This window comes from Cavia porcellus, unplaced genomic scaffold (assembly GCF_034190915.1).
Source record: "Cavia porcellus strain 051 isolate PalLab524CR breed Dunkin Hartley unplaced genomic scaffold, mCavPor4.1 scaffold_24, whole genome shotgun sequence".
Taxonomy (NCBI): Eukaryota; Metazoa; Chordata; class Mammalia; order Rodentia; family Caviidae; genus Cavia; species Cavia porcellus.
In genome coordinates, this window is record NW_026947507.1 from 54226812 (window position 1) to 54369423 (window position 142612).

General features: G+C 44.4%; 1 protein-coding gene across 9 annotated transcripts; it reads right to left on the bottom strand.

Annotated features, from left to right (window-relative positions):
- Positions 1–18723: 18723 nt before the first annotated feature.
- Positions 18724–102189, bottom strand: Pkib (cAMP-dependent protein kinase inhibitor beta). 9 transcript variants are annotated; one of them, XM_013143698.3, is made up of 5 exons: positions 101970–102189; positions 34364–34467; positions 33765–33890; positions 22735–22911; positions 18724–20020 (listed from the first exon to the last, which is right to left on the bottom strand). In XM_013143698.3, exons 2-5 carry the CDS (start codon positions 34446–34448, stop codon positions 19956–19958), a joined length of 453 nt encoding a protein of 150 aa, XP_012999152.1. In that variant the 5' UTR covers positions 34449–34467; positions 101970–102189; the 3' UTR covers positions 18724–19955. The 9 variants fall into 9 exon arrangements, with proteins under 9 accessions (XP_012999152.1, XP_003479454.2, XP_063091152.1 ...); XM_003479406.5 differs by having other exon boundaries at positions 34306–34467; positions 101970–102188; XM_063235082.1 differs by lacking the exon at positions 101970–102189 and adding an exon at positions 90424–90579.
- Between the last annotated feature and the right edge of the window lie 40423 nt (positions 102190–142612).

The following is a 142612-nucleotide window of genomic DNA, read 5'->3' on the forward strand; positions in this document are numbered from 1 at the left end:
ACCTCAAGCTTGCCAGGCAAGCGCTTATGATGCTGGGCTAAAACCCTGGACTAAACTTTTGTTTTTAAAATAGGTAATATGAGAGCAGGTCAAAACTCCCGTGCTGATCAGTAGTGGGATCGCGCCTGTGAATAGCCACTGTACTCCAGCCTGGGCAATATAGTGAGACCCTGTCTCTAAAAAAAAAAAAAAAAAAATAGGTAATATGAGTATATTACTAATCCTGTTAATTCTTGGAACAAAATAGTTAACACTCATAGGATTCGATCAATTGTGCAGGTCTGTATCTGGTAGTCTGAGTAAATATTTGAAAATAACTATGCAAAATAGCAATCTTTGTTAAGTTCATATCACTGATATAGGGGAATGAAACTCCTGACCTACCACATATCCAGAACAAATTCATGTTCTTTAAAATTGAAGATTGAATTTTAGGAACAATGGAGGTTAAGAGCAGAATATATTTATTGAGAGAAATAAAGCTTCTGTCTGAGAGAGACAGAAGGGATCCCAGGTGGGTTGCCAAAGATTCTGTATTTTATAGAGTAAAATCATGAGGCAAGGTGGGTCTAAAGTTGGGAAAAACTGGGAACTCGTAAGACAGATGGGCATGAGGTGAGACAAACTATGGTCAGCCAATAAGTTTAATTGTACATGTAAAATTGTCCAAATCAGGGACAAATGGGGAAGCGAGTCTCGTAGCAAGCCAGCATTCTTACGGATCATTGACTCTTTCTGCAGTGGACTGGAGTGGTGACTCCTGGCTTCATTTCTAAGTGATCCAGACTTCATCCCTAAGGATCGTACTTAAGGGTGTGGTTGCATATGTTTGGCCTTCTGTCCCAACATCTGGCCCACAGCAAGAAGTGTGTGTCCCCTCCAAGGTCACCAGACATCTGGTCCTCTGTGCTGGCTTCTTTGAGGCCCTAACCCTGCCTGCCTGCCTATAATACTTCCAACTAGCTCAGCTGCCTGTGACACCACCACGTTTTGGAAACCTATATTATTATTGTTTCGGAGTTTTTGTTAGTGTTATTTGTCTCTCTTGTTTCTTGTTTTTCTTCTACTTTTTTGTTTTGTTTTTCCCTCTTTAAAATAAAAAATAGTTTTGTTTTAATCTAGGTTCTTAAAAAAAATAAAAATAAAACTACGCAATGCTTGAGGGCTCAACAAGTCACAGGGAGCACTGCCTAAACTAAGCTGATCCCACTCCCAGACTGGGGCCGGGGGGCCAGGCTGAGGGAGACGAAGTCCGAGCTTCCATCGAAGGAGGTAGATGACAGGGCTGAGTCCACTGATGCAGCACCAGAAACCTGGCTTTGCCCAGGACTCCCCAATTTACCTTGCTCTGCCTTTTCATTGTCTCAAGTGTCCCAGCTTAGACAAAAGCCACCAGGCACCCTATGTACCAGCAAAGCCAGCTTCTCTGCCTTATGCAAGATGTTTCCTCAGGCTGTATGTACTTGAGAGTCATGATTCCAGTCTTCAGTAGAGGAGGAAGCAGAGGGAGTGGCCCCAGACAGCACCCAGAAGAGGAGGTATCCCCTCCCACAAGCCTGGTGACTGCAGACAGGGAGTGGCAGATGCAAACCACTCTTGTAGGAAATGTCACTCGGAAGGTCACAGGCTGCTCAGATGACTGTGATGGAAGGAGTTACCTACCATTCCTGTGCAATGAATTTTGCATGGAAAACTGGTTCTCATCCTCCCTGGATTGCGATAGGGTTGAATACACATAAACAAGAGATCAGTTTTCTTTTTCAGAAAGCAGAGTTGCTAACAACATGACATTTTGAAATATATGTCATTCACTTCTCTTGCACTCTCTTTCTTCCTCTTTTGGCTTTCTTTGAAGTGAGTAAAAGAGATAAGCTGCCATGGGAGGTTTGCTACCAGAGAAAAGCGGAGGCAGGGTGGGGTGGAAAGCCTGGGTGGCTGGTAGGTTGCTGGTTGCAGAAGGCAAAGCCTTTGGGTTGCAGGACTCGGGGAAGTAAATAAAGGCCAGGACAACGCCCGCTGGTGGGCCACAGCCAAGGGATGAGAAGACTGAGGTAGCTGAATCAGGAAACCAGAAAGCTTAGGGGATGGTAAGCCTCCGAACAGGCTCAGGTCCCTCTTCCCCCAGGCTGGGCCAGCACAGACGCACAACACAGAAACCTCTTACAAACTCGGATCCAGGCATCTGCACCTCTGCTGCCCAGTGCAGTGAGTGGTCACAAGCTTTGTTGCCCTCCCTTCTGACCCGCAGCCAGCTGAGCCTGAGCTGACCTGTGGCCACTTGCATCACAGAAGCAGAGGTTACTGAGCTGGAATTTCCCTGGGCAAATGTGCTAAAGTCTTTCACACTCTGAGAAGTGTGAAATGGCTAAGGGCAGAGAGAAGCAGAAAGGCCTCATGCATAGATGGGTCCTCTTGTCTGTGGAGATCAGAAGGGGAGGCATCGATGCCAGGATCCAGCCCAGATGCCTGCAGCCATCAAGGATGGGCATCAAGGACCAGATAGGATGCACCCTGCCACCTACTGAGTTAGGGAGAGGAGGAGCAGAAAGGCAGAGGGAGTCATGACCGCTGCCCAAGGCTTTCTCCGGGCTCAGTTCTGTTCTGTGGTTTATGGAATTCTCACACTTACTTCTCACAACCAGCCAAAGGCTCAGTAGCCACTATAAACTCACTCTGCAGGTGAAGAAGCAATTAGAGGTTGAGATGAAACCTCAGACCTCTTCTACATTAAGTACAATTGACTGACTGCAGTTTTATGATATCTGCTAGACTGGAGAGGTCCGAGGGAAAACTTCAAACTATATGAATTTACTATGCACCTAGATTTTCTCAAAGAGATGTAAGCCTGTTTACAAGATGTTGACTGTGCACATGAGGTGAAAGTGACAGGGTACCTTGAGTGATCCGGAGCAGGAAAGGCTCCCAAATCTGTCCTTCCTTTTGGGGGTAAAACTAGTCATCCCGATTTCCCTTCCTCTCGCTCCTCACTTCCTGTGTCTTCCTCCCCAGTCAGTCCTGACACTGTTCTCTCCGGTACCAGGTTCAGTTCCTATTGCACCTGTCACTAGTGGGGTGCAGATGAGCGCCAAAGAGGGGCTCAGCTGCCATCAGGGGGCATCCCGTCTCCCCACTAGGATGAGCAGGACTCACTAATGGCAAAACCTGCGACCTTTAACATCATGATCCCCTGAGGCTGGAGACTGGCAAAGTGCGGAAGAAGGGTGAACTCGGTCCCTTGTCACACAGGCCTAGTTGCACTTTGGGCACACACTTGATGTGTGCGTGGGCAGGTGAAGGAGATAGGCACAATCCGTGCATGATTAGACCCTCACTCCAGGAAATGTATCTTTCTTGCCTGCGTTTAACAAGATAGTTATTTTCCAGGAATATTTTCCATTTATTTGTGTTCTGTTGTCAGCACCTATTCTAAGGAAAGGACACAAGATGTAATAACGGTGGATATATGAAGCTTGAATATGGTTTCTTCAAATAAGAAACAATGCAAAAAATCCAAAACTTAGTAATTTTCCATGTTTTCAAAGCGTTACCTTCTTTGAGAGATAGCATTAACTAAACAATTATAAAGCAAACACAAATTATTGATAAGTAAACATGTTTTAAATTAACATAATCTTTTAGTGTTAAAATTAAAACTACTCGGGGGCTGGGGATTTAGCTCAGCGACATAAAGCACCTGCCTTGCAAGCAGGCAGTCATGAGTTCGATCCCTGGTACCAGTAAAAAGGAAAAAGACAAAAAAAATAAATAAATAAAAAAATTAAAACTACTCAAAATGCTAGTACTTACTTTTCAGATAGTTGATCTGGTGTTAGAATTTGCGTCATACAATTCATCTAAAATAATATAAATTGTTTCATACAATAAAATATCTCTTGGTAATCATGTGCAATTGTTGGTATTTCCATTGTGACTTGTGGTACCTGGGGAATCACAAATCACAGCCTGAAAAACAGCAAGAAGCAGTAAGCTTCATATTGTGGGAAATGATATTTTAGATGCAAGAAACTACTGCATTCTTCCTATCTATGAGAAAGAGTTCAACAAGTTAATTTGTTTTTTTTAAATCTTAGCTAAATGATTCTCCTACACCAATCTTTCCTGCACTTAAAGCAGCGTTTGTCTCTGACATCAGCAAAGAAATTCCCCATGAACATTGACTGAATTTCAAATAAAGCTAGCTTTCATTACAAGGATCAAGCTGTAAGGAAAGCAATAGAGAGAAATGACTTCCTGGCTCTGTGTGGTATTAGTCACCCGAATGAGTATCCAGGGTTATAAGTCATTCTATTCCATATCGGAGCGAAAAAGAAACAAGTCATGCTTCTCTTCCCTAAATCATACGGAAATCCCACATAGATGTGGATGGGAGAGAGAAGCTGAAACAATCCTTAGCTTCCAGTGTTACCTTTACGGTCATGTACTCTTTGATAAATGAGGAGAGCACCATAAAATATTTTAAAGCCCTGAAGATAAAGTTTTGGCTTTTTTATTGTGTCGCTGTTCTGTAACACATAGTAATAAAATTACTCTCCTCTGGTTCAGTTCTGCCAGGTCAGGCGACATGAACAAGCCCAAACCATAGCCAGGCCACATGTCCTCTCCTACAGTGGAGTGGCAGGAGCAGGTCTATACCGAATCGTTCCAGAAATTACTTGCTGGAACCACTGGGGGCAGCAAAAGCCTCTTTCCCTGAGTGATGTTTACTGTGGAAGTTGCAAGTCTCAGCTTGCTGGTGACAAACTGCTTGCCACACATGTCTGGCATAGTGTGAAAAGTCAAGCCAGGCAGGCACGAGTAGAACCCGGAGTGGGTGTCTGAGCTCTGACGCGCTTACACACAACCATCAGCAAGACTGTCCTGGTCAGCTTTCCCATGCCGAGTAAATTCCGGATGCTCACAGCTGAGAGCAAGCCAGGTTTTTAATGTGGCTCTCGGTTTCAAGGGGCTGGCTTCTTGGCTGGCTCCGAAGTGGGAACCTCACTGCCATGGGGTGCAGTGGAGCAGAGCTGCTCACCTTAGGGTGGCCAGGAGGGGGAGCCCAGGGAAAGGTCCACTGAGAGATGGATGCTCCAAAAGCACAAACCCTATGTCCTCCTCCAAAGAGTCCCACCTCCCAGCACACTCGCCTTCCCAGGAGTTCGCGTCTATCCATGAGGGCAAGGACTCCACAACAGAGCTCCTCTCCAGGAGACCTAACCCGGTCAGGGTGACATTCACATCATCAGTACAGAGGGCTAAGAAGCAGTAAGAGCCCTGCAGCATCCCTACCTACCTCTGGAGGTATAGTTAGTTACTTGGATCCATAATTTTTTCTCTCTTCGCTTAAATTCAGGTTGAGCTGAGTTTCTTCCTCTTACAATCAAAGAGCACAGGTGAACACTTAGTCTTAACAGGTGATTAAATATAGATTTAATCAAGCAAAGCAAACAGGAGGGCAAAGAGGGAGAAAGGAACATGTGTGCTCCTGTCCTTATGGGTTGCCAGCTGACAACTGTGCCAATTTGATTGTCTTGGGCGTCACCCACAGGATTAGTGACGCACACTTGGGTGGGTCAGGGAGATGTGACCTTGGGTACTACTTTTTTTGTGTAATTTTTATTTTAAAAGGAATAAAAGCATGCAAAATAAAACAGACTCAAGCCAATCAAAATAAACCAGTGTAAATGATACAGGACTACAAAGCAAGATAATAGGAAATCAACAATAGCTATCATATCAAAATAACTCCCATAATTTTAGATATAGTAAAAATCAAACAAAAAAGAACAGAATTAAACCAATAAAAACAAAGCAATTAAAGCAATAAAGGACTTCAAAACAAAATAGTAGGGGCTAACATAATATATCTCGTTATCTTTGAAATAGCTGCCAAGGCCACTAGATATAATAAAATCAAACAAGACAAAACAATAAAACCCAGCCCCCCCAAAATGAAAATGATCTTCAAACAAGATAATAAGGAATTCTCTACCAACTTCAGAAGGAGAACCCCCATATGTGCTAAACTGCATATTGTTATCCCTGAATAGATGATCAGACCGCCGGCTTTAGGCCTGCACAGTCAGTGAAACACTAAACATCACAAGCGTGAAGCTGTATTTTACCTGAGTAGCCATCATCACAGCCTGTGTTTCTCCAGAGCAGCTGGTTGCTTACAAGGTGGGGTTGGGGAACCTTGGCTCTTTTTGTCTCCTAGCACGCTGGCACCTGGATCTCCTCCCATTGTTCCACGCGTGGTGCCAACTTGAAGGGAGGGCTTAGCTTGTTGTTGGCTTCTCCTTGTGGGATTCTGAGACAAATATTAGATCACTTGGTCTTGTTCCCTAGGTCCTTGAGGCTTTTTCTCCCCACCCCCGTATTTTTCTTTTTTCCAGATGGGATACTGTTAAATTGAATGAAGTTTAGCTTAAACTTCTTATCTCTTTACTTGGGTTATAGTCCTGGGCCCAGCGCTGCCTCTGAGCATCATAGACTGTAACCTCTCTCCACATGTCAAAGAGCCTCAAGTACTATTACGGTCTGTGGTCCCTTCCTGCTTTGTGCTGGCCCCTCGATCTGCTTCCTGGCCACTATGGTCTACATAACTTTGTTCCATCACACACTTTCACCATGACATTCCTACCTAGGAGCAGCCTACCATGGACTGAGTCCTCTCACACTGTGAGCCAAATTAAACCTGTCTTCCTCTAAGTCGTGGGTATCCGGTATTATGTCTCAGGGTCTGGAAAGCGGGCTAACGCAGTATGCACACACTGCACCACAGCCAGCAGTAACCACAGCAGACTGCCAGCTACGTTGGCAGAACTGAGTGGTCTGTGAGGCAAAGACTAATTGCTTTGGCATCTTCCAGTAACAAACATGAAAGCTGTGATGGATCTTTGAGAGAATATTAAGATAATAATGTTTAGAGGCACAACAGAAAATGGAGTACTGGTGAAAATCCAGTATTTTAGACTACTTTACTGAGGTATATGACTGACATATAAAAAGCTGTGCACATTTATTACCTATCACTGTACATGAGTTAGGTGAAACATCACCAAAATCTATGCTGCAGCAGGTTTACAGCCAGCCTGAACTGCATGACAAGACCATGTCTCAAAATAAGTAAATAAAATAAAATAAAATAAAATTAGGCTCTCATTGTCATTCATACTAAAAACCCATGCTCAGGCTTAAGCTTTGCAGGTCAGATTTATTGGAAATAATTTACTCAGAATTTGTTTGCAGAAATTCTACAAGATACTAAAAATTATGTAGAGATAGCTGCTATCAATATAAATGTCATTCTGGTATTTATTCATTATTAAATGGTAGTTTTACTTTCTTGTGCGTAATTTATCAACTAGAAAAAGTATTTTCTTGATTAAAAGATTTTCATAGTTGAAAGGTAGATTTGTTTATGTCTAATATTAATTATGAGTGCATTAAAGAAATTAGAAGATTCTCCCAAGGATCTTATAATCTAAATTGGTGATAACTGATTCTGTAATATCAAAATACATAAAAAGTAAACAATGTAGTTATATCATTCAGTTAATTTATCTGATTGATAGAAAACCTCATTGCATTTACAACTGAAATAGTTCATTAAATTTAAGATAAACTGGTCAGCACTGGATTTTTAAAAATATACCTAGGAATTCTGTGGGCATTATTAATTTTAAAAAACAAGTAATATACTGCCAGAAAATAGAGAGTGGTACTTGGGCTAATGAAGTTGATTCTTTCCACAGGTTGCAAACTGAGTTGGATAAGAACCAAATCAAATTCATGATTGGGTTCACTACTGACCTTATGGGGAAATTTGATTCAGTTCTTTTATTTTTTTTTTTTGTCTTTTTAGGTTTTTTGTTTTGTTTTGTTTTGTTTTTTTGGTTTTTTTTTTTAGTTTTTTCGGTACCAGGGATCGAACTCACGACTGCCTGCTTGCAAGGCAGGTCCCTATGCCGCTGAGCTAAATCCCCAGCCCCTCAGTTCTTGTCCAGTTCAGTTTGCAACCAGAAATTGTGGAGAGAGCTGAGTTTCTGAACCAAGATACCATTGTACCTGAAATAAATTTCTTAATTTCCACATATGAAAGTTGAAACCCAAGTTGTCAATTAGATGTAGAATTTGCTATACAAAAGTGATTTTAAAATATGCTTTATTGATGGTTGATGAGTTTTCAATTGTTTAGGGTTTTGATGGTCATTTCTTATTCATACATATAGTTATATGGACACACACATGGATGTGAACATGCCTCTGTATGCACACACTCATATCCCAGACACTGAGTCAAATGACACCTGTGTAATACACATGTATACACACACACGCATGTTCCTCTATAGACGGAGACGTGGAGTCAGAACATGTTAGATTCAAAATTTTTCCTAAAGCTATTCATTGATTGTGGTTCCCAAACTGGAGTTGTTAGATACACTTCCATGTTTATAAAAACTAAAGCCTGTGAAAGTCTACTTAATATGTCATTAATACAGTATTCAGTCACTTATGAAAACGTGCAACCCATTTTACATTTTCAGTGGCATTAGTGGCCGTAAGTTATGAAAATTAGGCTGCTATGCACATTACCACAGTTCGCTCCAGTCTTCCCCCGTCACCCCATGAGGAAGCAGCCACTGCCACTCCCAGCTCCGGGGAGACCAGGCCCAGGCCTGCAGCCCAGGGACTGAGGGGGCTTTGGGCAGGTCCTGCTGCTCCGGTACACAGCCAGAAAACAGCAAACACACATGGCCCGCTCTCCTCACACCTCTGTGATTTTCCCAGCATTTGCTTTTCCTCCTTTGCACCCTGTTTTCTGGTATTTTCCCTTAAGTATCTATCAGTTTGACATTAATGCTTCTCCTATTTTGTTTTTAACTCTTGTTCTTTCATGCTGTTATGTAAATATGTTTCCCAAGTTTATATGTCCCCTCATGCTTCCTTTATTTTTTTTAAAAAGAATTTTGGGAGGGCCAGGAATATAGCTCAGCGGCATAGTGCAGGCCTGGCAAGTGCGGTTCCCCGTACCAAAAAAAAAAAAAAAAGAAAGAATTTTTTAATAGAAACACTTCCCGATCTCACATAATATTTGAAGAGAATCAAGTTCACAGAGCTGCATGCTAATCTCTAAACACAAGTTCATAGACAGCAGGTAAGAAACATACTAACATTGTAATGGAAATTTTACTGCAACCTCCAAAATTATTTGATTTATAATAATTATTCATTTTTATAATAATTATTCTTGAGTCAGATTTTGTTTTGCTTTTTTGCAAGGTTACTTAGAATTTAAATATGTAGAGCCAGACGTGGTGGCTCACGCCTGTAATCCCAGCACTCATGAGGCTGAGGTGGGAGGATCATTGAGAGTTCAAGACCAGGCTGGGCTACAAAGTGAGCTCAAGGCCAGCCTGCACTTCATAGTGAGACCTCGTCTCAAAAAAGACAAAAAAAAAAAAAAAAAAGAATTTGAAAAGCTGCCTTGATCATTAAGATATAAGACCTTGGAAAAAGTATATGTATATCACCAACTGTACACAGTACACAGCCATTAAGCAATATGAAATGTGTAGAGACCTGATACATGTCCCTATTTTCTTCTAGTTTTACAGATGCCAAGAAAAATTTAAAAATTCAACCACAGAATGAAACTCATTAGGATTTTCTTGGCTTACTCCATCCATTCCTTTTTTGTTTTTTGAGACAGGGCCTCACAGTGCAGTTCAGGCTGGCCTTGAACTCACTCAGTAGCCCAGGCTGGTCTTAAACTCCGTCCCCCTGTCTCAGCCTCCGACAGTGCTGAGATTACAGGCACACACCACCACTCCTGGCTGCATTCCTATTTTAGAAACAAGCCTGACCTAAATGCAGCCAGATGGCTGAGAACTGGGTATCACACTTGCTCTGCCAGTGGTTTTATTACAAACCTCTAGGATTTTATTTCTTTTCAATGATACTTGAAAGTAACAAGTCCATCAGTGTGAGAATGAATAAATCTTTGACAATATAACTCCTGAGGAGGAATTCAAATGTTTGCCAAAAGTCAAAAACATAATTTTTATTTTACGCTGTGCTGTCCTCATTTGTTTTTATAACTGTAAAATTTACAATCTAGGAATCATTCCATCTCAGAGTAACAAATTTTCCTTACAGAAAACCTCTGTGTCAGCGTGAAGATAAAATAAGGGTTATAAACAAAGCTTGGCAGCAACCCACAACAAAATGCTTGCATTCTTCTCTCCTCCACAAACACGTGTAAAAAAAGAGCGGTGTGAGTCATTTTGGGAAGTGCCCTCGGCCCTGTACACTCCTGTCCCTGGCACACACACACACACCACAAACACACACACAACAAACACACATGCACACAAACACACAGAACCGGGGTTAAGAATACAAGGAGGACTATGGAGAGATGGGTTTGTTTACAGCAACGAAATAAAAACCCTTTCTGCAAAACAGGAAAGAGAAATTCAGAGGACAGCTAAAAGGCATTTTTTGATGCACTTTGCTCTTCGTAATTCTTCGCTGAAGAAGAAGACGGTGATCAGAGGGTCCAAGGAGCTGTGGCGATGGGCAAGGAGCCGATGCCCTGCTGGGCGACACTGGCCCTATGCTGCTGCCCACCTGGCAGGCCACACTCGCCCAAGGAGGAGGTGATCCTGGCTCGGGCACGTGGAGCCTCTCCACGGCCACACGGGCTTTGGGCTGCCTTCTGGCTGACCTTCCGCAGGGGTGGCTTGGGGCAACACCTCTGCTGTGCCCTCTCAGGCTGCCCTGAGCCCGGCCTCACCCTGTCTCAGGGGTTCCGTCTTTGGTCCATGTAAATCCTTGAAATGGGCTGTTGGAGGCCGGATCCCTGGGATACATGCTTGTTCTTTAGCTGACACTGCTCCAGCCAAGGGAATAAATCCAGTGTTCCTCAGCAGTTACTCAGGAGAACAAGAGCCAGTGCTGATTACATCCCTAGGCACACATTTGGGGAAAATCATGCAGTTATATTTTGTTTCTTCTGACATCTAGATTTTTTAGAATTGGCTCATTTTTCTCCTTGGTTTCCAGTAGCCACTCCTGTTCACGGTCCCTTTTTTTTTTTCTTTTTCTTTTTTTTTTTTTAGAGAGGGTCTCACTATGTAGTTCAGGCTAGACTTGAACCCAGTATATACGTCAGCCTGGCCTCAAACACGCAGCATTTCTCCTGCTCCAGACTCCTGAGTGCTGGATTTTGTGCCACCATGTCTGACTCAATTCTTTCATGCATTATCTTTGTATTTCTTCTCTTGCTTTTCCCTCCTTTTCTCTTCTCTCCTATTAATTCTCACTGTCCCGTAGGAAAGGGAGTAGAACAAACACGTGTTTTGCCGGCCACCTACACCTGGTTACGACTCTCTTCCTTTTAGGAAATCACACAGGGCACTTCATGAGTGTAGACTCCTGCTTACACTACCAGCGCCAAGTCGGATCCCAGCATATTAAAATGCAAAAGTCTCAGGGAAAGAAGCAACAGTGGTGCAGAATCTAATTTCCACGTTTACCTGCTTTCTTTAAAAGCCTAAGGGATTTGCAGTGCTGTCTCTTAAAAGACACCAAAGACAAACAGAGAAGTGAGTTTGATCTGGGGAGAGTCTGCTTCTGTTACAGACACCTGGAGGGCCAGCAGCCTGCTCAAAGCACCTCAAGGATCCTGGGAAGGCGGAGCCTGAATGCTAAGCGGAGCTCAGCGGAGGGCTTATTGCGCTGCTGTTTTAATTTAAATCAGGTGTTTTTTTAGCGTTCAGACTTGTTCTGGGATGTAGAAGTCTTTTTCACAGAGCTGGTCAGTTTCGGTTAAAGACCATCTACTCCCCCTCAGTGACCAGAACAAGGCTGGAATGACAAGGTCCGGATTATGTGGCTTATTTAGCCCGCCTGTGCAGGTCTTCAGACTCTCCTCCCCTCAGCCTCCTTCAGCCTGCACCATTCAAGCCACAAGGGCCTGCCTTCCTCTTCCCCTCTGACCAGGGTCACCAGAAGGCTTGCAGCCAGCCCACTCCAGAGCCATCTGAGGACTGGGGTGCGCGGGTAACTGGGAACAGAACTGAGCAGGACAAGCAAGGAGGGGAACGACTTCCAGTTCCTAAGCCCTGCATCCGGGAGGCTCAGGACAGAGCACAGCGCCTGCAAGTCTGGGACAGCAGCGCTGGGACAGTGAGGACGGCTCCAGGGGGACCAAGGCAGGGGTGGCAGCACAGACACGGCCTCTGTGTCCACTCCAGCCAGAACCAAGCACCAGCCAGAACAGCGCAGAAAAAGTAAACAGGAAAAGAGAAAACGCCCATTGACTTGCACTGGGCAGATACTGTAATGCTAATCGCTCTCTCTCACAAATAGCTTTTCAAATGAGTCCAAAAATCAGACTCTCAAAATCAAGTTAGATTGAAAATGTGTTCTCAGGAGCTCCCGTCCACACAGGAGAAAACCGAAGCTCTAGGGGAGAAGAGCCCTTGTGTCAAGACACTTGGGAGTGGAAAAGAACCACTCTTCCCTCTTTGGATTTTTTGTACTGCTAGGTGACCGGATCTGCAGCCCCGGGCCCGGGCTTCTGCTGCTAGGCAGAGTGACCAACCAGTGTCCCTGCCTGCACCTCCAGACTCAGACAGCTGCTCTGAGCATCCTGGGTCCCCATCACAAGATCAGGCACTGCCTTGGTAAGCACCAGTGGGGGACAAACCCTGCCTCTGAGACAGAAGGCCACCTTGGCCCTGGTACCAGGGGCAGTGGTGAGTAGGAGACAGGCAGATGTCAGTGAAGAGCCCAGCGTCCTGCAGCTAGAGGGGACCAAGGGTGTCTTGGCCTCTGTATATACAAAATGTTGTATTGCTTGAAAACCATTGCTGTGACCACTGGCACCAAGGACGGACATTACGATACCTATGTCATGGGGGTGTCCTGAGAGTGAAACGGTCAACAGAGATAAAGTGCTCGGATAGCACCTAGCCCTCTGCTGCCTCTGGGGTGCCAGAGCCCTGTGGCATCCTGCCAGGAGCTTGGCCACTTCCCGGAGAGACCATACACAAGCACTTTCCTGGGCCTGCCTTTCACGTGCAGGGCTCCTGTGAGGGTTAAATGAGCTCAGGCATCTGAATCACAGGGGACAGCCATCAGTGCATAGGCAACACATGTGCCCTGTTCTTTCCCCTTGTGAGCCACCTGTCACTAAATAGGGGCCACTGCGTCCAGAGAAGGGACTCAGACACGAGAGGCTGCATGGGACCCATGCTGCACAGCCCTCGGCCAAGTCTCCTTGACCAGCGTCCCTTGCACACTCGTTTCCCACACTGCAGACTGCGGGGTTGCTGGGAACGGTTCTCCCTCACCCCGTCTGCCCAGGAAGACCAGGAATCAGCACTGATTAAGCTCCGTTCTGTTTTCATGAGCCCCACCAAGCAGAGGGGGCAGCTGAAAAGTGAGAGGGAGCAATAAAGCCATGTATTCACACACTGTGCGCGGGGGTCAAGTCGCCAGGGACTTTTCTAAGTCTGAAAGTCACAGCTGAACGCAGTGCTTTCAGCTCAAAAGACATCAAAGATCTTCTCTGAATCTTAAGATCTTAGCCAATTCAGAATTATTTGTAATTTGATCGTCATGAATAAAGCATTTGTGTATAGTTTTCTTGGAAGAAAAGCTGAGCCTGTAACGCAGAAGAAAGTCTTTGTTACAAAGAAAAAGAAAGCAGCCGCCTTTCTGGTCACAGGGGGTGTATTTTTAGGATGTATACAGCACCCTCTTCTGGTACCTCCGATGGATGTGTGGTGCCCTAAAATAGGTCAAGACCAGGGTCAGAGCACTTTCTCTTACATTTCCTTTCTAAACTGTCTCTGAGGGCGTAACACCCTCTGGACTATTACAGTTTTGATGATTTTCACTAGGTTTTTTTTTCCTCAACAATCGTGACCAACAACACAGCAGAACTCGTAAACACAAGCTGGAATCTTTGGTTTGATTGCATTTGACTTTTTGGGTAGGAGACGGAGAGGGTACCACCTAGTGTCAGCTTGGGGAATTCTTACCCGAGAGTTAAAAGACAGTTCCTCAAAGCAGTCCTTGACGCAGTGGCAAGGCAGACCTTCATATGTACATGGCTTGATGCAAGAGTTCTCGTGGCTTGCTTGGTACTTACCGCACTAATGAGATGCTGTGGCTGTCACTTGCCTGGAGCGTTCTGCCTTTTTCAGCGATTTGTTGGGCTCTGATTGCTTCTGTGGTCCCTCCTGGAACCAACTAGAAACCAGCACTAAGGTTGCACTGTGTGGCTCATTTAGGTCAAGTTTGAGTAAAAATCCTGACACCAAGTTCACAGTACTGACTGGCACCCCTGTCTTTTCCTTCTATTGTTCTTTAGCAAATTCTTCTCACTATTGGAAATCTAGTGTAAATGAGACTTTATCCCAGCTCAGGAACACTCGAACGTCCAGTGTTTAATGGGCCATGGGGGGTTTGCACAGAGCTGCCAAAGCCAAGCCCGAAGTCCTGCGGTGACGACACGCCCCCCCCCCCACCTCCTGCTCTCACACAGTGGCTCCCGGAGGCCTTTGTGGCTCCCCATCCCAGCCCTGTGGAAGCTTCCAGCTGCCAGTCCGGCCAGGCAGTGTACCCTGACCTCAAAAGTACTCCAAAGAGACTCATGGCAGGTAATGCTGGTGTCCCTACCACCATGGTATGGAGCCTGAGTGTCCCCACCAGGCCCAAGGGTCAAGGCCCTGTGCACTGCTGGGCAACGATGGAACCTCAGGCGATGGGCACAGAGGCAGGAAATGGTCCCTTTGGGTGTTTTCCTCCAAGGGGATGCTGAGGCTCCAGTCCCTTCCTCTCTGCCCTGAGGTGGGCGGCCTTGTCCTGTCATGCACTGCCCAGCACGCTGCCCACTGTGCCACAGGCCTGAAAGCATGGCGGCCAAGTGACATTGACTGAACCCCTGAGGGCGTGAGCCGAGGTAAAGCTTTCCTCCTCTTCAGGAGTCATCTCCAGGGGAGGCCACCTCACACACTCCCCAGGGCCAGTGTGCTGCTCTCCAGCCAGGCAGCCCAGAGGAGAGGGCGCGGCCAGGGGCAGGGTTAGCATTAGGGTCAGGGTCAGGGTCGGGCGTGGCGCCCCTTCCCCTTTCCATCCGGACTTTCCTCTGGACCTCTTCTAGCTTCTCCTCACTCGCAGGACAGCATGATCACACAGCCTTTCCCTTCTTTTGGGGTCCTGAAAATTAATAGTAAATTGATAGTTGTGTTCACCACATATAATTTCCTATGGATTATTCTACTACTAGATCATACAGGGAGAATATCCAGTGTCCAGTGATTTTTTTCCATTTTTTTTTTGTCCTACCATGTTTTCTATGGATTAAATGGAAGGAAGGAAGGAAAGAAAGGAGGACCATGCTAAGTAGAAGCAGCATCGTAACTTTTACTGATGTATGCTCAATAAGGAGCCCAGCTATGATTTAACAGGCAGTGACAACACCCCTGCAGTCCTTCTGGGCAACATTTCTGTCTTAAATAACTGCAGATTTTTCACACTGAGGGTTGTCATTGGTGACCAAAGTAAAGGAACTCGCCGATTAATGAGTCCCAGTCTCCCCAAAGAAAGGCTCCTGATGGAGAGTGAAGGAAAAGGATGAGAATCCGGAAAGAAGTAATGCGGATAAAATCCGCGCACCCAGCTATTGTCCCTTTATGCTCCAGGAAATCATAATACTAATGGTCTCTGCTTCGGGTCAAGCCCTGTCCTTTGCAATGTGCCCGTATCCCATTCGCACGGCTCAGTGCTTCACTGTTCCACATGGAAGAAGCGGGAGCACAGAGAAGCAGTCAGGAGGGCAGGCCACAGAGCTGCAAGGACCTGAGGCTGCACCCCAGAGCTGGCGGAGCAGCCGTCCATCCTGCCCTGCCTGCCCTGCCTGCCCTGCCTGCCCGGCCTGCCCGTCCTGCCCTGCCTGCCCTGCCTGCCCTGCCTGCCCCGCCCCATCCCTCCATTTTTCCCCTCCACTTTTGTCTCCTCCCCTCCCTTCCCCTCTCTTCTCCTTTCTTGCCACATCCTCCTCCTCTGCCCTGGATGCCAGACCACCCCAGCCAGCAAAGCTGCCTCTTTTTCCTTTTGCAAGTAGGACGCCCACTCCCAGGGTCCCATCAGGAGCTCCTCCTCTGCACGGACAGCCACTTTACAGCTTTTGTCCCCTTTGGCCCAGCTACCTGGCAACATTAATGAAGACTTTCTAGCTACTGACTAAACGAGGCGGCCTGTAGAGACCATGGCCAGCTGGGCATGGGGACTTCTTCAGGAGCCCCAAGCAGACAGCTTTGTGGAAACATCCTCTTTCTGCAATGAGTACCCCAGGCTCCCCCAAACAGCTTGACTTAATATAAAAAAGCTGACAGATGAACTCAGCTTTGTCTTGAAACTGCTCTGATCTCTCATTCTCCATTGTCTGGGCCCCTTGGGAGGGATCTTTGTTTGGCTAATGTTCCTATATAATACAACGTACTTACTATAGTGTACACTGTGGCAGACATGTGACTTAGAACACAGCGCATTCACAGTGCATTCATCTCTTCTATAATAATGAGAAGGACACTGCTGCAGTTTTAGTCTTCTATGCGAAAGAAAAACATCATATAATACTATCAGCCAAGAGTGATATTACTTCTGCCTTTCCCATTGGGAAAAGTTACTTATTTAAAAACTGATTTAAAATTCTGTTCTGTTAGCCAGGCACAGAAGCTCACACCTGTAATCCCAGCACTTGGGAGGCTGAGGCAGGAGGATCATTGCGAGTTCGAAAGCAACCTGGGCTACAAAGTGAACTCAAGGCCAGCCTGAACTGTATAGAGAGACCCTGTCTCAAAAAGACAAAAAAAAAAAAAAAAAAAAAAAATCTGTTCTATTGCTTTAATTAAACAATAGCGAGAGTATTTATTATTAAAAGGTAGTAATTCTCGAGAAGCCAACCCTTTCCTGTGACCCTGAGTCATGCATGGGCTTCGGGGAGAAGAACCAGATGCCAGCCTTTTCCTGGGAGTTGATGCCATGATCAGCCTATGAGGAGAACCAGTCGCCAGCCCCTCCTGCTGGGCTGGGAGACAAGGAAAGCAAAGTGCCCCACCCACCATGATAAGCGACTGCTTAGATGGAGAAACACAGGCTGAGGTGATAGCACTGAAATAAAATACAATTCGATGCTTGCACACAGTGTTTAATGTTTCATTGACTTTGCAGGTCTAAAAGCAGTAGGCTGATCATCTATGTAGATGCTAACAATACGCAGTGTAGAACCTATGGGGGGGTCTCCTTCTGAAGGTGGAGGCCACTGTTAATTTCGTATTACCTTGTTTTAAAGGCCTGTATCGTTTTCATTGTTTTGTGGGTTGGGTTTTATTCTGCTTTGTTTGGTTTCCTTTTGTTACATCTGACGGCATGAGCAGTTATTTCAAAGAAAGTATATTATGGTAACCATTTTGGATTTCCTATGCTCTTATTTTGAAGTCCTCTATTGCATTGTTTTGTTTTTATTGGTTCCTTTCTGTTGTTTTGTTGGATTTTATTATGTCTGAAGGTACGAGCAGCTATTTTGAAGACAACAAGAGGCATTTTGATAGCCATTGTTGCTTTCCTGTTATCGTGTTTTGAAGTCTTGTGTCATTTACACTGTTTTGTTTTGATTGGCTTTATTATCTTTAAAATAAAAAAATTGCTAAAAATAATTTAAAAATAAAAGGTAGTACTTCTCATCTCCGGTCAGTACTCATTACCATATCGAGTTGCCACTCACATGGTGAATACACTGGACGCCCATTCCCAGTACAGTGGCTTCTCTCTGGATTAGGGATGGGGGCTGTGAAATCCCAGAGGAAGGTGGGAGGCAGCCACTTGAATGCCCCTCTCCTCGGGGAATGACACTGGAACCCTCGGAGAGGACCGTGAGGTCCTGGTAATGATGGCTCACGTCTGCTGAGTGATTCTTCATTCTCCAGCACGACTCCAGTGCCCAGATGCCCTGTCTCATTCATTTCACCATTGTCACTCGCCCTGTAAAGCGGTACTGATACCACGCCATGAAGGATAAACTGAGGCTTTGGAGACACAATGTGTAAATCACCCAAGGTCTCCAAGCTGGTGAGCCAGAATAAAACCAGGAACATGAACCCCAAAGTCATGAGCTCGAAGTTCACTCCAGGGTTTCCGACACTCAGCCAGTGTCACTGCACAGGTGGGCCCGGCACCTGCATGGGCACAGATGCTGCCATACCCATCTGCCCTGAGACTCAGCAGCACCTGCGCCCCAGCCGTGGTAGCCCAGAGGCTTCCCAAATGTCCTGCAGGGCCGCAGCCCTTGCTGCAGCTGCAAAGCGGAGCTCTCCCTTCGTCCCTCTTTATGGAGACCTCCCATCTCACACCCGTGAACAGCCTGCAGAAACGGAACTCAGTGGCTAAAACTCAGCTTGCTAAACATTAAGTTAAATACTTTTGATTATTTCATACAGAAAAAGCTTATATTTGAGACTTTTAAACAATCAGGTTCTTTGAAATCAGTCCCCCTGGGATATACAAGATATTAGAGGAGGCTTTGCTGATAAAACAAGGAGCCAGAGGTGACTTAAATTGCAGATTATGAATGTCATCCTTTAAAATGTGTCACCATTTTTCACCTGACGTACTCCAGAAGATAAAACCAAGGAGTCTGTATTAGCAAACAACTTCTTTAATGGGTTTATTTGATTAATGTGTACAGATGTGGCCTAAACCAACAGTCAAACAAAAAAGCTGCATGCATATGTCTGAGAGTGAAAAATCATCATTCATATTTTTAAAAATTCAGAATTCTAGTATTTTCCTAAAATTTTCAATAAATCAAAATTCTCTAAAGCTTTGATTTTGTTTTTAGTCCTTTAAAAATATATTCTTACACATATATTAAAAATAAGTATTTTTCTCCTTGGGAATACATTGTTGACCAAAATCTTAAGTGTTTACTGCTATGTTAGTGACTCTAGGAAAAACTTAAAATTTATGGTTTGCATTCCTAGGAAATTACTTTAGAAACAATTCATACATTCACAAAGAATGAGAAAAGACACTGAAGCAATTAGAAAATTGTTTTGGATAATTCACATTAAAATAAAATATAAACATACACACTAAAGTAGTTAAGGAAGATAGTGAAATTCATTTAATAGGCATGTTCCATATAAAGAGTGTGTCACAAATATTACATTCCAAAGGTCTACATGAAAAATCACAGTACACACAGACTAGAAGTAAATATATCACACAAAAACATCCTAGAGATGTCTATGTGGCTGAACTTTTATACTTTTTCTTTTTCGAGACAGGGTCTCCCTATGTAGCCCAGGTTGGCCTTGAACTCAAGGCAATCCTCTTGCCTTAGCCTCCGGAGTGCTGGTATTACAGGCATGTGTCACCACACCTGGCTCAAATATTTTTTAAGGTTTGGAAAAAATCTAGAGCAATACTGATTAAAAATAAATACACTGCATCAATGTAATTTTGACTGTTCTATTATTTTTTCTTTTCATCAAAAATATATTTCTTACAAATTCTAAAATTTAAATGGAGATTTTTAACATTTTTCCCATCATCATTTAAATGTAGAATTAAACACATAGCTGGCTAAATAAATCCAAAAGAGAACAGCAGAGCTGGGGGATTACAGACAATACTATGTATTTAAGTGACCACACATTCTAACTTTTTTCTTGGGTGCCATTTGGATGTAACTTGCCTCTTAATAGCCTACATCAGTCACAGTGGTTTCAGTTCAAGCAAAGGCTGTCACAATGAAATCACAGAATCTATACACATTACCATGGTTACCACCTGCCACTCCTCCTGTGAGACATAGCCCGAGTCCTGAGATGTGCATAAATAAACGCACACGCCCGGTAAACTAGGAGACTTCATTTTTCTTCTTTGGGACTTTCCAGTTGGTCTTGTGTTGTTTCTTTATTCTTCTGTTGTACCTCTGAAAGAAAAACAAACCAGTATCTGTCCATCTGTCAAACACTGTCCTTCGTTCACCCCCCGGGCATTTTCCCCTTTAGAACATCTTCTGCCCTGGGGGAAGCTGTGCAGAGACACAAGTCTGCTCCTCTCTCCTCCTCCACAGGCTCGGAGAGCACCAGGTCCCCTCGGGTGTGATCACCGACAGTGCACTCACACCCTACAGTGCACAGCTAGTGACCAACAGAGCTACGCGGCTGGGCTACCTGGCCCCACCGGCCACGGCCACCGGCCTCTCCCGTCTCCACACTCCCTACCCTTCGCTGCTCAGAGGTGACCTCGCTTCCTGCTCCCGAGGAAAAGCAAAAGCAAAGCCACTGGATAGGAGCTCCCGCTGGCTGTCCTCAGTATACTCTGGGCTGCTTTCTGTCCCCCACATCACAGGGAAAGATGCGAGTCTCAGCACTAGCTACATGACTCGTGGGTGCCCAGAGAAATGAAACACAGCAGCCTGCTCACGAGCTGGGAAGTGTCGGGACAGTGAGACAACCAATAAAGCAAGCGTGGGGCTGTGTAGAACCCAGCTCGGTGCCCGGCCCTGCCGCAGCCTCTGGCACTGCCCCTGGCGCTACTGCTGCTGCTGCCGCCCAAGTCTGACGTCTGCACCATCCAGGGCCCCTGCCCTGTGGGCCTCCCCAGGGAGCCACCCCGGTTCATCCCTCTCCATTCCATCTGCCTTCCATCCTCCCGCCTTCCTTCACGTCCTCTGTCACTATCTTCAAACTAACAAAGATTCTTCAAGAGCAAGTTTCACACATCCTGTCTTCTCTTTCGTCTTTTGAGACATATATTTTGAGTGGGGAATCTTTTTGAGACAGGGACTCACTATGCAGTTCAGGCTGGCCCTTCAACTCACTATGTAGCCCAGGCTGGCCTCAAACTCAGTGATCCCCCTGCCTCAGCCTCTTAAGAGCTGAGATTACAGGTGCGCACCACCTCAGGCAGCTAACTTTGTGGCTTTTTTAGTTTCCTGACACATCAGTCTCCGTCACCTGCAGAAATAGGAGACCGATATCCCTCTATTAGGGTTACCAAAGTGGAAGGAATGGATTAAGATAGATCATGAAATTTTAGGTTCATTTCATGCAAGATGAAAGCCATTTCAGATCCTAGATTTTTTCTACACCTCAACATATTGATTTTAAAAACTAGCAAAGCAATAAAAATAAAAAGGAAAGAACAGGCTTGAAAGAAACTTGCAAGTGTTTCTTAGAATTTGTACTTTTAAGTGACCGACATCGGAGAGTCCCCAGCTGCAGTGACCTTGAACTGTTGGAAATGATGTTTTTAAACCCTTACTATTTTTGCTTAGTTAATGAGGAGAAGATAGGCATTAAAACTGTTTATTTGCTAATAAAGCATTACCTCTACCGTGCACCCAGGGAGCTGTGCCCTTTCATTTATTCTTCAGCATCCGTGATGACAGTTGGATCTGTTTTTGATACTTTTGCATTTTTTAGTTGATACTTTCATTGCAAAATGATTTAAAGAAAAATGCAAGGACAATGGTATCGGCCCGATGGCAGACTCCCTAACAGCTGGAATAAAATGGAGAACTCTGCTAACTCTTGAGGTGGATTTCACTCCCCTTTGCTTGCCTAAGAAACGCCAGTACACACTGGGGTTCTGTGTGTTTAAGATACGCAAACTATAATTAGGCTTCTCATATAAACAAGTGTTACCTTCTCTACCTACTTAGCATGGGCAGCCTGAGCAGCAGCCTGGTCCGAGTCGTATCACTTTTTCAGGCTCAAAGGTCCAAACGTCCATGTATTTTCGTGGCTCACCCTCCCTTTACCCCTTCCATCTTTCCTTTTCTCATCCTGTTTTACATGTAGTGCTTGGAAACCAACCCCGGGTGTCTGCAGCCTTAGCGACAGGAAGCAAAGCCCTGAGGTCCGGAGCCAAACCTGCACATCCTCCTAGGAAGAGGCCCCTATGTAGCTGCTAGCACGGTTTCCCCCCGTCCCTGGGTCTAACACACACCACACCATGCAGACACATGCACAAACACACATGAGCATGTGCACATGCTACATACAGGAGCACACCAGTACACCCTCATCTCTAGAATGGGAACGGTACAGGAGGTTCCCACCTGCCTCAGAACTGAGAGCCCTTGAGTCCCCAGGCATCTGTGTAAGTGAGAGGGGCTTCCCACAGCTCAAAGCACCCTTACACTTACTGTCAGACCTGCCTGGGAGCCAGGAGACAGACTCCTGGGTTTCGCCCCTGGTTCAAGAGCTGTTTTGCAGAACTGAACTTTTTCCACTGGCTAAAAAACGTTACTTTTTACCCGAAGATTCGCTCAAAGAAGTCACCCTCTTGGATTGCAGACCTCTTCCCGGGTACCCGAAGTGGAAGGGATTGGGGACCAGGCGGCCTGCAGTGCTTATGGTCCCTCCCCTAAGCCTAGTGAGGGAGGGACTCTATACACTGTGGTATTCTCGAGCCCTGAAAGGCAGCCAGCTTCCTTCCTCGTGCACCCCAGGCACGGCAGGAAAGATGAAGCCTCCATACTCAGAAAGACAGAGCATCTACCTAGCCTCAGGCAGCTCTGGAGAAGTTTTTTAGTAAAAGAGATAAAGAGAATACTCTTCCCTGGTTAAAGGGGACTGTTCCACACCGGAGGGGTTTATTGAGAGAGGTCACGATGTAGGTGCAGGAGCTCATTACCTTCCTTTACAGAGAGCGTCTGCAGTTGCTCTGGCAGCTCGAGGGCCTCGCTGGAAGCACCGGAACTCCGGATGTCCGGCAGGGCGTTGCGGCGGCCGGTCCTCGACGACGAGGTGAAGCTGGTGGCCGTGGCCTCCACGTCGGTCATGGTGGATGAGCGTGTTCTCATCGCAGCATCTAGGGACAGAGCAGCGCAGGAGGAGGTGAACTAGGGAGGCACCGACTGGAAGCACACAGCTGGATGGAAAGCCTGGGGCTTGGAGGCCTAGCGTGCAGCACACCCTTGGGTGCCAGCACCCGGGCCCCAGAGCTCTCCTTGCCCACACACTGGGCAGAGGGGATGCCTCAGTGCCAGCCCTGGACGCGCTCGAATGCTTGGGCACCGATCAGCCACCCCACGGCGGCAGGAAGTGAGGTGGACCAGTGCGGCTACTCGCAGAGGCACGGTTTGCTGCTCACAATTGCTTGGCTGAAACTGTGGGACCTGCTCAAGGCACGTTCTTCTCCCACTTAGAAACAAGGAATTCTGCTTTGCCCCACCCTCAGCCGCCCCAGAGACGCCTCCCAGGGCAGTTAGGTCAGTTTCACCTTTTCTACCTTTCACGTGGGCACCTTGCCACCACAGCAATATTTTTGATACCAGAACAGGGCCACTTGAGAACCTCGTGTGCGCCGACGTGGGTAATGTAGGGCCCCTCTGTCCGCACCCTCCGTGTGCATGCGTGCATGTGTGCCCACGTGTGACAGTCACCTTTAACTGACCATCGTTTTCTTTTCTAGAAAAATGTAGGTAGTGTACACACTCATAAGACTCTAGGGAATTGGTGTGCTATAAGGATTCCTAGCTCCTTGCAGCTTTCCAAAAGGACTGACCCAAGGCACCCTATAATCCCAGCATGCAAGAGGCTGAGGCAGGAGGATCTCTCTGAGACTGTGAAGCCAGGATGGACTGTTTAGGGGAGATACATGGTGAGGCCGTGTGAGAAAGCAATCGATCAGTCCATCGCTCTGCAAGGACACAGAGTGCAGCCTCCCCGATTGCGAGGCTTCCAGAAGGATCCATGGAAACGACAGCTTGCTGGGTATCTTGCCTGTGAGAGATCTCTCTCTCTCAGTTCTGTTATTCTCCCTGTCCGTTTCTGTGCTATTAGCCATCCACACTCAAGTATAAAATGAACTCCCTGCAGGCCAAGGTGCTTTCCTAAAAACTTAAACAGTTTTCCTCTTAATACACCAGGGTTTTCTCCAGTGCCAGGAATGAAACCCTGGGCCTTGTGCATTCATCAGGTTATCTTGAGTAGTGAGTGTATGCCGTGTGTGTGTGTGTGTGTGTGTGTGTGTGTGTGTGTGTGTGTGTGGTGGGGGCCCGTGTGCGCTCTGTGTGTTGTGTGCCTACACTGCACAGTGAGTTGTACCCGGAGCACAGAGTTCCCCATGGCGGGTACAGCCCCAGGCGGACCTAACCCCGTGGTGCCCTCCCGTTTGCGCCCCTCAGTGACTCCAATACCGACCTTGGCGTGGTTGGGAGGGGGTCCCCATCATCCTGCCCCCTCACCCCAGGCCCGCCGGGGGCATTCGCCTCCCTCACTCCCCTCGCTCTCCGTCTTGCTGAACCCCACGTGGGTAGCCCCAGCCCGGCCCCTCCCTCCCTCCCAAGGAGGCCCGGGTGGAGGGCGGGGGTCTCAGCCATAGAGAGCGGAGGGCGGGCGGGGCGAGTTGGGGGCCAGCCTGGAGGACCCAGAGCGACCCTACCCCAAAGAAAAGTTAGGGAAGTGGAGGGACTGAGGACAGGAGCAAAGGGCAAGGCAGGGACACGCAGGGCCAGGTGTCTGCACCCGCGGGAGACGCTGGGGTCCGAAGGTCTCCAGGTTCCCCTGCTCCCCAGGCCCGGCCCAGGCCCAGCCGGCAGCCCCATCCCTCCCCAGGGAGCTCTGGGGCTTCCAGCGAGGCAGTGCGGAGAGCAGCGGAGAACAGCCTACACAGACACTGGGAGCTGCAGAGTAGGTGTTTAGTTAATGCTGCGTCAGGCAGCCTGCAGCGTCAGCCAGGCCTCAAGATCCTCTCTGCTGTTAATCAAAGACCCAAAGAACAAAGGCAAGGAGGAAGCCCAGCGTCACATACTGAAGTGGTTTTGCAGTACTGATGTCCCATAGCCTGAAGGCGAGATGCAGACCAGAGCTGTGGTAAGCTCCCCCAGGCCCGGGGCCACGTACTGCCTCAGGGGTGAGCAGAGGGAGCTCCCAGCCCTAGTGGCCTGGAGAGCAAGGAGGGAACAACTGGCCACCACCAGCCAGCGATGCCCCTTGTATGCGCGTGTGTCCTGCAAGCTTGACGCAGACCCCTTTGCTAGACGCATTCTCAGCCTGGGTTGAGCGAAGCCCTTTATCCTGGAGACTGGCCTAGGCCCAGGGTAATGGGTGATAATGCAGTGGACCTTCCAACGAAGGAAAGTTAATGGTTTAAACATGGACACATCAAATGGCATGCTTAAGTTGCAGAAGGCTTTTATAACAGACACACACACATCTGTCTTCGAGAGGAAAAATGCAGTGCGTATGTCCGTGAGCATCAGCACGGATGAAGAAGACGTGGTCTTGACACTCAGAAGAGCACTACTCTGCCACGAAGAAGGACAAATGTGAGTCTTCTGGAGGAAAAGGGATGGACCTGAGACCACAGTGCTACGTGAAGTGAGTCAGACACACAGGCGTCACTCCTGCATGTTTTCCCCACAGGAGAAACCCCAGGTGTAAGGAAAGAGAAAAATACAAGGCGGGTGATGGTGGGGCGGGGCAGAGCTGTCTGGGGTGGGGGGAGACCCAGGGCCTGAGGGAGGGGAAGGAAAAGGAGGAAGAATGAAGTCGGGCGTCCACCATGGACTCCCCACGGTGAATATCATCACTACATATATGCACACGTGTATGAATAAAAATAAAAACCTGGAGAAAGAAAAAATGCAGTGTGACAGAAAACAAGACTGTTTTTAGTGCCACGCCCACATTTATATGTGCACATGTCTGCATCCTTTGCAGCAATTCCTTTGAGAAGCTGGATACTCACACCACTTATACCACTGCTGGGAGTCTATCCGTATGGGGCAGTTTACACAATGATAGCATACTAAGGATGTTATTCTAGCAAACTTTTTAATTCAAAATCACAGGCCCCGCGGGATCATCTTTTTTTTGGCAGGGGGAGTTGAGGTCTCCACATGCACTCCAGGCTGGACTTGATCTTACCATGTGGCCCAGACTGACCTCCAACTTGCAATCCTCCTGCCTCAGCCTCCCTAGTGATAGGATTCCAAGTTGCACCACCACGGCCACCCAGGGCCTGCCCATCTCTTTGTGCTAAAAACAACTTCAGATTTTTCCTCTCAAAGACAGACGTGTATATGTGTCTGTTATAAAAGCCTTTGTCGAGCCTCCTGAAGTCATTTAGATTTACAGGTATTCAGAGAATCCCGTTTCAATGGTGCACACATCACCGAATCACAGCCCCCACCCACCCTCGAGTCAGCGCCCCTGGCTGTGTCCCCGAAACTTCACTGCCTGAAGGTTCCTGAACTGAGGGCCGTGTTGCTTCCTCAAAGACTCGACTCCCAGAGAGACCTTAAACTTCTCTGCTAGTTAACGGCTTATGTTTTTTGCAGGTGTGAATAATATTGGCCATTTTACTCACTTAGGCCCAAAGAACACACGATGTAAGAGCACTTGGTTAATGATACATGGATGCCACCTGCCGAGCTCTTGGTCACCCTGATTCATCAGTCCTTCAGTATCAGCGGCCCCAACGCCTCTCCTGGCAAACAGCAATGCTGACGTTGCTCTGGGTAAGCAGGGGCAGCCGAGTGGATCATTAAAAGCACTAAAAGTTCTCGACCCCAGCCTCTAACTCCACATGTGGTAACCACAAGAACACGCAGAATCTGAAACTTTTCTAGAAGTTATTAAAAATCATGTTCAGGAGGCTGAAGCAGGAGGATCATTGTGAGTTCCAGACCCGCCTGGGTTACAAAGTGAGCTGGAGGCCAGCCCGAACTGCTTAGCAAGACCCTTTGTCAGAAAGACAAAAAAAAAAAAAAAAAAAATCATATTCAGTCTGTCTTCCTAATAGATCCCTCCCCACCGACACACACAAACCTCCTGAGCAGCAGCAGCCTGGTCTCAAGGCAACCTAACTTTCTGTCCCACCTGAGTTGAACAGGCTCCTTGCCACAGAAAACCTCATCTGTCCCACACTGTAAGGAGAGTTTCTCCCTGAATGTAAACGCTCAGCAATAAGCTGCATGTTTAGCAATGACCTTCTCATGTCCAGGTTCTTTTCAGTAGTTAAGAATTCTTGGTTTCCTGTTTACACTTGACAAATCACTCCTAGCCTGAGTAATGTCATGAAGGTGTCACACATGCAGGACAGAGGTCACCATCACAGCATGACCTTTCCCCCCCAGGAGCCTCCCGGCGGCTCTCTGCCTGCAGGCAGAGGTCTCCCATCCTCCACAGAAACCAGCCAGCCACTGCATCTCCTCCACCCACATGCAGGGACAGTGATGGAGATGCAGCCCCAGGAGGCCAAGCCGGTGTCACCTCCACAGAGGAGCAGAGGTTGGGGCCCGGAGGGCTGAAAAGAGCCTGGATCGTCCACTGTGCCTCCCAACCCTGCATTCGTGTCCTCCTGCCTGGGCCCATGTCTCCTTGGCACCCTTCCCATGTGTCTGTCCCCACAGCTAATCAGCTGCATCTGTGTTTATTTTCTGTCCCTTCCCCACTGGGCTGTCAGCGCCCCCAGCGGAGAGGCTGGTTCCGGAGTTTTCATTGCAAAACCGTGCCCAGTGCTTACTTAGGAAACGTCCTCAGTGCATATTTATTAAATGAAACAGTTCTCCTTCCAGCTTTCTTTTTCAAACTGAGTCATGTCCTTCCTGCGTATGAGGTGTGTATGAGCTCGCTGTCATAAAGAGGGCAATTCAGGACAGCACGAAGAAGCAAAAACAGTGCCTCTAGCTCTGTTTGGCTGCAACAGTGCCAGTCACTCTGATGTGCGTCCCTGCAGGGCTTTCTCAGAGCAGGTAGCCGTCGTGAACGTTTGTGCACATCAACATGCAGCTTGGTTTGAAGCTAGATTATATTTATTTGATGCCATTTTACTACACCTGGAATATAACCTTTTTAGGACCACATATTTTAAATTTTTAGTGGCAGTCCTGAGGAAATAAAATATTCCTAGGTGTTAACACCCCAGAGCTACCTCAGAGGGACCTAGCAAAGGTACGCAAAACTCAAGACTGTGGCTGAGGACAGAAACCATTCAAAGCCTTTCCTGAATTGAACTGGATACTTGAAGTTGACATACATGGGAAGATGCTTTTAAAGTGCAGAGTTTTTAAAGTTCTAGTAATGTTCCTATTTTATGGCTTTGAAGAAAAGTTCTTCAGATGTTTCCTCCTTTCCTCCTTGAGTATCATTTTTTACCACCTTCTTTCCAGCTGAGAAAAGCAGAAATGATTGAGCTTTTGAAGCTCTGATTTTTACTCAGTCTCCTCAGTATTTTATTTTTCTTTTTAGGAGAGGAAATCAATTTAGTGTTTCATCAAGCAAGAAATTTAATCAAAATCACAGCAGCAAAACTCTCAGAGTTGCTTTGAGAGTTTTCTGGCTCATAAAGGGGAAAACAATTCCCAATCATGCAGCAAATGGTTTCAGAAGGAAGAGCTATAGGATCCAAATATTTCTGCCTAGCAAATTTTTCATTTCTGTTAATCTACAATTACCTGAACAGAAGTATAGTTATTTACATGGACCCAAACTTGCACAAAAACCTTTTATTAAAAAATCTATCACCATATTTATGATCAAGTGAAACAGAAAAAAAAATGAATTCAAAAAATGATATCAAATATATATTTTAAAATGAAAAGTTAAAAATTTATATATATATGCTAATTTTTAAAATATATGCATAGTAAAATATTACCAGGGAAATATACTGAAACCAATTATAATAGCAGTTCTTTCTGGGTGGTGCTATAAAGTTTATTGTTTTCTAACTTCTCTATGAATATAATTTTTTTTTTTAATCTTTTTGAGCCAGGGTCTCTCTATGCAGTTTAGGCTGGCCTTAAGCTCACTTTGTAGCCCAGGCTGGTCTTGAACTTGCAACTATCCTCCTGCTTCAGCCTCCCAAGTTCTGGGATTACAGCAGTGTGCCACCATGCCCGGCTTAAATGGAGAGTTTTATAACATAAACTTTTTCATGGCGACAAGGTCTCACTCCCTAGGTGAGGTTGGCCTTGAACTCACTATGTAACCCAGGCTGTCCTTGAAGTCACTGAAGTCTCCTGCCTCAGCCTCCTGAGCCGTGGGGTTACAGGTATGCACCCCCATGCCTGGCTATAACATAGAAAATGTTAAAAATATGAAGCACACAGTTCCAAAGCACATTCAGAAGAACTGTATGGATCGTCATTACTACTTCTGTTCCCCACCACAGAGCTGTGAGCTCAGGTCCACTAACAAAATCACAGAAGACTACAGACTATGGTGAAAAGAAAAAAGGTTTCGCTCAGAGAGTTGTGAGAAGGCGGAGAGGTCCACTTGCGGCTCGCTGAGTGCAGGAGTGCAGGAGTCCTTCACACCTCTCCGGGCTGCATGCTGGGTCAACTCCCTCCCTCCCCTTGCAGAAGCTGAGGGCAGCCCTGGGCATCTGCAGCTTCCATTCATCCCCCGCCCGAGGACAGCCAGGGTGGCTGTCGCATGCAGGCCAGTGGAAGGTGGGAGAAGTGTTTGTCCCAAGAAAAACTATTTAACTTTCCAAGTTCCCTTTTGCTGTGCCAGCTACATCTTCATTTTGAAGACTGGAAAATGACACGGTACAGGCAAGTAACAGAGGCAAGAGGATCGCTCACGTGGCCCGGCCGCTCCTCCTCCAGGCAAACTTCTCCAGGTCCTGAGCAAGGGCCCCTCCACCATGCAGGCAAGAGTTATTAAACATCTCCTGGAAGGGAAGCTCGGAGAAGAGCAGGGGTCAGGGAGGAGGGCATGGGTGTGTTAAAAGCCCATAAATCAGCATAACAAAATCACTAATTAACATGCACTAAAAACTTAAAAATAAGACCCAGCAAAGAAAAATCAAAAACTAAAATCATCTACTATGTCCTTTGGTCAGTGCAGGCTTCTGGTGGGGGTGGGGCAGGAGGATGACAAGATTACAGATTGTGATGGAGGCAGAGGATGCACACAGGGGTGTAACACAGTCCCCGCCCTGAAGGAATGCACAGCTGATTGTGCAGACTGAATGAGCATACACAAGGGAATCGAAACTCCAATATGGGTATAGAGAAATCGTACGGAAATGGAGATTGTGGGGTTATCAGTGGGAGACCACGTGCAGGGAGGGATTTGTGCAGGTAGAGAGAGGCTGCGGAGTCAGAGATAGCTCAGGTAACTCACAGAGAAGACAAGGTGAGGCGAATCCTCGACAGAGACAGAGGAAATATTTGGCAGACAGAACATTATGAAGATGGACTATTGTTATCACTGGGACTCAAATTATAAGGAAAACGAGTCATTAAAATAAACCTGCGCATTTCTTCCTCTAAGCACTTGAACCATAAAAAATGTTTAAGCCACCAATGAGGTTCACTGTGTAAATTAGAGGCCAATGAAGGAGAGGCAGTTAGAAGCCCGCAGGGGCAGTTGTGTAGGCAAACGCTCCTACTTAGGAGCCATAAGATGCTTCCAAAATTCATACGTAAATGCAAAAGACCAAGAGTGGTTTCTTATTAAAAACATAAAGACAAAAGTAAAGGAAATAGGCAGACACACATGTTGTCCCTTGACCTATGGAAAAACAGTCTCAACTGCTGACCATTCCCGGTGACCCTGGAGAAGTCACCAAGAGGAAACGGCAGAAAACTTAATAGTGATGGGAAAACTGGTGAGCGTAGAAACAGCAAATGGTGTTCATAATAGTTCAGGATGAAACTCTAGGAGAAGTGAACAGACTCAAGTGACAGGGTTCATGGGTCAGTGCTCCCTAGAGTTTAATGTAAGGTATACAAATAGGTAAAGACCGGCAGGATCGCTTACGGTGGCCGCCAGCGGTGTCCGATGCAGAAGAGCACAGATGGTCTGTGTGCACGCTGGAGACCGAAGGGGCCAGCCGGACGCCTGCAGCCCCCTGGACAGTCCCATGTGCGTCCATCTCAGGAAGCCCAAGGATCCGCGCTGGAGCCAGGAGACGATATCCACAGCGAAGGCGAAGACTGGACTCCTCGGAAGACACTTGCTTCCTGGTTCCCCTTCTCCTCCACTCAGCCTACGGCTTGCAGGCACTCACACCCAGGGTGGGTCTTCTGTCCTCAGTAAATCCCGTCAGCCACACCCAGTGCTATGCTGATCCATCAGTTGGGCGTTTCTTGCTCAAACAGCTGCAATCAGTTAACTATCAAAGACTGTTTCCCAGTGTGCTTTGCATTTTCACTCAGGCAGGTTTAATGAACAATGCAAACCTCTACCTAACTCAGAAATCAGTAGTTTGCTGGTTATCTCTCTTGAGAAGTCCCAAAACAGCTGGTGTGGTTCCAGTTAGAGTCCAATCTCAGAATCAGGAATACCCAGTCTTTGCAAGTTCCAATCCAACTCTAAATCCAAGGGTAGGAGGCTGATGTCATAACTCAAAGCCAGGCAGAGAGAGCAAATTGTCCCTTCCCACCTCTGGCTCTGTATCGACCCTCAGTGGACCCGAAGAGGCCACCCACACTGGATGAGAAACAGTAACTAATGCATTCTTGGGATTTTCTTTCTTTGGGAAGACCTTAAGATTTGTTGAGATTCGTGACTTGGAGACATTCACCAATTCTAAATAACTACTAGGTATGGTATTTTTGAATATTGGCTTTTATCTTGGGAAGTTTAATTAAATGTATGGAACACAATCTCATTTCATATCATTCCTTCATTTTTTGCTCTTGGTTTCTCTGTGTTCATTCTGGATAATCTGAAGGATTTATCTTCCAGTTCACTACTTCTCTCTTCAGCTGTGTTTGATCTGCTACATAACCTATATACTCAGTTCTTTCCAATTTTTACATTTTTCATATTTAGAAAGCTACATAGCTTCATTATACTGTAGTATTTTATTTCTTAGTCATTTATGCTTATATTTTGATTGCTTTGTTTTTTCTCAAGATAAAAAATACTAGCATACCTGTCAGCTATTAGGAGGCTGAGGCAAGAGGATACTCAAGCCAGGAGATGACTCAAGTGGGTAATATATGGACACCCTGCTTCAAAAAAAAAATAATATTTTGCCCGGTGTGTTGGTGCATGCTTGTAATCCCAGCACTTGGGAGGCTGAGGCAGGAGGATCATTGTGAGTTCAAGACCAGCCTAGCCTCAAGACCAGCCTGAACTATATGCATAGTGAGACCTTGTCTCAAAAAGACAAAAAAAAAAAAAAAAATCATACTTCAAAAATTAAAATAAGAATTATAATCTTATCACACAACTATTTACTTCTAGTCCTTTTGCTTAGAATGTTAAAGTTATCTCTTATAAACATCTTCCTATTACAATAACAACATTAAAATACGCATTTTCATTTTCCTTTTCAAACGTGGTGCTTTAAGAAGAGTACTTTAAAAGTGCTCTAGGGACAATTTGGTCTAATTATTGTTCCTGCAGAATCCACCTGAGGGTGATGAATTCCCTGTGGGCCTTTTAGAGGCCCATCATGCTTCTCTAAAACTTCTCACTTAAACTGACCTGAAACCCAGAGTCTGAACTTTGGCCTGCTGAGTGTGAGGCAGGTCTAATTGATTGTCTTTATACTCTCAGCGCAGCTTTGTCAGATCACAGACCGCAGAGCTGCATGCTGCCCACCCTGTGTGAGATTCCACTTTGGCACAGAGAGTATCAGGAGAGCCTTTACCCTGCTTCCTCCAAGGCAAAGTGGACACTAGGAAAAGGTATTTGAAAAATTCGTCGATATGCAGATCTGTATGCAGACACCACATGAAAACCTTCTGATGGCTCACGTGACAGCAGCGCTAGCCCGTCTTCAGGTTTTCAGGAGGTCTTTCTCTGGAGATCAGGGATTTGTCTCATTACCCATTTCCTGATCGTCCCCCCCCTGCAGCTGTCTAAGCCTTATTCTGGGCCCCCATCAAGTCCCCCACTTTGAATGGTGCTTGCATCTCTTCTCTTGTTACCAGAGTCAGCTTTTCAAATTCAAAACGGTCCTTTCTCTCTATCACAAAAATGACCATCAGAAGCTAGCAGGAGAATGGAGTCAGCTGGGCTCCTGATCTTGGAAACCCCAGACTCCAGAACCCTTAACAAATAAATCTCTCGTGCAAGTGAAGAGCAAATGTAAGTAAAAGTCCAACAAAAGTTGAGAGTCACCCGGAAGGAAGCCGTGTCAGCCCTCGAGGGTGGCTGTCAGCTGTCTCCCAGGAGGCTGACTTTTTGTCCTGGGCTTTTGAAGATGCCTGACACGCATCGAAAAACAGTCCTCAAAGTATTTTACCCTACGTTTTAAAGAGCTGGATGCTGGCTTTGGTAATGATTATTTGTTTGGACATTCAGCCATGCAAAGTGCCCGGAAAGTAAGTTTTGGCTTTCACTCTCAACTTCTTCTCATTCAAATAACAGCAAAGTCCCGGAGTCACTGGGTCCCCATCCCTAAAAATGTGCAGCCATGCAGCCACAAGACTGATGAACAGTATCAGAACTCAGGGTCCCAGTTTTCCTTCTCCATAGAGAAGGATCCTAGAGTCAAAGTAAAGCCGTGTAATTCCGCATTGTGTTTCTCCTCAGGGGTGCCCGGCCACACAGCCCCCCTTCCCTGGGCCCCCACACTAAGCCCACGCCTGGCCACCCTGACATCTGGGAAACTGAGGTCTGGAGCAGTACAGTCTCATGTTCCTCACTCGCTCTCGCCCACGGCAAGGCGCCCCCAAAACAGCCGCCCCTGTCCAGGGGCCCCCACCCCTCTGGGTCCTACTCCTCCCACAGCTCCCCGGTGCTCACCCTGCTCCCCATCTTGGGAGTCCTTCCTGCCCGCAGAGGCTGTGTGGCCAGTGAGCGCTCCCGGGTCCCTCGCATCCAGGGTGGTGTCCGTGTTCAGCCCCAGCTGGCCCAAAGTGGGGTTCTCTCCTGCACCCGAGGGCAAATAAGAAACCTTAGATGTCACCGGTGTCTCGGGGCCACACAACACACCCAACAGCTCCCAGTGACCACTCCTGGCTCACAGGCTCCCAAGCCAGGGCTGCTAGGCGCCGGGCCCTGGCCATGGGCTGGGGACACTGTGCTGCCTCTGTCCTCTCTCTCCACACCAGCCTGCTCTTCCCTGGTACAAGAACCGTCTTGCCACCCGGGGGCATGGTGCCAGGTCAAGTGGCAGCTGGCAGCTACCAAAGGGCAGGGAGAACACGCGTCCTCAGTGGTCAGCACTGAGCCCTGCTCTCCTGGGCCCTCTGGCCCGGTGTTGGGCCTGCTGGCTATCCCTGGCTGCTGGGGCACCTCGTAGACCTGTTCTGTAGCTATGCACCCATGGGGCAAGCCCGGGCACCTTGGCGGGGTTTGTGAGGAGCATGGACCATGGCTGGTGTCCATGTGGCGGTAGTGACCTTGTCGCTGTCCCGTGTTGTCGCCTCCCGTGTGGCTGGCACTTGTGCTCTCCTGACCCCCAAAGCCATCGAGGTGCCCGCTCATGGTGGCCCCGGCTCAGGCGCTGATGGAAATCAAAAGGGTGGGGAGAAAGAGGACAGGACGTTTGGTACCTGACTGACCTCACAAGGCCACGCCCACGACCCCTGAGCCAGTGTGGGACAGCTGCTGTCAGCACCCAAGGGCATCTCGAAGTCTGGCCAACAGCTGGCAGCCAGCCAAGCACAGATGCATGTGGACTTCACCCAGGGGGCCCACCAGTGCTTCCACTGCCTGCAGGGGCCATGCTCTGAGCACCCCTGCACCCCTGAGAGGTCTGTGCTGCAGGTGATGCAAACACTCTCAGGGGATTCCTGAGGACAGGAAGGGAGGGAGGGGAGGAAAAAGGGAGCAAATAAAAGACAGAGGAGGAGGAAACAAAAGGAAATAACCAAACTACCACAGAAGAAATGGGGCTGCGGGAGAAGGGAGTTTAGTCCCCAGAGGTTGAGCTGCGGGCCAGCCCTCCTCGTGCAAGCATCACTGGTTTTGTCTCTGGGGGTCAGGGAAGCTAACACCTGGGGTGAGGGGGAACACCCTGGGCACCCTCAAGGAACACCTGGAGAGGCGGGGAGTCAACCTCAGCTCAGTTCACCATGCAAGTCCACTACCGCCATGGATGAGACCCCAAACTGCATGACACCAATCCCAGGCTCTCTAGAGGAGGAGACCTGGAAACGAGTCAGGGCAGAAAAGACCCGCACTGGCCTCTGCTGGATGCGTCCAGTGACCACTAACAGTGAGAGTGTAAGGGGAAGAGGGTAAAACCTGGACCCAGGGAGAAGAAACAGCAACAGCAACCTGTGACCAAGTTCTACAATGTGACCCAACTGGGAAAATCCAGAACTTATTAAAAGATTTTGTATAGCAAGGATAAAGGGGCACTGATGGACACTCGTGCCTCTGCAATACAGGCTCTGAAGTAAACCTGGTTTCTGTTGAAAGGCACCAATGGGAAAACCATCAGTGCTTTAACCAACACAAGGTTCAATCCCTGGTTATACCTGGGTATCTGCTAAATTTAAGCATGATTTCCCACCTAATTGTGACGGAACGACTAAATATAAAATAAAGGACAAATTACTATCACCTAACTAGCAGAGACATTGTCTTGTTAAACTCCCGGTAGTGATGCTGCAGCTTTGCCCTAAAATATCCCATCAGGGGCCCAGACAGTCTCTGACTCAATGAAAAATAAATGCAAACTAAATTAGGCCTTTGACAGTTACAAATGGGTTTAAGAAAATGGGAACTCATGACTCCCCTTCCCCTATCCCATGTTAAAATAATGAACAAGGCCTGATGTAATTCAAACCAGGCCCCTAAGATTGAAGCCCGTTAGGTAACAGCTGTGCGTAAGGGGTGATTCTCCCCACTGCTTCTCTCCTTTCCCCAAAGTGGCCTATTTGGGAAGAAATGAATCTGCCTTGGTGAAACACTGCAACCTTAACGCCATGGTCTCGATCCCGTGCAGCCCTCTCCCCTAACCACTGGCCTCTCCTCGTTAATCATTTTGTAGACTCTCCTCGTTAATCTAATTTGTAGACATTTTACTCCTACAACTTGGACTACTACAATCTGTTCAGTGCCCATTTCAGCAGTCTTGGCAGATTTGTTTGTTTCTGTTTATTTTTATTTATTTTTGGTGCTGGGAATTGAACTGAGGACCTTGTACTCGCCAGGCAGCTGCTGTACCGTTGAGCTATCTCTCCAGCCGCAGCCTCCACAGTTTGCTTTTCCTCCAACAAGACTCCACACACCTTCAGCAGTGCCTGCAGGCCACTGAGCACCACCGGTCAAGAGCTACAGTCAAGAGCTTCACATCTTCGATTTCTCTCCAGAAGCACAAGTGTGATATCACACGGATGGCACCCTCATCCAGGGACACAGTCATTCGGGATACAGAAAGGGTCACAGCACATAGGTCACTCCCTCACACAGCCTGACGCTACATCAGGAAACAGGTTCTGGTCCTCTGAAGCCCCGGGTTAACAACAAGCCGAAGTCGTGCTCTATAGTCTCCTTTGGGTTCTGAAGCAACATGTCATTAATGCTACTGCTGACAGATTGGCCATCTTGAGGGGAAATCTCTCCAGCAAGGGATGTCCAGCCTGTCACAACTCTGAGCAAAGGGCATCTCAGAAATCTTAGCTACTTCATCTCATGCTCCCTGGACACTCTGGACCATGCACTGTGGTCACAAGTTGCCCGTGGATTTCTCATACAAGAAACTGACTTTCCTGCTTGAAGCCACCCATACTCCAGGAGAGTGGCCATTACTGGCTACCTACTGGGCTTCTCTGGGAATAAAGAGACTCAGAGGCCTTGACCCCCCACCCTGAGTGCCCAGCTACCCACATAGTTTGAGTCCTTGTGCAGGACCCCCATGAGCTTAGCATGGTTCCTGAGACCTCCTGGCTGCAGGATGGGGCCAAGCTGGGCTTTCTGCATAGTCTAACTGCATAAGGAAGTGGCCTCCTCTCTTCCCAGTCTCTTTCCACACAGCACATGCAGAAGGAAGCCCCCTTTCTCAGAGTGCATGAGCAACGCTGACCTTCCACCATCGTGCATGACGGAGCTCAGTGGAGAGCTGATTTTTTATGTTCCTTAGCCCAGACAGAGCCCAAGGCTTGGTGTCACCAAGGTGCTCCTTTCCTCTTAGTGCAGGAGGCCCAGCCAATGGTCCTGTCGGTACTTTTACACAAACTGCCAGGTCATTGCCAAAGGGTCCTTAAAATAAAAACCTCAGGTATCTCTCACTTCACCCGTATCTAAAACAAAGTCAAAGATTTCTCTATGCAGGCTAAGGCTGCCTTCAAAGCCTCACAGGGCACTCACAGGGCACTCATCTCCCTGGAGTTTTCCAGATTAGAGATAATGCCAGGCTACTCCTTCCACTGCCCAGCCCACACACCTGCACCTGAGTCTTGAAGAAGGTGAAGGAGGGAATTCAGCCTCCCTGAGGGCCGGGGCAATCACAGCTGGAGGCAGCCACTTTAAATCACAAGGTGGGAAATCTCTGGGCTCGCCCTCTGCCTGACACAGGCATGAGCCTTGCTCTCTGAAATTCTCTCTTTTTGCCTGGGTGTCACATGATCTCTAAGTCTCTGGCTGTCCTTGAGGACACCTCTAAAGTTCCCGTCTTTGGTGCTTGCCTGAGGATGCTTCCCTCTCCTTCCTGGGCAGGTGGTCACTTTGCTCCTTGCAGTAATAACACTGCCCATCCCTAAAAGTGTAGGTGATCAAGATTCAAACTGATGTCAAGAAAGCAAGGGGTCAGTCGTGGCGTAGGACAGAATGAAGAACTCGGCACCTGATGAGGTCTCAGGTGGCCTCTCCACGGCTCACCTTCTACTCCACTCCTGAGATGAGACTCCAAACCACCCCGCCCTCCTCATTGAAGGAACCAGGCACACAGTTCTGCTCAGCTCAGCTGTGTCTGCCTGCAGAATTATTCAAAGAAGCCAACCTCGTCCTTTCCATGGGCTCCAGGGACATGCAACCCTTTTACCATTAAAAAGCCACCTCCCCTGCCCTGGTTGTTCCTTTCCAGAATACAACTCCTACCTGAAGCTGCAGGACACAAAGTCTCCTCCTGCCAAGCATGGTGGCACATGCCACTTGGGAGTCTGAGGCAGGAGGATCATTGATAGTTCAAGACCCACGTGGGCTACAGAATACGCATGGGGCTGTAGCCTGTCCTGTTTCCTCAGTGTGCACTGGAACCACAGCCACTGGACTGGGCATCCTCAATTCCAGGCAGAAGTTTTTGCAACCTACGGCAGTGACCGTAATCTCAGGTAGAAATGTACATTCTGCATCCTTTGGTCCAGCCTAGGAAACCAGGAGTTCAATGTTTATTGAAACCAGTCTGTGCCCTTCTTGGGGCTGCTCTCCCACATACCCCAAGGGCCTGGGGACTCTGTGAGGTGGCCCACAGGCCCAGCTGCCAGGGCATTTCTCCGCAGCCCTGCTTCTCTGCCTTCCCAGGGTCACACTGCAGCCCAGGAATGAATGGTGCATCTCCCTGCAGATGAAGCCCCGCCTCCTCGCCACCTGGACACTCTGCCCTGCATCACAGCCCTTCCTGCTGTGCCTTCTCTGCTCAGTCCCGTGAGCTGGAGCCCTGGGAGTCCACAGAGACCCCGCCTACCCTCACTGTACCAGCAGAGAATTCATCTCCCTTCCCAGAAACCTGACATCTGACTCCCGTGTCATCTACTTCTTACCACTCTGAAGTTTTTTCACTTCTCCAGTCACAGCTCAAAAGGTGTTTTCTTTTAGAAACTCAGGCTGTTGTCAGACACAGTGTTGGAGTTCAAGATTTTAGCTTTCTGCATTTTAAAGGAAAAATCAGATACTTCAACTACCTTTTGTTCTAGGTTATGTGTATCATTTTTCAGCAGAGTGTGCTTTATCACATTATTTTGTTTAATGATTATCGTGGTGACAGAGAGAGAGAGAGAGCTGACCATGATTTAAAGGAGAGCTAAAATTGAGTTTTCCAGACAGCAGGAGAGTTACCCTAAGTTTAAATCCACTCTTTCTACACTTACACACCTTTTCCAACTTAGGGAGGGTCAGAATAACATAGAAATGACTCAGGTTAAAAAGAAGCCACCTAAAACTCACCCAGTGCAGCCTTGCACCGTGGCACAAATCATCCACAACTCTTTCTGCTTGGAACTGCACACTCACCTTAGCATTTCAAACTCAAAATGTTGCTCAGTTTACCTAGTGTGAAAACTTTTGCTCACTTTAAACTGTAGGTACTCTGATTGACGTAAATGTATAATTTTAAATAAAAATTAATTTTTTATATTTCTCATTATTAGATAACCTACTCACCAGAACACACATTCTGAGAATTCTTTCACAGTGGTAAGCTATGGCCTATGGTATCATTTTACCTATGGCTAAATTAATAGGTTATGTTTAGTTGCGTAGGTTTTTCCCTCCAATTTTTTCCATGTCACAACAACTGACAGAACTCTTTAGACATAGTAAAGATGTCAGTGTAAACTTTAGATTCATGATTCTAAGACTGTAAAACTTAATTTTAGACATCTTTTTAATGCATTTCATCACTGTAGATTTTTGCTAAAATATAGAAATGTGTCTGCCCTTTGCAGGTAGATGTTTTCTGGTAACAAAAGGGAAGGCCTAAGAGCGTGCAGTGAAGGCCACCAGCACAAGAGTCCTGGGGTTCAGTGATTACGCTGAGTTGTCCTCTGGATGGAGAGACTCCTGGAAAGGTGACTGGACCGTGGGGTGCTGTCCTCTTCAGTGGGCTAAACCACCGCTGTTCAGACGTGGGGCCCAACTGGAGGAAGGGGTCCCAGAAGACAGTGGTCCTGGGGTCCTGCCTGTCCCTGTGCCTCATCCCCTGTGCTGTGCTTCTTGGGTACCACAAAGTGACAGCTTTGCTTCCACCATGATGTTCCTGCCTCACAGCTAGGAGACCACGAACTGAAGCTACTGAAACTGTGGGTCAAATCAACCTTTTCTCTGAGTTATGTACATCGGGCACCTTGTCCCAGTGATGGAAAGGCTGATGGACACGGGGCGAAGTGACCGAGAGCTGGTTGACTTCCGCTTACTAATCCTCCCCGTCATTTTGCACAGACTCACACATGCTCTCACTGTAGAATCCTGACCTTTGGCCTTGAACCCTCTGATTAGAATTCAGTGATCTTCTCCCAGCCATGTGCACCCCCGCCTGATGTCCTCCCAGTTCAGTAGCTGCTAAGTGACTTGGCCTTCCGTTCATCTGTCTGCTCTACCGCTGACCTCTTTCGAACTTTTAAATGAGCTTTGTAGATGTTCCCTTTTTAGCTTTGCTAACATAATCATATTACATCCTCAACACCAGGCGGTGTAAATTAATTCCTCTTCCTATGAGCGGCTCTGCAGAGAACCAGATTTTGCACCTTAACGCCTGATTAAATTGTGGAAAGAGGAGGCAAAACGGAGTTCTGGGAAAGTGCATCTCAGACTGGAGACTGACAGACTGAATGTAAACCGAATTAGCTTTTCTTAATATTTAAAAAAATCTTAACGGCAGATACAGGGACAAACACAGGAGCAAAAAAGAATGAACTTAGACACAAAGCAATTTGCTAAAAACTCATCTCATGCCACGGAGCGATGCTTTCCAGTGTTTTGTTTCTAAACCTCAGCTGGTAAGGATCAGGGGCAAACTCACTCCTGGGCCCGGAATCTGTCACTCATTAATAACATGACGTGGTTTCTTCTGAGGCACCTGGGGACTCAGTAGCTGTTTTGATTTAAACAAAAAGACAAGAAAAATTGTTCCCATGGACCTACAGATGCCCAGCCTGCAACTAACAGTGGAACAAAGCTTGGCCTTCATTTTGGGTCTGTCTCATTTATTACCTAAAAACTTCGGGTCAGATCCCTGCTTGGCTCTGTATATATCGGCCTATTAATCATTCTCTAAAATTCAGTTATACGGCTCGAATAGCCATAAATCTACGTAAACCCATCCCATCCCCCTTCAGAGGACAACCACACCGATTTACAGGGACATTTAATTACAAATGAGTGCCCAGAAGCCCCCAACCAATGTGTTGTTAAACCTACAGGCTCCTGGGTTCCAACAGGGCCTCCACAAAATTGAGACTTCCCCGAGCAGGAACAATCATCTGCTGGCCAGTCCATTAAGCAACAAGGACTTCTGCTCATCGTGCGAGATGAGAACCGAGATCATGGTCAGTCAGATCCTAACCTACCCAGCACATGCATGAGAGCTGGCCTCACCCTTTCAGCCTGACCCTCCCATCAGAGCTATCTTCCCCTTCCCCATTCTCTCTCGCTTCTAACTCTGCCTAATACTCCCCTATGTCTCACACGGATGTGTCCTGAAATGCTCTTCTGTAACAATGAGTCAAGAAGCTGTCCTTCGGGTGAGTCCAGGTCCCCTCTCTTCTGAGGGGAGGGGAACTCACCCCACCAGGGGGCCCTGCAAAGTTTTCCCTAGAGCTCTTGATTCTGTGTGGCTTGCACATCAGACCCATAAACACTATGGCCTAATATAGCCAGAAAATTTGAAAATAGCCAAACTGGAGCCCAAATGAGGCTGTGTTCGCCTCGGTCTTTCTCCACTGGGAGAAACGGAATCCAGGGATTTTGTTGCTGCAGGGACAGAGGGAGGCTCAGTCCAATGAACAGATTACTTATTGATAGTTATAACATAGTGCAAAAAGGCAGATCGATACTCAAGTCATGGAAACCTCATCCAAATTCAGACCTGATAAAATCGCCTTGTCATAAATTAACAACCGAAGGAAGTTGGAAAATTAACTTTCTCTGGACATTGTCTGTTGGAACACATGTTGGTGTCATCCTCTGGGCCCTCCCACCTTTCACTCTGATAACTAATCCTGAAGTTTGCCACCAAACCAGCTTACTGTGGTGGTCACCTAACATCGTACCCTCACTTCCCTAAGACAATAACAAACAGATTGTAGGTGTGCATGGGTAGCAGGTGTCCAGAGGTTGCTCTCTAAGGAACTTCACATCCCTGTGATTGTGCTGCTCCTGTCAGTTGCAAATCCTTGTGCAGATAGTAAATTTGGTACTGAGTTTGGTGAAAGAGCTCCAATGGCATCTTAAACACTGCCCATTCATACTCGAGGCAGCAAGGGAAGCCCACAAAGACCATCGAGACATCCTGCCACCCGGCTTCACATCAGGATCTTCACTGGTATCCTCTGACATTTTTGATTAAGGGTACTGAAGGAATTTGCTTCAGGAAAATTTCCCCAAATCTATCTAAGTTAAACTGAAGATGATACTAAAAGGCTGAGAGTAAAAATCTGCAGCAAGGTACTATTGTAACGGGCAGTTCTCAGATGGCCTCACCAATGGGATGCAGGGCAGGAGGAAGTGCATGCAGGGATGCCGCAGAAACGGTCACTCACTCAGACTCGGCTGCCTGGAAGAGTCGGGCTCAACGCGCTGCGTGCCATGGACTGCACTCGGTCTCACAAAGAGACATAAAACACGGATCAAGAAAAGGCAACATCAAAGAACACCTCATTGGATTCAACTACTATTTGGGGGTCATCACTTATGGAAGCTCATTGTCAATGTTTTAAAAAGCATCAGAAGCATTCTTTGGAAACGTGGTGACCTCAAACAACTCTTCGTAACAAGGTACGTACTGAGAATGAATAGGCAGAGGCTGAGGTGAGCTCTGCGTGCTCATTTTAAAACACACCAGAGCACAAGCTCACAGCAGCCCCAGGTCCAGCCTCTGGTCAGCTGGGATGGCTACAGTCGATCCATCAGGTTTCCCACACCAACTGCCCTGCACCCTTTGTCTGCTTCCTTCACCAATTCCCTCTTTTTCCTCCCCAGACTCTGCCTTTGCCAAGGTCCTTTTGTCAACCCAGCCTGGAAAAATCATTCATTCCTTCACTGACAAGCTCACTTCCCACAGGGGAAGCCCAGATAAAGCCTTAGACCAAAGACCCAGGTCATTAATGCTGCCACAGTTAACTAATGGAAAAGGGGTGTAATTTGGGGAAAGTAGGGGAAAGAACTTTCTTAGTATAAGAATTTTGCCATCTGTTTTCAATGCTAGCCCCAAATTTGTGTTCCAAGCACCACCAGCTGCGTCGCACCAACAAACACTATCACCTCTTCGTGGTCCCGCTCCTCTAATGCTCCCTCGTTAACCAAAGCTTTCTCATTTGCTGCTGCAATGTAGGCAGGAGACCTGAGGTTTCTTTATCCACTTTCCAGGAGTAAAACAGCCACCGCTTGTCCTCTGAGTCCTCTGGTCTACACACAGACCTGTCTGAATCAAACCAACCTAAATTTTCTAACCATCTATCAGAAATAGCAGGAAGCCAAGGAGAAAAGTCGTGATTAAAACACATTCCCAGAAAGCCACTTGATTTTCAGACCTATGCGCTAGATATAGTAATTGTAATAACTTCAAAACTCGGAATTTTTAAGATAAGAAAAATTAACTGAAGACATATTTTAGTTGCAACAAAAGGTGTGAGCTTAAAGCAAATCTAGTTAGTATGTCTGTAATGGTCCTTACTTCACTCGGACGCAGAATGTCCTGGTCCAAGGTACCACGTCACCAGTCAATGGGCCCTCAGTCTTTTGGTCTCAGGAAGAGCTGGCTTCAAACTCCAAGTTCCACACCACCTCAGAGCACCGAGATTTCAGAGAACCGTGAAGCCTCACGAGCTGGTGCCGCTGAACTCTGGCAATAACCGGCATCGCAGGGTGCACAGAGAGGGTGCTGCGCGTTCACAGGTGCGGAAACACTGCAGAGCACAGCACACGTCCAGCTGTCTGCTCTCTGTTTACTACTTGCTTGTGCACTTTCTCCAGCAAACCTTCCACGGCACACAGAGAGAAAGCAGAGGGGCTTCCCTGGTGTTAAACCTGTGTAGTTTCTGTCACCTTAAATATTGCTAATTGCCATGATTAAAATTCAAAACCTGCTTGATAGTAAATTACAAATCAGAAGGTTCTGTACAGCCTGCAACATCATTTTAATGTACTTTCAATATAATGTAAGCTGTCCCAGTCATAGCACAAATCCGCAGTAAGTATTTCTTTATTCAGAGGCACCGGTTCCACTGAGGCCAAGTGAATGTGGCATTTTGCTGCCATATTAAGACATAGGGACATTCTTTTGAGCCCCAGATTCTTCTCTTTTATTTAATCCCCTCTAAATCTTTGCTCCAGGTTCATCTGGGGAAACATTAACCAGGTCATTCTCATTTCTATTTCTCATATGCACCCAATAATTATCATTATAAATAGAATTTTAGGTCATTAAAAATATTGCATCTCCTTAGGATCACCTGCGCCTTTTGCAAAAACTCTTCCTTAATTTTAGTGCTGAATTGTATTTCTTAAATTAAGAATCGGGAATCCAGGAGTTGTGCCCAACGCTATCAGTGCCTCTGACTAGGGGCAAGTGACAAACTTCTCACCGCACTCCTTGATGACCTGTGAAGGTCAGCATCTGGGGGAAATCAACAGGTGCACTTCAGGATTTAAAGATGTATAGAAATGTTTCAATACACTTGTTTCCAAGTTAATTTTTCACAAAGACTTGCTGTATATCCAACCCCAACCATCACACAGCTAATCCCGATTCCTTTTCCTGGTTTACAATTTAATGGAATTGACGCAGTCAAACTAATTAATGCTAATGAGGGCAAGAGGAAAAAACAAAAGACAACGCATGAGTCACTGTTGGCATCTGAGAATTCTGAAGTTAGAAAGAACTTGTGTTATCATGTAGTTAATAAACAACACACAAGACAAACTATCTTGATTTCAAAGATGTGAGAAGGAGACCAATTTGACAGAGCATCTGGATAATTTCAAAATCCTGCCTGGACATTGCACCCGTGAGCCCTGTGGGCCAGGCTTATTCTGTAAGATAAGACAACGATAACATATAGTTTGTTCAAGGACAAAGCCCATCTTATAACATCAGATCCTTTGTGCACATGGCAGATTCCAGCAGGCAGGGCAGGACTGAAGCAATGGGGGCACATACTAAACAAGGCAGCAAGATAAACAAAAAGCCAACAAGTTTGGACCCTGATGAATGGGCACAGCTGCAGGAGCAGCAGCAGTGACACTGATTACGCAGTTCTCGGCGGCACTGTCCTCTCATGATGTCCTCAGGGCGTCAGTAGAGTTGTGTTCAAAGTTTAACCATCCTAATGATATCTCCACTTTCTGCAAGAAAAGGAGAGCCGGGACATGATCCTGAGGTGCTGCAGACTAGAGAGGACCGGGACAGCATGATGAAGCCTCTGGAAACGGCAAGAGAGGGCGGAAGGAGAGATCACAGGCAGCACTCAGGACAGTCTCAGGACCTCTCAGACCTCAGAAGCAGTGTGGAGGCACTACAGCTGTGTTTACTGGGGTCAGTAAGATGACCTCTCTAATTTTGCACAGCTAATTTTCTGATAATCTGTTGACTGAGAAATTGTATAACTGAGAAAAAGTGCTTTTATGAATTAAATACTTAAAAATAATTCTTACTTTTGTAACAATGACCTATATACATTGAGAAATGACTGAATATACAGATAATGTGACCGTGTTTTTGGAGACACAGATACACGGCTTTGTGGACCCTTCTAATCATTTTAGGAAATTTTAGGAGACCAAGACCCTATCGTTGGGAGCATTGATCCATATCACGAACTTTGGCCCCAGTGCCAGCACTCTCCCCATGGCAATCCTAACCTTAATCTCTGTCTTTTAAAGCTTCCTCCACTGAAATTTAATTGCCTTTCTTTTAAATAGAATTGTAGACTAGACAAGCTATCTGTTTTTGCTTGTTTGGTACTTTTCTAATCTATTTTTCTATCTGGCTCTTAGATATTGAAGGGCTGGATGATCATGGATGTCAAGTCAGTAGGCCTCGACAGCCCATCTGTAGACAAGAATGCAAGACTCTCCTGCCAGACTCCATCCTGCCCTCCAATCAGTCACTCCGTCTGGAGCTGGAGGAAGCAATTTTGAGCACTGAGCACTGACTGCCTCTGGAAGCCGCCTTCACAAGGCCTTCTCCAAGCCTCCTTTGTTAAGTACACATAGTCACAGGGTTGAACTCATCCTTGAGGAAAAAATAAAGTATTGCTTGTGCGGGTTGACGTCAGGGGCAGTGGAACTTAGATTACAGAATACCTAGAAATTGCTCAGGCCCTACATGGCGGCTGGGTGTGTTTCCAGAGGAGACAAGTATGGGTCAGCCCTCACTGTAGACAGGTGCATCCGACCGTCCAGGAGTCTTGGAGAGCAAACCACAGAAGAGAGGCCGCTGGGTGCACTGCTCCCCTGGGCCAAACACCCGCCTTTCCCTCCTGCTGTGGATATCAGAGCCCCGAGCTCCCTGGCCTTGGGCTCCAGGGCTCATCACGGCGGCCTCCCTGGATTTTCGGGCCTTCAGTTCCAAACAAAGAATTATGCTGTTGGGTTCCCCAGTTTTGAGGGTTCAGATTTGGACTGAGGCACGCTACCTGCACCCCAGGATCACAGGTGACAGACCCGCTGTTCCGGGATTTCTCAGACCCACAATTGCCCAGGCCGATTTCTCTAACAAGTGTCTTCTTGTCATCTCCCACCTAGGCTGTTTCTCTGGAGAATCCCAGATAACACACTGAAAACAATCCCACATTGAAAATCATTTTCAGTGGAGCTGGACTAGAAAGGCCTCATTTAATTAGCTAGTGTAATAAAGATGTGACATTTAGAGGCAATTATGACGCTTGTCTGTCTTTCACTAGTGCACTAAATTGGGATATGATACTTTTTATAGCACCATTTCCAGGTTAATACAAAAATGTCAGTTTGGTCATAACCCCAAGTTGTTTGAATCAGCTTTGATTACTGAAACATACTGACTTCAGAAAGGGAAACACAATTTCAGTAAAATCTCAAGGGAAATCATATCATTTAGGTATTAAGAAATACATACATTACAGTTTATTTTACAGAAATAAAAGTTTTTTTCAATCCTAAATAGTTTTTGACAAAGCTAATTTCAGCTACAAGTTAGCTAATCTAGAATCACTTTAGTTCATTTACGAATTCGCTAATTCTCTTGGAGAATGCTTTATGTGTTAGTTATATTCCCAGCAAAAGTTTTACTATTTTTATGGAGTCAGATGGTAAGAGAACAAAACAAAAAATAACACGAATTCCTATCTGGTAACAACTAAGACAGAGGAAAACAGCAAGATTTGATGTGACCTCACACACTGATTTGTGGAAGCTCTGCCTGTGCCGTGCCGCTTGGTTTTGCTGCGTGTGTGTCACCGTCTGACTCGCTGGCAGTGTGAGCTGGGATGTGAAGGAATAAAAGCTCTCAGAGAAATGTGTGCCATACAGAAACAAAAGCGCAGCGCGCTTAGGCTTGACAGAAAGCAAGTGTGGCCAGAGCCCCGAGAGGCAAAGCCAGAGGGGCCCCGTGAAGCTGTTGGGTCAGTGGGCCCGCCCCAGCCTCTCTAAGCAACTGGTCTACCTAACAGAAACGGAAGTCCTTACCATTTTTAAGACATAATAAGACCACTGACATTGACTTGTAGAAGGTCACTCCACTCTGCTGGAAGCAAGTGAAACTGGGAAAGAAGAAAATTAAATTCCAGAGGTGAGTCAGAAACCAACAGCAGTATTCCAAGTGAGATGTGGTAACAACCCATAAATCTCCAGTTATTGCCCTATTTTCACGGAATTATACATGGCAGAGCTATTTAAAAAAAAAAAAGCAGTGTCATAATAGAAAATGCAGGTATTCTGGAAGGAAATGCACCTGATTCAAAACTCTGGTCTTAACTCAGGCCTTGCTGCTTCCTAGCGAAGGGACCTTATGCCAGGCACACATGCTCCTGTGGCCTCGGCAGGCACTGCTCTGGGGTTCACACAGCGCCCCTCTCCACCGCTGAGCAGACTGAGAATGGCAGCACAGGAGATCACTAGAAAGAAACATCACAACTACCCCTGAGAAGCTGTAGAAACACATCCCTTCTGCACCAGAGCCACTGCCCCAGCTCTCCTGGCACCTGCATGCAACCACGCAGGAGGGGTTTAGCTGCACATACACAATTGCTGCTCTCAGAGTGGCTCTGGGTTCAGCCCTGGAAGGAAGGAGGATGGGAAAGCACAGGCCACGACCCACTGGGGTTCAGCCTGGCCACTCGGTGCACTCCCTCCCTCAGGCTCTGCCTGCTGCTTTGGTTGGTCACGCACTCCTTGGGACCATGGCAACGATATCCTGAATGGTTTTCTTGTATGCATGACCACTCGTGTGTGTGTGTGTGTGTGTGTGTGTGTGTGTGTGTATGCATGTGTAACATATGTGTGCGTGCGTGTGTAACATGTGTGGTAGTAAGGATTGTACCTAGGGCCTTCACGTTAAGCTCCAACCCTCGCCTCTTATTTTTAATTTAAACTTTGAGCTAGGGTCTAAGTCGTTCAGTTCCCAGGTAGGGCTGCAACTCTTCATCCTCTTGTGTCAAAGAGGTGACGAGTGAGCGCCACCAGCCACAGTGAGCACCACTCTTTACCCAGATTTGGGGACGTCTGCTGCTGATCACTCTATGACAAGTCTTCCTGAGCCTCCGTCTCACTGACAGGTCACAGTACAGTACAGGTGCCCTCCCAGAGCAGACCTGTCTGCCTCGCCCTGCATGCCTCCCTGGCATGCCCTCCTAAGCTTGAGGTTTTCACCCACAATATCCTCTGCTCCTGGCTCACATTGGTCCATCCAAGCTGAGACAATTGGAGAGGCCCTTCCCTGAAATAATCATCTCTGCTGCCCTTCTGCACCCTGAAACATTCTAACATTCTGTGATGTCTCTCCGTCTCTCTGTCTCTCTCTCTGTCTCTGTCTCTCTCTCTCTCTCTGTCTCTGTCTCTCTCTGTTCACACTTACAGGTGTGTTTTAAAATCTCTGATTCAATCTCCTTCCTGCTTCACACAAGGCTTGTTAAAGCCTTAGGAGGGCAAGAGCTATGACTCATTCCTCTGACCCTAGTACAGTGTTTTGCAGGCAGCAGGAGGAAGAATATGAGAAGTAATTTGTTAATGTCAAAACGTAGGGGTTGCTGCTCAGACGTGCAGGTGCCTAACTGTGTGCATTACCACCTTGCAGGGCCTCTACACACAAAGGAGGGTGTCTTTTCACTTCGTTCCCAGACAGCTTCCGCACCCCTCCTCGCCACCTCCCTCAGTCTGAGACTGTTTCCCTTCAGCCAAGTCCTACATCTGCAGCTCAAACATAAGACACTAAGAGCAGGAGCAGAAAAATCACTAAAGCAATGATCAGACAGGAAATACAATCACTAGGGCAGAGACCCTGAGGACTTTCAGTCTCCTGATAGTCTATTTTTTGTTAAACTGAAGAAAACTTTTCTTTCAAATAAAAGCTTTGGCAGCCGACCAACACACAAGACAGAGATGAGCAGAAGCTCTTGGGTACTGCAGGCTGCAAGGCCTGAGATTGACCCTCTCCCTCCTCCTGCCCTCACCCCGACTAGGACACAGTCTGTGTGTCAAGGCAGAGCTAAACTTGGTCAGCTTTGGCATCCACCTGGGGATGAGTGGAACGCACTTCTGGGCATGCGTCATCCAGGTGCTGCCTGGAGGTCCAGTCTGGTGCCTGGCCCCTTCCTCGATGGGGCTTTTCCCTTGCTCTGCTCCCTGACCAGCAGGAACTGAGCAGCTCTGCACCCCAGGCTCCACCACCACCACTACCATGAAGCCTCAGCCTCGGAGCCAGCCCACAAGGGAGAAAACCTCTGAGCGAATCAAACCTCTCCTCCCTTAAACTGTGACCCCTGGGTACTGTGAGTCAGTGATAGGCAGGCTGAGGAGCACTGTTAGGTAACTGCAGGGTCAGGTTGCCCTTCAGAGATGGGCTACAGGCTGGGGACAAAACAAGAAAAGTCAGCTCTAGATACAATGCGATGAAGTCACTTTAAGAATGAATCTGGGGTCCTTTCCCCTCCCCGTCTGGTGTCCCTGAGTGTGTGATCTGACTCAGCTGTAGATATGTAAGCCATGAGCAGATAGGATTTTAAGTATTATTTGCTTCTAGTGTTTGGGAAATAGTGAATATTTATTTTGTCTTCCATATATACCCAGCCATATCAGTTTATTTTCAAATATATTCCTAAGAAAGGAAAATCCTTCAATACACAATTGCAAGGAAGTATCCAACAATTCAAAAATTGTGATAAATAATATCTTATATGTAATATTTTAAACATCAAAATGTGTACAAAATACATGATGAAAAAACTACCAAAATTTCCAGTGCCTCTTTGGCCCTGAATTTGTATCAGATTCACGTCTCCCCTTGTCCTGAAAATTTCTTGAAAATTTAAGTTCAAATATAAAAACCAGAACAGATTAGTTATGTAAATTTCTGTTCCCAGCACCTTAGACTGGGGAGGAGATGCTGCTCGGTGTAGGCTGGCCTGAGGCGTGTTCTGCCGTGAAGAAGTCTCCACGTGGGTCTGGCAGGACTGGGGATTAGGTCAAGTGTTAGTTCAAGAACAAGGAAGCAACTAGACACGCATGAGTTAAGATTTAGATTCAGCTTCTGTTTGATCGTTTTCCACCTTCAGAGAGCTACTAAACCCCAACAGCCGTTCGCCAGGCATTCTTTTCCAATTTTGCTTTGTTTCTCAAAGAAAATGACTGTTATATGAAACATGAAAATTGAAATCTGTCAGAGAGACAACACTGGACTCAGTAAAGCAAATCAAACACTCCAAATGTAAGACTGGTCTTCAGAGATTATTGAGAAGAGTTAATGTCTCGCACCTGACAATGGAGAAAAGCACCACAAAGAGGTGATCCATGGAGCCTAGTGACACATGTGTACCCGAGGACGTTTTCTAGGCACGGAACCCAGATGAACCGTTTAGGAAATCAACTGACTGTATAACCACCACACAGTAAACAGCCAATGCTTCCTAATTGGGTAAGCAAATTATCAAAAGCAGTGAAGTTAAATAAAGGCTTGAAATAGACTGAGACACATTTTATGCTGAGGTTTATGTGTGAGTTTAATACGATTTAATAAACAATTTTTTTTTTGAGACAGGGTCTCACTCTGCAGTTCAGCCTAGCCTTAAACTCACTATTGAAGCGCAGGTTGGCCTCAAGCTCACAATGATTCTCCTGCCTCAGCCTCCCACATATTGGGAATACAGGCATATGTCACCAAATCTGGCCACAAAGTAGTAAGTCTTGAAAGAATGAGTGGATTCACTGAACAAGCAACTCCAGCAATACAGCTAAGAGTCTGTAGGAATCTTGGTGATGGGCAATAAAAACCCAACAAAGAGTGAAGATTGTAAAATTCAGGTAGGAAGTACGGGAGAAACACTAGCTGGTTGTCACAAGCTCTTTTCTCCTTCCTCCACTGGCAAGCTGCTGGGCACAGGGAAGCTGCTGGGCACGTGACTGCAGACTACCGTACCACGTTCCCCTGCTGCTAGGTGTAAGTATGGTTGTGTAGGAGATTTTGCCCCTATACATGAGTTAGGAGCAGGAGCCACCCAGTCTAGAAAGACAAACACTGGCTTCTGCTTCCTCTTCTCACTTCCTGCTTGCTGGACCGCATCTGCGGCAGTGAGTCATCCCCACGAGCTGCCAAGACCGAGGCTCGGGTGACTCAGCAACAAAGTCCCGATGTGCAGTCCCGACACAGGTGTCACGTCAGTGTGCAGCCCTGTGCCGCCAGCCGGACACACATCGGACAGGGTGAGCAAAACTCATGTCCCAACTAAGATGTACTAACGTGAAAAACAGAATTGAAATGGAGATACACAGGCAGTGCGGCCCACGGAGAACTGAGTGAAGGAGACGGGTGAGAGGAAGTATTTCCCAGGTCAGTCTAGGAAAACAGGACAACAGCCGAACAAGCCACAAAGGATCGGGTGGGGCAGATGGAAAAGCCAGTAGGAATATGGACCAGAGCTCAGGCAGAGGAACTCTGAAGGCAGAAACCTCAGCAGTTTTGTATAGGAGAAGTGGTTGGAAAGGTGAGAAGTAATAGAATCTCCACTAAAAAGGTTCAGGGAGTTCCCCAAACCTCACTGAGGGCGGCTGTTCTCCGCAGAGGAGGAGGAATCGGCAGCAGCTAGAGAGGAAAAAATCCTGTTTGTTCTCACCTAGGTGAAAGGGGATGATTAGAAACACGGCACTAACAGAATTGACTCTCATTCAAGCTGACAATCATTTTTAAAGGCCATTCTGTTGTGGTCTATAAATGTCTTAAACCCACTTAAAGATCTCATGAGAAATCACAGCAGCCATTTCTCCAAAAAGAAAACCATTCATGCCCCTCCTTAATCATGCTTTAGTCTGTTTAAATTTCCAGAATTCCAAGGAAGAAAAGCACAGACAAGCCACCGCATCCTTCTGCCTCTTTTTAAAACCTCTCACCATAGAGGAAGAAACGCAGTGTGAGGATCAAGGGGGAAAGAAAGTGAAAATGTCCTGCGACTTTCCCCAGGAGACCAATGTTCCCCACAGAAACAGCAAGTCAAAATAAACCCTCTCTTCGATGTTTATTGTGTCAGTACATCGCCAAATGTCACGTGTGAGTTCCAAAGTTAACAGAGATGACACAGTGTTGGCCACATGGATGTCAACTGTGCTTATCAGAGGCACAAGTTCAGGAATTCATATGACTTGTATGACGCCTTCTCACTCCTGGGGCCACCATGCTCCAACACATTCAGGTAGCATTGTACCATGCCCTGCAATGGTCCTCCTTCCCCACCCAGCCTGACCATGGGACCACAGGGACCAAAGGACCACAAAGACGTTTTCCAGGGAGTGGCCAGACACAAGATTCTTGTTTCCATCCCAAGCCCATCTTGGGCGGTGCACTGCTCCTTGGTGCATTTCCTTGAAGATGATGTCTCCTCTAGCTGTGATGTGGAGGACACAAGTGATTGCTGCCCCAAGGGAAGAAGATTCCAGGATTTTTGTTTTATCTCTGCATTTTCACACTAACTGACTTTGTGTAGGAAACTAACATCGGCTTCCTTTCCTTTGAAAGGGGGTCTGTTGGTTGGCTCCTTCCCCTCTTCACCAAGTGACTGCATTAGCCATGGGCTTCCTCATGGTTTGGGGACAGTTTTCTCTGCTGCAGTTTTTAGTGCTAAACTGGAGTTTTGTCATCAGGCTTCTTTGAAGTTCTTGTACAGCTCCCACTCAGAGATCCCACACCCCCACACACTTTTTTTTTGTTTTTTGCATGATGTTCAGACATTACTTGCTGTTCTTGCCAGTGGATTAGGGTGAGAAGCATAATCCTTACAAGGCCCTTCCTGTGCAAATGGGTGCAGAGTACCTGAGCATGACCACGTTACTTTTCTTCCTCTTTTCAGTTGGTGCAAGCTGTGTCTGTGTGAGGAGTGGGTGCAGCTGTGGGGGTCGGGGGCTGAGTTTCCTGACCCTCAGCATCCCACAGGTGCAACTGCCATTGCTTCACCCCACCCGAGCCTGTATTTCCCCAGGTGTGGCTTGTGCAGGGGTCTAGAGTTTCTAGCCTTGGGACCCCAGAGCCCCTCCCTCTACCTTCTTCTCCTGTGCCACAAAAAAAATCTATGGTGCCAATGCATTCAGGCACTCAGTTGAACTCACTGGGTAGCCCAGGCTGCCCTGGAACTCACAGCGATCCTCCTGTCTCAGTCTCCTGAGTGTTGGGATGATAGGCATGCGCTACCACGCCGGGCTCCACTCACATTTTCATAAGCTACTCACTGCTCCTTAACATTTCTTCAGAAAGCATCAGGAAAGCAATGATGTTCAATTGTTCCCACCATTATTAAACTTCTTAGCCTGGAAGGACTTCCTACCTACATCATAATCCTCGAACAACAGAGGTCAGCTTATAAATCCCACACGTGTTCCCCGTCACACACCATTTCAGCAGGTGCAGCCGAAGTTAAAGAGGAAACTATTAGGCAGCAGAGCCGTACTTCTGAAGTTACTTATAAAACAAATGGAAAATATGCTGAGTCTAACCACAGCAAGACTGTTATATCCACACTAGCAGATTCACATCTGGCATCCAAAAACCATTTCTGCTCACAAGAGAGAGCAGTGAGAAGTACGTCAGATGTGGAGATGAACGTCCCAGCTGGTGGGCTGGGAGGAAGCGAACCAAGGCTGGGTGCCATGATTTTCTAGGTCCTTTGAACAGCTTTTTACTGAATCCTCCCAAAAAGCCTCAGAAATACAAATGCCACTGGATGCCTGAGGGAGCCTGAGGTTCTGAGCCAGCTTGTGTCAAGCAGAGACAGGATTTGAACCCAGGCCTGCAACACAAAGCTGTCTTATGGAGCAGCAGAGGAAGGGAAAGTGATGGGTTCTGCTTTGGTGTCACATGTACTAGGCCCTGTATTTTTTTGAAGTGGCTTTTATTAGCATTGATAAGATTAATAACCTGTCCAAAGAATCTTGATCTGGGGCTGGGCTATAGCTCAGCGGCACAGCGCCTGCCTGGCAAGTGAGAGCTCGTGAATTCGATCCCCAGTACCAAAAAAACAAACAAACAACTTGATCTGTTTTAAAAACACTGTGATGCATCAATGAAGGCAGCTCCAGAGTGTCAATGACTATGTTGTCATTGTCACCTCTCCCAGCCAGTGACTTGATAGACACCTGAAGCAACAGAGAGCTGGAGGTGGAAAGGAGCAAAACAAAGCAAAACATATAGATCCAATTTTAGAAACTATTTTCAGTAGCTAAAATCCGGTGCCTCCTGAACAAGCTCACCTGCTCCAGGAAGTATTAGACTTTGCACTTTCATTTTCTTAGCTGCTCCGAGCCTGCCGGAGTTGGAGAGTTTTTGCAAGGTTGATCTTCTGGAATCTGGTGGAGAAGCTGAGTCCAGGGAAAGAACCTAGGGCAAGGGAGCCAGGCAGACCTGAAAACTTGTTGATGAAAAGCCTCATGCTGCAAAAGAGGCTGACATCAAAGACAGCAGGATGGGCGCCTGGGGCAGTGGGGCCGACTGGCTTTACAGCAGCTGTGGGCAACTTCTGCACAAATCTCCTTAGCCACAATGCAGAAATAAGACTTAAAATGCAGAAACAAGACTAAGACTTAACATAATGCAGAAATAAGACATGTATTTCACAGCAGTAGAAGAGAAAGCAGGCGGTATGTGTAAGATGCTAGCAGACTGCCCGACACACAGCACGTGTCTCATACATGAAGTCAGTACTGTGATTGTTCTTCGTGTTGATGCTAAAACTGCCTCACAAAGTTAAATGATACAATGACAGCACAGACTATTTGCTTATTGGAGGACAGAAGCATCAGTTCAGTTTTATCTGCACAAATTGCTTCTAAATAATCCATTATGCATAGAAGACTAAAAAAAATCTTATGAAAATTTTAATTGCACTTTAAATAATATAACTGACTATAGCCCTTTTCTCTCTCTCTCTCTGTCTCTCTCTCTCTATCAAGTTCTTTTCAAAACCACATGTGAATTCATGTGATTCTGAGCCTGTTATTCCTCGTTGTGAAATAATCTAAGAGATCATAAATCTACTGTGTCCTGATAGTCTCGATCATTTTCCTACAGTCCAGAAAAGGGACACAAGAAGAGAAGATCAGAGGGGGAATCTTATTTCCAGGTATAAAACTCTGCTCACCACTTAGCATGATGTGGATTTGGATGCTTCTAGCTAAATAGGATCCAGATTATTAGTCTTGAGTTTCACAATGACATGAAGAAAACAGTGTGAAAACAGTGTGAAACTCTGAGATGAATTCACTTTTGAAGGGTCTTTAGAAGTGAGACTTCTGAGTGCTCCGAGGGCGAGAACAACCCCCGAAGAGTACACTGAACAAATTAACAGATTTTTCTTAGCTCTTCAATACAGAGACTCAGGATAAAATCCTCATTTCTGCTTTCCTATTTATCTTCACTAAGCGAGGGGGCCTCCCATGTTTCTGTTCCTCCTTATCATTGTAACTGTCATGATTTTTAAACTAGGAAGATGAGGGGAGGTGCTCACCTCTTTAAACTCGTGCTCTTTGTAAGAAGAGGCCCTCTTAGGGGCCACTGCCATGCTATCAGGACCATGCCCTAATCCCTGTAGTCCATGGAATACTTGTGGCCAAATTTAAAAACTGTCAATGTCATTAAAGCCCAGATTCAGAACTAAAAATGTTCTAACATATCTTTTAACGAAGATGCCTTTTCCCTAGAATGGTGCTCACAGGTACACTATACTCTTAGCATTCCATTAAAGATACTTGTCTGTTTTGGAGAGGAAATGATTTTGATAGATTTCACCTGAAGACAGTCAGACACATTAAAATCAAAAAAGAAAGGTCTTCTTTAAGACAAATGTGAAAAGAAACAGGAAAGACACCCCAGGAATGTATTCCTAAAGCCAGCTTCCCCTCCCTCCCTAGACTGAAAGATGACAGTCTCCTGCTTGGGGACCGCACAGCAGGCTGCACGTACCCCCTCCTGGCAGTGCCTTGTTTGTGTCAGGGTCTGTCTGCCTTTGAGCAAAGAGGCAGCTGGTGACTCATTGAAAGGAAATCTGGAAGCAGCTGCCACCGCCAAAAGCCACACGCCACACAGTAGTCACTCTCTGACCCTTGGCTCACTCCCACCCAGCATCAGCTCCATGTGCAGATCCCGGCAGCTTTGATATTTGCACGGCCTGGCGTGACTGCCGTTGTCATAGCCCACTGCACTGACTGAAACACCACTATCCCGGGGCCTTCAGAAATAAGAATAGGCACACAGTCATGAAAAGGTTCCCATTTTGTTGTGAATGAGCTGGTGAAATGAATATCCATTCTAAACATGAAGGAGCCAACTGCTTTGGGCATCACGAATCCAGCCCCCTGCACACCTCCCTGAGGGGCCAGTCTCAGCCAATCACATTCTAGCAATGAGGAAAAACACCAGGTTCGGAGTCAGGGGCTGGACTGTTTCTCTCCCAGTGATAAAGTCCTGACCCCAGGCCGTGTGAATGCAAGCCGATCTAGAAATAGTTTCCACTAATGTAGGTTAAGAGGGGGTCACACTGGAGTCAGATGCTTCAACCCAGTGTGACTTGGGTGTTTACAAAAGAGACAGTAAAGACACAGACATACAGGGGAACCATCACAGGAATCGACACACCTACCAGCTGCAGCATATCTGGAGCTTCCAGAGCTGGAAGAGGCGAGGATGGTGCCTCCCCATGACTTCCAGGGAACACAGCCCTGCTCAGACTTCCAGCCCAGGGCCTGCGGTCCAGGCCCATGAGTGAAGCCATTACTCTTGTTTTAAGCCACACCATGTGTGAGACCCTGACCTCCACTGCAGGTTAGCAGTTCCCAGAGGACCTGCGTGTGGACTCTGCCAAGTCAATGAACCGCAGTGTTTCTGTACATACTTGTCTCAGTCCTCATTTCCCCAGATGAGGAACTTTCCTCAACGTATGGTGTCCCCAAGTATGTAGTTCATTCTCAAGATAAGGAAAATCAGAATCAAACTAGCAGGTCTCACATCCAAGAACATTTAAAATGGCTTGAGTTCCGGGAAGACAGAAGCCAGCTCATCCCTCCCTGAGTCGGCAGAAGCCATGCTGGGTGTGGGAGGAGCCCATTAAGAAGCCAGTTCATCCTTGCTGTGAGCCATGCAGACCATGTGGGACCCAGGAAGAGGGAAGCCAGATCACCCTCCCCGTGAATGCACCAACCAACATGTGGGCTCTCCCCACCTGCTTCCCCCAACCCCCACACCCTGGCCCATAAGCAACCGGCTGGTTGGGAAGACAGGCTCAGTTAACAGCAACCGAGCTACAAAAACAACTAAATGCTTAACTGTCTGGTTGACTCCGCAGGCCTAAGGTCAGTAGTCTGAGCATCTATTAGGAGGATAACAGCATACAATACAGCAAATATGGAGGATTTCCTTCTGTCTCATTTTTGAAATTCACTATTGCTCTCACTGTTTGCTTTATTCCACATTATTTTTTATTTCAGTGTTCTGTTTTGATTGGCTTTATTCTGTTTTGTTTTATTTGATTTCACTGTGTCTGAGGGAATGGACAGCTACGGTGAAGATAACAAGATCTATTATGTTGGCCATTGTTGATTTCCTATTGTCCTGTTTGAAGTTCTGTACCACTTTCACTGTTTTGTTTTAATTGACTTTACTCTGTTTTGTTTTTATTCTCTTTAAAATAAAAAAAGATATGGCTTGAGATGAAGCCAGTGTCTACTGCAGCTCACAGTACCTGTGCTGCTGGGTCTCCTCTGACCCGCAGTGGTAACAGACGTCAAACTATCACCGCAGTTACACAGGACAGGCGATGGACTAAAATAAGAGTATAATTTTCATGAAAATATTCCAAGTTCAGGAAATGTAGAAGAAACAATACAACCAGGATAAGGAAAACAACAGAAATAGGCCTAAGAAATGGAGACATTAACCTTAACCTCCATAATTCTTTGTTCAAACATTGCTCTTGGAAAACAGCAGGCTAGAGGATGCTAGAACCTTCAAGTCATGTGAGCTCCACCAACCTCCTCTGTCTTGTTGGTAAGCTCAGGACCTCTAAACAGTTTACTCATTAGTAACAGAGAATAATAATTCTGCCAACCTCATAAAGAAAGCATTCAATAACTGTTAGCAATATTATTGCTCAGCTCAATCTCGGTCATTTGTAGCAAAATGGATGCACTGAGAGTCCGTAACATTAAATGAAAGAAAGCAGACACAGAAGGTTAAATAGCATATGGTTTCTCTTGTATAAGAAATTCAAAATATAACCAATTTAAAGAGCAAAATGAAAGACAGATGATAGGAAATAAGAGACAGATTTGTGGAAATGGGAAAGGGACCTGGGGAGGGGACAGAAGGGAGAGGATAAGGAAGTCAAAAGGACTGAGATGAAGCTTGTGCATCTGCTGATGTCCCACAGGGAACAGACCGCGTATGTATCACAAACATACACTAATACAAATTTTTTTAAAACTACTGGTTGAAGTTGCCACTTCATTCGTGGAAGTGATACTGTTTTCCTTGTGACTTCTGCTTTCTGCTTTCTGCTTTAAACAAAAAAATAAAACCAACTGCAAAACGGATCAACTCTGAAAAGTTCCCTTCATGCCATAAAATTACTTTGCTACCTTCACTTGGGCTCTATCCACCTGTACAATGCATTTAAACCTCTGCAAATTGTGTTAAGAATCTTTCTAAAATATCTTGATTCCCTTCTCCTGTTTGATAAATTGAAGACACTAGACAGTATCTTTTAGCCTTTTGTAGTTTTTAATGATTATCATTAGGAACATCAAATATCATTAAAATGTCCTTATTTACCTTTAATGAATGTATCAGAATAGCCTTGCACAATGTACAAAGCAGTTATAGTGATGAATCTCTCACGGTGTCTTACTCTTCTGCTTCAATCTTAATAATCTCCCATGTAGAGTTTTCCATATCTACAAAAGCTAGCTATCATGCCCAAAGTATTTCCTTCCAGAACTAAAATAAATACCACTGTGAACAATTTGATATTTTTGAAAACTCAAATTGTTCTTGAACAGTTACAATTCTGAACTTCAATGTAGTTATTTACTGTTAAGGACAATGCATTTCCTATTATTGGTTTCACTTCATCAGCATGAAGCCCACCATGCTATTCTTCCCAGCTGTGTGTCACCAACCCTGTTGACAGACAGGCCATCTAACATTAAACCCAGTGCAGTGAAGAAGAGTGCTCCAGAGAACCCACGAGAGATCTTCCTCCACCTTGAAATTGGTCTATTCCAGAAAGGAAAATAAATAGATCTTGTAGCTGAAGACTTACTACGGTTAAGACAGCAGCACTTCCCAAATTTACATACAGAATCAAAGATAAGCCTCATCAAAATTCAGTTTCTTCTTTTTGCAAGAATTGGCAAAAGGATCCTCAAACTTGAAGACAACAGGTAAGGAGTTCACAGTTTCCAACTTCAAAATGTATTCTAAAGATACAGTTATCAAAGCAGACTTGTTAGTCAGTGTAACAAAACTGAAAGTCCAGAAATATGCCCACATGTTTGTGGTCAACTGATTACCAACAGGAATGTAACAGTGGAAAGAACAGTCTTTTCCAAAACTTAGGCTGTGTCAACTGGGTATGCAGGTGCATACCCTACACACACACACACACACACACACACACACACACACACACGTGCACACAAACCTAAATGTAAAAGCTAACACTGCAAATAAAGCTTTGTGAACTTGAGTTAGGTAATTATTTCTTAGATATGACACAAATGCAAATGTAACAAAAGAAAAAATTAAGATTCATCAAAAAGAAAAGCTTTTCTGCATGACAAGGCCACCCCAGAGCTGTAGAAACTATTTGCCAATCATATAACAGGAGAGTTATACCTCAGTGTATCAAGAATTTTCATAACTAACTAATAAAAAGGTAAGAATCTGGGTAATAGATATGAATAGATATTTCTCCAAAGAAGATATGCACATGGCCAGCAAGCATAGAAATGATACTCAGCACCATTAGCCACCAGGAAAGTGAAAGTAAGACTATAATACAATATTATCTTACACCCAGTCGATGCCTAACCCAAGAAAAGATGACGGCGCCTGGACATAGGTCTGCAGAGGAGGAGCTGGGCAGATCTGGGGTGCCCTCACCGGCCTCTCTGCGTGTCTGGAGGACTCTGGATATCTCCGCCCAGACTGCTGGAGTTCCCCCAGGCTTCCAGGTGCAGTAAAGGGGCGAGGCGGGTTTGAGGCTATCACATCAGCCTCCCCATTCCGGCTCCACTTGGAGACCTGCTGAGCTGCCAACGGATGGGCGGGCCCACAATATCAGCCTAGCCCAGCCTGTTTAGCTGCCGCGCCTGGACATAGGTCTGCAGAGGAGGAGCTGGGCAGATCTGGGGTGCCCTCACCGGCCTCTCTGCGTGTCTGGAGGACTCTGGATATCTCCGCCCAGACTGCTGGAGTTCCCCCAGGCTTCCAGGTGCAGTAAAGGGGCGAGGCGGGTTTGAGGCTATCACATCAGCCTCCCCATTCCGGCTCCACTTGGAGACCTGCTGAGCTGCCAACGGATGGGCGGGCCCACAATATCAGCCTAGCCCAGCCTGTTTAGCTGCCGCGCCTGGACATAGGTCTGCAGAGGAGGAGCTGGGCAGATCTGGGGTGCCCTCACCGGCCTCTCTGCGTGTCTGGAGGACTCTGGATATCTCCGCCCAGACTGCTGGAGTTCCCCCAGGCTTCCAGGTGCAGTAAAGGGGCGAGGTGGGTTTGAGGCTATCACATCAGCCTCCCCATTCCGGCTCCACTTGGAGACCTGCTGAGCTGCCGACGGATGGGCGGGCCCACACTATCAGCCTAGCCCAGCCTGTTTAGCTGCCGCGCCTGGACATAGGTCTGCAGAGGAGGAGCTGGGCAGATCTGGGGTGCCCTCACCGGCCTCTCTGCGTGTCTGGAAGACTCTGGATATCTCTGCAACCAGGGAGGGTCCACAGGTTCCTGAAGCACTACGGCCTGTGGTGAGTACCCTAACCCGGCTGCGATTGAAGAACTGTGGAGCTTCCAAGGGGCAGGTGGGCGCACAGTATCCCTGAGGCCCAGCTTGTCTGGAACTGCGGAGTTCTGAGCAGGCAGAGGAGAGCCACTAGTTCTGTAGGCCCAAAGGCTTGGGGTAGCGTGGTGCCAGAGTCTCAGTAGCTCCAAACATAGAAGGGGATTTTCAACAGATCCTGAGGAAGCTTTCAAATAACACTTGAAACACAGAAATATAGGAAAATGACAAAACGAAAGACTAAATTACAACCTCAAACCTCCAGCCCATCTCAAGAAACCCTAGGAGCGATGTATATAGAAGAAAATATATCCCATCCACCTCATATATCGGACACAATAGCCACTGAAATTGACAAGCAACTCCAGGAAGCTTTAAAGAAATTCAAACTCGAAATAATCTCCCAGATAAAAGAAGAAATGATAAAAGAAATGAAAGAGATTCTAAATATATCTAAAGAAAACACAGATAAAAAATTGGAGGAACTAAACAAAAAGATAGAATCCCTAGACGAGCAATATAAGAAACAAACAGAATACATAATGCAGATGCACAGAGATATACAGGAAATAAAAAACTCCACTGAAAGTTGTAAAAACCGCCTTAATGAAAGTGAAGATAGAATTTCAGACCTTGAAGACAGGATTGCAGCTAGTGAACAGGAAAGGAAAGATCTTTTGAAAATAACAAGGAATCAGGAAACAACAATTCAACAACTGCAGGACGATGCAAAGAAGAATAACATAAGAATGATAGGGATTAATGAAAGAGAGGGAGACAACATGAAGGATGTCAGGAGGATATTTAGAGAAGTAATAGCTGAAAATTTCCCAAGCATGAGATCAGAAACTGACATCAGAATCAGTGAAGCATATAGAACTCCAAACAGTCATAACCAAAATAAAACTACACCCAGACATATAATAATCACCATCCCAGAAATCCAACACAAGAATAGATTATTAAAAGCTGTCAGAGAGAAAAGACAGATCACTTATAAAGGAAAACCTATCAGAATCACAGCAGACTTCTCAGCACAAACAATAAAGTCAAGAAGAGCATGGAGTGAAGTATTCCAGATCCTAAAGCAAAACGATTTCCAACCGAGACTGATATATCCTGCAAAACTATCATTCAAAATAGATGGTGCAATACGATACTTCCATGACAAAGAACAGCTGAAGAACTTCATGAACACCAAACCAATCCTGCAAAAAATATTGAAAGACAGTTTAGATACACAAAGGAAAAAACCACTAAGCAAAGCAAATAATTAAACAGAACAGAAAGATAAAGATGCAACAGCAGAGAGATAACATTCCTACAATTAACCAGCATTTAACAGTAATAACCATTAATGTAAATGGTCTCAATGCACCAATTAAAAGAAACAGACTAGCAGAATGGATCAAGAAACAAAATCCAACCATATGCTGTTTACAGGAAACCCATCTAACCCAGAAGGATACTCACAGACTGAAAGTCAAAGGATGGAAAACAATTCTCCATGCAGCAGGAATCCAAAAAAAGGCAGGAGTAGCCATTCTGTTTGCAGACAACGTGAACTTTAAACCAACAATGACCATAAAGGACAAAGAAGGTCACTACATACTCGTAAGGGGAAAACTCCAAGAGGAAGAGATAACTATCTTAAATATATATGCACCAAACTCCAGAGCACCCAGTTATATAAAACAATTATTAACAGAAATGAAAACTCAAATTATCAGTAACACAATTGTAACAGGAGACCTTAATACACCACTGACACCAAGGGACAGATCAACCAGACAGAAAATGAGCAAAGAAATAACAGAACTGAATCACACCTGTGAACAAATGGGTTTGATAGACATATACAGAATGTTCCACCCAACAACATCAGAATACACATTCTTCTCAGCAGTACATGGATCATTTTCTAAAATAGACCATATATTAGCTCACAGAACATATTTAAGCAAATGCAAAAAAGTTGAAATCATCCCTTGCATATTATCAGATCATAGCGCTCTGAAATTAGAAATTAATGACAAAAGATACTGCAAAAATTCCACAAACACATGGAAACTAAATAACACACTCTTGAGTAATCAGTGGGTCACAGAAGAAATTAAAGAAGAAATTAAACAATACCTAAAAGAAAATGAAAATGCAGATACAACTTACCGGAATCTGTGGGATGCAATGAAAGCCGTTCTGAGAGGAAAATTTATTGCACTGAGTTCCCACATCAGGAAAACAGAACGAATACAAATAAATAACTTGATGCTACACCTCAAACAGCTAGAAAAAGAAGAGCAAGTCAAGCCCAAAGCCAAAAGAAGAGAGGAAATTATAAAAATCAGAGCAGAAATCAATGCAATAGAGACTAAGAAAACAATCCAAAGAATCAACGAATCAAAGAGTTGGTTCTTTGAAAGAATAAATAAAATTGGTAAGCCCCTAGCCAACCTTATTAAAAAAAGGGAAGAAAAAGCTCAAATTCATGCAATAAGAAATGAAAAAGGAGAAATCACTACAGACCCAATAGAAATACAGAGGATCATCAACACCTATTTCGAAAACCTCTACTCTCAAAAGTTTGATAACACAGAAGAAATAGACAGATTCTTAGAAGCATATGAAGTACCAAAGCTAGATCAAGAGGATATAAAACTGTTGAATAACCCAATCTCTGCTAATGAACTTGAAAATGTAATTAAGGCCTTACCCACCAAGAAAAGCCCAGGCCCAGATGGATTCACTGCAGAATTCTACAAGAAATATAAAGAAGACCTAATGCCGACACTCCTCAAACTATTCAATGAAATTGAAAGGGAAGCAATCCTTCCTAAGTCATTCCTGGAAGCAAACATTACTCTAGTACCAAAACCTGAGAAAGACCCAACTATAAAAGAGAACTATAGACCGATCTCCCTAATGAACACAGATGCAAAAATCCTCAATAAAATATTGGCAAATAGGATCCAGCAAATCATCAAGAAGATTATACACCATGACCAAGTGGGATTCATCCCAGGAATGCAAGGATGGTTCAACATACGCAAATCAATAAATGTAATCCACCATATCAATAAAGCCAAAAATAAGAATCACATGATCATTTCTATAGATGCAGAAAAAGCCTTCGATAAGGTCCAACACTTATTCATGATAAGAACTTTACAGAAAATTGGAATAAATGGTCTTTACCTCAATATAATAAAGGCCATATATGACAAACCAACAGCCAGCATCATACTAAATGGCCAAAAATTGAAAGCCTTTACTTTAAAATCGGGCACAAGACAAGGATGTCCTTTATCACCACTCCTATTTAATATAGTACTGGAAGTACTAGCCAGAGCAATTAGGCAAGAAAGAGAAATAAAAGGGGTAAAGATAGGAAAAGAAGAAGTTAAATTATCATTGTTTGCAGATGACATGATACTCTACATAGAAGACCCCCTAAACTCCATTGAAATACTCTTAGATACAATAAATAAATTCAGTAATGTGGCTGGATACAAAATCAATACTCAGAAATCAATAGCATTCCTATACACAAACAACAAAATTACAGAGAGGGAAATAAGAGAAACTGGACTATTCACATTAGCAAGCAAAAAAATGAAATATTTAGGAATTACTCTTACGAAAGAAGTGAAAGACTTATACAGTGAAAATTATAATACACTGAAAAAGGAAATTGAAGATGATCTCAGAAAATGGAAAGACATCCCTTGCTCATGGATAGGAAGAACAAACATTGTGAAAATGGCCATTCTCCCAAAACTGTTATACAGATTCAATGCAATCCCAATAGAAATTCCATCAACATACCTTATAGATCTAGAGAAATCACTCCTAAATTTCATCTGGAACCAGAAGAGACCCAGAATCGCAAAGGCAATTCTAAGCAGCAAAGACAAAGCAGGAGGCATCACAATCCCTGACTTGAAGTTATACTACAAAGCATCAGTAGTAAAATCAACATGGTATTGGAATCAAAACAGAGCCGAAGATCAGTGGAATAGATTAGAAGATACAACCACAACTACGAACACACTCAACCACCTTATCTTTGATAAAGGAGCCAAGCAGGTTCACTGGAAGAACGACAGTCTCTTTAATAAATGGTGCTGGAAAAACTGGCTCTCCATTTGCCGAAAACTAAAGCTAGACCCATGTCTATCACCATGTACTAAATTAAAATCTAAATGGGTCAAAGATCTGAATATTAAAACAGAAACACTAAATCTATTGGAAGACAAATTAGGTAGAAACCTTGGAGACATAGGAGTAGGTAAAGAATTCATGAACAGGACTCAAACTGCACGGGAAATACTTCCCAGAATCAATAACTGGGACCACTTCTTATTAAAAAGTTTCTGCATGTCAAAAGAAATCTGCAGCATAGTGAAAAGAAAACCCACAAACTGGGAAAAGATTTTAGTGAACTCTCTCTCAGACAAGGGCCTCTTGTCTAAAACATATAAAGAATTAAAGAAACTCAGACCTCCAAAATTCAAAGATCCAATCCAAAAATGGGCATCTGAGATGAATACCCAATTCTCAGATGAAGAAATGCAAATGGCAAATAAATACATGAAAAAATGCTCATCATCATTGGTCATTAGAGAAATGCAAATTAAAACCACACTGAGATACCATCTCACTCCTGAAAGAATGGCCAGGATCAAGAAAACCGACAACAAATGCTGGAGAGGCTGTGGGGAAAAGGGAACTCTCCTGCACTGCTGGTGGGAGTGTAGACTGGTACAGCCTTTGTGGAGATCTGTCTGGAGATTTCTCAAAAAGTTGGGACTGGAAGTCCCATTTATTCCAGCTATTCCACTTCTAGGCATATTCCCAGAAGAACTGAAAGCATCACACCACAGTGATATATGTGCACCTATGTTTATAGCAGCACAATTTGTAATCGCCAGATCATGGAAACAACCCAAGTGTCCATCAACTGAGGAATGGATAAAAAAGTTGTGGTATTTCTATACAATGGAGTATTATTCAGCTATAAAGAAGGATCACATTGAGATATTTATCAATAAATGGGCGCAGCTTGAGACCATACTCATAAGTGAAATAAATCAATCTCGCATGTGTGAATACCGAATAGTTTCCCTAATGTAAGTAATGATTCAAATATATAAAAATATGTGGTAATCATGATTCCCCATTAGGTGGCCTTGGAGCCTTATAAAGTTTTCACTCATTAATTAGAAAGGCTTTTTTCTGGGCTTCTTGATTTGAAAAATATTTGAAGCTAGAGTATATGAAGTTTTATCCAAATATTTCAAGGAAAAAGACACTATGGTAACTACTATTAAGTCAGGTTATATGGTGGTGAAGTACTAGGTTGTTGAAACAGTCATGCTGTGACCTCTATTGTTATATTGTTATGTCCTGTTTTATCTCAATCTCCCCCTTATTGTTTTAAAAAAAGTAGTCATTTCTTATGTTTGTCTTAATTAAAGAAAAAATTCAAATAATTAGGATATATAAATAATAACTCTTTTTGATTTCCTATTAACTTGTTTTGAAGTCCTGTAGTACTCCCACGATCTTGTTTTGACTGATTAGACTCTGTTCCATTCTATATGGTAGTATCAAGTTTGAAGACATAGGCAACTACTTTGAAGACAATAAGATTCACTAAGATACCCATTCTGGTTTGACTATTGTCTTCTTTGGAAGTCCTGTAATGTTTACAATGCCTAAGTTGTATTGGTCTTGTTCTCTACTGTTTTGTCCAACTTTATAATATCTAATGAGATAGACAATTCTTTTTAAGGAAACAAGGGACAACGTTGATAACCATAGTTGATAAACTTGTACTGTGTTCTACACCATGTGCTATGTCTATCCTTGGTATTGACTGACAGCTTTGTTTTGCCATATTTGACTGTATTCTCCCCCCCCCTCCCCAAAAGTAATAAGCACTAAGGAGTAATGAAATCCAAAGTGTGTGAATTTTGTTGTAAAAAAGAGAGGGGAAGAAAAAAAAAAGAGCTCTAACGGATATAACAGCAAGTGTGTTTAGGGGTGTTAAATAGCTGACTGTATCAATGTTTGTGGATCATTGAACACAGCTGTTTGCAGTCTACCTGTTTGAATGTACACCTTGTATTCTTTGATGCTGTGATTTGAGGAACTATTTTCAAGATGATAATATGTAATATACTAACAGGTGATTTCTTACTGTTATGTTTTTTTTTGTTTGTTTGTTTGTTTGCTTTGTTTTTGTTTTGTTTTGTTTTGTTTTGTTTTGTAGTTCTGTATTACGTGTACCCTTACACCGCTTTGGTTTGTTTTGTGTTTTTCTCTTTTTCCTCTTAAATAAAAAAAAAAAAAAAAAAAAAAAAAAAAAAAAAATAAAATAGGGCAAAAAAAAAAAAAAAAAAAAAAAAAAAAAAAAAAAAAAAAAGAAAAGATGACGGCCAGTGTTGGCCACAGTGTGAAACTGAAATCACCATTCATCACTGCTTGCACGTGGAATGGTGCAGTGTCTTTGGCAAACAGTTCGACAGCTCCTCAAACTGTTAAACAGAGAGGAGAGGAGTTGGTCACCAAGTGACTCGCTCGTTCCACTGCCGGGTAAGTAACCAAGAGCATGGAAAGCTCACAGCCACAAAACAACTTGCTCAGGAACGTGCATAAGAGTGCTATTCACAGCAGGCAAAAGTGGGGGACAAAAACATCCACGAACTGGTGCATGCTTAAATGAAATGCAGGGTGTGCTCACAGCATACTGTTATTTGACCATAAAAAGAATGAAGCACTGAGACCGCATCAACACAGACAAAATGTAAGCACTGCGCTAAGTGGGATAGTCTGCACATTTCATGATTCCACTTAGATGAAGCTCAAAATACACAAATGTGTAAGACCAAAGGAGGCTCAAGGTAGTCCAGAAGCAAGGGGGGCAGTTTGGGGGAAATGGGGAGTCATCAATAACAGATACAGGGAGAACATGAAAATGATCTCAAATTAACTGTAGGGAGTGTGACTATGTTGGAAACTACTCAACTACACTTTAAACATGTGACTTTTAGGGGATGTCAGTCGTATGACAATATATTTTGTTTGTTTTGTTTTATTTTGGTACCAGGAATCAAACTCATGACCTCGAACTTGCCAGGCAGGTACTTATGCCACTGGGCTAAATCCCCAGCCCAACAATATATTTTAAAAGTGAAATAAATTTACTGAAAAATAAGCCCAAAGAATGTTAATGTTTGGAGTGAGTTTTTGAGAGAAAATTATCAAGTACAGTAAGCCTGCTGTGGCCACCTACAGAGCTGCTTACTCTCTTCGTAATTTGAGAAACAGTGATTACAGATCCCAATTTGAATTGACTTTCCCTTTTTCCCCAACACATGAAATGTAGAATTAGGCTACCAATTTGTTACATTTAACATGTCTTGTATGTGTGCTATCTTTTGGTTAGTCTACAGTAGTAAAAACATCAACAAATGAATATACGATCCTAACGTGAATACCCTGTACATAAAAGGTTTATTAGCCAGCAGAGTTTTTAAATGAATGGGCATACTTATTCCAGGAATACATCACACAAGGAACTCTTTTCAGTTCTGTTTTCCTGAAGACACCCCACATTGCTGCACGTGAATATGCTCTCTCTGGTGTTTAGTAATAGACAATCATCGCTTAGGAGACAGCTCCTCTTATTCTGAGCAGCAATTTGTGCTTAATGGAACAGGAAAATTTTGTGTTTTGTTTTCTGTTTTCACAGTGTTGTCCACGAACCAAGGAGCCCCTGCATCCTAGGCAAGCACCTGACCACGGAGCTACGGCCTCTACTGAGAAGCAAGGCCTTTTGGAGGTGCACATTCATGCTCTTACTTAACTCCAAGACATCTGCAATCATTTGGATCTTGTAACTGTCCCTCAAAAGGCCCCTGTGGCAAAGGCTGGCTCCTGGAGCGAACTCTGAATGGTGAGGCCTCGTGGAAAATTCTGGGTCACTGGACACCCTGCGGGCCCTGCCCCTTCTTCCGCTCTGTTTTTCACTCCTGGGCCCCTGTGAGGCAGGCAGCTCGCTGCACTGCACTGACCCGCTGTGAGGCGCTGCCTGCCATGGCCCCTAAACCACTGACCCTCCCGTCTGACCTGGAGGCTCTAAACAGAGCCCAAACAAACCCTTTCTCGAAGCTGACATCTTCAGGCATTTTTGCAATAACAGAAACTAACACAACCTTCGTGTGCTGCATACTGTGGGCTGATGATCCTAATCACCCAATTGAGCCTGCTCAGCCCCAAGGAGGGTTATGGTCCGGTCAGTTGAAAAACCTCAGGTCCAGGGACCATGGAGGCTGGCATGGAAAGACCTCCGGGAGGGACTGCTTAGCTCTTCATGCTCGGTCAGGCTTCAGCAAGCCCTGGCTCCTAAAGGAGCTGCAGGAAGAAGGATAAACAGGGCCCAGGCCTCCTGAGATCCTCCCCATGCTTGTTCTCCCCATCACATCAGATATAAGGCAACCCAGACATCCTCCCTCTGGACCATACCACCCTCTACAGTGGGCCTTCAGAAGCCCACCAGGCGCTAAAACCCCCAGGTGCTGGAGGTGTATCAGACAGACCTGTGAACGATTTCCTGCCTAACTTTCTCATTTGACCCTGAATTTGCTTGACGTTTTCCAATTCGTTTGCAAGAGGAATGTAAAGGAGGTAATTAATTTTCATGCTTTCAGAATTATTTTAATATTCTACTGCAAGGGATAGTTCCTTAATTTTTCTTGGTGAGCAGCTCTTTATATTGCTGATGGCTATTCTCTGTGCCTTTTCAGACAAATGGGACTTGTTTTCCACATTTTTCTTTGTGTCTCCTGAAAACAGGATGAGCAGAAATCTTTCCACTAACAGATTTCCAGATAAAAACTTTTGCAATTATTGCCACATTCCCTCTTGCTGCTTTCTTACTTTAATGCTAGCCATGCACACAGACAACTCTGCCCCAGAAGCGTGGGACTGAATTTACTAAATCAGAACTGTGATGCTGGTTAACACCGTGTCTCATTTTAGTACTGAGACTTCTACCTAAGACTTTCAGGGCAGATAATTATAGTTTCTTCTAGTAAATTAAACTTAATCATTACTTGTGTGGAGAGAAAAAAATTATAGACAAATCACATATGAAGAGCCAAGTGGTTTTACGGAATGATTTCAGGCTGAGGCTGATTATTCAGTATACTGATCATCTACAAAGTCCTTAAAAAACACAAATTTTACATCCTTTAAAGGCTGAATATTCCTGATGCCAATAATTTTGAAAATATCTTCCAAAGAGTATTGATCAAGACTCACTATTATCAAGGAATTTTAAAATACATTCAATTGTATTCTCTGTGGGTATAAAGCTTTATTATTTTTATTAAGTTAATTAATACAGTAAATAAAAATTTCCCAAGAGATGCAGATCACTTAGAAACATCCATTTCCATGTAAATAACAGGCAAATAAAACATCTTTATTCATTCAGAAAGTCCACGTGACTTCTATCTGGCAAAGTCTAGTTTTCCTTCTTCATGAAAAAATTTTTTTTAAAAAACTAAGTCTACAATTTAATGTTCAACACCATATCCCCAATATCTAGAAGAGTGCTAGATGGTAGCTGGGTGCCTGACATAAATTGGTTAAGTTAATGCTTAACAAATAGGTACTGTTAATATAGATGACTAGAAGTGCCAGGAGGGTCCTCAGATCTGCATGTACTGTGCTGCTTTGCTCCGCGAGGCCGCCTACAGGGAAGCACCACTGTCCCTCCATTTGGTTCCCGAGGACCAGGCCCAGACAGGGTAAGTAACCCAGACTGCTCGGGTGCAGGGATTTCAGTCCCGCTCTCCCACCACAGAGCCTGACCACGGCCGCAGTCAGAGCGACAGCATGGAAAACATCAGTGGCACAGATGGCTTTGTGGAACGGCTCCTGGGTGCGCCACATGGTTTCCAGCCTTCACACAGTAACTCATCTTCTCCATACAACAAACTGGGGAAAAAGGTCATGACCCACAGTTGACAAGGGGCACGCCAAGGATGCTGTTCTGGTTCCCCCTCAGCCGCTGCCAAGGATTAGGTGAGTCTTCATTCTTGCCCTCCTTGAGCAGCATGCCAAGGAGAAACCAAGCCTTGTGAACTCTGCAGAAGAAAAACCACGCCAAGCTCTGTACTAATGGGACTCTGGCTACAGCATCAAGATGCAGTAAAAACAATTTCTACTCAACAACTGAAACGTATCAGGCAACGAAGACACATTGTTATTGCAGTGCTAATCTGCTCTAGAGAGACACAATCATTTGCATTTCATGGATGAGAAACCTGGGGGAGACTGCCCACGCCACAAGGTCAAAATTCAAACTCAAGTCTTGAGTTCAGTCCAAACACACTAACCAAAAACAGCGTATGTGGGATTCAGTACCATGTCCGGCCTGGGGCGCACACAGCAGCCATGGAGCATATACCCAACAGATGGGGGGCCCTGTACTCCATCAGTGGGATGTAAAGGCTTAATCTAGTTATCTAGCATGACAGTGTCAGTGTTTCCTGAAAGTTCTCATATACAGCATAATGCACATGGCACAGCCCGGATCTTTTGTTATGTCCCTATGATTCTTGCATCTGCGAAACTGGACCGAGAAAACTGTTATGAGTTCAAGGATTATTCCATAATCTTTCAAAGATTGGAAACACACAGCTGACACAAGAGCTCACTAAATATGACTAGTTTTGCTGGGGAAAATCAATGTGAGAAAGATTCCAAGCCTGTTATAAAAAAGCTGTGCAGATCTCCGCAGAAACCAGACATGTCCAGGACTGTTGTGAGCTCAGAATCCCTTCACTATCAAAGCCTGTGTCACAGTAAAACCTAGAGCTCAACTAGTTCCAAAATATCATCTCAGCATCAGTGTTTGCTACTAATACAAAGCTGTGAATGACACCAACACGAATCACTACACCAAAGCAGGCTGAACAGTATGTCTTAGGAGCAGATGATCACAAACATCTATTGCCACCCAACTGAATTACCACTCTGGGGAGAAAACCACAACCACAAAAGAAAAGATCCCTGAAACGTACTTCCACGCATTTTAGCGATACTCCTGAGGGCATCGTGTTGGATAAAGCAGAACACCATGAGCAACCAGTTCGCAGCTTTGGCCTTCATTCATTCCTTTAACAAATATTGATTTAACGAGAAGCTGGCTGGAGTAACATGGAATATACACAAGTAATCAAACACATAATACACTATTTTGATAAGGGCTATGAAAAAGAGAAAAATGGGTTGCTAGAGCATAATAAATTCAAGAAAGATGCGGACAGGAAATCCAGGACAGCTCTTTGAGGAGGTAAAGGAGATAGAGATAAATGCTACATGTACAGAAAAAACATGGACACCATTGACCTGGCCTTCTATGGGTAACTTCCTCTATCTGTATTCTACTTCTGTTTTCATGCCTTCAGTACCACATCTGTAATTCAGGGAGGCCCTTGTTTCTCCTCTATTCTGCTCCCAAAATTTGATTTTCCATCCCCTTTCTGTGCCCTATTCCCTGAGATCCAGAATGTCACTTTATTGTCCAATCAGAGTAGGAGCTTTTGGAGGTCAGGTGACTGATGGAGTTGTAGCTCAGGTTGGTCTTGAACTGGGTTATTGAGTCTCCAAAGCCATCCTGCAGTGACTGTTCCAGTTCCAAAACACAGAGTCGAAACAGACATGTTCAGTACCTGGCAGAACCTCACAGTGGTCCTCTGAGCTACAAGTGACATTACAGGAGGAATAGCCACGTGGAAACCACCAGGTCTACCTCTGCTTGCAAAAATAATAAGAAAAATCATATTTTGAGAGAGAATGCAGAGATCAGTGCCACCATCAAGAACTTCAAAGGTTCAGGGGTGATGACTTCCACAAAATCCCCATTTAAATCACCTTTAATTGGCTTTTGTATGACCTTTTACTTCAGCTAAGTTCCCAGGGGTCTAGCAGTGTGGAGCGTTGTGACATAGCCCTTCCAAGACAACAGATGTTTTTGCATTTTTCTCTCCTAAAACCAAAAAGGACAATGCCTAGTGGGCCTCTCTGGAGTTTAGAAGAACACACTTTTACTCATCAAGTGGGCCAGTGTGCTTACGCTGGCCAACCTAGTGACCTGAAGAGCCGCTAGATTTGAATGGGCCCCTGACTAAGTGATGAGGAGACCCTGCAGCATGGTTTGCCCAATCTGTTGCAGCTCCAAATGCCAGCAGCAAACAGGGATTCCACCCACTGCCTCTGGCAGATCCTTGTAAGTAAATCACTTGTGAAGCTGAGGTTTTGAGCCATGCACTGAAAACCACTCTCCTTATGAAGAACAGCTTTTGACTTGCCATTAGGTCTTAGTATAAACTGAACATCTAACTGTGGGTCGCCAAGTGTCTTAGTTACTTTATGCTCGTTGCTGAGACAAAATACCTGAAGCCCAAAGTTGGGAAAGGAAAGGTTTATTTCTTACAGTTTTTGGAGGTTTCAGTCCACACTCAGTTGGCTCCAAGACAGGCGGGCATGGCTGGACCGCCGTTCATGGCGGCTGCCGACAGCAAGCTCAAACCAGCGAAGAGAAAAACACACCTTCTTCCTGCCATTACATCACATCCTGCCTCCACCCCTATGTGGGTGGAGCACTGACACCATCAATCCAAGTACTATACAATGAACCATCACAAGTGAACAATGCAAACTCATGAGGCCTGGGGGCTACAAACATAAACCATGACACCAAGTTGCTAGGAGACCCAAGCTATCCCTCCTGAACCACACTCAAAAATTAAATAGAAGTGGTGATATGATATGGGGCTCAAGGAAACCTGAAGATACAAATAATTTATATCAGGAAGTAAGCAAATTCTCATGGGTCCCCTGATGTGCTACGTTCTCTCTACCAGCTCACACCTATAGCTTTGTGGGGAATTCTTTATACCCAGCTAACTGAAGAAGAGAGACCTCAGCCTGGTTCTACAGATTACTGGTTATGAAATGAGAGACCACCTGAAAGTAGACAGCTATCGTACTATAGGTTCTTCCTCATATACCTCTAAGAGACAGTAAGAGGAAAGTTTTTCCCACTGGGAAAAACTTTTAATAGTGAAGCCGGGTGTTAATTTTACTTTGATGATGAACTGGCCAGAGGTGCAAAACTACATACTTCATAGGTGTGGCCATCAGTTTAATTGGATGTTCATCAACCTGGAAAGCACACGATTGGACCATTGATGACACCTGAGAAGAGGTATGTGGCCAGACCACTCTGAGAGAACATGAAGTTATTTATGTCCTATATGATTGCTAACTGAAAGAGAACCTCAGCAGAGAAAGACCTTAATAACTAGCATCTGCAGTGACCCCACCCATTCCTGCCTTCACCCAGTGAATTTGTAGATGGTGGCCTGGTGACAAGGAAAGTTATACATGGGCTCAGCAACATGGACTTCTGCTCGCCAAACCCAACCTGCCTATGGTCACCACCCAACTACCAACAGAAGGCACCAACACACAGCTGCATGTGGCATCATTCTGTAGATTATCAGCCAAGGTACTTGGTGGTGTTCTGTTAGCTGCTTCCATCATGCAAGTGATAACACCTTATAATTACAGGAAAAGTCACGTACCCTGGAAATAAATGTGCTCTCCCAGCAAGCATGTTTTTGCCAGAGCTACCCAGCACGAAGTGACAGAATTCTCTAATCCCTGTCACTGCTTCTGATCAAGGAGCTTGTTTCATGGTAAGTGAAGCATATTCTCATTAATTATTCCTGTCATTCTCCTTTCCTGAAGCCCATGGCACGGTAGAACAGTAGAACAGTCTTTGATGACAGAGTTATTGTGCTCCCTAAGTGGTAATACCTTGCCAGACCCTGGAAATATTCTCTAGGAGGCTGTATACACTCTAAATCCAAATAGAGCATACCTGTTCAAAATCAGGTGCTCCACCTCCCATAGTGAGCATTCATAGGAATAGCAATCAAGGGGTAGAGATAGGATACACATTACTTACTATTACCTTTAGCAACCTACTAGAAAAATTTTCCTTCCTGACACTTCAAAGCTGTGTTTTCATGGCCAAGAGACCTTAGCTTTGAAATGAGTGTGCTCCACTAAGAGACACAACAGCAATTCTACTGACCTGGGAGCTCAGCCTATCACAAGTTACTTTGGGCTCCCCATCCTGAATCAATGGAAATAAAGGAGATTCTAGATTGGCAGGGGTGACTGATCCTGACTGCCAAGGCAAGGTGGGCTGGACTGCGTAATGGCGGGAAGGAAGGGCAAGCCTGGAATGCAAGAGACCCCTCAGAGCCATGGCGGGACCATGGCTTGTCCCCTCTGAAAGTCATGGTGGAGTTTAAGTCCCACTTCAGGGGCCCTGAAGAGCCACAAAAAATGAGATACAGTAATCATGGCGGAGACTCCACTATCGAATCCTGATGGCTTCAGAAGATGAGAGAGACCAGGACCACACAGACATGCATGTGCTCCCATCGCTCACCCTCCTTGGGATGTCTTGCACCCCCCTTGGGACTCTTCCACCAAGAAGGCCGTCACCCCATGTGGGACTTCGACCTTGAATCAGAACCATCAGCCAAAAGAGACACCTTTGTAAGGTCCCCAGTCTGTGGTATTGTTACTAACACAATACAAATCAAGACAGCAGCTCAATACTACCGCACTCTGTAAGGTCAACAGAAACCACAGTTCCTCAGGGGGGATAGGTGAAGGCCCAGACCTGATAGGAAGAGAGGTTCAGTTCACCCCACCAGGCAAAGAACCAGGACAGCCCAAGTGTCTGCTTGAGAGTGACAGGAATATCAAATGTCAGAAGAAGGGAGTAAAATTATCTGCTCTGACCATGAGACCATTTCTAGAAATGAGGACTGTAAATGATGAATATTCCATATTTGTAGTACATTTACAAATATAATTCCTTCTTTCTTTCAGACTTTATCATCTAACATAAGATACATTAACAACAGTGAACTTTACACCACAGAATTTAAATATTGGCATCGAAAGGAAAATAGTGTCCATCTCCAGTGACATCACATTGTCTCCTGGGGGAAGGGTCAGCACAGTTTGGGGTACAGGACACGTTTTTCTCTTTAAATAAAAAAAAATCCCACTGGGCCAGCTCCAAATATCTGAAGACCCTTACGAGCAGGCAAGTTTTCTGAAGGGGAAATTCCACCTGCGGACTGAAGTCTCAGCTCCTGTGATTTCTCTACCCTCCCGGCTCCACCGTTGCTGAGGCCGATTCCTGGCTTTTTAAATACGTTTCATCCACTGGTTCTGTTTCTCCTGTGAAACCCAAATGATTCAGCTCTGTTCAGATTGTGAGGGCAAATAAGAAAAGTAGAATATATTAAATGGCTTTCAATACAAATTACAGCTAAGTAAGGGAGAGCTCTGCCACTCTTGTGATCCCTAAAGGCACACTGTAATACAGTGTCTCCAAGGAGGAGGAGGAAATTGAGCCATAAACTAAACATGACATGGTAAATATCTGACTCCAAAGCCAGAGAGAGCAGAACTTCAAACACTGGATTTTGGGCCAGCTGCGTTATCTTGTTATTTAAACGAGCACCACTTGGTATGTGATGGGTCCTGCAGGCCACTCGTCACTACACAGAAAATTTACCAGCAAGAACCACAGAGCTCCCTCTGTGGAAAACAGTACGTGGAGAAACAGTGGGGAAGCTCTGGACCATGAAAGTAACCCAGTGAAATATTTAAAAATATAAATATAGAAGTCAATTTAAGATAGCCATATAAGTAATGAAAATGCTGACGTTTTGTTATATTTGGGGTTTTCTTCTGGGACTACAAGTGTTTGAGCATCTGCAGGGCCTGAGACCAACAACAGAAGGCTGCTCAAAGCTGGGCCTCCCAGTGGAGCCCAGGCGCGCCCTACCTCGTCCTTAGAAGCAGAGACTGAGGCTCACTGCAGTGCTATGCCACATGCAAGGTGTGAGGATCCTCCAGGTGACAGCTGTCAGGGCAGAGAGTTCATACTCCACCCCCGGAAGGGAGCTCATATCCACAACCTCCACACTAGTTTTGCTTCCACTGCAGGTTTTAGGCAGCAAACAGGCACCTGCTCCCTAACCCTCTCATTCCACGTTGTGGTATGGGACAGATGGTCTCTTCAGAAGGATCAATCCCAGAAAAACAGGGGTCACACATCCCCACTGGGTGCTGGGAGCCATGTGAAGTGTTCCAACTATGCAGAGCCCCATCTGCTCTAAATGTTACTATAAGCTTTACAGATAAAGAAAGGAGGAAAGAAGGGAGGAAGGGCAAGGAGGAAGGAGAGAGAAAGGAACTGATACCCAGGTTGACTGCATCACAGCTACCTGTACATCCTTCTCTTAGATGAAAAGTACGAGAAAACACAATCAGCGATAGATAAAACCCACATCAGTGAACGACGCCCTTGCGGTTTCCATGATCCCACACCACCATGCTGACAGAATGGCACAGTCAGACGCTCTGAAGCTGCCTGGCTCCCGGCTGCAACTGCGTCTTTCCAATCCTGACAGTCCTAACCCTGAGGCTGTCACAAGTCTTCTCCCGCCCGGGGCTCCCCAGAGCAGCGCTCTGATGCCTGGGCAGGGCTCTTCCCCTCCAGAGGGGCCTCTGTGCTGCTCTCCCGCTCTTCCCAGGGCCTGTCTGACCAGCCTGAGCCCCAGCCTCAGGCCAGGAACCTCCCTCTGTGACAGACCTCTCCTTCCTCTGAGAACCGGTAGCAGCAGCTCTTGACCCTATCACCAGGGCCCACCACCTGCTGGGCCCCCATCTGCTGCACCTCACTGGTGCTCACAGACTGGACTCCAGGACGCCAGTGTGGCTGACTCTCCCCATTGGCTGAGACAAGTCCCAGCTCCAAAGCCTCTTTTACCTAAGAGAGCACGCTCCATCTTTAAACTGACACAAGCTCATCCGACCCTCACCACCACGCTCTTCTGAGAGTGGGACACTACCACTTGCTCTGTTTTTTAAGAGAACAGATTCCAGCTTCACAGGTTTCTAGCATAATGTAAACACACTGCATGGTTCAGCAAAGAGCCATAACGTGTGAGAAGACAGTCTCCAACCAAGACACTTGATACACAGCGGGACATTTGCACTGATGATGCAGAGGCGAAAAGGAGTCAGTTTCCAGGCAGGCTGTCATCCAAGAGTGCATTTATAAGGACAGAAATTGGAAAGTAAAACAGAAAAGACATTAATGTTTTAGGCAGTAAATGAAATGTGTACACAAGCCAGAACAAGTTCCGTCCCAGGTACAGGAGTGGTCACAGTCTACTCACCCACAAGGTGTGTAAATATGCTGCACAGTTTTTATAGCAGTCCTTTAGTTCTACTAACATACCTTGATTTAAAGCAAATGACAAAAAGCAATCGTCAGTGTCAGACTACATTACCAGTAATATCCTGCATGGAATCAACTGCTCATAGCATGTGTTTAATAAATTAAAGCTGCTCTGAAAACAAAGGCAGGAAACAGCCTTAACATGACAAAGTCTTTGAACTGGAAAAAACTCTTTGTAAATATCAAATCAAATGAAGTCCAATCATATTATGAGTTTATTAAACAAAGGGAGACAGTATTCTAAGTACTGCACTAAAATCCCTATGAGACAAGTATTATTATCCCTTCCATTTTTCACATAAAACCACTGAGACCGAGAGGTTAAGTACTTTGCCTGGGGCCACACAGCCAAGGCACAAGGGACAGACAAGGAACTCACTGCTCCCTGCTGTGCCCTGGTGACTTCTGAGGGGCCACTGGTGGCAAAGTGCCCTGGACGGGAGACTTGACTTCCAATGTCATAGAAACTTAAATGAAATAGAAAATTAGCAGACACTTGAAACTCAGTTAGCAGCCTGCTGCTCCACTGAGACAGGCTAGACTCATCCTGCTCGTCACATATAGTTGGGCTGCTAAACCCGGTCAGCCTCAACCGTCTGCATCCAGCTGCTTCTCACAGATGCCAGGTCAACCTGACCCATGTCCAGCAGCAATGTCTGTATTTCCCCACCTAACAATATAACCTGTTTGTCCAATATGTTTCCAGGACTTTCTACCTAGGACACACTGGCCCATTCAAGGACATGTCTAACCCCACCCGCTTTGCTCAGTGCCCCCTCCCAGAATTTTCCTGCCTCATGATAAACAATTCTTTTTAAGTAAACCTACCTAGAACAAACCTGCCTGATAACATACAGCTTGATTCATGTGACCAACTATGTGATAACCTGCCATCAGCTTATGTATCTCCTGCTTGCAAATCTGATACAAACTAAACGCAAAGCTGACTTGGGGCTGGTGATTTGAAGCTGGATTTCCTGCCAACCCACCAGCAAAACAAATAGCTTGCCTTCCAACTCTTTGGTGTAAAACATTCTTTCGGTTTTCCTTTCTGGGTTTCCACAATACCAGTAGTCTGATTCTATGCACAAACTCTTTTGTGCAGTTCAAATGTTCACCTGTGTCAATAAGACCAAAATTCTATGTGGTGGGCAGGTACATCACCACAGACAAAAACAGCAAAAGAAATGGGAAATTATGTCACCGGATGTGCTTAAACTTGGGGGTGCATTTCAATACTAACAAAGGAATCCCCATTAGGATACTCTTCCGAATAATTTTAAATGAACAAGCTCACTGGAGTAAACCCCCATCCCCACCCCTACCCCCACCCCCGCCAGAAGCCAGCTCACAGAGTTAATCCATGTTCTACAATGATAGGCCAGTAAAAACATAGCCATTGATAAAATTAAACCAAAGGAGGTTCTCCACAGATCTGTAGCATGGCCTGGGCTGTGAGAGAAACGCCCTTTACCACACTCCAGCAGACGTGCACACGCATGCACACAACTGCTGGATTCAGAGACTTCAACAGTACCAGCATCTCCAACATTCACCACGTCTTCCAGCATTTGCAGCTGTGTCGTCTGAGATAATAACAATCACCAGCTTATTTCCAACACTCGGACAATGAGTTCATCCTGTTAGGAGCTATTATCTTGACCTTTTAGAGTTGCATTTTAAAATAAACATACATTTATGTTTCCCAACCAGTGGATATCTTTATGACTACCACTACAATTTCCACACTATTGACAAGATAGAATAAGCTGACATTAATTTAGTCAAAATACTATGTGTCTTCCAACATATGTAAATTAAGATTTTACAGCTTAAACACATTTATGATGAATACAAATTACCATCATTTTATTATGAACATACTCGGGTAAAACCTGAAACTTAACACATGTCAGACCTTTACTTTTCTCACATCCCTGTTTAACCTATGTAAAGTACTCCAGCAGTTACATTTGTGTTTCTTATAGGTAGTCAAGAATACTGACTTTAGTTATCTTTTAAATGTGTGAGATAGGATTCAAACATGATCCACCTGCCTTAGCCTTCTGGAGTGCCGGGATTACAAATGTGTGCCACCACGCCTGGCACAAAAACAAACTTGAAGTGAGTGAAATTTTAAAAACTATTTGGAAGCTTTTAAATCTTAGGAGCTGTACTAATTTCAAAGTTTAAAACAAAAATGAAAAGAGGAGATTTCTGTTCTAACCCCATGCAGCACAGCAATCCGGCAGTGATGTGCCTTGCTGTGCAGACCCCAGAGATTGGCTTTGGTCCGAGGGCAGGTCAAGGAACTGCAGCTTGGGGGGGTCAGGCTGTGGCTGAATGACCGAGTCAGTTCTGTCTCCCGTGTGACTGGCGCACACCCTGAAGAGACAGCTATGTCCTGTCCAGTAACTAGATAAAAACCAGACAACTGTGGGGCAAAACTGAGGTGCCAAGTAACTTCCAAAAGCCGTGACCCCTGTTCAACACCTTACCTGCCTGACCACATTCCCCTGCCAACTGGTATAGGGAAGTAGAATTCTTTATTAGTGGAAGAAGCTGTGATTAGATTAACCTCGCAGAGAGGCCAATCCTAAATTCAAAAAGTGGGTTACAGCTGTTCTGAAGTCAGCCTATCAGGCATCTTAATTTTTCTGATGAAGGGGTTCAAAGAATTCATCATTTTTTCTTTCCACTTTCGTAAAACATGAGAAGTAGCACAATAAACTGAAGAAAAAAAGACTAGAAAGTACTCTGTATTTTATTCTGTGCAATGGCTCTATTTTGAGATTTGGGAAGACTTTCAATAAATTTAACAGATTTACTTGGACAAAGAATGATTCATGAATCAGGCAGCACTCAAAACCGGGAGAGGTTCAGAGACTCTGCCCTGGCACACTTAGTAGTGGGCATTCATAGCTGAAGCAGAGAAATCACTTGATTGGCCAGGCCTGGCCTGTAGCCTTATTGGGTAGACTTCAGTGTGGAGGAGGGACTCTCTACTCATCTAACCAATCAGCTACTTAGCCACCTGTAAGATGCTCAACTTCAAGAGTAATAAACTACAAGCCTGTTGCTCAATTAAGTTCCAATTTGCTCACGTTAGAGTTCCTGGCAGAGAAATATCCCCAGGCAAACAGCCTCCTGCTTATTTTGCTTTAACATTAGAAGTAACCTTCATTTCTTTATAAGAAGTCTGATCCTACATTGTGGTTTGCCCAGGAAAGTCTTAGAAAGTCTTAGCTTATTCATTTTCCTTTATTTCCTATCAAGTCTAGCTTGGGTCATTTTCAAAAGGTTCCAGTATTGATACTATATAAAAACATAAATCTAGAAAATTGTTTTCTTCCAACTTTTCCATCAATAGCATTAAGTCATCCATTAGCCCAGATTAAGACCTTTTCACAAGGTGATAGAACTGGAAACCACCTTTGCAGGTCCCTGACACTCAGTGATGGAATGGCTCCATGAACATATTAGTGAAATATAAAAAGGGCTAGAACAACATGCACTCATTCACACACACTTCTGAGAGGAGACTGACTGAGCACTTTATTTAAAAAGGAAGAGTTTAAGCAAATATTACAAAATGAAACGAGTCAATCTGGCAAGCCTCTGCTGTCCTGTGCATCACTATTCAAGTGTTTTGATGTATAAATTACACTGCTCTGTGACTTGCAGTGGGGTATGCTCGGATAAATTCGTCCCAAATGGGAAATATCGTGAGCTGAGTTACATGAAACACACCTAACCTGCTGAAAGCCGTTAGTGACACAATTCACGGCGGAGCCCAGGTTTCTCCCATGTGGTTGCCCAGCTAAGTGGGAGTGCAGCTTCCTGCTACTTGCGGCATCACCAGGTACATCTCTCACCCAGGAAAGATCAGAAATCAAAAGCCAAAGTGCAGCTGCTACAGAACCAGCGCTGCCCGCACACACTGGAAATGACCAAGGCAGGGGCTCACTGTATACCAATAAAAAAAAAAAAAAAACATGAATTGTGAGTTAGAAGCCAAAACAAGGTGCGGTGAATCACAGCAGGCCCAGGAGAGGAAGCAGGGAGCATGGCTGTGCATCGAATGACTGGTCAGCGTGTTCTGGTCAACCACAGTGCTCGAGTCATCACTGCCTCCCCTCCGGTCCCTCCCTGTCCTCTACTTGAGTCCCTGGTGTCCTGACCTTGCTTCTCCAGCACATCAGTCACCAGAGGCAGTTCGGGATAATTGCAGGACAACTCTACCCTGATTAAGCAAAAGTGTCCCTTTTCCCGAGTCCACCACTCAGCCTACTTTTTCTTCTTGACTACACACAGCGCATCTCCCTTTGTGCCACTATCCTCACATGGCTGAGGTTTCTACACCACCCCAGGAGCTCCCCGCAGGAAAACACCGACCTCTCAGCCTCCTCACAGCCTTGGTCATTTTTTTCTCTAGCTCAGGATTTCCCACGGGTGACTCACAAGCTCTGAAAAGGTGCAAAGGTCTTCGAAGGCTCTGTGTCACCAGTGCCTTAAGCTTGCTAGTCACAGTGCACTGGGACAAAGGCTTGAGTGGGTACTTACTGGGGGAAGGAGAGAGAAAATGAGCTCTGTGTACTGCAGACATTAACAGATCACCCCCCTGACGGCTAGGACCTCACGTTCGCCTTCTTGGACCCCTCGTGCTTTGGCCATCTCCCTTCTCTCTTTTACACAGGCAGCACTGTTCTTCTGTTTCTGGGACATTCTATATTTCTTATTTTGTTCTCTGTGTTCTCCTCCAGAATTAACTGTTTACAAATAGTTGGGGGTTTTGTTTGTTTGTTTTGACAATCCTTAGAAAGGGATAGTCTGGCCAGCATGAAAATGGACAAGATTTACTTCTTCCTCTTTAAGGTTGTGATGGTTTGATTTTGTTACTCTTTTTAAAAACAAAAAGGAAAAGAAAAGCTCTCTTTTTATTACTCATCAGAGGAAGAAATCACATTTATACAGTTTCCACCATGTTTATGCTGTTCAGCAGTGCTCCTGGAGTCCTATTTCATGTATACATGTATGTATCATGGTGCTGGAGTTGACCTCAGAGCCTGTGCATGCTGGGCAAGCACTCAACCAGTTCTTTTCCCTTCCTTGCCAACTTCCAATGGAGCGGGGAAGGCAGCGCCCTCCCCGCAGGCAGTCCACGTACTCCAGCACCCGCACAGCAAACACTTCGGTGCCTGAGATGAGAGCAGTGCTCTCCCACCGCACAGACACCATCCGTCCATCTTTCTCCTCGGACAGGGCCTTGTCATGCTGCTCCTCTCCTTCATCTGCGCTTAGTGAGGGCTGTTCAGAGCACAAGGGTCTAATCTTACGCTATGCATTTAGGGACTGGTGCTGTCTGTGTCTTCTCTCTTCTTTCCTTTTAATAAAGCAGCAGGCCTTATCCCCTCCAGGCACAGAATGCTCTGCAGCCCACTCTTCCAACTCTATCCTCACAGCCGCTGCCCTGCTGGACCCTCAGCCCTGGCCCCCTATCCCACCTCTTCCCAGGACTGCGACCTCCTCCCAGGGAGGACCATGCTCCACAGTCCCTTCTCATGCTGAGAAAACAACTTCTAATCTGCATAAAACCCAAGAGTTACATGTGGTGATACTTCACTGTGATTCTCAAAGTATCTTGTTTTCCAAAAGGTCAACAGTACTATATTAACAATCATTTTAAGCTAGTTTTTAAAAATGTGATTACTCTCGTCTCTTGCTTCTCACATTTCCCAGTTCACATATCAACAGCACCAACAGGCCTCAGCCATGAGATGTCATCAAGGTCCCAGCTCTGGCTCCAAAGCCTATTCATTCCTCGGTGTTGACCTGGGGGAGCCAGGGCTCGCGCCACAGAGCCTCCTGCATCAAGTGGACACAGGAGCACTGGTCTCACCTGTCGCTCCCGGCTACCCTGGTGGCTTTCCAGCTGACAAGCAACGAGAGAATACGCAGTCATCACGACGCTCAAGCAGAGATGAATGCCTGCTTCTTCTCTTTCCCCCTAGGTTCAGTCTGGGACCTCAGGATGAGTACCCAGGACTGCATCACTGCATCGCACAGCTTCCCTTCAGCAAGACGATGTTCCAGGGAGTCTGTCTTAGCTTCCAAAGAAAAAGACCACCAGAGGCATTTCACTCATGAGTTTCAAAGATGCCTGGAGTCTAAGAGGGGAAGAACAAATACTGCGTGACCTCACATAGGTACAACCTGAAAGCCTGATCTCACAGACACTAAGTGGGATGGTGGTGACCAGCTGGAAGGGGGAAGGCGGAATGGTGGACGCTGCACAACGGGAGTGAAGTGACGATTAACAGGAGGAATAAAATCTGGTGTTCTGCTGCACCATAGTTGGAGATGATGCGTTCTATGCTTTTTAACAAGCAGAAAAGAGGATTCTGAACATTCTCACCACAGACAAACAGTGAATGCTCCTGAGATGGGTATGTTACTTACCATTTTTATTATTGCACACGTATAGATGACGGCATCGCATTGTTCTTCAAGTGTAGTTAAGTTACAACTATCAGTCATGCATATAAGTTTTTCACCTTCTCAGAAAAGGAAAAGGGATTTAAAAATACTGACAACTCTTGACTGAACTTGCCCTTTAATTAAAATAACTCAACTGTCATTTGTAGCACAAATATTAATACCATCTCTTTAAAACTTCAAGCCAGCCCTGTAATCCCAGCATTCAGGAGCCTGCAGCAAGGGGATCATTGTGAGTTCAAGACCAGCCTGAGTTACAAAGTTAGCTCAAGGCCAGCCTGAACTGCACAGTGATAGCCTTTCTCAGGAATAAATAAATAAAACTTCAAAAATAATTCCAGACATCAATGATACTTCCAAACAAGAAATATGTCCCTATTCTTGGTCACTGCCACACAATTTTAACAGAAAGCATGTAGAGTGCGCATAACAGGATTTGTTTTGCTTTCACAGAAGAAAGTAAAGCTTTCTTTACCACTTCATAGATGATTAGTGCTGCACCTTCTGCTCGAAGAAGTTTTTATTTTAGACTACAAAAGCCCCAGAATGCTGCAACTCCGCGTTGTCCTCGCCTTCGACGCCTGACCACTCACGAGCGTTCTGTTCTGCTGATTCCTTCTACACGGACTTAGGGATGACCACTGGTTGAGATGGATTGGGTAACTGTGCTGCTCTCTTAACGACCCTACTGCTTTATACCCCTAGATAATTAACCCTCAAGCTAAAAGGAAACGATACTGCACAGCGTAAAGCAGTTACTTCACTGGTGATTCTTTTTTGAACTGCACAAAAATACATCTAATGTAAAATACATCATCTGGACCATTTTCAAGGACACAATTCAGTACTAAGCATGTTCCCAGTGTTAGGCAACTGATCTCCAAAACTTTCTTATCTTCAAAATGGAAACTCCCTACCCACAGAACATCAGCCTCTGTTAATCCCACCTGGCTCCCTCTAGAATCACCATCCCATTTCTGCTTCAATGAATTTTATTATTACGATAGATATCTCCAGAAATGGAATCAAACAGTACTTGTCTTGTGACTGGCTGGCTTCACTTAAGGTGAATCCATTCGTGGCTTGTGTCAGGGTGTCCTTCCCTCCGACAGGGCCGCCTGTCCCTCCAGCAGAGCACATATGTCTGCCAATTCATCCGCCAGTAGACCTTGACTGCTCCACACTTTGGCTACTCTAAGTAACATAAGTGCAAGGCCACTCCTTCAAAACCCTGCTTTCCAATCTTCTAGACATTTATACCCAGCAATGGAATTTCTGGATCATAGTATAATAGTACTTCCTTTAAAAAATAAGTTTATTACTTACATTAGCTTTAGAGTTTTTAAAAACATTTGAAGATAGTGTAGAAAGTTTCTCTACAGTTTCCCACCCAGTTTCCCTATTATTCATGTCTCATGGTACATTGACTGCAGTTAATGAATCAATATTGATAAGTTATTGTCAGCTAAACTTTATACTTTTTATTTCCTTACTGTTTACCTCGCCTGTTTTTGATGGCCCAGGATATCCTATGTTTAATCATCCTATCTCTTCTTTGCTGTGACAGTTTCTTAGGCTTTTCTTGGTGTTGGGTGACCTAGAAGCATTGACCAGGTATTTTGTGGAATGTCCCTCAACTGGGATTTGTCTCAAGATCTTAGTTATACTGGGGTTATGAGATTTGGGGAGCAACATCATGTATTTATCAGCCAAGAGTGTGCAATGCCATCGATGCTGACCTCACTGAGATAAGGATGTTCAGGTTTTTCTGCTGCCCAGTTGCTCTACCCCACCCAACCCCCACTGCCCATTAGACACTGGGAAAAAGTCACCACAGAAGCCCACACGGAGGGCAGTATTTTTCACCTCTTGGAGAGTGCAGTAAATACACACTTTATCTGGAGCTGTTCTATCCTTATTTACTTACTCAGTCATTCACTCACAGCAGCAAGAACTTACCTGTACGTATCTGAAACCTTAGATTATAATTTAAACGTACATTGTATCACCCAGAAGGCTACAGACTGGGTCCCGGGAGCCCTTCCACATGGCCACTGCAGGTCTTTTTCTATTAATGGGACACATATTGAAGTCCCCACTGTCGCTCCTGCTCAGCAAGTGCGCGGCTCCCTTGGGCAACATTACTTTGGAAAATCTTCCTGACATACAACAGGGCAGAGAGGGCGTTGGGAGGCAAGCGGGGACCAGGTCACAGCCAGCTGCCTAATGCCACCTTGCAGAGAACGGACCTACTTACAGCCTCAGCTGAACTGCAGGGACAGGGTGGGTGATAGATGACGGCTGAGATTTTCTCCAAGAATTGACCTGAGACAGAAAAGGCCACACCCAGTTGCTAGTCACCGTGGGGATCTATGTCCTCAGCTGGACATAATAAATCTCAGTGTCTCACGGAAATTGTCTTCCCCTCTCCCCAGGACTGTGTTCCAAACACACAACTGGCACCAGGAGCTCCCCCAAAAGGAAGTCAAGGCGGAAGTAAGCATAACGCACACAAGCAACTGTAAAGAAATGACTTGCAGAGAAGAGAGGATTTAAACTGGTAAAATGCAGTTAATTAGATCAGGCTAACTTGTAAGGAACTGTACAACTCAGGCAGAGAGGGCCAAGGCTGCTCCCATAAGCAGGAAGTCTAAGTGAGACAGCACAGCACACACCTCAGAGAGCTGGCATCTATCATCAGCAGTCAGAAACTCTAATAATTAACATTTTACACTAGCGATTAACATGCAACTATATGCATTATCTCATTAACTCTTGAAAACAATTAACATTTCCAGTTTACAAATGACAAACCTCAGAAATAATAACTTCCCAGATCACAAAACTATGATCTCACTGGAGATCTTAGTTTACTATTTTACTACTTTACTATTTCTCTTGGATTTAATGTTATTTGATTCACCAAGAAATCTTGAAGAATATATAACATGGGCCATGGGAAATTTTTTGTAAAATATTAAATTAACACAGGAGACACAGTATGGACAGTATAACCATAATTTCATTTTTAAAACATATCAGTTAACTTGGTACACAGCAAAATGCTACTAAGTTAGTCCTAAAAAAGATTACATGAGGTTTTAATTATTTGTTTTTCCTATTTCAGCTTTTTAAATTAAATCACGGTCTTTTGTAATCAGAAAGAAACCAAAGGTGTTTCATACAAACAAGTGTTAGTTTATCGATCAGTAAACGACTGTGAGCGTGGTAGGGCGGTGGCAGCATCTGCAGTCACCCAGCCAGGGGAGGCAGGAGAGAGAACTTCTCAAAGGGAACATTTGCACGCGGGTATGTAAACAGGCCATTGAAGTGCAGAAATTAGACACAGAAAGGAAAAGGATGGTGCCAAGAAGAAAGCCCACCGAGGTTTATGCTCAGGGAAATACTTGTCATCATCAGAGTTTAGAAAACGTTAAGTTTACTTTGTGCAGCACAGGTGCAATCAGCCACAAAACCAATTCTCAATGAAGCAGAAGTTTCATCTGAAATTATTATCAGTGTGTCATTATAATTTAAAAACAAGCCTGTCGTGAACTCAGATTGAAGTAATGTGGCATTTATAGTATATCATAATGACTGAAAGCATGGGTTCTAAAATTAGACCTTCTGATTGCAAATCTACCTTGCATGAATTCAGCTGGGTCACTTAACCTTTCTAGGCCAGACTAGGCTTCCATGTGTGTAAAGGTCCTTAATGTTAGTGCCTACCACCTAGAGATGTTAAGCAGATTCAAATGACATTCTGAACAGTGTTTCCACCCACTCCATTCAATGCATTTCAGATTATTTTACACACACATGTAGGACACAGACAAACAGAATGTGCCTGCCAATGATATATACCATGTAATAGAATAAAGTACCTTAGAAAAGGGTTTATTTGTTCTATGACTGTTTGATATAATACCTTAGTGGTACTTTAATTATACACAGTGAGCGTGCATGGGCATAAAATAAATATCCTGTATGCGTGTATTGAGAGGAATTTTTTAAGTTTTTAAATATTTAACAACCACAAAAAAGAAGCAGCAGCAGCTAGACATGGTGGTGCATGTCTGTAATCTCAGCACTCTGGGAGGCTGAGGCAGGAGGATGGCAAGTTCAAGCTCAGCCTGGGCAACCTAGAGGCTTAATGAGGTCCTGTCTGATAAGATTAATTAATTAATTAGTCTGGTTTTTTTTAAATAGCTAGAGATGTAGTTCAGTATAAAGTCCCTGTGTTCAATCTTCAGTACCCAATCTTCAGTACTGGGATGGGGGGAATGTGTGTGTGTGTGTGTGTGTGTGTGTGTGTATGAAAGAGAGAGAGAGAGACGAACCAGCCCATCTTGTGCTATTCTAAGATATTAAAAGCACTATGTCTTGACCTTTAAAATCTTTGCCTGGATCTTCACAAAAAGCTATTGCTCAACACGGAAATGTTAAATCTTAAAAGCTTACTTCAGCCTTCTTAGGGAGTTCTGTCAACTCTTCTAAATATGAACAATAAATAAGGCACATTCCTGGCAAATTGGTTCTTCTGACCTTTCTCTGTAGAAAGAATACCCAGGGCAGTATCTCGGTAGTAGTGGCAGACTCATGTGTTACTGCTGAATCAAACCCTTTATCATATAGTCCCCTTGACCAGGATAGAGTTAGCTTGCTGGCTTTTCTCAAATGTAAATATCTGCTCTGGTTACATAATGTTAATAGAGAAGGTCGCGTATTCCATCAGCGCAATGAAAAAATTACTTCTCATTGACCCAGAAACTAAGCCTGAAGGGGAGAGCACCAGAATGAGAGCATCTGAGATGAGAACTCTGACTGCCGCCCTGCCGCCCTGCCTCAGGTTCATGTCTAATCCCATTTACATCGGTCATCCCACTAATGACTGTGGGCTCCAACAGCGTAAGTTACTTCTGCAGTCCTAAGGGGAGGCACTTACTGCTAACGGCCCTGGTGTTCCCGGGTGTCTCTGCGGGAGGCACAGCCGCCTGCCATGTGGCTTCCGCTGTGGGGCAGACCCACCACCACTGGGGTGTCCATGGCTGATGCTCCAGGGCCCTGCCGGTTGCTCAGCAACAGCCTCTTATGACTGCTGAGCAGGGCTGCTAGGCAACAGGACTGAGTGGGACCTGCTGTTCCCAGCGCACCCAGTTCAGTAGCTCCCAGGAGGGCCAGGTTGCAGGAGGCCGGGTTCCTGCTTCTCTGAGTGATTGAGGATCTGCACAACCACATCCACTTTTCCAGACGCACTCCAGCTATGTCTAAACAGAAACCAGAGCAGGGCTAGCCCCTACCTTGGAAAGGACGTTTGACTCAAGCCCTATGTTCAGAGACTTAGAGAAACTGTCAGAAAAACAGAAGCATTAGAACTGACATCTGACAAAATCTAAATATTAAAAGAGGTCATTTATTAAATCACATTCAAAACATGACCTTTGAAGTTTTATAATTTGAAATAAATTTGTGATTTAGCTGTTTTCGTTCACAATGATCACATCATTCTCACAGAACCCTGCTACACAGTATTTGAACATGCAGTTGTATCTAGTACAGCATTTTATTGGAAAGCCCACCAATTCTTGCAGGCAGTTAAGCCCACATTTACATCTTCAGTGTCAATACCTCCAGAGCACCACACTTCAACAGCCAAGTGCTCTCAATCAGTCAGACTTCCCATCTGCCTGCACAGCTTCGAAGGTGACCACCCAGCTAACCAATCTGAGAACGTAGCACCCCCAACATGAGTGCAACCCCCTTCCCCTAAGGTCCATTCCCTCTGGGGGGCAGAACCGTGTGCCAAGAGGGCACGGACCCCCAGCCAGTACTCCCACTGCACCGCGCCCCCGTTAGCAACCCTCACCCCGGTCCACACCGAGCATCCAGCTTCGAGTCTGTTTCCCAGTTAGCCTCCAACCCCGGCTGCTGCCAGCCCAGAGCGCACACTCCATGACACTGAATTAACCGGTGTTACACACCTCGCACCCTGGAAGCCTCTTTCCTCTCCCCAGCGCGAATCCCCTACTGGCTGGCAGATTACTGGTTGTCTTTCAAGATCTGGCAATAACGACTCTTCTGCGAGCAACCACCTGACTTGAAAACAACTTATAAACACAGTCGTGCATTCACATGGGAGTCGGATGCCCCGCTGACTTCTACCTTCGCCCACCCAGCACTGATCTTGTGCACCCCGAGGATCAGGACCTGTCCCATGCAACCTGACCTCTGGCATCTAGCACGCACCTTAGCATTAAGGAGGTAAACCACAATTTATTCATAATTAGAGATAGTACTCCTGGGCAAAATTGTAAAACACACAAGGATTTGGAATCTTTTTATTTTTAACCTCTTTAACTTCCCAGGAGTCTGTTAGCTTATTTCAAGGATGGAAAATAAAATAAGATACTAAAATCTAAAACAAATAGTCTTCAGAAGGCAGCAAATGTCCATGAAAGAAATCCAGCTGTGGGGATAGTAGATGCTTACAGATTTTAAAACGTGTCTCACTCCTGCAGCGATGATAACTGTGAGCATCGGGAGAGGCTGAGGCAGGAGGATTAAGTCTGAGCTCGTGTTGAGCAGCTCAGTGACTTAGCAAGGCCCTGTCTCGAAACAGAAAAGCAGAAGAGCTTAGTGTGAAGCGGGAATTGGTTCAATCTCCAGTACCACACCAAAAAATTATTTTTATACTCCAGCTACTCAGGAGGTGAGACAAGAGGCAGGAAAATTTCAAGTTCAAGACCAGCCTGGGCAACTTAGTAAGACTGTTTTAGAAAAAGTTAAAAAGAGAAAACCTTGTCACTGCAGGAATGATTCCTCAAAATGCGTTTTAAAGGTTGTAACTGTCCCTTCAATGAAGGTGCAAACTAGCTGAGATAGGAAGGAAAACCAGCAAACTTAAAATGTTTTGAAAGTTGTTATATTCATGCAAAGAAGATATTCCACTTGGAATTAACTCATTTTCTTGTGCTTCAGAAATCAAATATTTGAACTGTGAGCAATACTCCAGTTCAAAAGGAACCTGTCCTTGCTTAAAAAAAAAAGTCCATCTTCTGACTCCTGGGCTTCTTATCAGACTATAATGAATCATTACAGGGTAAACAACCCAATACCCCACAGTGATCTAATCCATGCAATGAGAAGTCTAGCATAATCAGATCCCGCCCTTCTGTGTACAGTTTAGATTAAACCCAGGGCCTCACACATGCCAGGCAAGTGGTCCATCCCTGAGCTGCACCCCAGCCCATGCCCCTGTTACTATAATCACAATAACAAGTTCAAAGGAGCCACACATTCAAATAACCCCACCACAAACGCTGATCTGGATCCAGGCTCAGGGAAGTAATTTCCGGTTCTGACCAGCAGGTCTTTGAGCAAATTTGGTCTATCTAGTTTATGCAGAGATCTTTGATACAACTAAATGAGAGGAAAATCCTATTTTTTAAAGTAATTTAGAGCCAACAGGAAAAAAATTATCCTAACTTAAAACCTCTTTGCAATTTACAAAGCAGTATTCACTCAGCATCCGCCTCCCACCCAGTAAATAGGAACAAACAACACACAAAAGCTTATGTCTGAGCATCTGAGGGGGGCATCACAAACCCACTCAGCCCTTCCCCTCACTGTTTTAGGTGTTTGAGAAATACAAACGTCTCCAATTGCAAGTTTTTCCTGGAGCTTAGTTTTACATGCACTTTGATGTGAACACACTGCCATATGTGTTTATATTAGCAGTGCTGATTGTGCCAGCTAAACCAATCTGCACATGTCTACTGCAATTCTAATCAGTAGACATGTGAATTATTAGCTCATCCCCACTGAGAACCACAGAATTCTTTCTCTTTTATGAACTGTGGGATCCACATCCCATTCAGGCTGTCCTGCTTCCACAGGGAAGCCATGGTGCTGGGGAGACTCTGTGCAGAAAGTATTCACAATCACTGGACAAATTCTGTATATCTAGGTACTTTTATGTGGTGGAGTATATCTCAAGCATTATTTGTCCATTAAAATAAAATAGATACATTATAAAGTAGAATGCAAAATGCATATAAGTTTTTAAGATGATTATGAAATTATAAGTAAAAGGTCTTTTCTATGGAGAATTTTGCCTCTGGATTTTCCTATGCCTCTACGTTTCTAGGACTTCTTTGGCAGAAAGTGAGAAGCCCCCTCCTTTGGAGGTCTCCCATAGAGTACATGAATGAGGTCATTTCTTCGTAAACGTATTCAGACACACACAGCCTCAGCTGTAGGCGGTGGTCAACACAGTTGAACTCAGGCCTGTCCCATTTAGATGTATTTTTTAAGTTGCAGTCTAACCTGTATAACATCTTTTGTATTTTGAGTTCAAAATCTTTCTCTCTTTCATACTTATCTTAAATCTGTAGGCACCACACAGAACCAGTTTAATGCCCAGCTCATACGTACTATGGCCCTCCAGGTAAAGACAATGGTCACAAATTAGAGCCAGTACTAGGTTCTGGGACTAGCACTGGGCCTTTGCCTAGCATTAATTAGTAAGTGCACACTGTGGCTCTACACTGCAAATACTCTAAAAATGCAAAGGACAAACAAAATAACACAGGGAGTGGCACTAAGGCCAGTCTAAACCCAGGCCTGACTCCATGGCTTCCCCTTGCTTTTGCCCTCCACAGAACCACTGGCATCATTCCTACGGAACTGCTGCAGATCAGTGTCCTTCGGTGTTTTACTGATCCATCGAAAGACCTTTCCCCACTACTGTTTAAACATATAAATCACTCTGTGCTGGTCTGCATAGCAAGCAGCCAGAGTCAGCCCTCCCTCTGAATTACTGATGACGTGATCCCTTTAAACAGTTGAGGATGACTCCTACTTACACATCAGGCCCAAGCCTTCATCCTTGGAATGAGCCTCTCCACTGCAGTCCCAATGCTCCTTCCACCCAGACTGCAAACTCCATTTCCCACAAACCCCACACAGCTCTGCATCCTTCTGCCTTGGATTTGTACCTTTGTTCTTGTTGCTCTCTTAACTCAGAAATGTTTTATCCATCCAGCCTCCACGGGCCATCAGCGGGTTTGTATCTTCCATACAGGCCTTCTGTAATATTAGCCTCAGAGCTAAGCTTCCTTCTCTTTGAAACACCCCAACTCTGTCTATTACTTTCAGGAACATTTGTACTCTGTAGAAGGAACACTAAGTGTATTACTTTCTCTCTTGGCCCCCAGACAGATGGAGCTACAAGTGTCTTCTAGACCAGACAGCATCTCAGCCCTTTCTACACCTACATCACTAAAAGCACACCTGGGAAGGTGCTTTTGTAGGCATTTGTTTATCTGAACTTAAGTAACTTTTCCTCTAGAAGATGACATGTACTGAGTTCTATCATTCACTAAAAGCCTTTCAAAGCAATTTTATAACCACCCTCAAGTGTGAACCTGAAAATCAGTGATACATGTAGCATTACAAGATGTCATTCCAGGCTCTATCTACAACAGTACAGGCACTTTTTTTAGTGTCCTGATGTCACCATGAAGAACTTAACTTCATTCACACATAAGGTTATCATGGTGACAAAATCTCCAGAAACTGGAAAATTTTCAGGATCATATGACCAGTTGAAATCTGAGTCAGCTGCACAATGAAGCTTTTTAATTTCCAGGTTAGTGACGGTTTTTTTCTCTCTAGCACCTCCTCAGCCATGTGTCAATATGTTTTCTCAAATTTTAGCTGCAAAAACAATTATATAAAGAGGAAAGATTACTTTTTTATTGTTATTTCCCTTCAAAACATTACTTGAATAGGGAGAATTTAAAATAAAATCCATGAACTCAAGAGCCATATGCTAAAGAAGGTTCACTGATACAAAGCATATTTTATAACTTAAGCTGCAGAGAAAATAGTTGAACCAGAATATTAAAAAATACTGCTGTTCCACCCGATACCATCATGCAAACCTGTATGCTAGGAAGGCTCGAAGTCTTTCCTTATACAACTGTTCTACAGGGTTATTCGGCCCCCATTGACACCCTGTCTTCTTTGGAACCCATTGGTCACCTCTGTGCAGTGAACGTGTTCTGCTTGGAAGGAGCCTCTCCTCCTCACCCTCCATTCCAACCTAAGCTCGCTGTTCCTAGTGCCAGGGACAGGACTCACAGCTGTCCTGCAGGCTGGGGACAGCCCCAGGCCATGGCAACTGCATGGAGATGGGCCCCTGGCACTCCCTAACTGGCCCGAGAGCGCCTAAACTGCTGGGCAGGGCGCGTTGCCTCCCCTGAGCTTCTCCTGGGACTGAGTTTTCCACTATGATATTGTTCTAAAAGTCCAATGTGGTAATAGTCTGCATACCACACAACTGGGACTCCTGTATCTAATTCAGCAGAACACTACACACCCCCTAAAGACTATAATTTATTGCACTGGAAAGATGAGTAAGATATTTATTAAGTGGGAAACACCATATCATCCGATGTGATTTATGTTTTTTAAATTTGCAGATCAACAAAATACAAGTAGACTTTATCTTTTGCTGAATAGGATTCTGAAACTTCTGACTTCCATCCAGTGTGCATTATCTCATGAACTCGACTCCAGAATTGAAAGGTTTAAAATATTTGGTGGAATTTTACGGGACAAGTGTGATTTGTCCCAAAAGTAGTACCTTAGGTAGCCTGGATGTTACACCGATGGAGAGCCGGTGCGAAGGTTTGTTTGGAAGAAAATACTTGCCTTTATTTCACATTCCTGCTTCTTGGTGAAAACGTCATTTAGCAAGTACACACTGTGGTTAGAAAACCTGCATTCTACATTTAAACACTGCCAAGAGCCGGAGCAGTATATGATTACTGCTTAGGCATTTTTTAAAAATCAGTTTTCCTATTTCTGTATTAAATCAATTGTTACCACAGGGCACAGTGATATGAGAACGTGCCTTGGCAGCAAACTGGAAAATGATCCTTCTCATATCCTCAATATCTGGAATTTTATCTAGCCAAAAATTTATTTCACAGGACATTTGTTTTTGGATATTTTAGATTATAAGGGAAAATGTTATTATTGATTTTTCTTCTGGAAGTAGCAATTTTACCAAGAAAAAAGTAGTATATAACTCTCTACCTTTATACTGATGTTAAAATACTTCCTTACAAATATGTAAAGACTAAAAGATAACCAAAATTGAAACAATACTAAATATTCAAGTTAAAATTAAAATATTCAAAGATATTTGTGTTTTATGACTAAAATAACTTTAGTGGCAAACTAACACATGTTTACAGTCCTTCTGTAAAATAAACTGTGATGCCCTTCAGATGGTCTGTTCTCCTTAGATTTCACCCAGATTTCCAACGGTTCACATCGAGGTACAACCTACAAAAAGTGAACCAGCCAACAAATAAGTTACTCACAGATGACATGAAAAGTTTTCAACACTCAATGAAATTACACTCTGTTAAAACGTTGCTAAAAATAACAATCTGTGAGCAGCATGCAGCTCTGTTTCCACCCATGCTGCAGTGAAAACTGCAGGTGTCCTCCCGGCCTCCCCAAAGACCAGCCCAGCCCAGCTCCAAGGTGGAGGACACAGCACACAGCACAGTGCATAAGGCTGGCGTGGCGCAGGACACAGCTGTCCCTCTCTTAACCCAGAGCGCTATCTCGAGTAGACAGAGTAAAATGACTCCTCACCCCCGGAGAAGCCCCAGCGCTGTAGGTCAACCCTCCTCCGAGAGCGACCTCTCCTGCACTTCCAGCCTCTCCCACAGACTTCCCGATACGAAGAAGCACAGCTCACCAGGGCTTTCTTTGTCTGCCCTCTGCCTCCCCTGCCCCTGCCATCCTGGGACAAGTCCTCAGCTGCCTTCCACACCTGCTTCCCCTCTGATCATGAAGCCTTCACGCTTACATTCTGCTTGTCAGGTGGAAGCTGCTTTCAGCTCATCTCCTGCTGTGTCCTTCTGTGGCTGTGGCTTGTGAACCATGTCACACAGTGTGCAACTCTCCTCATGCAGACCTTGCAGGGACATTGTTCTCCCACTTCCCTGCTGCCACCGTGTCCTCTTGGATCCCCAGCGAGCGTGTGTCCAGGCTCTGGCTTTCTCTGCTGACCTTCCCACGCCACATGCTTCCCGTAAAGGACTGATCACTCCACTTCCCCCGCACACTGAGGCCAGGTGCACCCACATCTCTAAAGCTCTGGGACACCTCCTCCCCACCCCCCGACTGGTCCTTCTCCATCAGCTTCCCCAATACACAGTTTTAAGGTCCCAGAGCTGCTGGCACCAGTTGCCACAAAGGAACTGGTTTGTGGAGCTCAGCAATCACAACCCAGCGTGTCAGCGTGACCAGTTCCTCCTAGCAGACTCAGGAAAAATTGGTTCCATACCTCAGTGAGTCATTGCCAGCAAGGCCTGGCATGTGTCACATGCAGTGTGGCACGACCCCTGTCTATCCCCACTGTCACATTTCACCCTGCTCCACAGCCCCTCTTATGAGGAAGCTGGCTGCGTCCGCTCAGAGCCCACCCTGCTCCAGCCGGGCTCTTCCTGACCAACTGCATCTGCAAAAACCACCCCTCAACGAAGGTCCCCTTGGGGCTCCGGAGAGGTCAGGCATTACGGGGAGCCTGCCCAGGTCACCCACCCAGCCTGCCCCCCTTTCTTCTCCCCACATTTGCAACATACTTGCTCCCACTTCAAATTTGAGAACCTGAGACTCGGGCTTCACCCCCACCCCTCCTGGACTCCACCGCCAGCCACTGTGAGGGTGGCCCCTCTCAGCGCCTCTATTTCTACATTCTGCTAATCTGTGGCCCTCGTTGTGCTGCCCCAACTTGCTCCTCCAACAGTCTGCCAGGTGCCCCTAAAATCCAGCGTCCCAGAACTGTGACAGCAAACACAGGCAGGGGCAGTTTTGGTGCGTTTGAAAGGCACCCATAAGGCTGGTTTCCTGCCTGTGCCCCTCAGTGTGCAGGACTGGCGTGGACGTCAGGGCGGCAGGTGGCTTCTGAGGAGGCCTCAGCCTGTCCAACTCCTTCTTTGGGGACACAGATGCTTTCCTGCCTTCCCGAGTGATGGAAGCATCACGCCCACAATCTACATTCTCACTAGATCTCAAGTTCTCTCTTCCCTCTCTGGGAAGACCAAGGGACTCTCTGCAGCCCTGTGGAATTTAGTATAACACCTCTGAGACAGAAGCACTGATTGTCATTAAGCAATAAACAAACAATACACCAATGTAAGTTCCAGGCACACTTATTCACACATACACACACACATACTTTTACAAACGATGCTTTCTTCTTGAGCTATATTATCTTGGCCCAACAAAATTTGTGTAGAAATAACTCATTTTGTGGCCATTAAAACAGAATCATGCTCAGGAAGACCACTTACCTCTTTCCTACCACCCATGGTTTTATGCCTGAGGCCATCATGGACCTCAGTTTACATTTTATTTCACTCTCAGAAGCAACATCCTGCAGTTACCTCTGCCAGTGCCCTCCCTGCCCTTGCACCCCCCCCCCCCAGCCTCAGAGACAGTGTCCCCTCCATCAGCTCAGCGGCAAGGCTCTGGGCTCGAGGAGACCGGAACTGTGGAACCAGAGCCCAGGATAACAGCCAAGCTCCTGTCTGCAGTCCACAGTTTGAGGTCTGCGGCTGCCCCTCAACAAGGCGTGACAGCCGCTGGGTTCCAGCCCACCCATCTCAAAGCACATCCCATCCCCTGGCCATCAGTCCTGTCCAAGAATTCCTGTTTCTAATTATCACAGCCTCTGGGTACAATCCCTCCTGCTCAGGAATCCATGCAAGTCTGAATTGCTTCCTTCTTATCTAGACATCTCCAAACTCCATTCTCCAGCCAGGAGTCCAACTCGGGGGCCCTCAAAGGACAAGGGAAGGATAGGATGCAGATTTACTGCATGTCACAGGGCCTGCAATGTTCCCACCCCTGCATGACACTGCTGTCTGCCACCGAGCACTGAAGTGTCTTACGTGAGTGAAAAGCAGAGTGGCTGCTCATTTCCTCAGTCACTTGTATTTCTAATAAAATAAAAAACTGTAACTACTTTTGGTTTTATAGGTGTGTACAAGTGCTTAATCTAGAATTCTTGTGTTGCTGATAATGACTCACAGAAAGTCCATAGAGCATATAAAAGGAAATATGTGATGGCCAGGGATATAGCTCAGTGGCATAAGCACTGGTAAGTACAAGGCTGTGAGTTTGATTTCCAGTACACCCTCCAAAAAATGTTTGAAAGATTTAGAGAAACACTTCTCAATGGAAGAAGTTTCCAAACAGAAAGAATTTGTATCTAACGTGGATTTTTATCTGTAATATCTGAATCTTGGGTCTTCTATCTTCACATCTATCTAAAATGATATATTTAATTATTTTTTAAAAGAATTACATGGCATCATGGTCAAGGGAGTTTGCATTATCAGAGGATTCCTTGTATGTTTTTTCATACTGAGAGGGAATAATACTTTTTTCTTCATCGATTAAAACTTTTCATGGGGATTGAGGATTTAGCTCAGCAACATAAGTGCCTGCCTGGCAAGCGTGAGGTCGTAAGTTCGCTCTCCAGTACCAAAAAAACTCAAAAAACAAAAACCTTTTCATGAAGGAATAGAAAACCCACTGAATTTACTGTCAAGATGGAGCTGGCTCTCATCAGCATCTAAAAAGACAATTTTCAAGTTGCTCTCCTTCCCATTTTGTTTGAAAAAGTGATCTTGATTAAGTTTGATTCACTCTCATTTAGCATTTAAAAATATGAAGCAAAAAATCTTAGAGACACTGCAATATTTTTTTCAAAATTATCTGCTGTTTTTGAGCTGCAAATCTAAAAGGAAGTGATCTGTTTTCTTTCCCAACCCTCTCTGTGTACATAAAAAAAATTACATATGATCCCCTAAGAAGCATCTCTGTCTTGGGAAATTTTGTACATTTTGTAAATACACAACTTCTACCAGAAAGCTGGCCACATTCACCAAATAACCAAGGAATTGCACCATTCAGGGTCTGCCACAGAGCAATAAAAACATGAGCTCACAGAGAGCCACAGCAAAAGGTCTCAAGAGCAGGCTGAAAATAACCCTCTAAACCGGAACAATCCCAGGCCCATGAGCTGGTGAACGGGCAAAATATCCAAGCAACGGAAAAGTACTAGGCAATGAAAAGGAACAGAATACCCATGCAAGGTGAGCCTCAAAGACACGGTGTATAAGAAGACAGCAGGGCCAGAACCAAACATAGCACAGGCTGCATATAGGTGAAGCGATGGGAAAAGGCGAATTCTATCTCAGGGGGCTGAAAAGTACGTTCCGGAGAGACGGAGACGATGGATCAGCATGAGGAATGTTACAAAGTGAGGAAAGTGTTCTAAAGCCAAATTCTAAATCCCTGCTTGGATAACTTCTGAAAGTCTTCTGCCTTTGACAGGAGAAATTTTATGACGTGCAAATTTATAAATTATACCTCAATAAATTTCAAAAATTATATCGTGCGAATTCCACATGAATTTAGGTAATCAGTTTTGAGACAATTCATTTGAGCCCATCATTGAGCTGAACAAATGCTTAAGGCAGAGTTAAGAAGAGGAAAATTCTTTAACAAAAATGAAAAGGGATTTTTTATTGTCCTGTTGAAGGTGGCCCGTCAGCTTTGGAGACTGCTGATGAAAGTTTAGTAAGGACTGAAGTCGATCGCTGAAAGCTCTTCCCCAACCGAAAAAAAGTTTCAAAATAATATCTTGCTTGAAACTGAGCCCTCTGAGCTTCCAAACCCTTTTTAGAAAACGACCTGCCATCTCCGCGTTGCTCTCGGCCAGGGCAGGGACCCGCACAGCCTCCAGGAATCGGGTTTTAGCCTCGGGCGCTCTCAGGGGCCGCGAAGTGTGTAAAACGCGGACCGAGCCAGGCGCTGCCAGGTTTTCCCAGGGGTGGAGGTGGCGTGGGGAGGGCGACAAGGAAGGGAAGGGAAGACGGATTCGAACGTGGAGCGCAGAGGGAGAGACGGACACTCAGACACACACACACACACACACACACACACACACACACACACGTGCACACACGCGCGCGCGCTCACGCTCAGGCGGCTCCGGCCGAGCCTCGGGGGCACCAGCCTTCCTAAGAGGCTCGGGCTCGGTTCCCTCCCCGCGGAATCCTCCCGGCTCCCCGCGCGCGGCCCCAGCGGAGGAGGGGACCCCAGAGGGTCGCCGGGCGGGAACCCAGACGAGCCCCGGCCCGGAGCTCCACGCCGGGCTGGACGGGACGGCGCGCCGCAGCAGGTGCCTGGCCTGAGCGCGGGGCCCCCGGCAGGGGCTGCGCGCCCGATCCCACCCTGTGCCACCCCGGGCCCCTCCGTGTATCCTCGGGCCGGCCGCAATGGTGTTCTTACCTGCTGTCCAGTACCCAGCACCCAGTGTCCGGTAGCAAATACCCACTGCCTAACACCCACTGCCCGGTGCCCAGTACACAGCGCCCAGCGGCCCCTACATACCCACAGCGCCCAGATGCAGCGGATCGGTCAGATCCCCGCGTGCCGAGCCGAGTCCCAGGTGCGCTCGCCGTCGCCCGGCCACTCAGTCAGTGATGCCGGCTGGGGCAGGGCGGGGCGGGCCAGACCGCGGAGCCGAGGGGCGGGTCGGTGCGCGTCCGGCCCGCCAACCGGGGGAGAGCCCGGCCCGTCCTCTGTGCCCGGAACGCCGCTTTCGCTTTGCGTCTTTTGGGGAGGAAAGGGGCAGCGCTGCCTCCGCGGTCTCGGGCCAGACAGCCGCAGGAGCGCACCGTGGCCCAGCAGGAGGGACCCGCCGAGCAGGGTGCAAGCTCCCCGCGGGGTCGGGGTCACCGCCCCCCCCCTCGGCGCACGCACGCGCGCACTAACCCAAAAAGCTGGAAAAGTCACTTAATAGTCACAACCTCCCAATGTAGTCACCACGAGGTCTGTTTGCAGATTCAAGAAACCAACACTCAGAAAGTTGGGATAATTTAAATCCGGGGGCTGGTCATTAGATCACAAACCAGTTTTAAATCCAATTTAAATCCAATTCTGCTTTCAGAGCTGAGGGCCTTCTTTTTAAATGACACCGTGAGTGAAACCTGAGATTTTCCTAATAAAGGCATAGACGTATTTTGTTTTCTAAGGACCCAGTTACTTATGTGGTCGCGCAGGTATTTATAAGAGACATCCAGGTGTATGGTCACCGGTTTCTAAGGCCTCCCATTATTACATCGTACAATAATATATAACATTAATATTATCTAAGGCAAGGCATCCTAAAACCCATTTATTTTAGGGATCCTACTACGACAATCTGATAAAATGTTTGAACTCAGGCGTCACATGACCCTGATTAGACGTCTTTGATTCTGCGACTGAATTCCTTGTATTCATGAAAATTGTTTTGTAAAACCTGCATTTTCTGAGGAATTTGATGAAACTGTTGGACCTCACTGATCCGCTTCTGAACTCTGCACCTGGCATCTTGGAATCGCTGAAATCCAGCCGGGGTCCTCCATACCCAGAAAGCAGCTTTTACATGAACCGGTATCAACCTGGTTTCTTCACGGAAGACAGAACTAGGACTCGAAGGTGTTCTGTCACCCTAAAGCGGGCTGACTTTCCAGTGGCCCCTGATTTCTGCTCTGGCGCCCTGGGTGGACGGCCAGAGCTCTGAGCCTGTGCACAGAGCCCGGCCTCTGCAGGGGAGCACCGAGGCGGGACTCCAAGATCCGGTGACTTTGTGCCAGAGGTGCGACTCTCACCGCACCAAGTTTACCCGGATACCGGACTGTGTCAACTGAAGATGGAAAGAAAGCTCGGCCGCTTTCAGCAGAGCAGAGAGCCGTGGGGTTAACTTAAAAACAGACCAAAAAAATAAAATCAAAGTGTGTGTGTGTGTGTGTGTGTGTGTGTGTGTGTGTGTGTGTGTGTGTGTAAGAAAAAAGAGAGAACTGCACGTATCCCACACGTGAGAGAGGCAGGGGCTGTCGTCAGAGGCGGAGAAGTTGTCTTTTCTTGATATTTTAGGAAGTGACGACTGCATGACTGCGTGGGTACCTGCGCGCTGTGGGAGGGGTCAGCTAACCAGGAAGGAGAAATCAAAGGCCTGGGACGGAGGTATCCACGTGAGGACTAAGCCACCAGCAGTGATGCCATGGAATAACGGAGGACTGCATGGGTGGCTGACCGTGCCAAGTGGGGCGAGAAAGCCCACACCCTCAGGAGGAAGCACCTGCGTGGATCCAGGCTGGGGAAGAGCACCCCAAGCCTGCAGCAAAGTCCCAGTGCTGCCCCTGTGTGGTCCTAGCTCCAGAGACAGAGTCCCCAAGGCTGAAGGAGCACCAAAGATGTTCCGCAGAAAGTCGATTTTTCACCTAAATCCGAAGGAGGAAGAAGAGTTAGTGAACCCTTGTGCGCATAGTGAGGCTTTTTCAGGCTCAAGGAGAATTCTGCATAGATTTAGAAGGCAAGACCCGTGCAGGAGCCTCTTCTCCTAGGAGGCCTTGTGCTCTGCTGAAAGCTCCTCTGAACCCAAAGATTCTGGCGGTTTTATCTTGCCTTGATGTCTGAAGATTGTGTAGTCAAAACCTCATGAAGAGTAGAGAGAAACAGGATCATGGGTGAAGCAAGACCTGAGTAAGCCTTGCAGAGATTAAGGCCTAAGGGAGGTTAAGTGCCATAAATAGTCGTTGGAGGGGAGGCCATATTTGCAGGGAGAAGGATGTGGCCAGGCTGACCAAGATCCAAGCAGGAAACCTGAAAATTGTCACCCACAGCCTATTCTATGTTTGTATGTGCAAGCATCTTGGACTCTTACAGACGCTGTAAAGAATAACCACAAAACTGCTGACCAAAGCCAGCAGCACTGTAGTCTCTCACACTTCTGGAACCAAGAAATCGGAAACCTACGTGCTGGCAGGGCCAGCTTCCCTCTGAAGGCTTTGGGGATAATTCTTTGTCACCTCTTTTGGATTTTTGGTAGCTGCGAACAGTTAATCCTTCTTGCATATAGGCTGGAAGTGATGTAATTCTTATCTCTGCTTTCCTTTGCATGTCTTTCCTCTGTTTCTGCCCTAATGTCTGGAATTTCTTGTCATAAAATTTATGTCTAGCCAAGCGATCAGTGATGATCTCATCTGGAGAGCATTGCCTTAATTACGTCTTCAGAAACCCTTTTATCAAGTAAGATAACATTTACAAGTATTGTAGCTTGTGTCTAGATGTCTTCCCAAAGCCTCACCCAGTCATAGGTGGGGTGTTTTCAGAGGGGGCTGGGTCTAGAGTGTGAGAGGCTGGGACTGATTCATGGTGCAATGCTGGCCCAAAAGCACTAGAATTAAGGGTCTGAGTGTTACCCACTCTGAGTAGCCTGCATTAAAAAAGGGGGGGGGGCAGAAAGACGCTGTTAAGGTATCTTGCTTGCTTTTACTGTTTTCAGCTTGCAATGAACTGCTCCTCTTCTGTCATACCCCTCTGCCATGAGCCACCCAGCCTTGGAACTAGCCAATTAAGGACTGAATCCTCCACAGACTGTGAACTAAATAAACTTTTCCCCCCTTAACTTTGGGTGTCTGGTATTTTGTCTCAGTTAACAAGAAAAGTAACTCAATTTAATACCTAGGAGTATTAAACTGAGTGGTCGTTGGGAGCTGTTGAAGCTGGAAATTGTGTGAGCTGTGGCATGGCTGAGGCATGGCTGACCTGAGAGCAAAGAGACACCTCACAGGGCAAGATAAGGCTACCCTTGAGGATACCCGGCTCCAACCTCAGTTAACAAGATGGAGGCTGTAGCAGCAGGCATCTCACTCCTGTAGTGAAAGTCACCTGGACACTTTCTCCTAAAATACTTCTAAATTGACATAATCTGTTACTTGTAAAAATCCTTGAACCACTCCCAAAATCCTGCTCAGTTTCTTGTTTTCCACTCTAACCCCTTCCTTCTTTGAAAACTAAATAAATATGGGCCACCCAGAGATATTCCTTGTTCCAGACCCCAGAGTCCGAACTCTATTAGAGGGTTTTGGTCCTCCTGGAGCCCTAAAATCATAGCTAGTTATGTGGTTGAGGTGAGGAATTTCATACCCAAGACAGGGCCAGCTCTGGTTACTGAGAATTTAGGAAACAGAATTCTCCACTTCTCCTGCTCACCCACCTTTCATTCTAGAAGATCTGTTAGTGTTAGATTAGTACAAAAGCAAAGTCTACAGTATGACTGGATTTCATCTCTTACCAAAAATACAAAACTTAGAAGGTCTAGAGTGGTGGCCTTGTGCATTTGTGATATTGAAGCTTAGTTCCCCAAAGCATGCTTCATAGAATGCAGGCTTAAAATCCTTAGAGGAGAGAAGGAAATTTGACATCAATGCCAATGATGCTGCACTCTCCCCCAGCGACAGGTACTCAGAGTATTCAGGCAGGAGCCTAAAGGAATGGCCCTTAGAAAGTGTAACGCTCCAGGCCTTTCCCCTTTCTGCTAGGAGCTACAGGTTCCATCAGACTCTTGCATGACTTGCTCATTGATGACATTGATGATTCAAATGCCCCATAATTTCAATTTGATGTCAGATATTATAATTTTATCTGATTGACTGGGTGATGGATATTTTTCATCTTCTGTTAGTATTCTTGACTCTTAGTTGGCTATAGCCGAGTTACTTGCTAAGCATGTGTGCTTGTACGCTTTCTGTTCGGTTTTGTGAAGTAGAAAGAAGTCATTCATCTAGGACTGATCCTGCTCTGCAGGTAATAACTTTTGGACTGAGTATGCTGATGTCTCTTGAATCATGATGCTTCCCACTTTGGCTGGAAGGAATGTAATGCTGAGACGACAGTTCAAAGGCAGGAACAAATAAAAAATATTTCTCAGTTCATTGGTGATAAACTCACCTTTTACCTTAACTTAATGACTTAACAGAACACATCTAATGAGTCTCCACTTTCCATAAAATTTCCCTAGAATTACTATTTATTAGCAGCTTATGCACATTTCTGCTGTAAAAAACATGTAAAAGCACATAAACTTGCTAAAGCCAACTTTTCTCCCACCTTGAGAAGCACGGTAGGATTTGCATTCTTAATTTGTGGCTAATCTCTGGAAATTAATCTCTGGAAATTTATCTCTGGATAAATCGTGCTTCCCTTACTTACAAAGGGCAGTTCCTTTCATCATTAATCCTAGTGTTCAGGCTAAGCCAATTTTGTGATGGAAAATGAAATTTACAGGCAAAATTTCAGGTAGGAAAGGGAGATTTGGGGGAAAGTAATTAAAGCCAGCAAAGATCTTTCTTCTCTGAAAGTGGTTTGAGATCATTTGACTGAATCATCAGTGTATATAACTATACAGTATTAGAAATTCACTTCCTTCATGATTCCTTTAACAACTATAATTTTCCACAAATCTCTAATTTAAGCTAACACTAGTTTTCATTGTTCTGATTAAAAGGTTGGATAAAGTTTTTCAAAACTTCAGTAAGAGAAATTTTGATCAGGAAGGAATTTTAGAAATTAAATCAAACCACCTCCCATTACATTTAAAAAGATATGATTTGCCAAAAAAAAATCACAGAACTTTTTTTGTACTCTATAAATCATGCCCTGTCGAGCTTCCAAAGGAAATTTATAATTAGAAACAACTATATATATATAAAATAAAAATAATATTAACTTGGATTTTCCCCCTCACTGATTAATAAGTACAGTTAGGAAACGGTCACATTGCAAAGGAGTTAGTGATAAACCCAGAAAAGTACATTCATATAGATAAATGCAGCTGTATACCTGCATATATATACAGTTGATAGAATACATGTGTTATCCATGGAGCAGTAACAATAGGAAATTTTACTCTACAAAATATAAAAATATTATAAGACAGTGAAATGCTGACATCTTTTCCATTTTTATTATTGTATATTACTTGCTTCCCCTCCCCAACCTCACCCTCCCTTCTTCCCTTTCCTAAATCATCTTCCTGCCCCAGAAAAGTCTATCTCATTGGTTCCTATTTTTTAAAATTTCTCACTTTAAATTATTTTTATTTTGGATTTCTCATGTAAGAGAAACTATCCAATATTTAACCTTCTGTGTCTGATTTATTTCACTTAATAATATGATCTCAGATCCACCCATTATCCTACAAATCATTTGAATGTGTCCATCTTTATTGTGAGTAGTACTCCATTGCATATTTTTGTTTTTGCTTTGTCTTTTTGAGACAGGGTCTCACTATGCAGGTCAGGCTGGCCTTGAGCTGACTTTGTAGCCCAGGATGATCTCTAACTCACAACCATCTTCCTGCCTCAGCCTTCCTAGTGACCCTCCTGCCTCAGCTTCCCTAGTAGCTGGGATTACAGGCATGTGCCACCACGTCCAGTTCTACTGTGTATTTTTAACACAATTTCTTTAGGTACTCATCTGTTGACAGTGACATAGGCTGCTTCCATAATTTAGCTATAGTGAATTGTGCTACCATAAACATGAAGGAGTGTGCATGGATCCTATAAATGATGGTTTTAACCCTTTGGGGAATATACCCAAAGGAGTATAGTTAGGTAAAATATACTTCTATTATTAGTTTTTTAAGAAATCATCCAACTGATTTCCATAATGAATGCACTGGTTTACACTCCCACCAGTAATGTAGAAAATTCCTTTTTGGCCACAGCCTCCTCAGTGCTAAGTTTTTAAATCTTTGATGATAGTCATTCTTACTTGAGTAAAATGGAATCTTGGTGTTGTTTTGAATTGCATTTCTCTAATGGCCCAAAGTGCCGAGCATTTTTTCATGACTTTATGGGCCATTTGTACTTTGTGTTTTGAGAAATGTCTATTCATTTCATTCACCCATTATTTTGATAAAGACTTTTATTTTTGGGTGACAGATGGTGTCTAATTATTTTTGAGATCTTTATATTCCAGAAACTAGCCCTCTGCCCAAAAAGGAGCAGGCAGAAGTTTATCACGTGCTGAGGGCTGTTTCCTCCTTCACTTCATTGTTCGTTTCCATTGCTGTACAAAAGCTTTTCAGTGTGATGTGATCCCATTTATTGGTTCTTGGTGTTATTTCTTCTGCAATGTGATTCTGTTCAGAAAGCCTTTCCTTCTGCTAGTTTCCAAGAGTTTAAAAATGTGTCTTCCAGTGAATTCATTATTTCTGTTTTTACATGTAGATCTTTGATCATTTGATTTGAGGTGAGGGTTTAGGTGTGTTCTTCTGCTCTGGAATAACCAGCAGCCTCGTTAAAAAGACTGTAGTTTCTCAAGTGTATGTTTAAGGGTCTTGGTCAAAAATCAGATGATAATGGTCCTCAGGGTGTTTCTGTGCGTCCTGAACTGTCCTGTCCTGTCCTTCTTATATTTGTATTCTGTGCTAGTATCATCCTGTTTTTCCTACTGTAACTTTATAGAATAACTTGAAATCCAAGATTTTAATATCTCCCATGTGTTCTTTTTGCTTAGGACCACTTTGGCTATTCTGTTTGTTTTTTTTTTTTTTTTTTTTCTGGCTGTATGTAAAGTTTAGAATTATTTTCTCTCTTATTGTGAAAAATGTTGATATTTTGATTGGAATTACATTAAATCTATGAAATGGCTATATCTATGGTCATTTTGACAAAATTGATTCTGCCTACCTAGGAACATGGAATGTCTTTCTATTTTCTAGTATCCTTTTTGATTTCCTTTTTCAGAGCAGTATAGTTTATAGTATTTGGGCAATTGTTTTCTTTGGGGGAGTTGTTTGTTTTTTGAGACAGGGTTTCACTATGCAGTTCACACTGGCCTTGAACTTACTATGTAGCCCAAAATGACCTCAAATTCATGGTTATCCTCCTCCCTGAGCCTCCCAAGTGCTGAGATTACAGGTGTGCACCACCACGCCTGGCAGAGTATTATAGCTTTTACTATAGAGATCTTTCACTTCCTTTGTTAGATTAATTCCTAGATATTTAATTGCTTTTGAAGCAAGAGTGAGTGGGATTGTTTTCCTGATTACTTTCTTGGTGTATTATTGTTGGTACAGGAATACTGTTCATTTTTTAAAATAGATACCAGGGATCGAACTCACGACCACGCGCTTGCAAGGCATGCACTTATGCCGCTGAGCTAAATCCCCAGCCCTACTATTCATTTTTTTGTGTTACCTTTGTATCCTTGTCTCTTTCCTGATCTTTCTCTCTCCCTCTCCCCCTCTCTCCCTCTGTCCCTCCCTCCCTCTCTCTCCCCCGCCCCCTTCCCCTGATTTTCTGGCAGCAAATATTATAGAGGAAGCCCGGAGGTGTGACTAAACCAGCTTGACGAAGAATAACCGCTGAATCCTGAGGAGATACATTAAAGCCGTTCAAAGATGACTTGAGTGACTCCAGGGCTATGTTTTTTATTAGGATACCATTGTGGCCCTGTTAGTTTTGCCAGGATGACAGAAAACAGTGAGTGCTCTTGTCTGTCATCAAAAGGCCTGGGCATGTTTTGAGCAGCTGCCACCTGCGCCACACACGGATGGTGAGAATCAGACTGGTAAAGAAAATGTGCACAGAGAGAGAGAGAGAGGCACGGAATGAGGTCACCCCGCACCCGCACTGCCCCTTCCCCGCACGGCTTCTGGGGGGCAGGTGCCAGAGGGGCGGTGCACACAAGCCTGTCCGCGGAGCCAGGAGGGATATTTGCTCAGCACTCACAGACATCTGGCACAATTAGGAGTGCGGTGGCTAACGACCAAAAGGAGATTAAGATATAATAAGGAAGAAAAACACACACAGTAACTCGGAGAATTGGAAGAGGAAAGCACATTAAACAGCGGATTATGTTCATGTAGGAGACGACATGGAGTAGATTTCAAACCTCTAGTCTCCATCCAGGAAATCTAAAGAGCTGGCCACTGTTTCCATCATTTCTATCGCGGGTCATTGAAACCTGACAGCCCTGCAGGCTCCCCGTCTCTGAGTCCTCCTGGGACCCTCATTCGCTTGCTTCTTTTCTTTTCAGCCACTCATGCTCCAGAACGCCTGGTTTTAATAGTAACTGGCAAGCACAAATGGAGATGAATCTTACACTGGAAGGAAATGTTGTAACAGAACAACTCTGAGATGCCTGACGGGTGGGGAGGAATTCTCTAGCACAGACAAGCCTTCCGGGAGACCTTCCCTTCAACACCAAGAACGCTCCTGCGCCCAGAGCTGTCCTGCCCTCGGTAGAGGAAGTCGGTGATACGATCATCATTCTTCCGAACCATAGTGTGAGGCAGCCGTTAACTGTTCAAATTGGATTGGGGCGTGTTTGCAGAGCACGTCTGCATCCAGGCCGGGACAGCTCTGTACAGGACGCGGCTTGAGTCTTCTTGCTTCCTTCCTTCCCATCCTCCCTCCCTCTCTCTAGCCCCCTTTCCCTGCTTTCATTACCATGGTTATGCTTTTAGTTCATGCCTGTGACATGTAACGATTGCATTCATTCTGGGTAGTTGTAGTGCTGAGTTTTTCCTTCCACACCAGCACCATGGCTATTTGAAGAGTAAGTCGCGGCCCTGTCTGTCGACAACCAAGGCCCCCAGCCCTGGTGGAGGCGGGGAGAGAGCTCCAGGCAGAGGACATAGAGTGTTTCTGCCCCAGGATCCTCGCCCTGCGCCCTGTGATGGCCCAGCAGCAGGGCTGTGGGTGCCTGTTCATCAACTGCAAGCTGCGTGCTTTGGGGGGGGGGGGGAGCGAACATTGGTTGTCTTCGGGCTCAGCACAATTCTGTAGAAATCCACAATTTATTATCTCTTGCACTCACTGGCTTTTTGGGGGCCAGGGCTCACTTAGACACATGCAATCTAAGGAAGAATAAAGGAAACGCAGTGAGGGTCCTGGGAAGCAAGAAGCATCCCACACTGCACCTCGCTGATTTAATTCCACTGGCGTTAAGTTGATCACCAGTTCTTAATCCATAACAATAATAGAAGTCTTTTCCATGCCTAGACTCCACTTGAACCATTTCGCCAAAGACTCTTGAAGTGAACGGTTTTAGAGCTTTAATTTAACAACATTCATAGGAAAGTTCTAGTTATTTTCACAGAAATGAAAAATGTTATAGCAGTTCGAGTGTGATGAACTATTTTACTACAGGTCAACTATAAAATAGTGATTAAATAATTTTAGTATGGGTAAATTCACTGAAAATTATTTTTTGCTCTAAGTATCAAAACAAGAGATGTATTGACTTTATTTACTAGCAAGAACTTTGTTTTGATTGTGCTTATTTATTTTTTCAATACTAGAGATGGAACCCAGGGCTACTCACATACTAAGCCGTAACTCTATCACTGAGCCATAACTCCAATCCTCGAAAGTGCTTCAAATTTGTAATACCAGAAAGCAGCCAGCCACATCAGCTGCCTAGACACAGTGTCTGCTTTTCTTTACACCTTAATCCTTCTAAATGAGACACAGCTGGTAGTGTGTAACGTGTGATATTTATTTGATGTGGGTTTTTACATGAGAACAACTCAGGTTTCCCCACACCGAACGGTGCAGAGGTTATCACATTGTTTTCAGTAATGATATTTATCATTTACTTTATCTAAATGCATGGGGCTAGAGAAAACACTAGAGAATAATTTTGATTTTATACAATACATTTCATAAGGAAGTGATACATCTCAAATTTTATATTTTGTGTGTAAATAGTATTTTGCTTTGTTACTAGAGATTAGAGTGCATTCAATTTAAAGAGTGTTTCCTTAGTACCTCATATGATATGAAAGTCTGTAAAGCTGAGGGATAAACAAATTTCTGCTCTGGAAAAAGCTAGAAGCAGAGTATAAAAATATGTCATATGTTCTTATAATAGAAGATGGATTAAAGGAAGTGGCATAAAAATACAAAATACGGTGAGAGCTCAATGGGGAAAAAGCTCCAAAGAAGGATCTCTCTTCAGAGAGGCAGGCGGGACAGTGGGAAAGGGATGATATTCCAGGAGAGAGAATACAAACATGTGACTAGGAGACAGAAACCATGGACTGCATCAGGGTGAAATGCAAAGTCCAGTTTTACTGAAACCTAAGAAAAGTAAAGGAAGTGATAAATCTCGGGCAGCCGGCTGTCGGGAAATTACGCCAGCTGGGCACCTGACTCTTGGGTGAAATGTTGAGAGGGCTTTGGAAAGAGTCTGGGCACAGGGGCCAGGGAGGGTCGTCCTTAGCCTTGCAGATGTGAGAGAGGCATCAACAGCTGGGCAGGGAGAAAGGAGGCCAAGACGGGCTGCGAGCTCAGGAATGAAGGAAGGGAAGCCCGGAACACAGAGGGGATCAGGGTAAGGAGGCCAACAGTTTACCACGGGAAATGGAAATGACCAGGTTTGGCAGCTGGGCACCTAGAAAATTAGCCTCACAACCTTTGTAATAGGTAAGGCCAGATGAAAATCGATTTGGGCTAGGAAATTAATGAGCTCCATGTGAATAAGTAGCAATTAAAATCCCAAAATGAGGGGCTGGGGATTTAGCTCAGCGGCATAAGTGCCTGCTTTGTAAGCAGGCAGTCATGAGTTCAATCCCCGGTACTGATAAAAAGGAAAAAGACAAAAAAAAAAAAAATAAATCCCAAAATGATAGCAAGAAAGAGAGGTCAAAAAATCCCCATGACCTTGCTCTGTCAGTGTAAATTGCAGACTTCCACCTTGCAGCATCATCCAGAGGGCTAAGTCCGTGGCCAAGTCCCAGGAGACTGTCCTGGTTGAACCCTAAATCTAGTTTGGTGATAGCTCCCACTTCTCTCACATGTGCAGCAGAATCCGGCTTACTGGCTCTTATTGTTTCTACCCAGAGTCCCTTGCAGCTCCAGTGGTTTTTAATTTCTCATCAGATTTTCTTTCATTTAATAATATTCTCTAATAACCCTTGACAACTTAGTCTTATCTTTTTTTTTCCAATTCTCTCCAGTTAATGTGTTTTTAAAAGTTAATATGAGAGGAAATCATTTAAAATAGGAAGAAATCACTCTATTTTCCCTCGGTGCCTGTTTCTGTATTTTTTTCATTGACATTCGATAACATTTGGATCCTGTTTTTCTAGGGCTGATTTGGATTCGATTTTGACCAATTAACAAATCTGAAAATCTTTACCATCTACGTTCCTCAAGTCTGTTTGAAAAAACAGGGCCATTGATTACTGTAAACTTCTAAAGGAAAATAAAACAAAATATAAAATGAATCTAAATTCAACCTTCAAAGTGAAAGTGGGGTCATGTTCTTTATCTTTGAGGTTTCCCCAAACCTGCTTCTCAGCTTAAATTACCCGGCTGGGTGTTCACCACGCGTGTCAGGTTTTAATCTCACTTTGCTCTCTAGACTCAATTTGAAATCCACCCAGGATGCTTGGCTAAGTGCCGTAATGACCCAGGCCACTCTGCTCTTCATGGACTCAGGGCATTACCCTTCCACATAGCCCACACACGCCTTGTAGAGCTACAGGGTAATTATCGTTTGATGTCTCCTCACACTGTGATCCGGAAGACAGGGACCACCTTTTTGTTTGTCTGTTTGGTTTTGGTTTGGGGGGATTTTGTTGGATTTTTTTGAGTAAGGGTCTCACTATGAAGTTCAGGCTGATCTCAAACTCACTTTGTAGCCCAGACTGGCCTCAGACTCTGTAGTGATCCTCCTGCCTCAGCCTCCTAAGTGCTGGGATTATGGGTATGTGCCACCACGCCCGGCCACCATTTCTTAGTTCTTACCTGCCTCATGTCTGGTACTGCATTTGATACATAATAAGTGGCTCAATATTCAGTGAGTAAAGGCACAAAGGAATGAATGAACTGTGAAACAATGCTTAGACCTAAGGACCCAGAGGCACTTCAGAGAGCCCCGTGCAGAAATGCCGCTTCTGTTTCCTTGATTCTCATCCCTTCTGGGAGTTTTCAATTTACTTACACATTAAGCCAAGCAAATTACAAGTAATTTTAAAATACATGAGGGAACATACGCTATGCTTAATAAAATAGAGGTGATATCTCAAACATCTTTTTCAATGAAGAAATATCAGTATCTACCTACCGCAGACTGCTTTTTCTGTCCTCTTACTTGGTAACTTCCTCTTCTGTTTGTGAAAGCTATCCATGATAAAAGACTTAGAAAATACTAACATCACAAGGAAAAAAATTTCACAATTCCATAGCCCAGGAATAGTCTTTACTTTTTGTGTATTTTCTGCATAACTTTTGATACATGAGATTATAATTTGTATATAACTTTTATTCTAGCCAGATTTTTATTTAACATCATGAATATATTGGTATTGAAAATTTGCATAATGTATCTTTATAGCTGTACAATGCTTTATTTGAAATCAAAACCCTAGTTTTTTAACCCACTGTGTATGTACTGGGCATTTGGATAAAGCCTAACTTTGTAAGAGTATCAATACTGTCACAAGAAGCATCTTTGAAATGAAATGGCCATCAAGGAAATAATTGAACATTTTCTTTTATGCCAAATTAATCACAGTGCTATTTTTGTCTAGCTATTTGGACTATTCTCAGCTTGGTTTCCTTGTCTGTAAAATAAGGACATTAGTACTAATTCCATTATTTCATAAGATCCTTGTGATGGCAAGTTATGTACAGGTAACAGATAATATTAAGAAACTTTTGCGTATTCTTTGTGCTAACAATGTTCCAAGCTCTAGCCCATTCTTCCTTATGACAATGATGAATATCTTTTGCAGCTGCTTGTCCAAGGCCCATTTTTTAGTAATTTCTTTATTTTATTTTCAAGAACCTCTTCATCCCATCACCTCCAAAAATATGTGTTAGGTCAAGCTTGTCCACTGAAGGCCTTGTGCACACAGGGAGAGAGATAGGAGTGTAACCGAACGTAGGCCACCCAAAGTCAGCCTAGAATTTCGGCTGGGAATTTGGGAAGAGAGATGATGCCCGAGTCTGTTTTCTGTTGCTAAGAACAGAACAGGTGGGACTGGGTCTTTTATAACACGATGCACACTTCCATAACACACAGATCCGGAAGTTCAGGAACTTGGTGCCTGCATGTCTTTTGCCTCATGGCTACATGACAGCAGAGCAGATGGTGTCGTGGTAGAAGTGTGTGAGGAGAGACCGCATGGTGATACAGGAAGACAGAGAGGCTCGGGGCGCAGGCACACTGTCTTTTAATGATCTGCTTCCACAGGAACTAGCCAGGCCCTGCAAAAAGGACACTCATCTCTTCCCTCCCACTGCACCATTCCTGCCAGTGGCCACACAGCTTTAGGATGAGACCTTTTGAGAAACCCACTCAAGCCTGTCCAAACCACAGCAGAGAGCTTCTTCCATTGTGCTGCTAAACTGTGAGAAGACATAAATGACCGGAAGGTGACAAGCTTTGTGTTACCCATGGACGTGACGGATCATCACAGAGCTTGCCCAAGAAGGAAGGAGAGGGAGGAGAGAAAAACAGAGTGGGAACCGAAGAAGAAAGACAGATTTCTGATGACACTGGTCAACTACCCACATCTTCCCAGCTGCCTATGCACCAGTCAAAGTCTTTTCAGACTTGGGAACCAACTAATACCTTGTTTGTTTGTTTGTTTTCTGCTTTAAAATATCAGGGCTTGTGTGGAAGCGATTACTGACAAATCTTAAAATGTTGTATTGGCCAAGTTCAGGTGGGTCACAGGATAGTAAAGATTCCCCCCATGCCTGCTAGATGGTAAATATTCCCCTCTGCACTACCCAGCAGGAGGGGGGCGGGCTGTGACCTGCTGTGCCTTCCCACTCAGCCTATGTGTCCCCTGAGGCCAGAACTTTGGGGAATTTGGTAAGAAAAGGTCAGGTTGCTGAATGTGTATTTAGTTGATTCACTCAAGCTTGCCTTTGGGAAAGTTAGAGGAAACAGAAATCACAAAATTTTTTATTTATATCTGAAGATCCAAGACAGCTGACATTCAAATAACTATCAGCCTTGAAAATCAAAAAAGGAAAATTCTCCACTCCAAGACGAAATTCGTGCAAAGCAAGCGAGGGAGTCTGACAATAAGGAATAAGAAAGGATCCAGAAGCTGTAATTTGATTTTCTAGACCCTTTCCAAGAGACTTGAGTCCTATTTCCAGTTTAAAGATGATGTTGGGATGCTTTAGGAGAAAGTGTAATCATCTTAATTTTAAAACCTTGGAAAAAGTGTTCTCTGTCATGCCAGCTGGAGGTGTGGAATAAACAAATCATCCCTCCCGAGTCTCACCAACTGTCCTGCACCCCCATCAACCTTTAACTCAGAGCTGAAATGGGGGTAGCGCTGTGTAAGTTACCACTAAGAAGCTGGAAACAGATTCTCAGGATCACGGTTCCACACCGTCTCAGGCTCCAACGACTAATTAATGGCATTAACCAAATGCAAATTATTTGGGTGCTTTCCAAGGTTATAAGAAATTCCTTCAGCCAGTGCTTGAATGCTCAAACCCTAAGTGTCCCCTGCGCTACCCAAACCCCACCACAAAAAGCGCATGGCTCACCCGTGGCTCCATCCAAACAGGGTTCATTCCCATGTCCACACTGAACACGGCCACGAGAAGATAGTGACCTCGTGAGACGAACTGACTGATTAAGAGTCACTATCCTTTGAGGACAGGAAGAACTCAGAATCCTGGAAGAATAAAGCCACTGATAATTCATCTTCCCCTCATCTTACTTCCAAATGAGAATTTTATTGAAGCTACATTTGATTTTATTTACTCCCTCATGGCTTACAGTATTTGCTGTGTGTCGTTAAATGAATGAACCACTTGGCCATCAACTGCTGGGCCGTGAAAAGCTGTGTCCTAGACTGGCACAAAAACAGACACAAAGCAAAGATCTGGATTGGGAGGTGCAGAGTGTAACTGTACGAAGCATATTTGTACTTTTTAAAGAGCGGGCAAAGGTAGCTTTTTGCTGTGTATGAAATAGTAGCATTCTGTTACAGTGGTGCAGTGTTTGTATATGATAAATGTGGAGATGCATGAATTGAAAGACAGTGTGTGCTTTTAGACAACAAAGGGTGAAATGACAGAAAGGTACTGAGGTGACCCACCTAGCATCCTAACAACAGAATGCTTCGTTCTCCCTGTGGACTTTCCCATTTCTAATACGTGACATTTGAGTGAGCTGCCCTAGTTTTGGGGACCTACTTCAACATCACAAATAGAATCCGTAATTATCACTTGAGATGTGGGCACATGATCCAAGGTACATCAACCAAATCAGCCTGAGCACATTCATTAAAATATTAGGAAAAGAGCACTTTATTCCACTGCTGTTACGAAGCTGATAGAATAGAAGCCCAAAACTAATTTTCATCAGTGCTACCTCTTAGAGGGCTTTTGAGAATGAAACCAGTCAAGAGAGCAGAGCTGAGAGGTGTGGAGATTCTTGATAATAATGTGTGAGCTCTTAAATTCAGCCAAGCTCAAAACCCATAGAGAACAACTGTACCTCTCAGCTATTTGAACCGATAAACTCACTTTTCTGCTCCAGTAAGCTCAGTGACATTCCCGACACTGAGACTCTTAACATAAACATCCCTGGGTCTTACTCTCCGCTTCAGTAATTCAACTGTCAATTTCTAACTCTGTCTGTTAGACGTTAATTTTCTCAGGAGAAGAAAACTTCTCCATCAAAACTTCCTAACTACTTAAAATCCACTGAGTCACCCACCCCATTTTAATATTCTAAAGATGTCCATGGAAATCATGGACATGTTTGGTCCAGCCTCACCCTCATGATGATTGCAATAGCTAAGGGACAGAGTGCTGGAAGCAGACCTCACCCAGTCACGGGAAGAGCTGGCTACGTGACTGTCCAGAGGGCGAGTAGGGAAACCAAAGGACTGGAGTTCCTCAGAAATGCTGGTGCATGTCAGAGAGCCGCACCTGACCGCAAGGGGTGTATCTGGCCACTGAGGTAAGACTGTAAGGCGGAGGGGCTGGTGAGGAGCCCACAGGAGGTTACATGTGGCTTCTGGATTTATATGCAATAACTTGCTTATGGGCCTAGAGGGCTTGTAATTGCCAGGCCCACAGTTAGGAAGGCGAGCTCCTCGTCTTTGTCACTTCGGCCTCAAAGACCCAGAGATAAAGGCTGCTGCTCTCATACATACATCCTCAGATCTCATACAGATCCTCTTTTGGTGAACCTAGAATCTTACTGGGGACATGACTATGGACACCAAGTTCTCAGCTTCTCAGTCATGTTCTACAGGACAATGTGAACCAGTCCCTTCTTTCCTGTTCATTCTGGCATCAAAGCCCGGACTTCTCAAGCAGATTCAATATTGGACAAAAGGACACTCATGTTTTGCCTAACATAAAGCAGCGCTCTTGCACCGCTGAAAATACGCTTATCCCTCCCCCAGCAGGGAACATGCAAACTGCCAGCCCAGGAGAGTTCTTTCTCTGAGTCCTTTTGTTTTTCTGCATTACATACTGAGCCGTCAGTGCAATTACAAGGAGCACATCTTGTGGAATTTAGGTGGTAGGAGAATGAGAGAAAAAGAATAGAGAAGCAGTCAGCTAATACGGAGACAAGTAAGTTTGTGTCAAAATAAGGAAAATGTTCAGGCCCCCAGCATTCCTTACTGCTGTAAGTTATCCTATTACAGTAACTGATACTCACAGTTTTCTTCCACTAACCATCCACAGTCCTTTTGCGCCCAGAAAGTACCTCAGTTTTATTTTCTGATTGAAATCAAAATCTTCATTTCCTAAGATTTATAAAGATCTGTACCTTTACTAGCCCCTCCACTATCGAGCAAGTGCAATTTTTATTAAATTTTATCATGTCATAAGATTTCTGTAGCACCTCAAAGTATCCCCTTCTCTATCCCAAACAAACTCTTCTTTCTCCAATGCCCTTTAGCAACTCAATTTCTTTTAAATAGTCAGGATTCATTGCCCATACAGAAAAAATTGCCTTTTGACTAAATGGTTAAGTGGCATAAGAATTCCATAGGAGCCAAGTATTAATCTAAACTTACTAAAACTAGTACTGTGCCCTCCACTGGAAACTAAGACTTGCACACCATCAGTCAAAGCTTGCAGGAATGAGAGGCAAAATTTCTGATAGTCACACCTGTATCAATTCCTTGAATTACAGAACGGGAGAATTGGTACCATTATTGGTCTCAGATTTAAGATACATAACCCTGCAGGACTTTACTGCAGTCTCTGGGGGTGTTGCTCTTCAGTTGGCTCAATAGCTGTTTTCCAAAGGTCACTCCACAGCTCTGCCAAGCCAGAGAGAAGTCGGAGAGATGCGCAGCATGCTAAGATCAGTGGATGCGACGAACACGAGCCACCGCCACACCGTGTAAGTTCCTTGTGTGGGGGGAATGCTGTATAGAAATGGATGTTGATGAGAAAGGCATTCTGTACAGAAGACTTGGATGCACAACACCATTGGAGGGTGTCTTCGGCAGAAGCATGCCGTCTTCACATCCGTGCTCAGAGGAACACCTATTCCAGGGAAAGTAAAGCTTCAGTCTTTCCGAGATGCTAATGGTCAGGATCATCACCCCCTCAGCAGGTAAATGGTAAGCAAGACTTCCTGGTTAAGATACCACATAAGTGTCTTAGCACACTGACACTTACCATAGCCACGTCCAGAGTGGCTTTGTGCCTCTGAGCCAGCGCATGACTTCCCTTCTTTCTTCCACGATCACGTTCCTGGTTCATTTGGTTAGGACAACAGGAGTGAAGGAAGACAACAATATTCCCACAGTCACAGATTTCCCCATGATTATTAAAACCCTGCTCTAATGTCGCTCTTCACTGAGATATCTTCACACAGGTCACGATATCGTCATATTTTGACATAGAGAACTTACTCCACATAACTTCCCTTCAGGCTGCCTTGTGACTAATTTTCTAGTTGTGTTATGTGAACATCTCTGATTATCCACTCAGATATTAAGCACTGCAGATGGATCACGTCGTAGATCCATGCCTTTGTCATATTTTCTTCTAGGCAAATTAAACAAACAAGTGTACTGCTTTGACGATTTTGGAGCAGAATTGTAGTCCTGGGCATTGCTCTTTGAAGGGTGCCAGCATCCGCAGAGACTCCTGGAAACAAAGCCCAGTTTTGTTCCTCCTTCGTTGATTGGTCATAGCTCCCCTCTGAGACCAGAGGTACAAGAGAGGCGGACAAAGTGGTAAGGCAGAAACCTGGGCTTTGAGCATTGGGGACCCTTGCTGATGTACCGGCCTGTCTTCAGGACCCGCTTGAATCTGGTCTCATGCAGATTAACCTCATTGCTGGTGGAGGGCCGTTTGCACATGCCTGGCGCTTTGGTGTGTCACCAAACACGTAGTCCTTGAGAACTCACATAGCTTGAAAACAATACATAGCAGTCAAACTTTCTGCTGCTTGTAGCTTTCCCAGAGGAAAGCCTGAGCCTGCTTTGCAAAAGGAGAAAAATCTGCTGCAGAGAAGGCAAAGCTTTACTCCAAAACTCTTAAAACTCTGAGCTAGGACTCACTCTGTAGGAATGTGCTGAAGCTTCCCATCACATTCCTATCTCGCTCTGAGACTTCAGGCACCACCGGATTAGCTCAGTCATTTGGGCCATGACAAAGCAGTTGGTCTGGTTGCTTGGACTCTCTGCAGAGCATCATTTCTGCTCTATCCTACTCAAAATTGGCAGCTGTTAGAGATGTATAGAGAATGAGTTAGAGCGGTATGTCCAAATGAGAATCCCCAAAAGGTCTGCAGGGCACTGTGCTTCTTCCCCAGTGGTGCAGGGCCATACACCGCAGAGTTTCCTTCATCTTCAAAGGCACTGTGGATATTGCCCAGGCCACTGGCTCTCAGGAAGTCTCACCACAGTGGCAAGCCAGGGGAAGCACGTGGCAGCTCTGTGGTAAGCACATCTTTGAGTTTCTAAGGTAAGGAGTCCTCTTCAAAGCTGATAGGAGACTTGCATCTTCACAAGTATCAACATTAACACAGAGAGCAGAGTGAGCAGGGTCTGCCATCCAGTAATTTTCTAAAAGAAAACAGAACCCTGAGATAAGAAATAGAACAAAAAGCTAAGGTTCTAGAAGCAATATGAAAGAAATAAAAACAAAAGGAATGTCTACATGGTGGAAAAGTACAAAATTAGGACTGGTTTGGAGGACTTTATCTTCTTTATATTTCCTCCTTGCTTTCACCACTTGGTAGCTTTTCTGCTCTCAATGTAAATATGGTTTTGTAATTATCCTTGCCAAATATGTCAAATTCCACTGCATCCCTGATGCCTACAAAACCAAACAACTCGTAGCCAAAAGGCATCTCAAAGGCAAAGGTCCTTGCAGCCTCAGCTCTGACACCTTATGCAACCCGTAGACTGTCCTGTAAAATCCCTCATCTTCCGCAGCACAGACTGAGTGTTGTCTGAGTTTCCAGCCTTTGTACCCTGGTCCCTCTGCCTAGAGCGACCTTGCTCCCCTCCCCCTGGACTGCTCCACCCATTCTTAAGGCTCAGCTCAAATCCCATTTCTCTGAATTCCCTGGTTCCCCTCAACAAGTGACCGGGTCCCTCTCTGGATCCTCCTGGCCAGCATATGGCTCACCATTAGCTAGAGTGCTCATGTGGAAATGTTGTTTATTTATGGATATGCACCTACCTCAGCAGCTAGAGCAAAGGACAAGCATTATAATTATCAGATGAATAAACTAATGGGTGGATTTATCTCCTTCTGGCTGCCCAGAACCTTCACCATGTTTCCCCATCTATTCACTTGCAATTTATGGTTGATTTTACCTAAAACTATTAGTAGAGAATTTTTTTTTCCCAAAGCAACTACACAAGGATTGTTGAAGTCACTAACAGAGTCCACCCTTGAGCTGATTTGCTTAGGGGTCACGTAGAAACAGCCTGATGTTTAATGCTTAGTTTGGTTTTTTCCCCTTTATTTTGATGGCCCAGTCTAGCATGAATCTCTACTGACCACTTAAATAAACAATGGTTTTCTTTTTTGTTTGCTCTTGAAATTAAGTTCTTCTTAGTTGAACAGAACTATTTGCAGTCTTGATGTTTGAATTCCCACTTACATATTCTACTTTTGTATCTTGAACAATTATTTGTAAGAGGACAATATGTAAACATCAACTAGTGATTTATTACTGTTTATTTTTTCTTTGAAAGTATTATTTCTACCCGTTTTCTGTTTTGTTTAGTATTTCTTTAAATAAAATTATTAAAAATTAAATTAAATTAAATTAAATTTTAAAAAGAAAGTGAAAGGGGAGCAATTGTCTAAAAAGGGAAGGCAGTGGCCATTGTTTATCCTTTATCATGATTTGAAACCCATTTGTTTTCATCATTCTGTTTAGTTTGGTTTTATTCTGTTCCAGTGGGTCTTGTTGTATTAGATTATATGGTATAGACAGCTATTCCAAAGATAGCTATTCCAAAGATACTATGGTAACCATTTTTTATTTCCTATTAACTTGATTTTGAAGCCCTGTATTGCTTTCACTGTCTTGTTTTGACTGATTTTATTCTATTCTGTTTTGTTTGCTAGTATCAAGTCTGAAGATATAGGCTACTTTGAAGACAATACGATTCACTATGATACCCATTCTGCTTTAACTATTAACTTCTTTTGAAGCCCTGTAATGTCTCCAGTGTTTCATTTTTATTGGTTTTGTTCTGTACTGTTTTGTTCTGTTTTATGATACCTGATGAAATGGGCAATTCTTTTGAAGATAGCAAGAGGCATTATGGTAACCATTGTTGAACACATTGTATTTTGTTTTTACATCATGTACTATGTCTATCCTTTTGTTTTGACTGACTCTATTTTGTTTTGTCACATTTGGTTTTATTCTCTTCAAAAAAAAAAGCAATAAGAACTGAATGAGTAATAAAACCCAAAATACGTAATTGTTATTATAAAAAAGAGAGGAAAAGAAAGTGCTCTAAAAGATATAGCTGTATGTTTAAGTGTGTAAGATAGATAACCATATTACTAAGTTTTTTTGGATTGTTGAACAGAACTGTTTTCAGTTTCACTATTTGAGTGTCCACCTTGAATGCTTTAATTTTATAACTTGAACTTTCTAAGATGACAATATGTAATCTATCAACTAGTGATTTCTTACTGTTTATTTTTTTGAAATTCTGTATTATTTCTACCCTTTTTTCTGTTTTCATTTTTTTCTCTTTAAATAAAATTTTTTAAAAATAAAAAAAAGAAATTAAGTTCTTCTTCCAGAATAGACAGAGCCCTCTATCAAAGTCCTGTTTCCCTGCAGACTGGCTGTGTAACCATTAGGTCATCCTCCTACTGCTCGGTTCTTCCTGATATAGGGCATATGATACACAATCACCAAATAACCCAAATAATAAAAGAAAAATACTACAATTCCCCACGTGGTAGATGTGTGAAATACTGAGTTTGTGTTCTGTAAAATAGAGGAGGGAATTCTAGGAATAACAGAGGTTAGAGTAAGAAGAACTTATGGAGAGAAAGAAAGTTCTAAGAGGGACAAAAAAGTGGCCCAGAAAGTGGATTGCCCACCAACTCTGCTTCTTGAGGGTGTTTGCTGAGTAAAGCCTCGAGGTGAGGCGGGTTCCTGGTGTGTCAGAACTGTAATCAATCAATAAAATTACAAGTATAGTCACTCAAGTGATATTGGCCCAATGGGAGATCACAGGATGGGTGCCAGAGGGGATGAAACAATGGTGAACCAATTGGGGCAGAAAAATAGACAACACTTGGACCCCTGCTACTCTTCCCACCAAACAGGGCTCAACCCTCAGCCCCGCACATCCAATGATATGCTCTTACTGTGTTCTATTGCTAACCACAAAGTACAACACTATCTGAAATCCTGTCCCCTCCTCTCTTCCCTTTCCCATACAGGCTGCTCCACAACCCCTTGTCACCTGACTCCCCTGCCTGCCTGAGACGTTCAGAGTTGTAGACCTGTCACCTTCAGTAACAACCTTTGTTTGGCTCATGCCTTCCCACCACAGACTCTCCAATCCACTTCCCTGCCCCAGATTTGGGGCTCAGAATTTGGAGCCTATCAGCTAACTGAAGTGTCCCCTCCTCTTCTCAGAGCCCCGCTCTGCTCAATGGTTTCCTGAATCACCAGGAAATTTGACTTTGCTGTAACCTTTGGTAGAATCTAAAATTGCTGAAACACAGTAAGATCACAACAAGAATAAATGCCTGGGTAATACTGATTACATGGGAATCAAATGAGGAAACAAGTCAGAGGGCAGGCACTCACAAGAGCCACAGGGCTTTCCTGGGAGGGTTGGGGTGGGGAGGTTTTGGGCCCCATCCAAGGTGACTGATGTCTGTTTAGAATATCCATTCATCTCTGTTGCTCGGCCCTAAGGGAAACCATATGGATGTAGTCATTTCTCTTCTTGAAGCCTGGCCTTAAGTGAATGGGTCTCCAGTCACTGCTGTCTTCCGCACTGACCTAGAAGGCCCAGCCCTGTCTGACTGCCTAAAATATTTCTAGTAACTTAGCTGTCTATAATATTCCTACTGCCCACTGAAAGGATTTTGTCCTAAAGGGGATGCTGCAGCAGTGGGAGGCTGGTAAGCGGAAGATCAACTTCCTTGCCCCTAAGCAATTTACCTGTGGCCCGAAATAAATTCCAATAGCTACCTGTGCATCAGTAATGCCCCCTTAGGCTCCACCCCAAACCTAAGCTATATGTATGCCCCCACACTACGCGTCGGGCACAGCGAAAGCCAGACCTCAGTGGTCGTGGGTTCTCTGCATTCTTAAAAAAAGGCCACTTTACTTTATATTCTGTCTTCTAACCATGCCAAAAACTCTTTCATAAATGGTGCCATGACTCGGATCGGCAGGTGAGTGACTCCTCCTCCCGATTTGAGTTCCCTGCCGATTCACAGACTAGATCACATCCTGCATTAATCCCTCACTTCTCAACATGCAGGAGCCACTCAACTTGTCGCTGCTGGTTTGCAGACAGCACTGGTCTAATTCATGCACCACAGGTGAGCTAATTTCTGTCCAAAGATTACTCCGTGGTGGGCCAGGCTCCATGTCAGATTTTCTTCCCGTCCCTGGACTGGGGTAACACTCTCACATCCCTTGGGCAGCCCCAAGGCAGAGCTGCTACTGTAATCCACAGGAACTCCACTCTTGCCTTTTGGTGATGCTTAAAAAGCATGAGTTTTGGAACTGATTACTGTGGGTCTAAGAGGCCATCGGGTCTAAGAGGCCAGGTGATGGCCTGGCCTGCCTTAGGTCACAGACCTTGTTGACTCACTTTACTGTGATTGGATCATGGGAAATACCACACCTCTGGGGTGCCTGGTTCAAAAGGCTACCAAAAACCAAAAAGCTGATCTTTTAACACAAGAGTGACAAGTTGACAAAAACTCTCCATCTCTAGGCCTTTGTTTTAGGGATGTGTCCCTCTCTCCCTCTGCTCCTCCAAGATCCCTCCCCTCCCCACACTTAGGAGGCAGCTCCTTTCTTTACAGCTTCTCCTCTATGTCTCACACACCGAATCCCGCAGTTTTCTCAATATCCTCCTTTCCTCCCTGCTTCACCCATTTCTCAGTCCCTCCCTGTGTGTGCCAGCCCGCCTTTCCTGGTGCCCACCAGGATGCAGGAGGTGCGCACGGACAGGCCTTCTGGGGCTGCTCGGGGCTCTCAGGCCATGTGTCAGCTCTGTGATCCCCCCAGGGGCTTCACGAGTCTTCCAAGCAGCCCCATTCCCTGAGCATAGCTCAGAGCAGTGGCTCGGAGGAGACAATAGGACGCAGTGGGAGGAAAAGGGACCAATTCTTATTTCAAAAGATGTCTATTAATTAATCTATAAATGGGTTCACACCAGTCTTATTTATTAAAGTTCAAATTTGCCAATATATTTGAGTTCACTCTGATATTAAAATATATCTGTTGTTTGTTCAGTCCGTTTATAATGTACAGATCATCTGTCCATGTTTGTCCATTTGCCTGCTCTGTAAACAGCTATTCCTTTTATTTGAGCTCAACAATTTTTTCCTTTTTTACGTTCTCAAACCATTTAATCAAAGTTTATTTGGGTTATAGATTAAAAACATGCTTCCACCTAGTTTGCCAGCTGGTCAAAATGGTGCTAACACTGGTTAAATAAAATCCCTTGGAGTGAGGAGACATTGGACAAGACTTCAATTGACAAACAGGAAAAGTGGCCAGCTGGTAATTTTACCAGCCTTGTTTATCGATTAAAGCGTCCAGTAATCTCCACAGCCTTATGGGAGACACCTCAACTAAAGTTCACATGACTAAGACAATTCATTGTTGCTGATTTAGTGGTATATTCATGCTTTCAAATATAAAATTGAGATTGTTTCTGCTGCCTTTTTCTTGTGTTCTAGCCAGGAGATACAAATCAGATCAACACAAGGTTACCAGTTAAATAATAATTTTTAAACAAAAATTTATATAATGTATGATGAGAAGTGTTTTCTTTCAGATCCAGACATATGCTTAGAGATGTTTCACAAATTTCTTCAGCATTCAAATGTTGAAACAATCATGTTAATAGCCATTTAATGTTCTATGTTAAGTTTACTGCCTATACTATATTGTACTGTTATCAATCTTCTGGATGTTTAACAACTAAACTTAAGAGATAATTATAAATTCCTTTTGGATTGCTTTTGCTGGGATCCACCAGATCTTTTCCAGAGAAAATGTTACATGTTGCATACAAAACAATAAGACCAACACTGGGGCAGAGGCCATGTTTGAGCCTTTCCCAGCCTATCTGCTGGCCCTAGCTCAGCCCTCAGCCGACCTATAATTAACTATACTCAACTGGCATTAAATGACACTGTAGCTGATCTCTCTCCTAAATAAAAAGATAAAATTAATAAAATAGGCCATCCTCCAAAAATCAGATGGCATTATACATTCTAACAGCATAAAGAGATACTTATCTATGACAAATAAATGACATGTCAGTTCCTAAAATTCCCTGGACCTTATCCCACTTATGCGAAGCCATTACTAAAGTTGTGATCATAAATATCCTGTTGATTGTATTATTTGACTCCTGCATCATTGATTCTACAGATACCTTCCACTGTGGGCCAGATCCCAAGACAAAAGGCTAAACTTGGCCCTCCAACCCCACAGGGAGACCTTCTTAATATGGCTTTTGGTGTTTTCAATCACAGAGATAAAAAATAACAATCTGATCTTTTAGCAGTAACACTTGGTTCTCTGAGACAGGGAAACTGACACAAGGTGGAGCTGCCTGAGCCCCTCCTGGACCACACTTTGAATGTAGGAGAAAGACATTGGGCAAGAGAATGCTCCAATCCTGGCATTCCTTTGGGACCTTGCCCCAGGGCCACTGGACTGCCCTAGTTGCAAGAAAGCAGGTAAGACATCCTCCAACTTCTAGCCCTCACAAGAAATGCCAACACTGCCAGATTCATCGCTGACAGATCTTCTTGGACTTGCTGCTGAAAACTGACGGGGCTCAGGGCCCACAGCCCCTATTAAGGTGTCCTTCTCAGAGCCCCAAGTCCCACTAGAGGTCTCAGGTAAGACATTCTCTATATTTGTGGACATAGAGGCCATGTTTAGGGTTCTTCCTGAGTTTTCAGGCTACTATATTAAGTCCTTAGTCTCTATAGTGGGTGTTGACAGCCAGCCTATGCAGCCTGTACAGACAGAGCCTATTTCATGCAGGTTCCAGATTTGCTTCTTCTCTGGTCAATCCCATAGTTTGAGATACATCAAACCCCACCTGCACTGCCCATGCCATGCCTATCTTAATTCGTCTCAGGAATCCTTCAGTTCTTCCTTGAGTTTCCCAATATCCCATAGCTTCCAAACATTTACAGGGACTTAAACCTATAATTAAGCACCTTGTAGACAATGGTTTTCTTAAACCTACTAATTAACCTGATAATACTCCCATTCTCCTGGTACTCAAGTCTGATGGGTCTTACCCTCTAGTACAAGACCTTAAGATACTCAATAGTGCTGTTACCCCAGTCCACCCAGTGGTGCCAAACCCTTATACCATGCTCTCTCATATCCCTCCCTCCACCACTCACTTTACAGTCCTAAATCTTAAAAATGCCTTTTTATTCCTTTGTGTTTATGCAGACTGACCCAGACACTCTGAGGTCTTAACAGCTTACACCTGTTATCTCTAATAAACTCTCTCCTCAGGGACACATAGCACCCCCTTCCTTTCTGATTTACCAGTTTCTCAGACACAACCCTGGTCAAGACTGACAGATAAATTTTACACACATGCCACAAAACTCTCAAATATCTTCTCACCTTTGTACTTTTTCAGGATAAATAAAAGCCTTTCCCACAACCAGGAAAATTGCTGATATACTTACTAAAGTCCTTTTACAGCAAATCATCCCAAGGACTACAACCAAGGTGGAGTGGTCTATACCTGGGCTTCTTGGCAACCTCAACAGCGGTCAGTGTTGCTAGACTGCCGTCCTGGTTTCACATCATTCAGGCTAAGTGGTGCCCTCCCAGCCCTAGATCTAACCATCCTTTTGCCCACTCCTCTCCACCTCGCCAAGGCCTCACAGCCACAACTCTCAGGCTAAGTCATGTTTTGTTATCCAATTTGGTTCCTAATTTCTTACATTCTACTAATTATCCTTTTTACAGCAGGATTCTCAACAGTCTTTCCTAAAGCTCCCCACATCATACATACCAGAGACAAGCCTTACCTACTTACCCTCTTAGCTTTTATCCTTTCAGATTGGGGGATAATCACCTCTCATAATTTCACTCCTCCTAACCCCACACATATTTTTTAGAATTCTACCTCACTATGGCAATGATTCTACCTCAACATGGTCCTGATAAAATAACATATCTAAATCAAAGGCACCTTTCTTTCTACCTCACCTGGGTCCTTAAATATGATAGTGGCCTGCCTCCTTGTGACACCTTGTCTCTGTTTTTCCAGTCTAACTTGTGGGCATTCACCAGTGATAAAGTTGTCCTGGTTAAAACACCTGGCACCAGCTTCTGCATTGGCATCAACCATCATCCCGTCGACCCTCCTACACCCCAGTACAGTGCCCCTTTTCATCAGGAAATAGTAAAAGAAAGAAAAACTTTGCCCTTTTTCCTAATAATAAAAAGAAGGGAATGAAAGGATTTTGCCCTAAAGGGGACACTGCAGCAGTGGGAGGCGGTAGGCAGAAGATCACCTTCCCCTAAGCAATTTACCTGTGGTACGAAATAAATTTCAGTGAGCATCAGTAATGCCCCTTAGGCTCCACCCCAAACCTAATCTATATGTATGCCCCCACATCACGTGTCTGGCACAGAGAAAGCCAGACTTCAGTGGTCGGGGGTTCTCTCTCCACATTCTTAATAAAGGCCACTTTACTTTATATTCTGTCTTCTAACCGCGCCGAACTCTTTCATCCACCACACAGGTATGCAGTGTCAAGTTTTTTTTAAGTGAGTGCAAGCGTTACTCAAATGCAAGCATTCTGAGTGGTGTGTTCCTAGTAAATACATTGGTGCATCTAGCAAAGTGTTCTATCGACAGTATGTTTTCTCCACAACTATTTAGCATTTTGTCTCTAAACACTATCTGAACAAACCTATCTGATGCACATTTACATACTATATTTCAGTGCCAAGAATTGAGACAGGACCTGGAATTCTGGAGTCTTGCTGCAGAGTTGGAATTATTTGTTTGGTCATTATCGTAAGCTAATATGAAAGAGGTAGGCACAATAGTCCGTTCTGGTATCCTCCAGCGCTGACCATTCTTGGCCATGTAAGTCTGTCGTGGTTTGTGTTCCTGTGGCCCCACCCCAAGTCTCATGCAACTATAGATGTGACCAAATCTAACGTTTGTGTTTGGTTCCTTGTCTAGCGCTTGGACTGGTGATATGAATGTCTCACCCACCCAGGGGTGAGCCAGAACACTATGTCATGGTGGGAAGCAGGTGTGTCTGTCTCTCTTGGCAGATTCAAGCTTGCTGTTTGCTGCAGCCCTGCTGTGCCACCCTGCTGCCTGGAGCCAACTGAATATGGATTGAAATCTCCAACTGTAAGAAATAAACCTTGGGGCTGGGGGTTTAGCTCAGCGGCATAAGCGCTTGCCTTGAAAGCAAGCAGTCATGAGTTCGATCCCAGGTACCGATAAAAAAAAAAAAAAAAAAAAAAGAAATAAACCTTTCCTTCCCAAACTTTGGGCATCAGGTTATTTTGTGAGAGAAAAGTAACCAAGACAAAGTTCCAATTCTATCATACAGAGTTTTAATTCAGTAAGTGTAAGGGAGATACTAAATCCTAAGATTTTTTTTTGAAGACTACACATTTTCAGTTATGCCATTCACCTGGGAGCCCAGACGTCCACGAGAACCCTGGAATGTGCTGCCACCGACCTTCTCTGTATGAACACCTGTGTCACTGTGCTGCACTGTGTGGGTTATGAAGAGCTTTAAACCCAAGCTGCTGCCACAGAAGTTCTGGTGCAGTGTAACTGTGGTGACAGCAATGAAAAGGACCCCTCACACTCAGAGCTAACCACCCCACCTTTTAACATGTTCCCTCCTCGAAGTCCCACCTTTATCTCTTAAGCTCTGCTCTCTAGAGAGGAAACTGTAAATTACATCCTTTCCAGTTAGGCAGGTTTCACTAAGGTCTACTGAGTTCTTAATCTGCAACAAACGGGCAAAGCTCAAAGCTCGAGGAGAGCAGTGGTGACAAGGAGGATCAAGGGTTTTCTGCAAACCTGGCTGTGCTCCAAGTGAGGCAGAGAGAAACCAGATCATTTCCGCAAGGCTTTGCAGAGAGGGGGCGCTTCAGCAATCTGGGGGTGAGTGCGGGTCAAGTTGAGTTCGGGTTTTTCTAGAGGAAGGGAACTGCGTGTAAGACCTGGGACATCAGTCTCAGAGTCATGAGCACAAGTGAGTGTTTTTGTTTTTTTGTCTTTTTCCTTTTTATAGGTACCGGGGATCGAACTCACGACTGCCTGCTTGCAGTGTTTAAAGCTGGGGAGCACAGCCCAGGGAAGCCAGCCCTCCAGGGTGCTGTGGATAGATGGTCGGGGCAGGTGAAGAACATGGCAAGGCATTCTGTGATCCTGTGTCGCAGACAGCAGCCTGCAGATAAAAAGGGCTCCAGACGCTCTGGACCTAGCAGTTATTCACAAAGAGTGGCTACACCTGTTGGGTGATGCTGCCCGCTGGGCCTTACAGGTGAGCTCCAGACCCTGTTAAAGGACACCCATGGCGATGGCACTGTGACACTGCACAGGGGAGCCAGCTGAAAACACTCCCTCTGAGGTTCCTGAGAAAAAACTCCCAAGGGGCAGGCAGTTCACGGGGGGGGGGGGGGGGGGGTGTCAGAGCCAGGCCAAGGAAACCTCAAGCTGTTGATTCTGCTGCCTGGCAAGATCTCAGCACCAAGCCCTGCAGAGGCTGCCTGCACTGGCCAGAGCAGAAGCCCAGGAGTCGCTCAGCTGTGAGTGCTGAAGACAGGATCCCTGCCCTCCACCAGGTCAGTGACGGAGCTTAATGCCAAGTCAGCTGCAAACGGAAGGACTGAATTGGCCCTCTCCATTCACAGAACAGGAAAGCAAAGGGCAAGTTTAGAGTCCGGGGCCTCAGAGAGCAAACTCAGAATCAAAATGTACAAAAGGCTGAGGAGCCACCTCCACCTCCAGAAGTGGGTGAAGACAGAGGCCAGAGTGGACTGGGGAAAGCTGCTGGGCAGGTAGAAGGATCAGAGGGCTCCGCCCCTTGTTCCTTGCATCTGAGCAGCACTCCTTCCATGCTGGACAACTGAGTTATTTAGAAATAGTGTAGGCAGTCTGTAGGCTCAGCCCTCCGGAAGTGGGTGCAGAAGACCACTCTGGTGGGAGGTGCATTTGTGGAAGGTCAGGCCTCAGGACAAGGAGGGGTGATTACCCACACACTTCCCCAGGGATGAACAGTAGTGATTGGTAGTGATACATGGGGTGGAGGATCAAGCTCACCGCTTCCAGAAAAGTCCTTGTTGTGCCAGGTGCTCTTGCATGAGACTTGCTTCCCATTTGATCCCCATGTAATCAACGTTACATAAGCGACCATATTTGTACGCTTATTGGATGACCATAATTTTGTCACACCTCCCACGAACTTTGTGATTCCCCATTGGATCAGTGTTACCTAAGTAACTGTACTCGTAATCTTATTAGTCGGTTATAGTTGATTTATCCCACCTTACAGCCTCCTCACCTCATGGTTTTGCTCTCTAAAGCTCTCTTGACACGCAGGTTTCCAGGGCCACCACTCAGGACTTCCCCCTCCCCCTTCTGTCTCTCTTTGAAGCTTTCTTTCTCTAAATAAATACTTCCTACACTTAACCTCCATTCATTCTTCAATTTTAGAGAGGATGAACTTGGGGCATTACCTGACATCTAGCAGGTCAGGAGTTATATTTCCTTTATGTGGATTATTTGGAGATCCTGGATCATGTAGCTCTGTACTACTGCTCACCAGACACTGGAGTTTTATTCAACAACAAAGCAGGTCTTTGGACTGGGAAAGGGTTAAATGTGGTCTGAAAATTGGGGAGACAAGTGAACATAAGCATACTGAGTGCTGAGGATTAAGACCTCTGTCTCCTTCCTTTATGACTCTCAGAAGCCTGGCTGAACTTAAAGGAATTTCTATGCTTAAAATGAGGGAAAAACCAGGATAAAGGAAGACAGGAAGAAAGATCTAATATGAAAGAATGAGATAAAAACAGTATTTAACACAAAGCACAAAGAAGAAGTTCATGTTTAGAAATCAGAGAAAATGTTAAAGCTAAGAAATAAAAACAGGTTGCTAAATAAAAAGGGATATTTGGAAAACAAACAACAACAGGATAAAAAGAATGGTGCCTGAGATGGAAAATTCAACAGTAATGGTGAAGATAATATCAGGGAAATTACCCGGAAATTAGATACAAGGCTGAGAAATGAGAGAAAAGATGGAAATATTTTACAGTCTAGAAGGAACAATATTTAAATCACAGAACTTTCAAAAAGGTAAATCGTATTAAATTGTAAATAGGAAATCATAAGCAACATATTTTAAAAAGCCTCCCAGCACAGAAAGATATGTTTCTTGATTTAAAGTACCCACTAAGTGACAGCAAAAAAGATGAAAAATAGATCTAATTCAAACCTGCAAATGAAATTTCAGGGTAATAGAGAAAAATTTTCAGAGAGATAAAAGGAGAGAGTATAGTAGTACATCATATAAACATAAAGAATCAAATTAGTTTTTGGCATTTCAACAGCACTTACGGTCTCTAGAAAAGAACCAACTAGCAGCTTCAGTACTATGAAGAAAAAGCTCTTTTAACATAGAAATTGATAAAGCATAGAAATTAGTAGTAGCTGTTTAATAAAATAGTGACATTTCTAGGAATGTAAATTCTCAAATATCTCATTCTTATGAACTCTTTCTCAGGAAATAAAGGATGTGCTCCAACAAACTAAAAGAGTAAAGAAGAGAGGAAAAGAGGGGTTCAAGGGGGTCAAGTTAGAAGAAAATCCACGTGGTTTTCAGCATGATAGGGAAGGGAAGCACCTGGCAAATACTTCTCAGCATCTGCAAAGAGCAGTCCACTCAATCAGAAAAAGATGGATGATCTCAGGGGGATGACCCCATAAAGACAACTACTAGATATCCTGATAACAATGACCTTAAGAAAATGGTAGCGGAAGTTTGTTGGAAGATATATGAAAAAGTGGAAGATTTAAATAATGAAAAAAATAATTCTATTACTAATGTTAAGAAAAATGCAAAAAGGAAATGTAATTTTTGTAAACTAAAATGTTCAGCTATAAATATTACATGATCATAATCTAAGCAATGAATATAGATTATAACAAAAACTTGTAATACTACTCCAAGAAAGAAATACTCTTAGTTTAAGAAATAAAAGGAGAGTCAATGCCATTTGCGGACTGTAGAAGGAGGGAACCAGGCCTCACCCCCGCCTGCAAACCAGCGCCCAGCGCAGGCCCCTGCCAGAGCCGGGACAGCCAGACCCAAGCCTCTCTCCATGAGTCAGCACCACTGTGGACCGAGGAGGGAGAGAACCAGGCCGCACCAGGAAGCAATCCCAGCCAGGAAAACATATAATTTTCATTGTTTTCTTGGGTTGGGCTTTATTCTCTTTTGTTTTGTTTATGTTAAATCTGATGGCATGAACAGCTATTTAAGAGATAGCAAGACATTTTATGGTAGTCAGTTTGGATTTACTAGTGGCTTGTTTTGAAGTCCTTATTTGCATTCATTGTTTTGTTTTTATTGTTTCTATTTATTCTGTTCTGATTGATTTTTACTATGTCCGAAAGTATCTGCAGCTATTTTGAAGACAACAAAAGATATTATGGTAACTATTGTTGATTTCATAAGGTTTTGAAGTCCTGTATCACTTATACTGGTTTATTTTGATTGGCTTAATTCTGCTTTATTTTCCTTGGTTTTATTCTCTTTAAAGTAAAAAAACAAAACAAAAAAAACTTTTAAATGAAATAAGAGGAAGCAGAGAAGATGGAAGTTGCTGAATTAATCTTCAACCATCACACTGAAGAGTCAAGAGATAGCAACTAAAATAGAATATCAAAATTCATGAATTCAGTGTGTCCATATTATTTATTTAGATATATAATATAAAAAGAAAACTTCTCTAAGGGAGACCAAAGGGATTTCCTCTGGGGAAGGGAACTGAAGAAATATTGTACAAAACATTACTATAGCCTGTTACATATTTTTTGTTCTATTTAACTCATAAATTATGTATATGTATTTTTAAAATAAAATTAATTTTAATAGAACAAATGACTATTATCATGAAGAGTTGTTTTATAGTCATACTCATTAAGCAAGCATGAGTTAGGAATCAACTGTGTGCCCACCTTGATGTTCCCACTGGGCGTTAAATCAAATGCCACTGGTTCGTCAACCCCAAGGAGCTCTGGAGTCAGAGCCTGACAGAAGGATGCTGAGAAAACCGTGATAGACAGAGGGCACTGCTGTGTCAGTGCTGAGGCAGGGCATGAACGGTAGTGTGGGGAGTGCAACTGTCTAAGAGGAATAGGAGAGAACAAATTTCTTGGAAGTAAGTGTGTGGTTTAAAGCAGGTTGCTCAGGCAAGGTGCTGTGTCGTCTTGTTACTGAGAACAGGAATAATACTGTCTTATGGCCTCATCCTAGAAGAGACCCCCAGAAGGTCTTTTCAATTCAGTCCTTCGGCTTAATCATCTGAACTCTAAGGAGGCAAACTTTGGTGGCCTCGTTTTACAGAGGGGATGAATCACAGGGCCTGCATGACTAAGAGCTTCCCGCTCACACTGGGGCTGTCATGATTCAGACGCAGGAGGAGGCATTAAACAAGCCATCCATTCCCCCAGGACCCCACAGGGTCTGAAGTCAGCAGCTTACCATAGCAACAACACTGCTGAAAGAAACCCGCGTGCTGGAGCAGGGAAAGGCCTCTGTCGTGCAAAGCATTTCTTTAAAACTGAGTTGCAGTTATGTACATACAGGTATATAGAGCTGCTAAAGAAACTGTTTCTTAAAAAGCTTTCTTTAAGTTTTCATGTGAATGAATTCAAAGCAGTCAGATGTGTCTAGGTGTTCTCCTTCTGTAATTCCTCAAATGCTAATAGCATTGTGTTCTTAATATTCTGAATGATGTAATTTAAACCTTAGATATTCATTTTCCTGCCAACTTAGTCATTGTGTTCCTGTCACAGTCATCCAGTAAATCATGCAAACTAAACAAGGAAATAAAATGCTCACCTCCACTTTTAATCCATCCTGCCCTCGTAGTGTGGAAACGCTGGGACAGGTCTGCCTGTGGTCGCGTAATGTCACAATAGTGTATCCCAAATCAACATGAAACGAGAGTGCTCACAAATATTTGGTCTTCTTCCTATGATTCTCTAAATCAGCTTCCATGTTGGTGACAGAGGACCATTTTGAGCAGAGTACAGTAGGGTTCCGTGTTTGCTAAGGGATTTCTTTTTTATAATGCCTTACAAAAGCTCTGGAGCCCAGAGTTCAGCTGTTGCAGGTCCATAAACCATGGCTTTAAGTATAGAGCTTTAAAAGTCTCCATAAAGGTAATTTTCACGTTTAAAATTCACTGTGAACTCACTTTTTAATGAGAAAATGAGTGGCGGGTGGCTTTACTGTAATTCCCAGATGTCTTTCAAGTCAGTTACAGTCAAGTCACAGCAGGTCTGTCAAAATTAAATTACCCTTGTTTCTCCAACACATGTCCAGTGTGGGAGCAAAGATCCAGTAACCCAGCAGCAAGCCCTGCACCCTGGAACACGAATGGCAGAAAGCATGCTCACAGCTCACGAAGATCTGTTTTACGGATTTAGTCTCCAGCCCGAAGCTGACCTGTGTACGCGGAAAGTAAACAATCAAAGCAAGGCAGGGATCATGGCTTGCGCTTTATGGAGTCACCGCAGCCCTTGGCCGAAGCCTCCTGCCACGCGGGCCACTTTCCACAGTGCGCTGTGATTGGCCCGAAAGCCCCTCTCTCCAATGTTGCTTTCCTTTGCTCCAAAAATATGTAAAATGCTTTTAATTATCAGGTACAGTTGGCAGTCAGCTTGGACATGAGTTCTACAAAATATTCCCCTTAATAGTAATTATAAGCAATGCATCCTAACATTTTGTGGAGGAGCAGTTCCCTGTAATTGGACTCATATAGGCTGGAAAACCCCAAGGAAATAAAGTACAATGAAACTTGCCAAGTATCCTAGTTTATGATCTTTCAAAAACGTGATAAACATAGAACAATTCTGAACCTTAAAAGAAAGCATCTTTGAAATAGGAGACTGGTTCCTGAAGAATCCGTTACTGGTTTCTACCCTGACCAGGCTTCTGACAGTGTGAATTTCCATTATGTGTTAAATTTTTTATTGAAACGCAGATTTTCCAGAACTCGAGCTGCATGCCAAATGCCATAACGACTGAAGGTAACACTGTGAAATGTGCAGGCACTGGCGATGGTGTCTGCTTACCTGATTTTGCCTCACTCTTCCTTATAAACAGAGCCTCCGTTTTTATTATTTGAGATACCAACATTTTATTTTCTTTCTAACAAATCTTGGTAGTTGTCATTTTAATATTTAACTGCACAATTACATTTTACTAATAGAGAACTGTAAAGAACAATAAAAGTATTTAATTTATATTGACTATATAAAAGGAATTCATGCTTGAACAGTTTTAGAGAGAAAGAAAGCAACCAAAGATTTACAAAGAAGTATTTAAAAATCTAAATTTTAAATTGACCACCTAGGGGCTGGGCATTTAGCTCAGCAGGCATAAGCACCTGCCTTGCAAGCACAGGATCATGAGTTCAATCCCCGTACAAATAAATAAATAGACTACCTATAGTCAAAGTGCTTAAAGTGTTGGTGTTCTGATAAGTGAGACTCTCACCTAGATTATAGAGTCACTGTGGATAAAAGTAAATCAATTAAAATTTTGTTTTACAAAGGAACAGGTTCTGCAGACACAGATTCATTAAGATCAAATCTCTGCAACAGATTTTTGTAAAAGAAAGATTCCTTCAGAGGGCCTGGCAACTGGTAAGAATGCCAGCGACACAGTAGCATGGCCAGTGCACACACAGAGGACAGGTAGGATTAACAGGAGGGAAGAGTCCCAGGCAGCAGCAGTAATACAAGCCAGCAGGTGATCATTAGGTGAACCAGCCTAGTGCTTGGACACAAAGACACATGGAGTAGAATCAGAATGGTTAGGGCTGTCTTTGCCTTCTGCCAAGGGGCTAGGGAGAACTCCAGCCTCAGAAAATTAATCCGAGCCACCAAGTGCAGAGACCAAGGTCAGACCCATACCCAGGACAAATCCACCTGCAGGCTTGGCTAGAGTATGCATTTCCGGGGTCTGACTTGGACCTTCCACGGAGCTGTAGACACCAGAAGGATTTTACCTTTATTTTTCTCTGTCTGATTCTTTTTCTTCTTCATATTTGGCTACATTGGTGAGGGTTTGTTGTTGTTGTTGTTTGTTTGTTTGTTTTTTCTTCTTTCTGTTCTGTTTCACTGTTTTGTTTTTCATTTTGTATGTTTGTTTTTTCTATATGTGTGGTTATTTTTGTTTTTTCTCTTTTTGTTTTCTTTTTTCATTGTTTCATGATTCAGATCACTAATCTTTCTTTTTATTTTATTCTGCCGATCCCCTTCCTCTCTTCTGTCAACTATCTTGCTTGGTTTTATGGTACCTTTGTGTGAGTAAACACAGCCTCTTTTCTTTCTGTTCTACTTCAGAACTCCTAGGCCTTCTCTTCCAACCCTTCCCTGCAGTGGCCTATAAGTATAAAAACTTGGATGGTCATCCTTTGCTCTCCAACTTTGCTCCTGCTGTATTTAAACTCATTCACCTCTTCATGTTACCCCACGCCTCTTAAACCACCTACACGTACAACAGGATAAAGTCACTCTACTAAGTGGAAAATCATTGCATACAAGTTCCTGGTGTAAATTGAATTATATTATATAACTGTAGAACCTGCTCCTCTGGTTAAAGGTATCAGGTTAATAGTTACCACAGTGTGTCAGTAACCAGGCTGTTATTGAGTCTATTGTTATTGCTAACTGTACTATGACCAGGATGTCATACATGTTATAATCAGCTTTTCTCCACTGTATAACACTGATTTTAAGAGGTCACAACCATCTCTATAGTCCAATACCAAAGGAATGGAGCCTGAATCAAACAGATAGCAACTTCACATTCTTAATATATTAGGAAGGTATACTAGGGAGGTACTCTTAGGACAGATGTAAAGACCAAGAACCACCTACATCTAGAAGACATCCTGAGGAACAGACACTTCCTAGGGAAGCCTCGATACCAGGAATAAAGCTGTCTAACATAAGAAATCTATAAGCATTAACACAGAAGACAAAATAAAATAGAAAATGACAAGATGAAGAACAAAATACAGCTCCAAACACCCAGTGTGCCCAGGACAAGTCCAGAGCACAAAGAGATAAGAGGACATTAGAAGCCAACCTGTGGAACTTTCTAAAATGATAGCAGCACAAGTGAAAAAAGGCTACAGAAAAAGTAATCTCTAAGGTACAAGAGGAAATGATGATCAAGACATTAAAACAGACACATAAAAACAAAATAGAGGAAGTCAGGAAAATGGTGAAAACCAGGAATGCCCAACATAGAGAAGAAATGGAATCAATGAAACATTCAAACAGAAACCCAGGAAATTAAGCATGTCATTGAAAGTATATGCAACAGATTGAATGAAGGCAAGGATAGACTAGCAGACCTAGCAGACAGGATTGCAACCAGTGACTAGAAAAAAGAAAGCTATCTTAATAATAGCAAGAGGCTATGAAAAAAAATCAATCCAACAGTTACAAGATGAAGCAAAGAAGAACAAAATAAGATTGACTGGAGTCACTGAGAAAGCAGCAGACAGTGCAAATCCTTTAGAAAGCTCTTCACAGAAATAATGGCAGAAAACTTCTCAAACATGGATAAAGAATTTGAAATACAAATAAATGAAGCATATAGAACTCCAAATAGCCATGACCAAAATAAATCTACACTGAGGCATATATAATCAGGATTCCAGAAATTCAGTACAACAACAAAATATTAAAAGCAGTTAGAGAAAAGAAACAAATCCCCTGTAAAGGAAAGTCCATCAGAATCACAGCACACAAACCCTCAAATCAAGAACAGCTTGAAGTGAGATACTCCAAGCCCTAAAAGAAAACAGTCTTCACCCACAATACTATCCTTAAAAATCAATAGAGAAATAAGATGCCTCCATGACAAGGAACAGCTGAAGAAATTCCTGACCACCAAATGAGTTCTTCAGAATGCTCTGATGGGTAGAGATAGTAAAGACCATAAACAAAAGAACACCAAAAGAAAGAAGCCACCAGACAGGGCAAGCAATTAAACAGAGAAGACAGGGAGCCAACACAAAAAAGTAACATGAGAAAGATAAGCCAGGATATATCGGGTATAACCATCCATGTCAATGGTCCCAATTCACCAATCAAAGGAAACAGGGTGGCAGAATGGATCAAGAAACAAGATCCAACAATTAACCCAAAAAGAAATTCATATACTAAAAGTCAAAGGATTTATAATCTATGCTACAGGAACCCAGAGAAAAAGCAAGAGTACCCATTCTATTTGCAGATAATGGAAACTTTAAGTTAAAACCAATCAAAAGAAACAAAGACAGTCACTATACACTTGTTAAGGGAAAAGTAGAAGAAAGAGATAACAATCATAAATATATATGAACCACGCACCAGTGTACCTAATTACATAAAACAAATATTAACAGACATGAAAAACCAAATTAGCACTAACACAATTGTAGTGGAGGACTTTACCCCACTCTTACAGATAGATCAACTAGACAAAAAAAAAAAATCAACATAGAAATATCAGAATTAAACCAAGCCTGTGAACAAGTGAATTTGGTAGATGAACACACATTCTTTTCAGCTGCACATGAGACATTCTCCAAAACAGATCACATATTAGCCCACAGAACTTGCCTGAGTAAATATAAAGGATCAAAATCATGCCATGTATACAATCTGACCATAGCGTAATGAAACTGGAAATCAATGAAAAGAAATCACAAAAATTACATAAGCACATGCAAATTATATGATCTTCTGAACAACCAGTTGGTCACAGAGGAAATTAAAAACAAAATTAAATGGCATCTATAATTAAATGATAATACTGATACAACAAACTGGAACTTATGGACTGCAATGAAAGCGGTTCTATGAGGGAAAATTACAGCAATGAACTCTCACATCAGGAAAATAGAAAAAGTCAAATAAACAACCTAATGTTGAGCCTCAAACTTCTAGAAAAAGAAGAACAAATTAAACAGCAAGCTCATGTGAGGGAGGAAATGATAAAGAGCAAACAAATGCAGCTGAGACTAAGAAAACAATACAAAGAATCAATGAATTGAAAAGTTGGTTCTTTGTAGAATAAATAAAACTGATAAACCATCAGCCAGCCTCATCAAAAAGAAGAAAGAAAAATATAAATTGAAGCAATTAGGAATGAAGAAGAGGAAATCACAGTGGATTCTACAAAAGATCATCAATACCTTTCATGAGAACCTGTATTCTAATAAGATGGAAAGCACAAGAGAAATGGAGAGATTCCTAGACACAATCAACTTGTCAAAACTAAATCAAGATAAACATATTCTAAATAACCTGATATCAGCCAATGAAATTTAAAATGTAACTAAAAAATTTACCAACAAAGAAAAGCCTGGGTCCTGATGGATTCACAATTGAATTCTACAAGAAATTTAGAAAGGAACTAGTGCCATTAGTGATGAAACTCTTTAAGGAAATTTGAAAGAGAAGCAATACTTCCAAAATTGTTCCTGGAAGCAAGAATGACACTGATTCCAAAACTAAAGAACCCCACCAAAAAAGAAAACTACAGGCCAGTCTCCCTAATGAACATGGATGCAAAAATCCTCAATAAAATATTAGTGAACAGAATGCAGGAGGTCATCAAGATGATTATGCACTATGACCAAGTGGGATTCATCCCAAGAATACAGGGATGGTTCAGCATATGCAAATCAATAAACATAATACATCACATCAACAGAACCAAAGACAAGAACCAAATGCTCATTTTAATAGATACCTTTGTAGTCAGGGGTTGTGCAGAGAACAATTGGAGTCAGGACATGGAGTTTATAATATTATTTATGATGGTCACTGGGAGTTAACACAAGAAAATGCAGGAAATCTATCTGTAACACCAAAGACATAGAATATTTAGTCAAGGTCCTAAATCCCACAGCAATATCCCACATGAGTCCAGATAAAAACCCAGAACTCACGACAATGCCTCTCACAAGTCCAATTGGAGGTCCAGAGCCCACAAGAAGGACTCACGCCAGTCTCTTTTACAGATCTGTACTGGGAAGGCCCAAAGGTCAGTGGTGGAAGCCAGAAAGTCCATGCCAGCGGGGTGAAGGAGCTGTGCTGGTGGATGAGGGTTCTATGCTGGACCCAAGAAGTACACTCACACCAAAGAGCAGGGCTGTCCTGAAAGGCACCACAGCCATCCTCAACGACATGGAGGCCCCGAGCTCCT

Coding starts and splice junctions, on each gene's coding strand:
- Pkib (XM_003479406.5), bottom strand. CDS start 34,432: ATGGCTTTGGGGGTCAGGAGAGCACAAGTGCCAGCCACACGGGAGGCG. Junction 22,912..33,764: donor CTCCCAAGATGGGGAGCAGG/GTGAGCACCGGG, acceptor CTCTGTCCCTAG/ATGCTGCGATGAGAACACGC. Junction 20,021..22,734: donor GACGCTCTCTGTAAAGGAAG/GTAATGAGCTCC, acceptor TTTTTCTTTCAG/AGGTACAACAGAAGAATAAA.